Below are 144,179 nucleotides of genomic sequence, written 5' to 3'. Positions count from 1 at the left end.
GCCTTGGACGATCCACGTTTCAGGCTTCCGGAACCTCTTGTCAGACCCGCTTTAACAGCAGAACCCTCTCTGCATAAGAGAACTATAAGATCAGAAGACCGGTTTCTGATATTTGCATCGGATGGCCTGTGGCAACATATATCTAATCAAGAAGCCGTGGAGATGGTATTTAATTCTCCCAGGGAGGTTAGTTTTTTCCTTGCTTATCACGTTTGTTTCTACACAAATAACACTTCAAGGTTTTTATGTGTTTTCTCTCTTACCCTTTTGATGGCAGGGAATAACAAGAAAACTTGTGAAAGCAGCCTTAGATGAGGCCTCACGAAAGAGCAAAAGTAAATACCACATTGTTAAGAGAGTTCCTAATGGGGGAAAGAAAAAAAATTCATGACGACATCACTGTGGTTGTTGTTTTCATAGAGCACCCACTACTGGCCCCAATAGTGTCTGAACCATTGTCGGTCCGCAGCTTCATAAACAGTATTAAAAGGTCAGATTTCTTTGTTGAGGGGGCTGATAAAGAGAAGTTCAATAAGGAGACGTGTGAAACAAAAGCGTAGTTACTGAATGGGACAGATGGTCATAAAGTGGTCAGCATGCCTGCCATTGCATTGTTGGAAACGTTGGGGATGATCAGCATAACCACCATTTAACTATTCTTTTCTGTATTTGATAGAAATGTATGTTGTGATGCAAGTTCGTGAAACGGTTGTATTTCATGTTATTCATTTGTTTCAATTTGTGATATAAAACATTGGAGTAAATTCTGTCTTTTTCCTAATGTGATTTTTTCAATAATCTATTTGAGGGGGTGGAAGTCTAATTGGCAAAGTTGCGTGTTGGAAGGGACCCTTTTTGGATTTCTTTACCTATTTAGTTTAGAATATCTTTAGTACCAGAACCATTTGACTTTGATTTGGTTCTGGAATATATAATACGCAAGAGACTTTGTTTTGGGGACATTTGGGATTTTGTTTTTCTGCTAGAGTGCCTTTCCTACTGTAATTTTTCTCTGGTTCTGCATATGATTTGATTGTTCATAACTGAGGCCACTTAATGTTATATTCGTTAAACATTCTAAACCTAAGGCAAGGTCAAGCTCCAGTGACGAGCATCTTAAATAATATCCTTACTAGATAGCCTACTTATTATGTCTAGTTTGCTCTCTGCTTCTAAAATGGAAAATGTCCGGAGGCAAGTCGACTGTGGCCACTTTGATGATATACTCCAAAGCGCTGGATACATGAAATGCTACGTTGCCCCTATCTTCACCTCACAGACAAATGGGGATTGGTTTTGCTGTGAACACCCACATGGTTATGGCATACTTACAGTTTAGTAGAATTCCTTCATTCAATTCACAGATAAATGGAGCCAGGAGCGCAAGTTGTTGAAATGTAAAAGGCTGTGGTGATACTAAGTAATTATCTCTCCTGTATATGAGAGTTTTAAGTATCTGGGAGTTTCTTATGGTCCAGTTTGAGATTCAACTTGGTTACTGATGATAAACTGTAGTGGCTTTTCCATTCCAATAGCGTTTTGAAAAATTTATGGAAGGCGCGAGTCTAGGGTGGTCCAAACCAGACCTGAAACAGGCCAAAACCCGCCAAAGTAACAGGATCGAACACGACCCGGACACGAAGTATTTGAATTTTAAGCCAACAAGTCGATCAGTTTTTAGGTTAAAATTTGAAAGCATACTCTATTTTGTTACAAGATCCTACTGCGCTGGGGATCTTTTTAATCATTGTAACAACTTTGTCTGTACTCTAGATGCTTGCTGATTGAGATTAATGAATTTATGGTGCCCATAGGTATCCCTTATCAATAAAACAAAGTCAACTTTTTTTGTATGCAGTAGAGTATTAATTAAAAAAAATTGAATCTTATTAGGCAACAAACATTTCAGGGCTTAGGTGAAATGTGGCTATATATATATATACCTTTCAGTGTAATCATGTCTTTCTGGCTCAAATTTAGTACTTCCAATTTTTAAAGTGCCGCAGTTGCTTTAAGGATTGAAGTGTATTCACTGCCCACTGTTAGTATGGTTGCCTCGTATATGAAATTAATTAGTGTCCCTTGCTCCCTTCTAACATGCACCCTTTTCATTGACTCTACGTTATATCTTAATGCAAAGTTGTTCTAGGCCTAATTTTGCGGTTCACAACTGACTCTCTCTTCTTCTTCTTATTTTTTTTTCTTTTTTTTTTTTTTTGTTTTTGTCTATCTTTCAAGTTTAAACTATAGCCTGAAGTATGGTTTTGGTTGATGACGGCTTATATGTCTTAATGATGTATGTTCATGTTGTTCTATATAATCTCCACGCCCACCTGATAATCTGCAATCATAGTTATCTCCACCGCCCAGGCTCTATAAGTCAGTTGTTTTACTAGTCACTCTTATCGACAAGGTAGGGCGCACTTACTTTTGATGGGGTTCACGAGTCAAGGGTGCGATGAGCAACTCAGCTGCATTGTTATCACAGCGTATCATTTAGAAAGTTATCAATTGTGCAGCAGATTTTAAAGTGATGTCGTATATGCTATTGATTAACTAACTAGACGCAATAATACACAAGATGACTTTGATTGAGAGTAAATGTTAACTGGAAGAGGACCATGTACTTTTTATAGCAGAAGAAAAACAAAAGACAAATAATCTCTTTGCAATAGAAGGAATTTAAGAAAATAAAATAAATAAGAGAGTGCTTTAATACGGAAAGAATTTTAAGTTGCTGTGTTGATACAACTATTCTAACAATCTTAAGGAAAGAATTTTTCGTAGTAGAACAAAAGAGAGTGCTTTAATACGGCAATCAAACGATAAGTCTTTTACTTTGAGTTATTGTTTGTGTTATTGGGTTATGACTTCAGAAATTTTCTAATAATTTTGTTTTTGTTAGGGAAACCAATTAAAGATTGAATATTTATTGATCTTTTGTGGTTTATCAAACCCTATATGGTTGTAGACCTTTCTCCTATGTTTGTGGGAGTCAAATATGAGATTTCTATTAAGAAAAACGTCAAAGTTCGTCTTTTTAACAGTTGCGTCACTCGTTACGGAAACTGCTGTAACTTTCAGCTCAGAGCTCGGTTTTGCAATCTGCTTCTTGTGTTGGATAGCTGATTCAAAGAGCTTTCCAGTGGTATAAGGCTTGATACCCAATTCGTCCTGAGCTGGTTCAGAATTACAGTTCTTTTGAACTGTTTTTCTAGAATGAGGAAATTATGGTAATCCGATTTTTCAATCGGTTAGGTATCGTATTCTTTCACTCTTTGCAATTCTTTTGGTTTGATTATATGGTGATATTCTTGCCTTGAGTTGCATGCTAGTTTTTCTTAGGAGGGAAATCCCTAAGCTTAATTTTTTTTTTAATAACCTAGTCAACATATTATACGTGTTTTTATCACTAAGATATTAATTGGTTTGACTAGAAGTAGTTTGATATTAATTTTCTTTGTACATATGTAGATGTATGTAGATGGTCTAAGAGAGACCTTAAGATAGTTAATATCAACCACACTCAAATCTTGGATAGTAATTATAATGTATTCAACACATAATTGCTTATCTCTATTGAGTGTACGTGTTGTTAGACGATGGTTATATTTGTACTGTTGTGAAAATACATGTTAGATGAAGTAACTTGTAACTTATATCCAATATAGCATATGTTAAAGTTATATAGCATGCTAGTTTTGGATATTAATCATCGTGGATTTACTTTGAACTTGATGATAGTTTATTGGTAAATTTTTTATAGTTTAAGACATTAATGGGTTGAGCCATTAGATGTTGTGGTAGTACTTGAGGTCTTGTTAATAGGGTATCCTATCTTGCTTAAGCTCATGTAAAAGGAGGAGGTGGAGTTCTCTGTTGTTTTGGATATTCAGTGGCTAGATTTGCTTAAATATCGTATACTTTTTGTTGTGAGGGGTACAGTTAAAGTTTACTTTTCCTGAACCTATGATATGATATTAACCATATTTGGCATGGATGCATTATTTAACATTGACATGAAGGTTAACCATGTCATATATTATTAAGTAATGAGCATCGTTGTCTACGAGAGGAAACAATATGGGAAACAATCAATATCCTCATAAACCTAATTTAGTCAAGGAGATGTAAGGTTATGGATTGTCTTATTAGACAATATCCTCCGATGACTATTTTAGACAAGGAGATGTAACGCCAGGATTGTCTTAGTAGGTATTATCTTCCTATGACTATGAATAAATAGCCAAGGTGATGTACAAGTCGTGGATGGATTGTCTCTCTATGTAAATTGGAATGTTGAATGATGAAAAGAAGAATGATAATGATATTATCTTGGGTAAAACCTTTTTCATCTAATTCTTCTATTCTTTAAAATTCATTTGAATCACTTGTGAATTTCCTTTCATATAGATAGCATGAACATAATATGACTATGTTTAATATGATCCATAATCACAGACTTGAGTAAATTATATTCTTGTCATAAGAGTGCATATTTGTTGTTGTTTCTTTTAGTGTTTGTAGCGGTATATTATGTTTTGCATGTAAGTTTGATTAGGTTGAGTAACCATTGAACTGTGGGGGGTTGTGACACATATGCATGACACTGTTTTACCAAAGTTTACCTCACAAGATCATTGGAAAAACACTGAACTACAAAGTATGGAAAGGTCTTGGGCCTATCCAAAAATGCTTCAAAATGTGGGGGGTGTCTTGCCAAGGCTATTGTGAATGAATCTAAAAGAAGTCTTTTTGAGACCTGGAATTATCTAGTAGATGTTCATTGGTGAAACTCATAATAGTGATGTTTGTTTTCAGTTGTCATGAGTGATAACAATTTTGTAGATACCACACTATTATTGAATGTCTTATATGCTAATTTTATTTGAGGTTGTGCTTTCTGAGAAATTGGCATAGAGTGGTTGAATGTTCATAATGAACTACATAAGATAATCCCATTATTTCGCGCACAAGAAATTTGGAAGACTATCAATGAGTATTTCCATCATTCACGGTGATGATGTTTATATGTTTCTTGAGGAAGATTCATTAACCTATAAAGGAAGTTGTCCGCCTATGAGAAGTGTCCTTTTTTAGGATACAACTCTTCTAAACCTAACTCTTGATTTATTGGGGATCTATAGGTTGAATTGGATCTTTAAGAGAAAAACTAAAACGTGATAGTTGTATTGCAAAATACAATGTTAATAATAATAGCCAAGAGGTTTCAATCAGAGACAAGATTTATACTATTTTGAAACCTTGCTCATATAACTAGAATTTCTTCTACAGAATTCTAAAGACTCTAGTTGAGTAGTTGTGTGGAACTACAATACCAAGTAGTACCAGTGATGAAATAAGGTATACAATTTAGTTAAATCTTTGTATGAGTTGATTCAAACGCCTATAAATGGCATGAGCAATTCAACAACATATTAGTGTCATATGGATGTCAAAGTACCGTTGTTGATAAAGGTGTGTCTTTTCTTTAGAGTAAAGCAAGACATATGTGTTAATCTCTCTTTGTTTAGATGATTTAATATCATGAGTGCTAGCATTGAGAATGTGTATGAGACAGAGAAATTCCTATTTGAAACACATAATAAACCGTCATTGAAAATGATAGTTTATTATGTTGTTAAACTCATTTCTGTAACTGCTATATTCAGTTGTCAAGATGTTGGCGTTTGAATATGGTTGTAGCCCACAGAGTACCTTAAACCAGACCGGCCGGATGGTATAGGAGAATTTCGGGCACTATAGAATTGAATGACTGGTGAATATAGGAATTAAAACTCATGTTGGTCTCATTATGTTGTTATAGCACTTAGTAGAAATATTTTTCATTGAAAAGTATGGGTATTATGATAGTAAGCATGTGTTAACACCTTTTGTGTAAATATCCATCTTATGAAAAATAATCTCCTTGTGTTTTCTCATACTAAATATGTCAATATCATTGGTAGCCAATTGTACTTGATGGATAATGTATGTGAGACATGACATTGCCTACATTAATGACATCTTGGTGATAACCCATTGTGTCCTTATAAGGAACTTTTATGTATATTGTCAGATTATCCAAGTACTATAGCAAAGTCATTGATTATGGACTGATATTTAGTAGATTTCCATAATTGTTAGAAGGGTAATATGTTATAAACTGGATCCAGTAATGTTTATGTGTTTACCTTTGGTGGAAATTGAGTGTCTTGGATATCATCCAAGCTAATCGCCTTAGAAAAGGCATGTGATGATGCTGAGTGGGTTAGCAACCTCTTGGCAAATCTTCCCATTGGCCCTAAACAGCCTCATGATGTGTATATGTTTTGCAACTGTCTCATTGCAATAGCAAAGACATGTTATCTTATGTGCAATGGGAAAAGAATACATGTAAGTTGATATATAACTTAATCAAGCAGCTGCTAGAGATTATGTTAGGTTGGACTTAGTTTGGCCATATGTCTAACCGCACAATTTCTTTGGAGGCAAGTGGTTATACGTCGAGGGGGATGGGACTTTTGCCTTAGATAGAGGGCGACACTGACGGCAACCCCACCTATGTGATTGGAGATCCCATGAATTAGATTCAAAGGGAGAAACAAGTCACCTCGTCGCTCTGGTATGCTATTGTCTTTCTTTGAGACGTCCCACCCTATGACTAGATAACATTTTTTGTATACTTTATATAACTTGAATTGCAATGAGAAAGGATGAGTTATTTTACTCTTACTGGAATCCATAGTCCATTTTTTTATGAGATAATATATTTTAACTGCAATGTACACTTGATGGATATCCACCTACGTGAATGTAGAACTGGGTCGGTTCTTATGAGTATTCAGGCAAGTACTCTAGAGCATTCATGGAACACAGGCAGCGCAAGGGCCAAAAAGTGCAACACCGCAGAACAGGCATATAATGAAAGAGCAATGTGGGTGCATGTCCTCTATTTTACTATAAAGGAATGTTGGTTCAAAGATTTTTTAATCCACCACTTTCACGTATTATAAGACATGTTATCCTATGACTGGTTCAAGCCCGTAAAGCACCAGTATCTTATGCATTATTTTTTTGATTCTCTCTGGCATATCCTATTCCAAAATAGTGGGAGACTATTAGTATTTTGAAATAGTGGGGGATTGTTGGAATCTCTAAATATATTTCAAAATATTTGTGTATGTGTGCAAAGTGGAGGAGATGACCAAAGGGTGTTCTCTCCACTTTAGTGCATAGTAGATAGTCCCACATTGGTTATCCACCACATCGGGTAGGGTTCGGGCTTGGGCTTGGGCTTACTGTTGTGGGTAGTAGTTTGACCAATTGCCTAAACTTGTTTTGCTTTTTTCTTGAGCAGCAAGTTTCGGTGTTCTATTCGGAGTTGGTCTCTCTTCCTTATCTGTTTAGGAGACTGACCTAACCTCTATAAATAGGACTGTGAGTCCATAGAGGGGATGGACTTCATCAGAAACCCATCTCAAAGAAACAGAAACTATAACCTATCCTATTCTTTTTCTCTTCTTCCTGTAGCCGCCAGAGAGTTATATTGCTGTTATAGAGGGTAGTTTGTTCTAGTGCAAAGTCAGATCACTGTTAACTATTGAATCCTGTGAGGAAGACGCCATCCGCCGCTTTCTCTAAGACCACCGGAAGAAGGCTTAAATCTTTCCTTAAGGACTTAATCCGCTTGGTTTATTACCATTAATTATGTCCTTGTCTACTGTTCCTTCTGTTCTACTCTAGTTGATGTATTGATACAACTATTCCAACAATAATCATCGGGCCGTCTTACTGGACTTTAGGCTGATGCCCTAGCATTAATAATTAAGCTGCAAAAGTCAGGAACCGGCGTATAATCATTTTATAAGGCTTGAGTGCTTGACCAATAAATTCAACTACCAAATATATACAAAAAAGTACGAATGTGATAGTCCTGGCGCAAGACTGACAATAATATGTAGCTAAATGTACTTTAAAGGTTATTACATTATTTAATTTACAATCTTCTCTTCCTAAAGTGCTTTTTGCAGCTCTGAGCGGCTGAGCCTGTTGCATACCATTGAGTGTATATAATGTTCCGATCGTGAGAATTTAAGTTATTTCTGAAACAAAAAGATTAGAAGGAGGCAAACATAAGGTCTGGTATTGAGTCTTGAGGGAAACCTATGTTTTGAATTTTCGAAAGACTGACGAAGGATTTCGACTAAGAATGATGATTTGCTTAAGCTGACAGTACTGCTAGCTGCTTAAAGTAAATGCCTCAATACACATTTCTTCGGCTTTGTAGAGCATCATTCGATCATTGCAAGTTTGCAACCCCTGAGGTTATGTACTTATGTACACTAATTAATTGAAGTTTAGCTCACCTACAAATTAAAGAAACAAAGATACATGATTGCGATATATAACGAAAAGTAAGTTAAATGGAATTCTGAGTGCTTATATCTCTGTACATATTCTTTTCTTTTTTCTTCTATCACGCTATCCGCAAATTCAACTCTCAAAGTCTTTCGTAACCCATTTCAGATTATTGTTTAACAACTAGCCATGCAGCCCGACCTGTGGCCGGGCCTGTTATTCTTAAACCCATCATGTCTGGGCCTATATTTAAGGGAAGCACTTGGAAGTTTAATATATCCATATCCAATAAGTAATCCATATCCATATCTATTAACTAATACATATCCATATCTATTAACTAATACATATCCATATCTATATCCAATAACTAATACATATCAATTAACTAATCCATTGTGTTTTAGAATTTGTTTTTTTTTATCCCATGCGTACATTTGAAATAATAAAATAATGAGTAATCCATATCCATATCTATTAACTAATACATATCCATATCCATATCCAATAACTAAACTAATCTATTGTTTTTTAGAATTTGTTTTTTTTATCCAGCGTACATTTGAAATAATGAAATAATGCGTAGATTTGTTTTTTGTTTTAGCATAACACATGAAAGGACAATTTTAATTTATATTAAATTAGAGAGCAGGCCAAATTCAGGGTTAGTTTGGTAAGAAGGCAAGTAATTATTTTTCAAATAGGAACTATTTTAAAAACTTTGCTGACGTGGCTCACTATGAGCATCTTGGGAGAAACGGATATTAGTATCCATATCCATATCTATTAACTAATACATATCCATATCCATATCCAATAACTAATACATATCAATTAACTAATCTATTGTTTTTTAGAATTTGTTTTTTTTATCCCAGGCGTACATTTGAAATAATGAAATAATGCGTAGATTTATTTTTTGTTTTAGCATAACACATGAAAGGACAATTTTAATTTATATTAAATTAGAGAGCAGGCCAAATTCAGGGTTAGTTTGGTAAGAAGGCAAGTAATTATTTTTCAAATAGGGACTATTTTAAAAACTTTGCTGACGTGGCTCACTATGAGCATCTTGGGAGAAACGGATGGCCGGGCCTATTATTCTTAAACCCATCATGTCTGGGCCTATATTTAAGGGAAGCACTTGGAAGTTTAACATATTCATATCCAATAAGTAATCCATATCCATATCTATTAAGTAATACATATCCATATCTATTAACTAATACATATCCATATCCATATCCAATAACTAATACATATCAATTAACTAATCTATTGTTTTTTAGAATTTGTTTTTTTTTATCCCATGCGTACATTTGAAATAATGAAATAATGCGTAGCTTTGTTTTTTGTTTTAGCATAACACATGAAAAGACAATTTTAATTTATATTAAATTAGAGAGCAGGCCAAATTCAGGGTTAGTTTGGTAATAAGGCAAATAATTATTTTTCAAATATGGACTATTTTAAAAACTTTGCTGATGTGGCTCACTATGAGCATCTTGGGAGAAACGGATATTAATATAGGTAGGATAGGGGCGTCCTTAACAATAAAACATTGTGCAAGTAGATTATATTTGATCTTTAAAGATAGTAAAATTAACAGAAACAGCTATGACTTTGTAATATGAAATTCATTTTCACTATGGTTGATAAGTCCAAGGGTGAACTAGTGTTATCCCTATTACAATTTGACTTTTTTTTTTGTGTATTTAGGAAGGAGACTCTAATTTCCAATCTAATAGGAGGGAATTCTAATTGGCTTATCTAGTGGGGTAATATTGGTTAACCCCTAAGTTCAATTCATTCTGAATTCTGATGAATGTTTTGATATGTGATTCCAAATCTTTAGATAAACTGTCATATCAAGTAGAACTTATGGATTTTGTGCTACAACCAGGGACGGACCCATGTAGGGGTGAGGCTCTTCAGTTGAATCATACATGGCAAAGTTGCAAATCTCTACACTATATGATAGCCGGGTTTGTAGGAACCACACTTCTCAACCGAACAATGTATTTCTAATCTCTCAATTTTAAGATTTTAGAACCACCTCCCTACATTTATTTAAATTATATCTCTCCCATTTATTAATTACAATTGGCTCTCTAATCTCTATTAAAATTGAACCACCTCCTTCTTCAATAATTTTAGGATAGTCTTCTTAATTTAAAAGCTAAAATTTATGTATAGGAATTGTATATCTTTCCCATTTTTAGAAAATTGTTTCTCTTTTCTTAGTGAGAGATTTACAAAAAAATTGTTTCTCTTTAGTTTTTTTAACAATTTTCATTTTAGTTCTTTACAACTTGGCGAACTGATGCGTAGCACAGGACACATGCTAGTAGTAAGTTTAATAACACGAAAATTAACGAGCAGTTTCACTGTCTACGAGAATAGAAGAATGGGCCCTCAATTATTCAGCATTTTGCATTTCGACTTAAATACCCTCTATGAAAATCATGGATTCGTCAATGGCTACAACATTCTCCCTAAGTTATTAAGTTTACTAAATGTGTTCGTACAACAAAAGAAATTTTTAAGGTTCATGTTCAACAGCAAAGAGCTAATCCTGATTTTGAATATACGAGTGGCCTTTGGATATAAATGCAAAAGAAAATGATTTATGTATATTCTTTAACTTTTATTTATGAGCAATATCAAGTTTCATCAACTGTTTAGTTGTGTCTTCATGTCCACTTTGGGTTGGAACTCGAAAGGTTAGTTGCATGGCAACTTTGCAGCAAAAGTGGACTACGCAGGTGTCACTTATCATTCATACAACCTGTGAAAATGCACACCACTGCGGTCCAGGGCCGGCCCTGAACTTTGAGGGGCCCAAGGCGAGTTTCTTAAAACGGGCCTATATTATTGAGAAAAAAAACAAGTTTTTTATACAAGTGTTCTAAAAACGCTTAAAGCGATAGTCGGGCTTAACGCTTACTTTCTGGCAAAGGTGCCTATGGATTAAGGCGCTAGGCAGTTTTTTTCCCTAATATATATAGTAATACACACATATACTACAAGAAATGAAAAAATCATTTACCATAACTCAAAAAATAAACACATACAAAGATACTTATTACAAAAAATACATAATAGTTGAGAAATATTGACTTCATATAAAACATACTCTTTGTTATAGTGACATATAATTTACATTAGATTTAAGTCTTTTAAACTCATTCAAATCTTAAAAACTCTGCGGACCTTTTATTTTTGATATTTAATCATTCAAAAAAAAAAAAAAACTTGGACCGGACCTTTAGACTCACCTAAATTTCGCCTAATCGGTCCGCCTAGACCCAGCTTAGTCGGTCCACCAATTTTTAAACGACTAGGGCCTAAGGCGTCGGTTGGGCACCGCCGCTAGCCTAGAGACCGCTTTAGACCGAATTTTAGAACAATACTTTCATACGATGGGGCGTGGGCCAATGTTTGAGTGGGACTGATGAAACAACCTTTGAGTCCTTTTACATATGGTCTAGTGGGTATAAAATTATACTTGGGGCCCAAAATTTAACCAACAAGTTTGGGGCCCTAGGCGTCGCTGGTTGGCTCGCCCTCGAGCCCGCCCCTGCGGGTCAAGCATCACTGCCTGGAAGAGCAGGAACTTATATGGGATTTGTAAGCCCAATATAAACAGTTACAGTACTTTAAGGGAAATTGGGTTAATAAGCCCAGGTAGATTTTGGAGAAATGTCCACGAGATGTTCAAGGACATCATAGCCGGGCCATTGTGGAATCCGGGTTTGGCCGAAAAGATGATAGGATTATAGGAATCGAACTATCGAAGTCTATCTCTGTTGCAAAGTTCAGTTTTTAGTTTTTTGTTATCGGTAAAACAATAATTGAATTATCAAAAACTATTTTGTAAAAAGATTTACACCACAGAACCGTAAGTACAGAACCATGATTAAGATGGCCTGATCACATCAAATCATCATATCTAATTCCTCTAATATTAATATATATTAGGAACATATGACACCCAATTCCACACAAGTAATTTACAACTAGTAATGAGTTGTTGCAAGCTGAACTTGTCTTAAAAAAACCCGTCTATTTCTTTCAAGCCAAATGGCCTATGCAACAACATTTCCTTTCAATCATAAGGTTAGTTCTCTGGTAGTATAGCTCCTAAATGTCAAGCATCCTCCCTCCTTAAAAAGTCATAACTTCAACCAAAGCTACTGCCATATAATAACTAGTTTTCGAACCCGTCCTACAAACAGGTGCCCTTATATTAAATTGTTCGGAAAAATATTTATAATTATGCAGAGTTATGAGATATGAATATTAAATTTATTCAGTAACTTTTACTTACAACAAAATGAAGATCGTATTGAAACTACTTGAATAGCAACTTACCAATGCGTCCACGATTATATCAATAGGGATATGATAAACACACCATTTTAATTGCAAAACTATACTCGAGCTAATATTTTCAACCTCGTTTACTTTGAGGTTAGTTTAATGTATTGGGAACCACCTAACTAAAATAATTACTGCTGCTAAAGTTAGCTCCTTTCTAATAGATTGGGTTGCTGTTGTTGGTGTTAATACTAATGGAGGGATTGCATGTGGATTTTCTTTGTGGGTTGTGACAGTCTTTCAAGATCTTTCATCTACAGCGGGTTATTGTTTTTGGGTGTGTCTTTGTGTAGCTTCTAGCAGTGGTCAGTTGATGCTAAATACCGTGAATTGACGCCGTTTCTACGAGAGCTTGCGGCGATTTTCTTCCTATTTCCGAATCTTCTACTTCAAATTTCGGCAAAGGTCATTAGAGTTCAGACCTAGTGGTTAGTGCGGGTCCAATGAATCTGTGTTCTTTGCTTTGAATTTGATTTGGGTAGTGAGGGTGGTTGAAATTGGCGAAGTTGTTTGCTGATCGGTTGGTTATTTTTTTGGGTCTAGTAAATTGAAAATTTTGCTAAAGCTTCTGCACTCGAGACTTTCCAGATGTACGGATTGATTTTGACATAGGTGGTTATGGCTTTGGATAGAATTTCATGCAGTCCACCAAGTGGCATTTCATTCAGAGTGTTCATAAACATGTGCAGATTAGCATTTCCTTAAGGAGCCATGAGTGTCATATGCTGGAATTGCCGGGGAATGGGTCTGCCCTCGACAATTCGTACTCTCAAAGACCATATTAGCATAAACAGACCGTTATGTGTGTTTTTATGTGAAACTATGTCCACGGTTGCCAAGTCAGAATTACTGATTTCTCAACTAGGAGGAGGATGGAAGTATTTTGTTGTTCCCCCTCTAGGTAGATCAGGAGGGTTATGGATGTTATGGGATCCGGCTCTAAATGTTGATGTTTTATTTCACGATCAGTGGATCATTCACTTGCAAATTAACGAAGATTCTTCTACTTGGTTCTTGAGTGGGATTTATGGAAATGCTAAAGCTTCTATTCGAAAGTACCAATGGCAGACCCTTCCTTTGATTGCTCCTCCTCCAAATTTACCGTGGTTATGTATGGGCGACTTCAATGATATCTTGTATCGTGAGGAAAAGAGAGGTGGTAAGCCAGTGGGAAATCAAGAATCTAAACATTTCATGGAAATGGTTAATATGTGTGGTCTGATTGATTTGGGTTTTAATGGTCCAATTTATACTTGGTGTAATAATCAACAGGGGAGGAATAGGGTTCTCAAAAGGATTAATAGATTCCTTGCTAATGCCCAATGGAGAGTTCTTCATCCGAATGCTAAAGTTTTTCACAAACCAAACTTGGAGTCTGATCATAAAATCTTTCTCTTACATCTCAACTCAGCTCAATTAAAACTCAGAAGGCCTTTCAGATTCGAAGTAATGTGGTTATCTGATCCAACTTGTAAATCAGTGATTCACAATGCTATGAACAATCATGTTGTTGGCTCTCCTTCATTTCGGCTTTGCAAACTGCTTGCCAAATGCAGACAATCGCTTATTCATTGGAATCACCATCATTTTGGAAACATCAACAGCAGGATCAAGGATATTAATCAGCAAATTTCGAATCATCAAGCATATATTGCAGGAAAACTATATCCAGAGGAAGCCGACATCCAATATGAGCATAACCTCCTTACGCAGTATAATGAACTGTTGAAGATTCAAGAAAAGCATTGGTTTCAAAAGGTAAAAAATGATAGTATTTTACATGGAAATCTTAATACCAGCTACTTTCATACAATGGTGGTCAGAAGGAGACATAAGGCATTCATTGGCAAAATCAGAGGCAGCAATGGTACAATGGTTACTAACAAAGATGACATTGGCAACACTTTTGTCAATTTTTTTCTCATCTAATGACTTCTTCCGAACCAGTGCTCCCTGATTCTCTTTTTGACATTCCTCACCCACTTGTTTCTGAAATGGAAAATTTGGACCTTATCAAACCTGTTACAAATGATGAAATTTTTACTGCCCTCAAGTCAATTGGATCCTTTAAGGCGCCAGGGCCCGACGGATTCCAAGCCATTTTTTACAAAACCTTTTGGCCTGAAATCGAACATTCAGTTAACCATATGATTCAGAACTTTTTTCAGAATGGTACATTTACTCATGAATTGAACCATGCCCATATTGTTCTGATTCCCAAAAATAAAAATCCATGTGAACCAGATCAATTCAGACCTATTAGTTTGCTTAATGTGACCTATAAGTTAATTTCTAAGATTATGGTTACCAGAATGAGGCCAATTCTCCAAAGGCTAATCAGTCCTTTCCAAGCTGCTTTCTTGCCTGGTCGTTCCGTTCAGGATAATGTCCTCCTTGCTCATGAAGCGTTTCATAAAATCAGATCGAGATCAAATATTAATTCCAACTTCTTTGCTATGAAACTTGACATGCGAAAGGCTTATGACAAGCTCGAGTGGAACTTTATTAGAAGGACATTAGTTTTCTTTGGTTTCTCGCAGCAATGGATTGACAGGATCATGTTCTGTATTCGAAGCTCCAGTTTCTCAATACTGCTGAATGGTTCACCCTTTGGTTTCTTTAAACCATCTTGCGGGATTCGACAAGGTGACCCAATATCTCCGTATATTTTTATTCTATGTGCGGAGATACTATCATTGAATCTTCAGAAAGCACAGGTAAATGGTGATGTTAAAGGAATAAAATTGGCCCCAAGAACCCAGGCTGTATCTCATCTCATGTACGCAGACGACACCATCATTTTTAGTAAGTTGGAATTGGAAGCGATAGCTAATCTAAAGTATATTTTGGATACTTATTGTACAGCTTCAGGCCAAGAAATTAACTCTTCGAAATCACAAATTATACATCATAAAAAGTTACCTCTTTCATCCTCAAGACTGCTTTTCAGATTTTTCAAAATACCTTGCACCCATCAATTCCCTACTTATTTGGGTGTGTCTGCTGATTTGGGACAAAGAACTAAGTCACAGTTTCAACCTTTGATTGATAAGTTCCATTCGAAATTGGCAGGGTGGAAGGGTTCATTACTCTCAAAACCTGGAAGACTCACTTTGGTCAATTCTGTTCTCTCTGCCCTTCCAACTTATGTGATGTCTTGTACACTGTTACCTTTAAGAGTAATTGATGAAATGGATAAAATCAGGAGGAATTTTCTATGGGGACATATAGATGGAAAGAGGAAACTCCATTATTTTGCATGGGAGAAGGTCTGTTGCCCTACAGATGCAGGTGGTCTTGGAATCAAGGACCTGCAATTGCAAAATATCGCATTGCTGGGGAAGCAAGCTTGGAACCTACTCCAACCGGTTTCTCCTTGGGCTGTTATTATGAAGGCAAAATACTTCCCCAATAGCCGATTTATGTTTTCAAAGTGTCCAACCTCAGCGTCAAGAATCTGGAAGTATATGCATCTTCTCAGGTCCTTGTTAAACATGGGTCTTAGATGGCAGGTTGGTAGTGGGATTTCTATTCGTGCTTGGCGAGACGCATGGATTCAAGACTCTCCTCTAGGTTTACCACTTCTTGAACAACCACAAAATTGCACTCTTGACAGAGTTGCTGACTTTATCGAACCGGTCACTCGAACATGGAATGTGGAGTTAGTCAATGCTTGGTGGCCTCCTGAATATGCTCGCAAGATTTTATCTACTCCATTGGCACTTGAATTCCATGATGATGAGTTAATCTGGGTAGCAAACAAATATGGTCTATATACAGTTAAATCATCCTACAACTGTTTGCTTAGACAGTGTGATCCAAGCTTGGTTAACCGCATTTCTATCTTCAGTAAGATTTGGAAGCAGAAATTACCGCAAAAAATCAAGTTCTTCCTATGGCAGGGCCTAAACCAAGTGATACCAACTTCTGACCTCCTTAGAAGATGCAAGTTCGGGGTGGACAAAACATGTGCATTCTCACGATTCCGATGAGTCACGTTACATCTTTTATCCACCGTCCTTTTGAAAGGGCGGTTTGGTTGGGTCTTAACCTACACCAAAAGGTTTTAGAACCTAATATGGTGGACTTCAAAACTTGGCTTTCAGAGATTTTACAAACTCTTTGGCAGCAGGATGACGATTTAAGTATAACCTTTACAATAGGTCTATGGCAAATTTGGAAGGATCGTAATGAGAATAGATTTAAATGCAAGCAATCGATCCCGTGCAATGTCTTTTCGAATTAGAAGACTAGTGGAAGATATAAGCAAAGCTTTTTGTATAGAAGATCGAGCCCAAAGTTGAAAAACACCTCTTTAATGGTAATGTGGTCTTTCCCACCTTTGGGTTGGTTCAAACTAAATCTTGATGGATCATGCATTGGGAACTTCGGGACCAGGTGGAGCTGGTTGTGTCATAAGAGACGATCTTGGTCATTTCATGGTTGGAATTGCCGATTCTATCGAGTCGGCTCTTCTTTGTTGGCTGAATTCTATGCTTTAAAGTTGGGACTCATGGTGGTCGTTGACCGCTGAATAGAGTGGTGATTGAAGTGGACTCTAAAAGCACTATTTCAGATGATTACTAGTACAACTAGTCATTGTCCAATGGAGGTTTCGGTGTTACTCAAAGATATTAACAAGTTATTGGCTCAAATTCCTACCACAACTTTATCATGGACATATAGAGAAGCTAACGGGGGTTCTTGATGCACTTGCTGGCCATGCTTCTTCAATAGCTATGGATGATCAATGGTGGACCAACTACATACCGACTAGACCATTGGATTATCAGCAAATCTCCAACGTTGTTCCTTCTACCTGTTCATTTTGGTGGCTGCATCCACCATCTTTTCTTTTTGAATGTTTAGATTCTGATCTTCGTGGTGTAAAGTTTGAAAGAATGATCAGACAATAAAACGCTGCCTTTACAAAAAAAAAAAATGTATTGCATCAATTTTCTAATTTCCAATTAATTATTCAAGGTGGTGTGTAATAGCAACTTCTACTTATCCTTCTGTAATGTCCTTACAAACATGACATAAAATAACAATTATAAAGTGCTTCAAGTCTATCGTAAGTGGTCTTATTAATGCCAAATGAAAACTTATAATGTAACAAAGCCTTTTCCAAAAGAATACTTACTGAGATTTGTAAGTTGAGTAGATAGTGATCTAGTAGTCATAATGAAATACTTGCGGAGAAAAAACTAAATCGGTCTAAACATGATGGTCACTTGGCCATAAACCATGGTGCGATGAGAATGGCATCGGTACATAATGCAACCGAAGTTGGTAATTACTTTAAAAGTTCTATGTGTGCTGAATTTAATATATATTATCATATATAGTTGGTACTTGGTTCTCCTCCCGTGCACAACGTTCTCATATATTATCACAGTCAAGCCTAATAACCTACAAAAAAGTAACATTCAATCTAGTAAATAATACAACCATTCTTGTCGATATTTCCAAAGATATTTCCATACATTAAATTAAGCCAAAGATATTTCCATCAGTACGATAGCATATTGCTTTATCTAATTAAAAAACAAACACGTAGACTATAAACGTCAAAAAGATTGGTGACTCTTGGGGACCATGGACAAATTGGTTTACTAACTATAAGGGATGGGCAATGTTAACTTCTATATATTAGTTCATCAAGAAGTTCCAAGCAAAGACTTCTTATCCTTGTCAAGCATAACTTGTACTAAGATCCCCTCTCCCCCTCCAGTAAAAAATATTATAAGATCAAAATTGGACTAAAACATAAGTGAGAGATCGAAGAATTCACTCCAAGCAAGTTTCTCCGAGAGTCCTAGCTGGTAATTACAACAGAGGCACCATAGGATATGAGCTAAATGTTTTGCGTGCCAGAGGACCTAGGAGAATGCAATGCACCATGTATTCAATACCCATTTCTTCTATTCTATAAGGGGGCACTGCACCCACACCAACTCTGTTCCCTCAGTCTCTTGAAGAACAATTTTGTCTCTTGCCAACTCCAATCTCCAAGGATCGATCAACATGTTGATTTCAGCTCTAAAAAGCTATCAGAACCACTACTACTACCAGTACGGGGTGCAAATGAACCACTTATCTTGAAGAACAAAGCACCTCGATGGCATGAGCAGCTACAATGTTGGTGCTTAAATTTTCGAGGATGTGTTACAATTGCTTCTGTTAAGAATTTCCAGCTAGTGGCAAATGCCGTCGAGCCTTCCCACAATGTTACACACAGAAGAAGGAGAAAGTAATACTACAATTTGGAAAAATAGGGAAAGATATCTTCACTATGGATTATTGTTACCCACTCTCAGCCTTCCAAGCCTTTGCCATTTGCTTGAGCAGCTTTGATACCAAACCAACATGTGAATGACTTTGGATTATCGGCATGTTTTTTTCTTCTACATAAGAGCTCACTGTAAATATGTCAACTGGAAGCTATTTCGTACTTGCCTCAGAAGTCAGCTCCATTATTTTTTGGATAGGAAACATGACTATTTTCTGCGCTTTTTTACCAAAGACGACAAAAGTTGTTTGTTCTCCACTCTCATCTTGTATGCATAGTTTAAGTAGGTACATGTTTAATTTTTAAAGTTGTAATTAGTAATGAATTATAAAACCGAAGATGGAGTATTTATTAGTAATTCGTTAGTTCGTTGTATTTGCGATTAGTTCAATGCATTTGCATCTAGTTTCTGATTTCATGTTAGTTAATGATTATTTGAGGTTAGCTCGATGTCGTTTCATCCAATTTCTGGTTTTTTGTTAATTATTATTTGAGGTTAGTTTGATGTATTTGGATCCAGTTTTCGATTTCCCGTTAATAATTTGTTGAAGTTAGTTTGATGTATTTCAGTTTCCAATTTCCCATTAATTGTTCTATGAGGTTAGTTCGATGCATTTTTATCCAGTTTTTTATTTTTCGTTAATTATTATTTGAGGTTAGTTCGATGTATTGGCATCCAGTTTCTGATTTACCATTAATTATTCTCTGAGGCTAGTTCAATGTGTTTTCGTCCATTTTTCTATTTCTCGTTAATTATTCTTTGAGGTTAGTTTCATGCATTTGCATCCAATTTCTGATTTTATGTTAATTATTCATTGTGTTTAGGTCAATGCATTTGCATTCATGTTCTAATTTCCCATTAATTATTCTTTGAGGTTAGTTCGTTACATTTGCATCAAGTTTCTCGATTTCTCTTTAATAATTCTTTGAGGTTAGTTCGATAAATTTGTTTCAGTCTCCGATTTCCCACGATTTTTCGTTAGTTATTCGTTGAGGTTTGTTCAATGCAGTTGCATCTAGTTTCTAATTTTCTATTAATTATTATTTGATATTAGCTCAATGCATTTGCATCAAGTTTCCGTTTCCCTGTTAGTTATTAATTTGAGGGTAGTTTAATGCATTTGCATCTGGTTTTTGATTTCCGTTAATTATCCAAGGCGATGTGTAATACCTACACACCAACTTCTATTGATCCTTATGTAGTATCTTTGCAAACATGACATTAAAAAAATTATACATGATTCACTTTATGGGATCATCAAAGTTTATTTAGTTTTCGATTTCTCGTTAATTATTCTTCGAAGTTTATTTTCAATGCATTTGTATCCAATTTCCGGTTCCCCGTGAATTATTCTTTGAAGTTGGTTCAATGCATTTGCATACAATTGTTTGCTATGGTGAAATTTATTGGAATTGGTGAAATTGATTAACGATATGATATGATTGGATAAAGTCCGAACTAAATTGAAGACTCGGCTGAATAAGCGTCGCATTTTTCTTGACCAAGTAAGTTAATTTAAAAATTGAGTTGGTTGGAAGCTTCTGTCGAATAAATAATGCATCTAACCTCTTTCAATAATATATTGTTTGCTTTGTGTTGCTCTGAATTAAAAAATGTTTTTGATTAGAAGTTGGTTTCTACGTATTAATGTTTTGGATTAAAAGTTGGTTTATGTCATTTTGTCTACTATAATATTGTTTAGCCTATTGACTATAATATTGTTTAGCCTATTTTTTTTTATATAGATTACATTTTATTCTGTATATATTATTATATAGCCTATTGTCTGTTTAAAATTATTTGTTCATTCGTTGTACTATTGTCGTTGTATCTTCACTCTTTTACTGTACAATGATAAATTATGTGTTATAGAGATACACCATGGGGAATTAATACCCCATTACAAATCAATTGGTTAGTCAAATTATCTGTGTTTTTTCCGAAGACGATGCGTTGAATCTCTTGACTGCTGATTTTGGAAGCATTTCTCGATCATCTTTAGCAACAACTCCTGCAGCTCTGGCCACTGAATTAGTGATATGATTACTTAATACATACTATATATGGATATCTAATTGGAACCCCATATGTGTGTGCATTTTTTGCTGCAAGAAGACAGGCCAATAATTTGACTAAATGTGTTGGTGAGTTTTCTAAGGGTTATTATGGGGTCTAGGATACAGGACAAAACTATTGCTTTTATAGGGGATTCTTTGGGAAGGCCACATTTTCAATCACTTATAGTACGTATGGTTATGGTTACTGGGGGTGAAGAGATCCCAGATGTTCACAATATTAAAAGCAATTATGGCATGGCCTCGTTAAAGCTCGTGGTGCTATTCGTATTCGTCTTGATGGTTGGGCTTATCGGTTCCCGAGCAGCAAGACGGACATTCTTTATTACTGGTTAGGTTTTTCGTAAACATCTGGTGGAAGTAAGTAATATCTGCGTTAGTGAGTTGAAAACATTTGTCTGATATATTTACAATCTAGTTGGTCTCCAAGGATAGTTGATACTGTCAAATACGATTCACACCAAAACAAAGTCAAATACATTTGACACCATGTTGATCGTTATATAATCAGGGAGAAAACAATGCTGAGGTGAAGACACCAATAAAATTCGAAGTCTCTTTCGAGTTGTCGGGTTAAAAAGCTCAAATTGGTGACTTATTACCTAATACCAATTAAGCAGTGCGCAAAGTATGAGCAGTATTGAGAGATTGGAAACGACCATATGTCACATTTTAATTTCTGATAAAAAAACTGAGTATGCCCTGCATCTCGATCGTCCAACAACATTCTTTTGCGGCTATCTACACACGTTTGATGTCTTGGCACTGATTACAGGGCATCATTGGAATAGTGGTAATTTGATATCTTGGCACTGATTATAGGGCATCATTGTAATAGTGGTAAGCTAGCAAGCAACCGTTGGATGATGTATGTTGATGGTAGGCCTAACACTGATAAGAAAATGGTAGATATGGTGCAAAAAAATTTCAATAGGGATTGGAAATTTGGAACACTTAGGGACATTTGATAATAGCACTCCATTGGCTGGTGGAAGTGAGGTCCTGCAAGATGATTCTAATGACCCTATTACTGAGAACACCATATTATTGCGATCTTGGATATTACTGTTGTATCTCAGCTAAAAGACGAAGGCCACTTATCAAAGTACACCATTATACCCAAATAGGGTATGCAGGTGCCTGCCTGGGATTCCTGATACTTGGAACGAACTCCTAAGTGCACAACTGTAGGCTATCTAACACCCAGTCTTGCTAGTCCCTGATCAAACAAAAGCACTAAACAATTTAGTCACACCCAACCAATTATTCAATACAACTTCTAGTCCTTCCAAATTGATGAGGGCGAGCCACACCGATATTCTATAATCTCACAGAGGGAAACTTTTTCTCGCAATTTCAACTCTAGAATTTAATAAGATGCATGGAAGATAAACTTGAAGGCAGGGAAGTCTCACGTCTTGGATTATGCGTTATTTGTTGCTGCCAATCGGTTGTTGCATATCATCTTTAGTGTTCGAGCGGATGTTCCCATTCCTCATTGTTGCCCACTGCCTATACCTACCTATATAACAAACGTAATGATAAGAAACATATATGCTCTCAGGGATTCAAGGATAGTGTCTGCCATTATTGGTTAAACTAACAAATTAGTGAATGGAAGATTGTAGTTTGTAAATATAGAATCCCATGATTAGAAAACTGTTTGTATATTCGGTGAAACTAACAAAAGTAGAATGAGGGAGGTTAGCTTTAGGACTCTTATTCTACTAACGCCCTTGTTTATTTCCAATTTTTTAGGATGTTTCCTACTTTATCTGCGATTTTATAGTTTTTTTTTAAAAGTAAAACAAAAAATTCTTTTTTCACTCCTACTTTTTCGTAATTAGCTATTATGAAAATTATATTAATCATTTGTTTAAATTTTTTGCACCACTCTCTATCAAACGAAAGCACCAAATCTTAGTAAAACCCGTCAATTTATTTTGGTTGTTATGTTTAATAATAGAAGTTTGATTGAAATTTTGTGAGAATGCTCAATGTGGCGAAGATGATATTGAAGCTACTTAAATAGCAAGACATTCTCAATCATAATAAAATAATTATAATAAGCATTACTTAAAATGCAAAACTATACTTGTCGAGATATTATATTCTCCCTATATATAATACAACTATATTTCGAGGTTATTTCAATGTATTTGCATCAAGTTTATAATCTTACGTTAATTATTCTTTGAGGCTAGTTCAATGTATGTAGTTGGATCTAGTTTCCGATTTTCCATTAATTATTCTTTGAGGTTAATTCAATGTAGTTGTATCAAGTTTTTGATTTCCTGTTAATTATTATTTGAAGTTAGTTTAGTGCAGTTGCACCAAGTTTACGATTTTCCGTTAGTTATTCATTAAAATTAATATAGTGCAGTTCCATCTAGTTTTCAATGTTTCGTTAATGACTATTTGAGATTAGTTAATTGCATTTGCATTAAGGTTCCAATTTTCCGTTAATTACTCTTTGAGGTTAGTTTAATACATCTGCATCCAGTTTCTGATTTCCCGTTAATTACTTTTCGAAGTTAGTTCGCATCTAGTTTCCAATCAATTTCCGGTTATTTATGTTTTGAGGGTAGTTCGATGTAGTTACATCCGGTTTTCGATTTCTAGTTAACTATTCTTTAAGGCTATTTTAATGCATTTATATCCAGTTTCTGATTTTCCGTTAAATATTCATCAAGGATATTGCATCCAATTTCTGATTTCCCGGCCTGTTAGTTAATATATGATTTTAGTTTAATGCAGTTACATCCAGTTTTCTATTTTCCGTTAATTATTCTTTGAGGTTAGTTCAATGCAGTTGCATCCAATTTCTGATTTTCCATTAATTATTTTTCGAGGTTAGTTTAATGCATTTGCAGCAAGTTTTCGATTTCCCGTTAATTATTTTTTGAGGTTTGTTCAATGCAGTTGCATCAAATTTATGATTTCCCGTTAATTATTCATTGAGGTTAGTTCAGTGCATTTGCATCCATTTTTTTTATGTTTCTATATTTGTTAATTAGTATTTAGATTAGTTCATTATATTTGCATACAATTTTCGATTTTTCATTAATAACTCTTTAAGGTTAGTTCAATACTTTATGATTTATGATTATTTATGCTTTAAGATTTTAATTAGTTCGATGCAATTTCATCCGATTTCTGATTTACCATTAACTATTCTTTGAGGTTATTTTAATGTATTTGCATGTAGTTTCTGATTTCCCGTCAATTATTCTATGAGGTTAGTTCAATGCAGTTGCATTTGGTTTTTGATTTCCTGTTAATTATATTTTGAGGTTAGTTCAATGCATTTGCATCCAGTTTCTGATTCATCGTTAATTATTATTTGAGGTTTGTTTGATGCATTTTTGCATACCGTTTCCGATTTACTGTTAAATATTTTTCAAGTATTTGCCCAAGAACACGCAATGTGCATCTTATAGATGATTGAATTGAAAGGCGCTTCTCCTTAGCCAGTTTCTTCAATCCCCATGTCATCCAGACGGTCAGAATTGTCTGCACCATCATATACTGCCGCATTTGCAGATGCAGTTGTCCAGGTATATCTAGATAATGCTGGTGATTTGGTGAGTTCCTATTATTCTGATTTTAATTGATATAAGTATTTTTAAGGTTTAGTGCATGACATGAGCATATGCTTGCTATTATTGTGTTTTGGTGGTTTTAAAACACATTTTGTAATTCAGTAGTTATCGTATGTTTGACCAAGGGTATTCTATATACAGGGACTTACAGCCAAGAGCAACGAATCTGCAGACCTTAACTTTTCAAGATACGATGACACCTTTTTCGAGGTAGGCATTTTCGTACACTTATAAGGTCATTGATGTAGGCAGAATTATGTCCCTCCTACCTGAAATCTAGAATAGCTTTGAAAGGCAGAGGATGCAACTTAGGTAATGTATTGATGGATAATGTACTTCTAGCTTTGTATGTGGAAAAGCTGAACCAACAAAGTCGTGTCATTCACATTTTTATTATTAATTTGGAAGTGTATTTTGTGCTCTTTTGTTCCATTAAGTAGTTTTGAAACGTGGTTTGTCGAGTCATGTTCAAACTAATGCATAATAGCGACAAAGATAGGTAGAATTATTAAAAAACCTCAACTGAAAAAGATAGTTCAATGAAATAATTACTTAAAGCAACAAAACAATAACTCACCTACTTTTAAAACCACTATTTGTTTTCCCATTCCCTCTTCATAATTGCCTTTAGATACTCAATCTCTTCTTTTAGACTGGTAATTTCTTCTTCTTGAATTTGTATCAACTAATTTCTAAGCGTGTTGTTTTTTTCTACAATCTCAAGTTTGTTGCCAATTTCTTCTATTTCTTCATAGTTATAGTCAACTACTTCGAATCCTATCTCACTGCGCAGAAAATCAATTGCTTTCTTTGATGCTGAATTTTCCGAATCTTCTAGACTTCTTGTTGAATTTTCTTCGAATTGGTGATTGTCTTTGATGTTAAAAATTCGGGCTGGAACGGCAATTGATATTTGACATCTGTATTGATTTTCTCTCAATATTTCGTTGTGAAATTATGGGTCTTCGATCTTTAATATTTTGGTGCAGTACATCAGCATATCTTTGAAGTTTTGAGTGATAAGTTTTTGAAATTGATTTCGCTGCATAATTTTATAGATCAATTTATAGTTAGTCAAACAATTAAAAATTAAAATTAACAAAACAAATATGAACTTTGAATTTGTTTACCTTTTTATTGAATCTGTTGAGACTCGAATACCATTATTTATTCTCCTTGATCATGAGTTTCGTATGGTCTAAAATAATAGTTTTAATATCTATACGGGATATTCCGTGATCTTCGTTAATTCTTCCAACCTAAAGTTTTAGAAGTTAGTGATATATACCTTATTTGAAAAATAATATGAATTTTAAAACTTGCCTTTGTTCGATGTTTGAGATTCATTGATTTATCGAGAAATTCGATTCTTTCTTGTTGTTCTTTTACGAACTTTTGGCTTTCTTTCAACTTGTCCAAGTTGTAGTCACCAACTTCGAAAAGATACACGTTACTTTTGAATCTAATTGCGGTTCTTGCTGTACTGTTTTCAGAATCTTCGAGTGATCGTGATGGTTCTCCTCTAATATTTATAATACCTACTACATCGTTGCTCACCTGGACACTTGCATTATACATTCCGTTCTTCAAATAATTTTTGTAATAGGTGGATTTAAATTGAGTTGTCTCATAATATCTTCCAGCATGGGTTTGAATGACACTTCAATTCGTCTTGAATACTGTCCTTCCCTCATCTCCATAGTGATAACCAAAAGTTTAAGTGTGTTTTTTATATGCATTAGGGGTAGGGAGACATGATTGTATATCTTCTATTATATATATAGGTTGCTTGTAAGGAAAGATAAGGTTATCTTATTTCATTAGAATTTCAATATTAGTATGATTCTAATTTTGAACATATCTATAATTAAATTTTTTTGTTTGACAATTAGAAGTTAAAGTATCGTGGGACTCATAGACAATTATTTGTTTTTCTTATTGAAAATTCCTTGTAGTCATCTATACTGCCTATGCTTATGGCGTGAAAATCTTATCCAAAGGAAATCATAAAGCCAATTACGCTAGATAGCAAGGAATATATATAGTGTCAAAAGCCAATTACACTTGTACGAAATAAATTGAATATATATAGGATTCCCCATAACCACTGTGTACAATGATATTAATGTTTTAAACCTTTTTGATAACCACATGGCAAACATAATAATTGGACAACCATGACTTTGAAGCAAGTCAAATGAATATCAACTTTTGAACTTTTTTACTCATCTTCTGTTGCAACCCATCAATTAATCTGACACAGATGGAACACTGTATGCTTATGAGCTTAGCTCTCCTGCTCAATAAATGTTGGTTATCTTGTTTATGCACCTAAGTGCATCTTTTGTTATGATCTGTAGGCTTAGGTCCTGGGACACTTGTTGGTTCTGCAGCATTCGACCTGTTTCGTTTAAATGCTGTGTGAGTAGTAGTTCTAAAAATATGAGGGATGTTACATTGATGAATATGCTAGTAAACTGGTCCTGGGTGTGATGTAGGCTGTCTCAAGTCCTACGCTATCGCGGAGAAATGCCCATTCCAATCTTTTAATCATCTTAAGTACATGATCCAACTCAAATGAAGATGGATTATATCTTGTTTTATCCAATATTGAGAGGCTGATTTCATTGTCTATCTCTAGTCTCGTTTCACGTTTTTTCTTTTTTGAATCATTGGGTACTGGCTATGCCTGCAAATCTGATATCCATTAGTTTGTGAGAACACTTTACATTCAAGTTTTGCATAATAATTATCCATTTATACCCTTGGGATGCAAAATTCATCGAAAGAAACATTCTGATCCATTCTTGTCCTTTGGGATGAATTTGTTCCCCGGCTAAGTTTATTTCAAAGGGTCTGATCCCCGACCATACGTGCCAAGAACCATTACAAGCAGAAAAGGATTCTCGAAAAGTTGGATCTAAAACTTTTGATTTTGTCCTTGACCTCTCTGATGAGAAGTTCCAAACTATAAAGCTCCCTTCCTCCATTATTGATGCCATCGATATCCTACTAAAGTGTTCCTACTTAATTTGGGGGTTCCCCGTCCTTAGTTGAACATAATTACTGCGAGCATTTTTGTGTATGGAGAATAGTACTTACAAATCTTCCCATTTCGATGACAATACCATATAATACTTGCATCGATAATGTAGGCTGCGGGGATGTGTTTGATTGATAACAACTTCCTGTTTCATGTAAGTGAACTTGTTTTTAAATCCATATATACTTACTAATCTGTGAAGTACTATTGGGTATGTTATTGTGTTGATCATTTGTTTCAGGTGAAACTCGGTAACTTAGGACTCGCATTAATCTCCTTACTCGGCGACCTCACCCCGCCACTGTCGATGCAAGGATGTTGCCGAGTAACACATGAGATGCTGAATCGGACGGATCCAGTTTCCATACACTATCTGCTGCATTGTGACTTAGTTGCAACTGGGGAATCTTCATTCAATCGATCGGCAGGAAATCCGTTGTTTCAAAGCATTCAAGTAGTTCAAGGCTAGAGTTTGAAGGCTTTCTGAGTTATGTATTATCTTAAGAGAAGAAGCTTCAAACTTATAAAGCTCATGGTCTGATGGATGTATGCAGTGGCTCTACTACTCGTCTCTGCAATATGACCATAATACCAGATACTGCATTGAGTCAGCATTTAGACAAAGGAGAATTTTTGGATCGCTAGTTTACTGAACTATATTTCTATGAGGACTGCTGGTCAGCTCTTGATGAGAAAACAGCAAACGGCCCGATGAGCTATTATACAGGACTGAACCTAGATGATGTATGGATCATTTGCATCTACTACTTGCAAAATTGCGAAAATTAAGCAATTTTGGCACCTCTATCTTAATGTATACTATTACTATAAATAATCAATTAGCAAGGACCTCTTAGTTATAAGAATCGGATCATTTATTCTGAAAATAGATGAACAATAGCCCTTGGTCCTCTTTGATATACGAAAGTTAAATTTATACCACCTAATTGGTAATGCGTTCTTCCACTTTCCTTTTTCAGGCCGTTGTGCTTTTTGCTTTGGTTGGTTATGGAACGTATTTAGGGTTCCGGATACGGTACTCAGATGATGTGGTAAGTCGGTCTTTGAGTGTGTGGTAGTCCAGTATTTGTACATATTTTTTGTATCGGTCACCATCAGCTCTTGATATAACTTTGTCATTTAGTTCCAGTTTCATTCTTATATCTAATCGCCTTTCGTTTCAGGAGGAGAAAGCCAATGCAAAAGATCTGCATCCAAAGCTTCTAGCGGGAATGTTTGTCTTCTTTGCTCCCAGGGCAACTGGTGGAGTGACATTTTTAGTTACATCTGATAAACCTATATTTGAGAGGTGACCTCAAGGCTTATCCCTTATCTGTTTGTTCTTGTACTGATATCAATTCATCTTATTTTCGATACCTAAGATGTCTAGTAACTTGAGTACAGTTATAAATATGTCTTAGTTTGTCACTTTCTTTGAAATTTATGTCCTCTTCTTATCATTAACAGAGTTGAATACCTCACGTTGATTAGCGTTCATTCCGTTGTTAAGAATCTCATATTCTTTTTGCAACTCATTGCAGTCATAGTCTAATTCTTCAACAATCAATCTGTTATCTGTGGAGATCCTTGAAGACATATTAAATTTCGGGAAATCAGGAATGTTTGTGAGAGATAATCCTTTTTCAGCCATAATCTGTTCAATCTCACAGAGAGTCTCATTTCTAATATGTTCTTCAGTAAGTTGGAGATTCTCATTATTGTTCTTCTTTCTATATCGAAACAAAATATCTTCTCCGAGGTGCTTTTGATGTTTCTCCCAAAGTTTTTCAGGATATGTCACCCCACAAAACAAAATCAATGTGACGAACAATTGTCTTAAAGATTTTAGAACTTGCCAATGACTTGCTTCCTCCATAGCGTCATCCCATTTGCTGTCATCTTCAAGTAATCCATGTTCCTTGATATAAAAATGAAAAATTAGAATAATAATGTAACAATATGAATTGCATTTTAATAGTAAACGATCATAAATGAGCTGAGGTTTTATGATTAATACGTACTATTTTTTTTTTGTTTCAATATCTTTTTCTGATTAAATGTTTTTACATCTAAATGAATTCTCGATAATGAGGATACATATATATTAGTTCACAACCAACCGTGTACTTTTACTATGCAGGTGTACATTACCAAGTAACGTGTAAACTCTCCCCTTATCTTAATTTCAGTAATACATTCAGCAGACTCCTTGATTTTCAGCATATATTAGAATGTTAGATTCAGCATATCTTAAGTTGACTGGAGATGTTTTGGCATGTAAGTCTATAGCTAAGGAGAGATTGGTCACTGCAGAAGATCTTCGTAGTAGCAAGCTTGAGATAGAAATAATGGCAAGGTTGTTTGGTATCCTAATCTATAACTAATTAACAAAATTTGCGTGAAGAAATATTATTAAAATTCTGCGCTTTTTGTTTTTTTGAGTCAGTGGGCACTTTATCTAGTGCCTCATGCGACATGCCCTCATCAATATCTAAGTTCAAAACATCCAACCCCCAGGGCTCTCCTTTGGCCAAAAGCAGCTTCTTTTCTCCCCCAAGTTTTTGAATTTGAATTTTGAATCCTTCTATTTTAATCCTTCTCTCTCTAGTGTGCTAACTTTCTTGGACTCTCACTGATTTTAAGAAATCTTTCTCTCCTCGTACCTCTTTAAGGTTAGCTCTTTAGTTTTCTTTATTACACTGGTTCTGCCACACAGTTTTCTTAACTCATCTTGCCGTCTAGAATAGCGATAGTTTGGTCTGTCCTACAAAAAGATAAGATCCTGAACCCTGAAGTCACGCTTCTATTATACAAACACCACTATGGTCACAGAAACAAATGTCTACAATAAACTGCTGAAACATTAGAGCAAGTGCTTCTTGTAAAGCAATAAAAATACTCGTCACCCCGGTTTTCTGTTATGACTTCACTTATATTTGAAATTCCAAAAATGCGTAGCCAAACAGGCTCTTGAAAGCCAGTAACAAAATGTTGTGTGGGAGTTGTGTGCTGGTTTTTAAAACATGAGCATAGATTGGAGAGGTTTTGAATCAGTACATATGAATCAGTTTGAACTTCTAAAACTATATGCGACAAATTTTAGGCAAGAAAACAATATAAAAAAAAAATTAATATGGAATATGTAATAAAATATACCTGACATGCTGCTCTGAAAGTTGGATAAACTTTTCCATTAACAGTTTTAATATCTTCATAAGACAAAGGACCTTTGACGATATTCATTCTGATGTGCAGATAAAATCTCTCTCCTGAAGTAGGATGTGCGTAGTAGACACGTCCAATTTTCTTCCCATTTTTTCTTGGCTTCCACTTCCTTTCCTTCTTATCCCATACAAATTTAATAGGAAAATCAACATACGTAAGACCCCTAGCTAATTCTGGATACTCAACATTTGCTTTAAACCACTCTGTGAACTTGGTTTTTGATGAAGATTTCCTATTTACTACATCTCTTGCATCATCTCTCTCACTATAATAAACCAAATGCTCACCTTCAAGATGGAATGGTAATCTTTCAATGCCTGGTCTTCTGTACTGAATATCAAATTTCAATAGTCTCCAAACCGCTTCAGAAGCAGATAAGAATCGGCAGTCTAAGAAATTTGCAACTTCATCAACGTCCTTTACTATTTGATGAGTACTATCTTTGTCTGTAACCATGTTTTCAACAATAATTGCAGTAGCCCTGTCCCTTCCCTTGTTAATGTATTTGAAAAGGTATTTGATTGATCTTCCCTTGTTGCAGTGTTCCACATTAATATGAGCTTGGTACTTAACTATCAAATCAACATTGTGTGGAACAACCCAACTGTTATCAATTTCTATATTCTTTTTCATTCTCTTTCGATTGTTATTTCGCCTCCTGTAAACTGTGAAGTCATTGTCATCAATAGTTGTTTCTTCACTAAACGGTCTTGGATAGAACTTAGTACACTTTTTCTCATTCATGCAAGGGGAATCTAAGTTTTCTATTCCACATGGCCCATGTATCATGAATTCTAGCACTGAATCATAGGCAATTTTGTCACCAATTGGGTCAGGTAACTTTGCTGATATGAGCTTGTTGATTAGTGAAGGAGTAGTAGGCTTCGAAGCATTGTCCAGAAAAAGTAAAATGTGAGCGTGTGGTAAACCTCTCTTTTGGAATTCAATAGTGTATAATGCTGCAAAACATTAACAAAACCCGTATTTATTAATATTTTCATAAAGTATTACGAATTTTTAAATTATTTAAAATAGTATAGTATATAGGTTACCTGCCCAAGCCTTCCCAAATTTCTTGCGCTTTTGTAAATCAGTCATCAGTTTGTGCAATTTCATCTCAAAAACTCTTGCAACAATATCGGGAAAGTCTTCTGGTTTATAACCAGAAGCTATCATGTCAATACATCTCTGGATTTCTGGCCATTTAGGATTGCATGTAAAAGTAATGAAGAGATCTGGGGAACCTGTGTGCCTGCATATTGCAATGGCATCTTGATAGTTATGTACACCGCGGACCACCTGTGAAAGATGAAGGAAGAACTAACCGTTTGCCTACAGTACCAGGCCTCGTGTCACCAACAACAACTACATCTACTAATCCTTGATACAATTCTGCCCGAATCGTTTGTTGATTATTTCGAACCCAATCCATTCTATTTTGTTCAACAGCTGTATAAGCATCTACACAAAGTTGCTGTCTCAATTTTTCCCACCTAACTATAGTCCGCCTTCATTAAGGCGTCGAAGTTGTAATCTAAAAGCATAGTATTCTCTCATGCTAATATTTTTTCTTTTCCAACTACTGCATTGTTTCTATATGGAATGTCAAGTCTATATCCATCTTCAGCATGGGGGAACAAAAGTGGATACTGCATTGCCATGAAACTTGGAAGCAATTCGTTGATTCTCTTCAAGCCAAATCCTTTCTTGTCCACAATAATAACATCTCAGGCTTTCGTTAAATTCATCACCATTGCCAACGATTAGACCAGCTATCTCTTTTGATGATGGCAAATTATAAAGTCTTCCATCTTTTTGTCTTCTATTAATCAATTGTATGCTGACGTCGGCCACATGACATTCTTTAAATCTATCTCTTGCCATTCTATAAGTCTTGGTGAGTTCGTTGGTAACATTCAACATATTTATCAATCCTTGAACAATGCTAGAATCTAAAGCATATTTTGGATTCCTCTTAACAATTTTTTTACTAAGAGAGTTCAACCTGTGGGTGACTTCATTTTCAGTATCATGTATGTACAACTGTGCAAACCTTGGACGTACTCCTTCAGGTGGAAGCAATGTTCCAATTTTGTGGTGATTTTGCCCTTTTTTTTTTATAAACAAAGGGTGCCTTTCCATCATTAACTGGGCTCAAACTTGTCCACCAAGATGTGAATCTAACATTGAGTTGTAAATGTTGATGTTTTCCATGTAATTTAATGATTTTGACCCTCCATTGCAATCCAAAAGATTCTTCAAAAATTCTGGAGTATCTTTTAGAAGAGGCAATTGAACCTTTCCATTCTGACAACATATGGAGAATTTAGGATTAATAGGTTTTTTTCTCCTATCATTCCTTTCTTCGTACCAGACAATAGCTCCACAATGAGAACATATGGATGTTGGACATCCAAAATCCAAAGGCTCAAAACAACTTCCTGCAAGGCAAAAAGTTAATAAAAATTAAAGAATTTAATTATAATAAGAATATAAAACATTGCTGTAAGAAAATTACTTTTATGTGAGACATCTATTCCACATGAAATGGAAACTTCAATTTCATTGTCCACTTTAATGTCGGAATCTGATCCACTCATTTGTGATAGGTAATCATCATCACTTCTATCGTCAATGTAATTATCGTTTCCAATGCTCTTCAAATTCAGCATCTCTTTTCGTTTAGCTCTATTTATTTTAGCTTCTTCTTCACTTGTTCCGGGCATAGATACTGTTTAAAAAATAATAATATGTCATTTAATAAATTATTTGATGCTATAAGAATAATAAATTGAATAGATAAGAAGAAAATATTTACCAAAACGTTTCATTCTACTAAGACGATTAGATTTATAACTTCTATTCTGTGTTTTCCTCCTCTGTTTTCTTTTGACTGGGGTAGACTTTGTAGTTGTTATTTTTCTAACTGATACTTGATGCTGACCTGTAATTTAAGAGTAATATTAGTATGATGAATATATAAAGTACTTGTCAGAATCATTGTAAGTTAAGACCTACTTTCTTGTGAAGGAACAATGTCACCAGAAGTTTCTTCCATATTATTAGGCTTGGTCTTTTTTGGAGAAATTTGAATCTCTACTTGAATTTCATCCGAATCTTTCTCTGCGTTAATGAGTGTTTTTCTTTTCAACTTAGCACGCATGTTGCGAAACCAAGTAACTATGTTTTTTTTTCAAACATTACCGTGTTGATTTAGTTCAAACTTCAAATTGTTAATTATCTCTTTATTTGGACTTCCATTGAATTGATCAAATACTTGATGCAGTTTTTCAAGTTGGATTGTTGTTGGTGTCCATCACTTTTCTGGCGGATAAATTCTCGTCAACCTAAATCATGTAGAATGTAAATCTCTTTGGAAGCCTGGAAAGAAAAGGAGTCAGTTAAAGTAGAGAATCAAACAAATATGTGAATTTAGTGATATTTCTTGTGCACGTGGTAGTGTTACTTACTAATTTATCTATTATTAGGTGTTGGACTTCTAATCTCTCAAACTCTTCTATATCCAAGACTTGAAAGAATTCTTGGTCCTATCATAGTTGCTCGCATTGCAGCAGTATGTTATCAAGATCTTTTTCTTTCTTGTTTTGGAGTTTGTCTTTATTTTTAACATGGATTACTGATTTAAGTTGCTTGTTTCACGTTCTTATTGCATGAAGGTTTTGACTATACCGGTGCTAGCAAGTTACCATTTCATAGCTAAGCTTTCTGGGTTAAATCTGGACACTTCAGGTGGATGAGAAATGTTGTAGTTTTACAGCTATAGAGCATCAATAAGGGTTTGATGCATGCTATTCACTAGATGGTTGGAAAAATATGTCAGACTGGATGGCCTCCACAAAGTCGGACCATGTCACTTTTGGATCAATAGGCATCTGAGCTATTGGTTACAGAAGTGCATCATCGCATACATTTACTTTTTATCACTAAAGCTAATAACCCCGTTCAAATTATAAATATTGATCTGAAAGAGAAGAATTGGAGTCTAACACCTATTTTCTTCTCAGGTGAAATTGTCAAGTGTTTGTTGGAGAGGGAAGTCAAACACGGTTGTGACTGCCAACTCCACCGGGAGTATAAAGTTATTGCAGTTGGTGTCTAATTTGTTTAGAAGAAGAGATTTTAGTGTTTCCTCCTTGTATTAGAGTATGAGTGTTTAGAGTGGAGAAATTGTTCTAATAAAAGAGTTGTGTTTTTCTTTTGCCTTTGCAATAGTAACTTGGTTTTGAGTGAGTGAGAAAAGAGTCAGTTGTGCGTCAAAGAGTGAGAGAGTGAGAGGTGAGCTCAAGTCTGAGTCTGTGAGAGACAGAGGCGTCCTGCGCAAGTCGGAAAGGAAGACGGGTGCAAGCTAGGAGAAGAAGGTTTTCAATGTGTCCATTCCGGAATACACGACCAAGTAATAAATAGACACGCTTTACCGAACCGAGGTATTTGATTGATCTGTTGCGGCTTAAGCAAAAGACTTCGAAACGATGGCGTTAGGCTGCTATGATTGGAGCTGTGATATTAGCTATGGCGTTAGGTGAATCAGTCACAATAGAGGGAATTGTGCAAAAATTGATGCTGTTACTTTAATAGGATACAGAGACTTAGCTTTCTCAATATTAAGGTTCTTTTTTACGATAAAAAGGGAAGCAAAGGAACCCACCCCACGGGGGTCAATCAGAGCTGTAGGAAGGCAATTAAGAAGAGAAAGTTCTATCGGTGAATGGTCTTGGGGAAGAGGTTAGATCTGCTGTTCAAGTGCGTCTTAGCTAGTAATGCGATACCCAAAGGTCTCCGATGTCGTCTTGGAATTGAGGCTTTTCAGCGTTTGAATTTTGTAGAGGTTGAAGAAGCTGAGAACTGAGATGCCAGGAGGGTGTTCTTTCAATTTGAATTGCTACATGAATATTCTACTTTACCCTTGCAAAAGTAACTTTGATTAAGTGTGTTTGTATTTCTTATGTACCAAAAAATATGTACTAAGAGTAAAAAAATACTAACCTTCAGTGGAAAGAATTTGGAGTCCTTTCAAAGATGGTGTACCAGGGAAAAACCTTCAGTCCAGGAAAAAAAAATGAACCTATAGTAGAAGGATGATGGTGTGTGCTTCGTGAATATTGATGTGTTTTCTTAGGATTTTTTTTTTGTATATTGGCGTATGGTTTCAATAGGTTTTTGTTGAATGCTTCATGAATATTGATGTCTTTATATAGATTTTAATATGACAGCAGTTGTATAGCATAAGAATTCTGTTGTTGATCTATTAACTAATTCGTATCCATATCTATTAACTAATCCATATCCATATCCAATAACTAATACATATCAATTAACTAATCCATCCATATCCAATAACTCACGGAATAAGTTGTGCATTTTCTGAATTGCTGCTTGCATTTTCTGGATGTTCCTTCGGTGTTTCTGTTGTGCTAGGACATTCGATGTGTTATTGTTATACGAACTTTTGACTTATTAAGACACTACATAATAGCAGAAAAGTAGGACATTAATACACTCAAGTTTAAGGCATTTATATACGAACCGCATCAACCACTTATTTGCAATAGTTATATTAACAAAAGTTTGTAATATTGTGATCAAGCATCTTGTTAGTGCGGCAGACATGAAAAAAATGACACTTGCCTTCATTTCCATGTGATTATACTCATACAATTCAACCAAAAAGATACAATTTCCAGTCGAGTGGTGAAATCCACCCTTGCACTAAATCCTTCTACAAAAACAATTTGGAGCAATTGTGATAAGTTATTGCGAAGGCTTCTTGGAAGCTTCATTTTGTTCTGTTTTGATCTCGAAAACTGCCGCGGAAGCCATAACAACCGCTTCTTTGTACCCACCTTAACGCTACCAACAAAAAATTTCATTGCACCATCCACTTTGGCAAATACTGACTAATCCACCTGCAAATATAGCCCTCGAGCAACCGTTGGTTTTACCTCCATTTTTCTTCTAATACCTGCAACCACAAATCTTCAACAGGGTTAGGATGGCATATGACATGGACCCAGTTCACTGAGAACATAATAGACTTGAAAACATGAATGTAAATCAATATCAATATCAGTCTAAACTTTTTTACCCATTATTTTCTGAAAAAGAAGATCACATGTTCATTATTTTTGAATGCATGACTGCAGCAGTCAATGGATGCATTCGTGCCAGAGTTCTCCCGGATCAAGATCAGGGTATGTTGGTGCATCCGATTGCGCAGCAGCTGTTGCTAAGCGTGTCCGCATATGTACTCCAAAATGTAAGTCGAAAAGTCAAAAAACAAACTCAACAAAGATTTTATAACCATAATTTGACTGAATCGGACTTCAATCATTGCATTAAAAATGTTAGAAAATTAACAATATTTTCCATTGTCAAAGACAAATGCTTACTTCTTACGCCCGTGTCTACCACTTCCATCGCCGTTCCCGGGCTTTGCATTGCCATCAACTCCTACAAAATGCACCACCGATCTATCCCTATCCCAATTCTATACCTTCAAGTGTGCCTCCATTCACCTTAGGACCTTTACTAATCTATAACTAATCTATAACATAGCAAAATGGACAAAACAATCCTCTGTAGAGCAATGACTCAAATAACATATTTACAGAATCATTACTTGCACTAACAAAACCCTATATACGGTTACCTTTCAAGGCATTTTAACAACTATTGAATGAGAAGACTGGCAGTGCCTACACTGGAAGTTGGTTTTTCAGGATGAGGATGAACTGCTAGTTAAGGTGTCTGGTAGTGCCTACACTGGAAGTGAACTGAAATGTCTTTTCACCGAAACCACAACTATAAATGATCAAAATAATTTTTTTAGCGAAAGCTAAACTATTGAAAATGAACATAATAGTTCCTCCACTGGAACCACATCCACTGAAAGTGAACTTATAAGTTCCTTAAGCCGAAGAACAGCTACTAAATGCGACTCTGTGAGCATGAAAGTTCTTCCTGCAAAAGATCAAACTGGTCATTATAGCTAATACTCATGCTCCGAGAAGTTCGGATTGTTTATTTATTACATAATTTCTTCATGAAAGGCTCGGTTATTGCATTAAGTGCTAGAGGAGCCTCAAGAGTCCAAATTTCGCATCGAATACGCTTTTTTTAATTGCATGACCGAGGCATCTTGTGTGCAACCATATGTTTTCTCGAGAATTACCTTGTTATAAGAAATGGTTGGGAAACCGAAAGTCGATGGTCCATCTTGCTTGGTTGACAGCTCCTCTGTTTAGGATTTGTATTTGTGTATCTCTCTTTATGCATGGAAATTGTGAGGTGAAATGAAATGTAAGCATCGAAAGAGTGTACACATGTATTCTCATAGAAAGTTATATATACAGGATTTGTTGTATCAAGATTCTTTGAACAAATGGTAATATGCACAAATCCTATTATGCTGCATCAAGACTCAAGAGTTTGTTTGCAGCTTCATTGTTGACTGCGTACACTATCACGACACATGAAAAGGCACTCGTCAATGAACATACAGTTCTGTTTTAATTTTATTGTGCCTTCTCTGGAGTATTAGCCCCGTACAGGAGCTTGTACTTGCATGGTTCATCCTTGTTAGGATTTCAATTTTATTCTTGTAGAGTGAATCACTACCAAATCATACTGTCATGCGTGGTTGCTTAAACCAAAAGACTAAACTTCAAACTATGAAAGCAGTAAACATGAAAACACTTGGATACTTAAAATTTCCATACGTGGACGCCGTCAGTCATCTTTCATTGCACTGGAGATTTAAGAGTTGTAAATGTCTGCGGGTGGTGTCAGCTGTTAACATAGAAGAATCAAAATGATGTACAGAGGTTGTTTGCTTTCACAGTCGAGGAACAATCTTGTTGGATTGGGCTAGATCGTACAGCAAGTTATTGCCTTTTGACTTGATCAATGATCTCTTCAAAGCCTGCTCCGTGTAAAATGAAATCCATGGATGTCCTGATTTTTTTTTGAAAAATAAAATAAATAAATATACCGTATAAAATAAAACGAAGTAAAGCAAACCTTGTTTTTTTTGGGTTAGTACTTCGTCTGCAGTTACACTCAAGGAGACATCCCTTGTCAGCATTCTCCCAATCAGATCCCGGGCAAGTTCAGACACATATTCCCACATCCCACCATTAAAGCTTAAATCCACCTTCTTAATTGCCTCAAAAACTGCTTCTAATGAATCTCCTTGAAATGGTAGGGACCCAACTAAGAGGGCATGAAGTAGAACACCAACACTCCACACATCCACCTTCTCGGAATAATTTCCTACCAAAACCTCGGGGTGACATAGGCTAGGGACTGCTATTAATTCTAAGTGTTCAGATAAACTCCATAGCCTTGATTTTGGTCGAGATGCTGGAGAATTGGATAATCAACAAATAGCCAAAGTTCAAGGTTATAGAGTTTGGGGTTTTCGGAGTGGATGGCGTGAAATTGAATCGTGGGTTTTTCCAGATATCTATCGCCCAGTTTTTTTTAGAGTTTGAGGTTAGATTCGGGCACAAAAAAGTAGATTAATTTTTTTTAGCACTCCCTATCGTAATTAGTTTTCCCCTCTTCAATTGAGGAAGCACAGCTAGAGTGTCCACGTGTCCAGACTAATCCAAGTGATTATCAAAAACAAATGCCTTCCATCCCCTGACTAGCCTAGCCTGACCCTCTCCAGAAGTGCATTGAGCCTGCCACGTTCTCCCATCTGGAACGCAGAGCATGACGTCATGAGCGTCTTTTTCCATATATGTTTTGGCAAAGCCAATTGGTAGCTTCTGCAAAAATAGGAAGAAAGAAATACATCATATTTTACACAAAATTTTAACGAAGACACGTTATCCCATTTTTATAATGTATAAGAAGAAATATTTATTGATTGAGCTCAACATAAGCCCTATAACAAGAACGCATAGTGAAACTTGATCAGAATACTATAAAGCGTGAAGATCTCACCAGAACAAACCACTTAACCACATATGACCGTTGCATAGTAACAGTGCAACAGGGATTTTCAGAAGTAAATGCTCTGACTGCGGCAATGGCTCGTTCTGTTTTCTGGAAAGACAAAGGCCTGCTAGGTTTGGACACTGCAAGATGCAAAAACTATGACTAAATACTACAAGTGCTATTAATTTAAGGATGAAACTGTAAAACTACGATCCTGAGATAAACTTGTGACTTTCTTCTACTTACCATTAAGGGTGGAATTTGAGCCGAGGGCTCGGAGCTCGGCTTGGGCTTGGCTCGTTTAAGTTCAGCTCGAGCTCGCTCGCTTACTATATGAGCCGAGCTTGAGCTCAAATAAAAGCTCGTGTAACAAATGAGCTTGATGAAGCTCGGCTCGTTCAGTTCAAATAGCATATTTATAGTGTAAAATAACTGAGGGCTCGGAGCTCGGCTTGGGCTTGCCTCGTTTAAAGCTCGGCTCGAGCTTCGCGTTATTATATATGAGCCGAGCTCGAGCTCAATTTAAAGCTCGTGTAATTAGCGAGCCGAGCTTGAGCATGGTAAAGCTCGGTTTGTTTAGCTCAAATTCCACCCTTACTTACCATGTTCAGCTTCTTGTTTCTGTGGGGACTAGCTCTACATCCTGGGTTCTTTGATTGACCCAGAATCTTTTTTCTCAGTTTGTTAAATCCTGAGCTAGAAGTTGTCTCAGCTTTCTTTTCTGCAATGGACCGTAGAGAGTACTGAGGTCGTTGGGATGTCGTAGTATAGTTACTCTGTATCTTCTGGCTTTCAGATGCATCGCTTGCCTTCTCTATAGGGAAAACTTCCAGGATCTCCACAGGAGCATCTTCTCGTTGTTCATCTGATGCATGCGATCCAACTTCATTACAGGTTTCCTCTGAATCAACTCCTTCCCATGGATACTCTATCTCAGAAGCACTCATATCAAATATAACAACATTAAATCGTGAATTGCCATCGTACTGGAAAAGCAAGAAGTGGCCAATAAGTATGGAGTGATATTCTACAAATTCTTGCCAGCCACTATGAAACCAAACTTGACCTTCCACTTCCCTCAATTCCACATGCCATTCTTTACTACTAGGAACTTTCATCATTACAAAATCAGGAAGCTCCATCCCGAAGTTCCTTAAAAATTTCATCGGGATAGCCTGTCAATATCAACTCAGTTCTATGAAAGTCACCGAAAATGAAACATGTTTCACATGAAGAATTACCTCTCTACTTGGTTGGACATTAAAATGGGATTTCGAATTTCCAACATTAAATACATTTTTCTTTTCAGTAATAACATTAATCGTAAGAAAAAGTAAATAACCTTGTGTGCAAACAGATCAATCTGAATCCTGTACATAATTCCAGGGCTGTGACCTACTTGTCTAGCTGCAGGTACTAAATTTTAAATGGAATCCACTAAGATATAAATGCGGAAGTTTTGTAAAAATATTTACTGTGCTTCATTATGTTATAACTTATAAGGTCCAACAGAACAACTAAGGGAAACAAAATGTATAGGTAGCTTAGCTAATTTGGGATTCATTACAGAAACAACATATGGAAATACTAGAAGAAAACAAGAAATGAGCTTCAATAATCTTTAAAAAAAAATCAGTGAAAAGAAAGGAGTTTGATTATTCTATTTTCTTCCACTCTGCATTCCTATGCACACATATATACTAGTTATATTGAGCAATGATTATTGACAAATTATGCATGTTAAATTCATAAGAGAATAGGGAAAGAATAATTACGAGGCGTCGATGTTGAAAACAGGAAGATCGGATTATCTTGTAGAAATGCAACCCCTTTTCCTCCCCCCTCTTGTGACATCTTTTCTCTCCGGGCTCTGCATTGTTACAACGTTGGGTAGGTTTTGTGAGTAGTCCACACTCCACACCAAAAGGAAACCAGACTTAAAATATAAGAGCAGTGCGGAAGAAGTGAGTACAATATACAGTTGGAAGGAGTACTAGATTCTTATTTGTCTTGCAACTGATGATGATGATGTGTATTTAGTTATTAGGTGACTCGAGGTGAAAGCATGCTATGCATGACACAAATCACCAATCATTCTCATTTGCTCTGTCCCCTCATATTCGTCAGCAATAATTTCACTCATTGAAGCAAGTGCCCTATAACCCCCAGAGAAAGATGACTTGATTACTGATGAACACCAGCTATGCATGTGCCATAATTTGCAGGATTACTGAAAAGTGAAAACCACCCTGTGGAATGACTAGCTGATAACCACCAAAAAAGTAGAAACAAAATAAAATAAACAAAAAGGGATTAAGAACCCTCAAATGACAAACGCCAAATACAAAGGTTTTTAGCACTCATCCATACAAGCACTCCAAATATGCATCTGCTGGGAGGTAGAGTAAAACTGGAGGAATACTCCTTTAGGATGATTTCAAACCGGTAGGTGATTTGGTCAAGTACAAAATTTAATCAAGAGAATAAAATGACCAGTAAATAGAAAAAGGAATTATTTCATACAAAGAGTCAATAAGATCCGAGAGGTACCACATAAAAAACAAGTGATCCTAATGACACGAGTTTAGATATCCATATCCATATGTTTAACCGCACAACATAGCCAATGCATGCTTTACAAAGTACTTTAAGATATATATCAGTTACTCATCCAGTTGTAGCGAATGTTTAAGGGTACGCAAGATGGACACTTTCAGCTGAATATGGTTCCTGTCAGCAAGCTCAAAGATGCAAACATCGTCTTCATTCACGTGATTATCTAAAGCAAATTCCTTCCAGCTCTTGGCTACTATATGAAGATCTTGGCCAGCATCACGTCTGGCATGGGCTATTCCCCTATTTGAAAGTTGAAGTCTGAATCCAAAGGTGTTGTTTAGATACTTGTTGGCCAAGCTGCTTGGTATTTTCTGCACAATTAGGAAAGGTACAACTGTTACCCACGGTAATTGTAAGTGTGCAGGATTTCATATAAGAGAACAATGGGTGATCGGTAGTTGTTATGAATAAAACTAAAGCTTCCCTCTGAAAAAAATTCCTGTGTTTATTCAGCAATTTGACGCTTTGGTGTGCGACTCTAATCGAAAGTCAGTGTAACTTTGTTAAGATTGCTATTGTATTCAAGCCAAGGGCTCACCAGTTTAAACTTCCCATGCACATATAAGGGTTGGACAGAAACAGCACGTACAGGATTGTTGGATGTGAATGCTCTGGCTGCTATAATAGATTTTCCCGTCTTCTGAGTTGGCACATCCCTTCTTACCACACAAGCTGAATGATGCAAAAAACTTAGAACAAGTATGATAAAAATCAAAACCTGAATATTGCAAATTATAATATACTTACAGACATCAGTTTGTACTTTCACAATAACTAATGAATCTTTTCGAATAGATTCTTGCTTGGTTAGAAGTGAATCATCCTCAGCTGTTTCTGACAATTTACTGTTATTTTCCTTGGGCTGAACACGTGTGTAAAGAGGTGATGAAGATGACTCCAATGGAGATTTTGTATTCTCAAAAGCACGAGCTGTGTCACGAGTGGGCCTAATTACTGTAGCATTACATAAAGACACGGTTGTTCCATAATTAACCGGACAATACAAACCAAGTGCGCCTCCTTGTTCATCGTTGAAAATGTTGGTTTTATTCCAGTTTTCATCATCAATCCTATCAGATGTCATCTTGAGGGGAGTGGGCATGATACTTTCACTAGGGTCAAAACGACCAGAATTCGACAAATAAACTTCACCGTTCTTATCAACCATGAAGATGATTTCTCCATTTTCAATCTGTTCAAATCCATTCTCTCCTATGGAATCAATGGAATCAAATAATTTTTTTTCCTTTCCAACATCTTCATTGTCCTTTCCTTCGTTCCTAACTAAAAGGCTAGAACTACATATTTGACAATTTGACTTCGGCAAATTCACAACATCATCGGTATAAAACATGAAGTGACCTTCCTCATTTCCTATCTGTTCAGACCTGTTATTTTCATTTGGATTAAGTGAACTTCTCTTCTTACCAGCATCTTCAATTTGCCGTTCTTCCTTTCTAACCAGGGTTAGACATATGGCCAAACTAAGTCCAACCTAACATAATCTCTAGCAGCGGCTTGATTAAGTTATATATCAACTTACATGTATTCTTTTCCCATTGCACATAAGATAACATGTGTTGCTTGTCTAGCAATGAGTTACCAAAACATATACACATCATGAGGTCAAGTTAGGGCCAATGGGAAGATTTGCCAAGAGGTTGCTAACCCACTCAGCATCATCACATGCCTTTTCTAAGGCGATTAGCTTGGATGATATCCAAGACACTCAATTTCCACCAAAGGTAAACACATAAACATTACTGGATCCAGTTTATAACATATTACCCTTCTAACAATTATGGAAATCTACTAAATATCAGTCCATAATCAATGACTTTGCTATAGTACTTGGATAATCTGACAATATACATAAAAGTTTCTTATAAGGACACAATGGGTTATCAGCTCAGTATGTCATTAATGTAGGCAATGTCATGTCTCACATACATTATCCATCAAGTACAATTGGCTACCAATGATATTGACATATTTAGTATGAGAAAACACAAGGAGATTATTTTTCATAAGATGGATATTTACACAAAAGATGTTAACACATGCTTACTATCATAATACCCATACTTTTCAATGAAAAATATTTCTACTAAGTGCTATAACAACATAATGAGACCAACATGAGTTTTAATTCCTATATTCACCAGTCATTCAATTCTATAGTGCCCGAAATTCTCCTATACCATCCGGCCGGTCTGGTTTAAGGTACTCTGTGGGCTACAACCATATTCAAACGCCAACATCTTGACAACTGAATATAGCAGTTACAGAAATGAGTTTAACAACATAATAAACTATCATTTTCAATGACGGTTTATTATGTGTTTCAAATAGGAATTTCTCTGTCTCATACACATTCTCAATGCTAGCACTCATGATATTAAATCATCTAAACAAAGAGAGATTAACACATATGTCTTGCTTTACTCTAAAGAAAAGACACACCTTTATCAACAACGGTACTTTGACATCCATATGACACTAATATGTTGTTGAATTGCTCATGCCATTTATAGGCGCTTGAATAAACTCATACAAAGATTTAACTAAATTGTATACCTTCAGCTCATCACCTGGTACTACTTGGTATTGTAGTTCCACGCACAACTACTCAACTAGAGTCTTTAGAATTCTGTAGAAGAAATTCTAGTTATATGAGCAAGGTTTCAAAATAGTATAAATCTTGTCTCTGATTGAAACCTCTTGGCTATTATTATTAACATTGTATTTTGCAATACAACTATCACGTTTTAGTTTTCTCTTAAAGATCAAATTCAACCTATAGATCCCCCAATAAATCAAGAGTTCAGTTTAGAAGAGTTGTATCCTTAAAAAAAGGACACTTCTCATAGACAGACAACTTCCTTATAGGTTAATGAATCTTCCTCAAGAAACATATAAACATCATCACCGTGAATGATGGAAATACTCATTGATAGTCTTCCAAATTTCTTGTCGCGAGAAATAATGGGATTATCTTATGTAGTTCATTATGAACATTCAACCACTCTATGCCAATTTCTCGAAAGCACAACCTCAAATAAAATTAGCATATAAGACATTCAATAATAGTGTGGTATCTACAAAATTGTTATCACTCATGACAACCGAAAACAAACATCACTATTATGAGTTTCACCAATGAACATCTACTAGATAATTCCGTGTCTAAAAAGACTTCTTTTTAGATTCATTCACAATAGCCTTGGCAAGACACCCCCCACATTTTGAAGCATTTTTGGATAGGCCCAAGACCTTTCCATACTTTGTAGTTCAGTGTTTTTCCAATGATCTTGTGAGGTAAACTTTGGTAAAACAGTGTCATGCATATGTGTCACAACCCCCCACAGTTCAATGGTTACTCAACCTAATCAAACTTACATGCAAAACATAATATACCGCTACAAACACTAAAAGAAACAACAACAAATATGCACTCTTATGACAAGAATATAATTTACTCAAGTTTGTGATTATGGATCATATTAAACATAGTCATATTATGTTCATGCTATCTATATGAAAGGAAATTCACAAGTGATTCAAATGAATTTTAAAGAATAGAAGAATTAGATGAAAAAGGTTTTACCCAAGATAATATCATTATCATTCTTCTTTTCATCATTCAACATTCCAATTTACATAGAGAGACAATCCACGCACTTGTACATCACCTTGGCTATTTATTCATAGTCATAGGAAGATAATACCTAATAAGACAATCCACAAGCGTTACATCTCCTTGTCTAAAATAGTCACTGGAGGATATTGTCTAATAAGACAATCCATAACCTTACATCTCCTTGACTAAATTAGGTTTATAAGGATATTGATTGTTTCCCATATTGTTTCCTCTCGTAGACAACGATGCTCATTACTTAATAATATATGACATGGTTAAGCTTCATGTCAATGTTAAATAATGCATCCATGCCAAATATGGTTAATATCATATCATAGGTTCAGGAAAAGTAAACTTTAACTGTACCCCTCACAACAAAAAGTATACGATATTTAAGCAAATCTAGCCACTGAATATCCAAAACAACAGAGAACTCCACCTCCTCCTTTTACATGAGCTTAAGCAAGATAGGATACCCTATTAACAAGACCTCAAGTACTACCACAACATCTAATGGCTCAACCCATTAATGTCTTAAACTATAAAAAATTTACCAATAAACTATCATCAAGTTCAAAGTAAATCCACGATGATTAATATCCAAAACTAGCATGCTATATAACTTTAACATATGCTATATTGGATATAAGCTACAAGTTACTTCATCTAACATGTATTTTCACAACAAATAATATAACCATCGCCTAACAACACGCATTACACTTTCAATAGAGATAAGCAATTATGTGTTGAATACATTATAATTACTATCCAAGATTTGAGTGTGGTTGATATTAACTATCTTAAGGTCTCTCTTAGACCATCTACATACATCTACATATGTACAAAGAAAATTAATATCAAACTACTTCTAGTCAAACCAATTAATATCTTAGTGATAAAAACACGTATAATATGTTGACTAGGTTATTAAAAAAAAAATTAAAAAGGATTTCCTCCTAAGAAAACTAGCATGCAACTCAAGGCAAGAATATCACCATATAATCAAACCAAAAGAATTGCAAAGAGTGAAAGAATACGATACCTAACCGATTGAAAAATCGGATTACCATAATTTCCTCATTCTAGAAAAACAGTTCAAAAGAACTGTAATTCTGAACCAGCTCAGGACGAATTGGGTATCAAGCCTTATACCACTGGAAAGCTCTTTGAATCAGCTATCCAACACAAGAAGCAGATTGCAAAACCGAGCTCTGAGCTGAAAGTTACAGCAGTTTCCGTAACGAGTGACGCAACTGTTAAAAAGACGAACTTTGACGTTTTTCTTAATAGAAATCTCATATTTGACTCCCACAAACATAGGAGAAAGGTCTACAACCATATAGGGTTTGATAAACCACAAAAGATCAATAAATATTCAATCTTTAATTGGTTTCCCTAACAAAAACAAAATTATTAGAAAATTTCTGAAGTCATAACCCAATAACACAAACAATAACTCAAAGTAAAAGACTTATCGTTTGATTGCCGTATTAAAGCACTCTCTTTTGTTCTACTACGAAAAATTCTTTCCTTAAGATTGTTAGAATAGTTGTATCAACACAGCAACTTAAAATTCTTTCCGTATTAAAGCACTCTCTTATTTATTTTATTTTCTTAAATTCCTTCTATTGCAAAGAGATTATTTGTCTTTTGTTTTTCTTCTGCTATAAAAAGTACATGGTCCTCTTCCAGTTAACATTTACTCTCAATCAAAGTCATCTTGTGTATTATTGCGTCTAGTTAGTTAATCAATAGCATATACGACATCACTTTAAAATCTGCTGCACAATTGATAACTTTCTAAATGATACGCTGTGATAACAATGCAGCTGAGTTGCTCATCGCACCCTTGACTCGTGAACCCCATCAAAAGTAAGTGCGCCCTACCTTGTCGATAAGAGTGACTAGTAAAACAACTGACTTATAGAGCCTGGGCGGTGGAGATAACTATGATTGCAGATTATCAGGTGGGCGTGGAGATTATATAGAACAACATGAACATACATCATTAAGACATATAAGCCGTCATCAACCAAAACCATACTTCAGGCTATAGTTTAAACTTGAAAGATAGACAAAAACAACAAAAAAAGAAAAAAAGAAAAAAATAAGAAGAAGAAGAGAGTCAGTTGTGAACCGCAAAATTAGGCCTAGAACAACTTTGCATTAAGATATAACGTAGAGTATAAAAACACAATGAAAAGGGTGCATGTTAGAAGGGAGCAAGGGACACTAATTAATTTCAATATTCTGATATCTTATCCAATAGCTAGGAACCACTCCTTTAATTTTCCCCTTTTAGGATATTTTTGAACAGACAAGTTGTATATGTTTTTAATGCCAACACAAGCCGTCCTTGGAAAGAGGCAGAGTGGAATACTACTTATATATATTGCTGCTACAGGGGTCAGACTTTTGTATTCGTGGGGATGGGAAACTGTACTTCGTTTGCATCTTCAGAGGTTAAAGAGGATAATGATACACATGATAATGTTCTACTCATGGATGAGACTGTGCACTCAAATGGCTGTCCAAAACTTGTTTCTATATATTCTCAGCAAGGGACCAAAGAGAAAAACCAAGATTCTGCACTTTTCTATCAGGTATGGAATTTGGTTTTTGTCTAAAGTCTAAACTGCTCTCCTGTTATGGTTTTACTCGATGGGTTTTCGACTGCAAGTAATCATAGTTTTTTTTTTTTTTTTTTCTTTGGACTTCCATTTTTTGTTAGAATGATTATAACATAGATCTTCGTTCTAAAATATTCATACTAATATAAAAGAGGATGATGTTTTTGTCTCACGCAATCATATGTTAGTATTTGTTATGCATTTATATTATATATAGTTCCATGAAAATATCAATTTTAATTTATGAAAATGTGTATGTAAATTTGCTTCAATTACACGTAACAATCAAAGTCCAGTCTTTGTATGAGTTTTTTTAGCATACATCTTGTCCTGTTTTACATGCAGTACTATGAACACTTGTCTATACATACAGTTTTCGATTTCTTGTTAATTATTTTTTTAGCTTAATTCAATGCATTTGCATACAATTTTCGATTTTCCATTAATTATTCTTTGAGGTTAATTCAACGATTTGCATCCAATTTCAGTTAATTATTCTTTTGAGATTAATTAAATGTATTTATATCCAATTTTCTGTTACTTATTCTTTGAGGTTAATTCAACACATTTTCATCCAGTTTTATGATTTCTTGTTAATTATTCTTTGAGGTCAGTTAAATGCAATTTCATCAAGTTTCCAATTTTCCATCAATTATTCTTTGAGATTAGTTCCATGCAGTTGCAACCAATTTTCGATTTATTGTTAATTATTTTTTAAATTAATTCCTTATTTGTATCCAGTTTCCAATTTCTCGTTAATTCGATGCATATGCATCATATTTTTAATTTCATTTTAATTATTGTATGAGCTTAATTCGATGTAGTTGCATCCAGCTTTCGATTCCTATTAATTATTCTATGAGGTCAGTCCAATGCATTTGTATCCCGTTTTCGATTTTTCGTTAGTTCGTTGTATTTGCGATAAATTGAAGACTCGACTGAATAAGCGATGCATTTTGCTTGGCCAAGTAAGTTAATTAAAAAATTGAGTTGGTTGGAAGCTTATGTCGAATAAATAATGCAAGAATAATATATTGTTTGCTTTGTGTTGCTCTAAATTAAAAAATGTTTTTGATTAGAAGTTGGTTTCTACGTATTAATGTTTTGGATTAAAAATTGGTTTATGTCATTTTGTCTACTATAATATTGTTTAGCCTATTTTTTTTATATATAGCTTACAAAATTGATAGACACTTTATGAAAGGTCCGTGTAAGATAATACATTCTTGTGATATACATAGTACATATATATAATTAATGGCTCTGAGATTCTATTTGATGCATTGTTAAGCTGTTGATTACTTCAAATTTCAAAAGCAAATCTACACGAAACTTTGGCATACATTTTTCAAGACTTGAGCATTTCTATGTCTTGAATCCGAACCTACCTATGCAATGCATAAAAAGTTGCTAGTACAATTATCATGTCATATTTGCTATCGAAGCAAAAGTAATCTAAAAGTAATTTAGTGAACTATCAAGTTATACATTTTTTTTATACACACACACACTCAAGAAGGATTTTAAACTCGAAACATTAGTTCCAGGACTGAATTTCTTTAACTTACCTCCTTCTGTAATATACTTACCCACTTTGGTTAGACTGAAATTAGAAGAACCACGAAAGACGTATATAGGTTCTTCAGACATACGATAGTTAAGACTGATTAAACATGTTGATGTGTTAATTCCTTTGATTTGTATTTGTGTTTAATTTTTCTGCTTGTAAACTTTCAGCCCCTAAGCCAGCTTTACATGTTGTTTTGTACTAATGTAAAATATCAAAACAAACCTTAATCCAAAAATATAATTTTGATTTCGCTCCCTGTTTTCCTCCTCCATCTACATCCAAAAAATTTAATATGGATATGTTATCTTTGCTTGGCATTTTTTTTTGATATCGAACACAATATAACTTGAAGTAGTAGAATTGTAAAAGTGAGCGTGGCTTATATTATAAATTTAAACTAAAAATTAACCCGACTCTATAGTGACAAACTTTCATAAATAAGAAGCGTTAAACCTTTGCTATTAAAAAAAATACTATGTGACCAACATAATAAAATTTTGGTATTAAAATACTAATCCTCATGGTTTTTTTTTTTTATTATGGAACTCTCCATGCCTTTCATTCCTTTAATTTTTTCTTCGAGATAATATATTTTATCTTTTGTTGTGTTTATCATCAACCAAACAATCTAGCATAATATTTTTTGAGGATGTCGAAGTTGATTCTGTTTCTCTTCAACTTCTATTCTTTTCTTCATAAGTTCTTTGAAATTGAAGTCTTCAATTTCCATATCACATTCATCCTTTATAAACTCAGATTGCGTGAAAAGTCACTTTGAATCCTCTGCTTTTGCAAATGTAATATGTTAGGCTTCCATCAATTTCTTTAACTATGACGCCTTCACCGTTAAAGAATAAGTCTTTTGGTAACTTTAATGTCACAGTTGCTTTTTGAATCGTCCGCTCTCTAATTACGTGTTGTAGACCGGATCTTGTTGAATGTTAAGTCCCCGCTTCTAGAATTTCCTTTAGCATTTTTTTTTTTTACATAAGTCGTAATTTTCATACGCCATTATCCGCAATATACATAATAAAATGAAGTCAATAAACAATTGTAAATAATAGAGAAGAGGAAGAAAATAGGATACCCGGTTTTTCTCATGTGTAGTTAAATTGTTTTTTTAGGTTAATAGATTATGTTTTACTAAGGGATTGGAAGTTCAATTTTCGTAGGTTTTAGTTTTGTATATCTCTTAAATTTTGATATTTTGGAACAAATGGGCTTCTCCTTTTTGCAACCTCCACTTTATCGGATCATGGATTATGACACGCGGTCGGTATTTTAAAATTTGGATTTTGAATTTTTATAGTGTGGGCACGTGCAAAACATGTGAGGGTCGTTGTTGCATTTTGAAGGGCATAACACCATACACACCACAATAGACGGTCAAACTTGGTAAATTAATCGTTAACTAACGATAGAGTTACCTAAAGCTAAGAAACGTAAAACTTTGGGTCCAATGCAAATACCCATATTATTGGGACGACCTAAAACTAAATAACCTTATTTTAAATTAGATTTTTTTTTTTAATTAGGTAGAACATGAGTAGTTGGGCTGTAAATAATATATATATACAAATGTTTACGTACTAAGAGAAACTATATAGGCCTATCAATAAATGTAGGGTAAAAATTAAAAAATAGTACCTCCCATGCTTCTCCCCTACGGCGTTTACTTTGTGGGGCGTATTCTGCGCCATAATTTCCAAGCTCAACCACGGACCACCTATTTTTGGCCCGTTCCCCTCCTGGCAACCTACGATCCGGTTACGCTGGCTTGGCATCAAAATACTCGTCCACCATCTCGTGTCTTTTGTCTTTTTTCTTCTTCCCCGGCTTTCGATGGTCTTCTTCATCTTTCCACATGGCTTCTTGCCTTCTAAGTTCAACTAATCTTTGTCTTTGCTTTTGCATCCTTTGTTCCTCGATAGCCTCTACCCGGTATCTTCGGTTTTAACTTGTTTGAGAAGACGATTCTACTAATCCTATTAATGGATCTAGTCCCAGTTTCAGAATCAACAAAGAACTTGTTTATCGGAATTCTGATTCCTTCCAGTGGAACGATTCGATTGAACGATCACGAACCAGGACTCCTAGAGTAGGTAACCGTGAGGTCTACCATAATCTGTTCTCGAGAACACCGGAATGCTATCTTGATGAGCAAGAAACCTTCACCAGTAGTTGCCCCATACTAATAAGGTCGCGGCCTTGATGGGGTCGGTAACCGTTAGCTACGCTCCTTGGTCGCCTTCGAAGAAAGCCGCAAGAATTTGGTGGAACGGATAAAGCCTTTAGGGAGGAAACATCGCGGGGAGAATTTATGCTTTTCCTAGTATTCTTGTTTGAAGCACGGTATGCATTTAAACATTCCACTCCTACTTCAAGCATTGGAAGGTAGAGTTTGAGCGATCCTCAAGAAGCGGCCCGAGTGGGGAACGAACTCTAATTGGCTATAGTCGGTGAAGCCGGGATAAAGCAAGTAATGAGTATAGTCAATGAAACGCGCTTCGAAATGGGAGCAAGAGGGATCATGCCTTACTCCGGGATGTGGGGCAAATTGAATGACTGAATTCAGAAAATAGCTTCGGCCAAAATGAGGGTTGCCACTTGAATAAGCTAGGTAGTGCTTGGGCTGGCCCCATCCCTCAAATGCTACATCTATCGCCGAGTCCTAAAACAACAGATTTCTCTAAGGAGAAATGGGCAATAGAGAGCTCAAAAGAGGTACTCTATGAGATCATTCTTCTGAAGGTATTTCTATACCTTGAAAGCCGTGAATCTTGGGGAAACATTTATATATAATAGGTTTTTCCTAAAAACACGGGCTTGAGGCGTCCAAGTGCTTGGCACATTAGTTACATAAGCCTCCATACAAAGACATATGGCCGGAAGTCGAGGAGCCGTACTACCGCCTAACCCCCTTCGCCCGGGGACCGTAGATCGGAAAGCGCGCCTAAAACCACTTTCGGCCGAGGAAGGAAGGGGGCCTATGTATTTGCATGACCCCCACAGATTTGACCCCTATCTACACCTGAGCCAATCCCCTAGCGGTCCTCGCCACCACGAAGCGGGGAGTTCGTGGTGGAACCTTTTTTTTTCGGGCGTAACAGCTGTGGAACGAACGAACACAATATTACGACCGCGTAGCTTAGGGGGGATATGGTACGAGGGAACTTCGCCCAAAAAAAATATGACACCCGAAGGGTCAGAACGCGCACAATCCTATCCTATCCGAAGTTTTACCGTCATTGCACTTCGGACAGCCCGTCCGTAGCAGCATCATAAGGAGCACCTCCCCTTTTGAGGTACCAAAATGGTCACCGTTAATGAATCCTTAATGCAACACAAAAGTAACAAATGAAACTTTATTGGAACCTTTTCTAGAAAATCATGTTAAGAATTTCCCATGACACAACTTCATAGCATGCAAACAATTGCAAGATGTAGGACTTGTGTACACAAACTTGGACAAATAAATTATCATAAAGATTTCAAATTGAACTTCGAAATTTCAGATTGAATTAATGAATTAAAGTAAAATTAATCCAAAGACACTACTAAATACCTCAAATAGTTTAAAACTTAAACATCATTAATGTATCTCAAAGTACAGATGTTGTTGATGAAATATGAATAAATCGTAATAGAATTCCTAGTAATCTTCCATCCTAAGGAGATATTTTTCATCCTTTGATCTCTTTGTTGTATTCATTTTCCTCTGTTTCTGAATCTTTACGGGGTTTTTTTGATAGACGATTTTCTTCAACAGAGTCTTCATCGTCTTCTAATATATCCGTAACGCTGAATGAAGGGAACTTTTCTTTTATACTATACTCATTCAGCTTAACTTTGAAAATATACTCCTTCCCCGCATTCTTTTCAAGCTTTTCTTTAATTTCTTCAGTAGTTTTTCCCTGCTTTTTGACAAAATAAATGTAGGTACGGTTCAATTACGAACTTTGTATCATTCTATAAAATAATTTTTTTAGATTTAGTCATGTACTTGCCTCCGAAGTCAGCTCCATTATTTTTGGATAGGAAACTCGACTATTTTCTCGCCTTTTTTACCAAAAAGACGACAAAAAGTCGCTTTGATCTCCCCTCTCATCTTGTGCGCATAGTTTAAGTAGGTACCTGTTGATGTTTTAAAGTTGGAATTAGTAATGAATTATAAAACCAAGATGTAGTATTTATTAGTGATTCCTTTACCCCTGCCTTGTGGAGTCTTGTATGTTGTTTCACAATTAGTGCAAAAAGGTTCCGATCCTTTGTCAACATGCTTATAAGTGCAGTTCTCGCATGATTTGTAGCTCCACTGGTTTCCAAATATCTTCACAAACTTTGCCCTGCAAGTGAATTGCTTTCCCAGCAAAAAATATGTTTATTAGTTCAGTTTTTATTAATTTTATCACGGTATTATTTAGACATTTACTTGGTATACCTGATTGTGTGTTTCTTTTCCTAGTGAAATTAGCTCCGAAATTGAGACTCTGTCTTGATTCATTAGTTCCTTCATTGAAGTAGGCTCGTCTGTCACTACTTGTTCAATTTGAACTCTTGTATTTCTTATTTGATATCTACGAAAAACAAATTAGGGATAAGTCATATTTGTTAATGCTTTTGTGAGGAATAGTAATGCTTTTGTTAACGAATATCACCTTGTTTCTCATCCGGTCGACGTGGCCAAAATGTTCCAAATTCAAGTACAACTTTGTCGCAGATGTTAAACAAAGTTTGTATTCCTCTCAGAAAATATGAAAATTCAAAACATTAGATTTGTACTTACTTCCATTATATATGTTTAACTTGAGTCTATATAACTGATGATTAAGAATTGTACTTACTTCCAATCATTTTCAAGTATAATGATGTGATGATGAGCATCATATCTTCTTCTTGATTACCGATATTTGCTACCATCGGAGTTGTCACCCCATAAGGCTATAGTAAGCTCACTTCCCCGATTCGATTTACATAGTTAGTCGCGGTAAGAAATTAAGTTAAAACTAATTTATGTAGATTTTGTTTACCTTTCGCTTTGTATTGTGATTTCCACTAAATCCTTGAGGTTTCTTTGGCCCGACTCTGATAAGTTTTCCTATGAAATCTGATTTGTAGACATTGTTAGAAATTAGTTATAATAAACAATATGGTATGTATAAAGAACTCACCTTTGGTATGAAAAACTGAGATATCCTTTGTTTTCATAAGATCTTCAAATTCTACGAACGAAAAATTATATCTGTTGAATGTCGTCCCAATTTCTTTCGAAAGAGATACTATAGTATCTTTTGTGAAAGAAATAGTGTACTTAGATCTTACTGGACGATATCTTCCGGTTGTTTCTTTGACTTCAAATTTATCAATTACAAATATGTCTCCTTCTATCAGTTTCTTTTCAAACATGTGTTGGATTCCCCGGGTGAAATCTTTGCATGAATTTGATTCGATTTGCCTGATGTAATATAAGTGGATTAAAATTCAAAAATTATTTTGATCTAAAAGAAGTAATTTTTGAGTCCGTTTCTACCTTTTTTTCAAAGTAGCGACATGTGTAGACCATATGATTGTGTCTTGTCCTCAGTAGATTAACAGCTTCCCACATTCTCGCTTATGCGTGCTCGAACCTTTCAACCTGTCGATTTGTCATTTACCTCATCGAAAAATTGAATTTTCAGTCATAATGTAATGTTCTTCACATTATATCCAAATTATTAGAATTACAATTGTTATCACAATTATGATGAATATACAACCGCTTTGCTATGTATGCATGGACAGATATATTATTTATCTTTGAGTTCATGGATTAAAATAACAAATTTTTACTAATACTATTAAAAAATCTAATAAAATTGAAAAAGAATCGAAAAAATTGAATTTTCCAAATATAATGTTCTATTACAAGATATCCAAATTATTAGAATTACAATTGTTATCCCAATTATGATGAATATACAACCGCTTTTTGCTATGTATGCATGGACGGATGTATTATTTATCTTTGTTCATGGATTAAAATAACAACCGTTTACTAATACTATTAAAAAATCTAATAAGATTGAAAAAGAATCAAAAAATTGAATTTTCCAAATCATAATGTTCTTCTATAAAGATATCTAGCTATTAGAATTACAATTGTTATCACAATTATGATGAATATACAACCATTTTGCTATGTATGCATGGATAGATGTATTATTTATGCTGAGTTCATGGATTAAAATAACAACAGTTTACTAATACTATTAAAAAATCTAATAAGATTGAAAAAGAAATTATTGTCATGTGTACCTTTTCTCCAGAGTAGCTCTATAGTTTTCTCTAAATTATATTAATCGGTTGTGTTGTATTTATAAGTTCCAAAGGTGTTGTTCTAGTTTTAGAAGTGTACCTGCTTTGGAGTTGTACCGTATGTATAAGTTTAATTAGGCAATACTTATCAAAATTTGAAACCCCCGTAGGTAGAAGTTGAATTAAGGAATACTTCTCTAAATTAGAATCGGATAAGTATAAAAATAGAATTAATTTTAGTATGGTAAATGGCGGACCAATCCAAGTTTGGCCCGTGTTTAGTGCAAATCTAAGTGAGTTAACAACAATTTAAACTTGTACAGATTTGCTAGAACAATCAAACTCTAGGTGCTCTTCGGGTGTTTTTAAACTTCAGGACACTTGGCCTCCTCTTCTTGGAAGGCAGCCATTACCATTCGGCTTGATGCATTGTCCTCCCCGCATCTATTGATGCTCGACCCTTGTATATGGTTCCACCTTGGCGTCTTTAGGATCCGGGCCTTCAAGAGAATTATTTTTTAGATTAAGAACTTGAAGGTTAGACATTTGGTAGAGGAACTCGCTATTCTCCCATTATATTGTTGTTATGGAGATCGAGGTGCTTTCGAAGTTAAAACTCAGCACTAAGATTCTGAGGTAAGGAGCTAAAAACTCATTTTGACCTAATGCAAGTATCTTTGTTCCTAATGCAAAGTTTATGGAACCTCATCGAGACAATCTGTTGGAAGAGACGCGTCTCCATAAGCAAGTAAAGCATCCGGACCAAAGCTTGGGAATGTGTTACCATAAAATTTGTTTTCATGCGACAGGTCTAACAATAGTAGTTGATAAATTTTTGAGATCGCCTTAGGAATGGTACCTAAAAAGTATTATAGATTAAATTGATAACTTCGTCATTCCAGTTGCCCCATTGTAAATCCAACCATAAGGAAGATAAAACTTTAGGTGTGGATTACGTCACGAGACCTCTCGCAGAGAATCTGGAAACAATGGGTGCTCTCCCATGGAAGGAATGAACTCTTTGCTTCGGCTCCTATTGATGCTCGACCCTTGTATATGGTTCCACCTTGGCGTCTTTGTGATTCGGGCTCAAAGAGAATTATTTTAAGATTAAGAACTTGAAGGTTAGACATTTGGTAGAGGATCTCTAGCTATTCTCCGATTATATTGTTGTTATGGAGATCGAGGTGCCCGAGCTCTAGATTAAATTGATAACTTCGTCATTCCAGTGATCCATTGTAAATCCAACCATAAGGAAGATAAAACTTTAGGTGTGGATTCTCGTCCCGAGACCTCTCATGAGAGAATCGCTAACAATGGGTGCTCTCCCATGGAAGGAATCAACTCTTCCTTCGCCTATTGATGCTCGAACCCTTGTATATGGTTTTACCTTGGCGTCTTTGTGATTCGGGCTTCAAGAGAATTATTTTAAGATTAAGAACTTGAAGGCTAGACATTTGGTAGAGGATTTCTAGCTATTCTCGATTATATTGTTGTTATGGAGATCGAGGTGCTCGAAGTTTAAGCTCGGCTGCTAAGATTTTGAGGTTAGGGAGCTGAAAACTCATTTTGACCTAATGCAAGTATCTTTGTTTCTAATGCAAAGTTTATGGAAACTCATCGACAAATCTGTTGGAAGAGACGTCTTTCATAAGACGACCGAGTGTAGGTTGCACCTCTTCAACTCTAGTGAACTCAAGTTTCTAGCGAGGGCAATAAATAAGATGATGATCTACTCCACTCTCTTCGTTTGCGGATGGGACACCAAACGTAATTCTTGCCCAACCGCCACAAAGGTTGGATGACATTTTCAATAACCAATCCAAAAATATCGAAGTCAAGCCATTCGTCGTAAAAACACGTAGTTCTTCATCCAAATAGCTCTCAATATCTAGCCATCAGAAGTTTTTTGCATATGCATATTATTATTTATTGAGATGTTTTGTCCGACATTGTAATTGTTAAGACACGCATAATTTTTATCGTTTAGAAACCGATGTTGAGGAGGTTTATTGCGACGAAGTCCCAACAATAGTAGTCGATAAATTTTTGAGATCGCCTTTAGGAATGGTACCTAAAAAGTTGTTGTTTGATAACATAAGTATCATGACGGAAGTTGTATCTCCCATGTTTCTAGACAATTTGCGGAGAAATAATTTCTTGACAAAGCAAGTAAATTCGACAATTTGAGAGACTAAAAAATGAGGAGGAGGTGGCGTAGAAGTTTTTGAGCTTGTTATCCGATAGATAGAATTATAGTTTTAGATATTGTGTTCAACAAGCCATTCATGGAAGTTTCCATTGAGCTCATTCTCGCTTTAGATCAACGGGTTCGACGACATGACCTCAAAGATAATTGAGACAACATGCACTTTGGAGCTACATTAGCATTGTTGTTCCAAGTAAGGTTGTTTCCTCCAAGGTTGAAAACCCTCGGTTCTGAGATGGGACACCATACGTAATTCTTGCCCAACCGCCACGGGTTGGATGACATTTTCATTAACCAAGCCAAAAATATCGACCAAGCCATTCGTCGTAAAAACACGTTGTTCTTCATCCGGTGCGTTCTCAATATCTAGGGTCAGAGTTTTTTTGCATATGCATATTATTATTTATAGAAGTGTCTCAAGTTCTGCTATTAAGCCACAAAATTCACAACCCTATTCTATGAAATGTAGTTGAAACAATAAGTGCTCCTTTTCATCGATTATTTCATCTTCTTCTTCCTATTATTCTTCTAAATTCTTCTTTTCTGGTTTTTTTTCTAAGCGATCTGCTTGGACTTTATTTTTCACTTCATCTGTCAATCCTTTTGTAGTCTTCACAATAAATAGTATTCTTGTGTATCCCGCAGATGCAGTCTGTTTTTGCTCAATTATAATCCACCCGATCACTTAATTTTTGAGTAATCATCATTTCCATTGCAGTTGAAACTATTTTTCGTCAACATCTATGCTATCCATGTCGTTTACCTGCATTATTTGATCAATTTTAGTCACAATTAATATAAAATTTGATTCCTATATAACGAGAAAATATGAATATGATCTTGAACTATATTTTTCTTATTATTCAAATTAGGTTTTAATCAGATTAGCTTGTAAAACATGCACTATTGTTTCTATTGCTAAGAACAAATACAGCTTAATAAATACCATGGTAGATTATGAAATTACCTCAGATGATTTTATCTCTTATTAATAATCTGCAAAGAAAATAACAATTGTGTAAGTTTTAAAAAAAATAACCCCTCGATACTTATGATAAGCCCTGTATAAAAATTGTCAATATAATTTTTTTTTTTTTACCTTCGACTCTTTGCATTTTGTGGTATCACGGAAGTTGTGTTGTTAAATTTATAAGGATCTATTGTGATATGGTTTAGAAGTTTAGTTAAACTCATCTTTATAGTGTTTCTATTTTATGAAAACTCTAAGTAGGAGTCCATTTTGATATGTAGTCTTGATTGAAGGTGTAAATGGGTCTACCGAAGATATTTCATGGCAATTCTGAGGAGTCTTTTGTTAGAGTTGGTCACTATGCATTAGTGTTTTGAGTCTTGTGTAGTTGTCTCATGACATCCAAATCTCTTTTCGGTTGAGTCCAAAGACGTTATATGAACTCCTTGCTATTCATTTCATGAGCTCACATGACCAATTGACTCCCATCACCCATAGCCAATATTACGTTTAGATCCGATGATGGCCATGTCTAGAAATAACACCGATAAACACGAGCGTAGGGACATTACCACTTTTTTAAAGTGCTCTATGTTTGGCAATATCTATTAGCCCTACTTACCATGTTAAAGATCATTTGCACACAAAAAAGCAATTGAGCCCTAAAGCTCTAAGTTTAGGGCTGTTTTGTAATCAAAAGTTTAAATGTATGGAAGTTCATCATTTTTGGATTCAGGGTCATATTGATTGAATGGTGGTTTCTAACATATTTCTATGTTTTAAGAGTTCCACTTGATTTTCGAATAATTGCAAATAAGCGATATGTTCCAACTCCTTAAATAGACAAATAAGTAGAGCAAAGTTAAGGTGCTAGAAGTTTAAGATTATTATATGGATGTTGGCGAAATGAGCTTCCAAAGAAGTAGAACCTTGGTTTAAAAGTTACTTTAAACAATGTATTAATTAAAGTCAAAAGCGGAAAATATCCGTGGTATGGTGCAGGAGTTCATGAGCATGAATCACGGAAAATATCCACAACCGTCTCACGGAATGGGGTTTTTCTCAATGCTCGAATCTAATATGTTTACTCCTCCTACCATTAATGGAAACTTGTACATGAGAAAAAAGCTTCATTTCTGAGGATACAAGGACCTATGCCTTCCAAATTCTTTTTATCGTCACCATTCTAAATTTAAAATGGAAGTGTGATTAGAATCTTCTCCGCTTGTTTGCTTGAGTGCTCTATCTTGTGGTTGCACGGAGCTCCAAATGAGTGCCGAAGTTAGATCGTTTTCAAAAGCTTACTCAGGGGAAGAAGTGTAGTTTTTCCATCCTAGAGCGGCATGGGGACCGGACCTTCACAACCGCGGTTGTTAAGCTCTGCCGGTCCTCCGATAACCTCGATGATGAGCGAAAAAATCGAAGGACAAGAAAGATAGAACTAAATACATGCATAACAATAGTAAATAGGAAAGCGAAAGCCTCACTACGATAAGCATCTGCATATGTGGGTGTTATTATCATGAAACTAAGACAGTAGGAAACTTTCCAAGGGTCACTTCCGGGATTTCACTTTGATAGAAAAGAGCTTCGGGGCTCAAAACAGTATGAACTTGAAGAGTAAGTTTCAATATAGGAGTAATGGTATCATCAGCTCATGCATGGTAGTAACCTCCCATTTAACAACTTCGGTTTGCCTCAGCTACTCTTGTTTGAAAGGCATTGGGCCAGGAAATCTTCTTTAATGGCCACCGCTATGCCCACGATACCCCCTTCACAACCAATGTTCTTTCTTTTCTTGTTTGTCGGATATGCTTTCATTAGCATTGGTTTCCAACACCACTTTAACTTTGGGTATGTGATCCTATATCACTTTTCAGCTTGGATCCAAGGTTTAAAAGTCCCTTTAAACAATGCGTAAATAAAATCAAAGCAGAAATGCATTTTATGGTGGTAGAGTTCAGCATGAGCATGAATACAGAAAATATCTTACAACCCGTCTCACGGGAATGGGGTTTTCCGATGCCAGAATCTAATATGTTTGCTCCTCCTTGCCATTAATGGAAACGTACATCGGAAAAGAAAAACTTCGATTTAGAGATAGAACATGCCTTCCAAATTCTTTTTTCCCCATGTTGGCCTTGGTATCTTCGTTAAGGTAGTGAGTAAAGATTAACAATCTTCTCCACTGTTGCTAGAGTGCTCATCACGGGTTGCTGGGAGTTCAAATGAGTGTGGAGTTAGATCGTTTTCAAGCTTTACTATAAGCATAAATAGATATGTTTAGTGTGTGGGGGTTTTCTTGAACTTGAATATGGGATCTTTGGGTACATAGGAGCTATTGAATGACACAAGTTGTTATCCCCTTTCAAGATTCTGACTTGTAAGTTGTAATCCTTTCATGTATAGCTATTTTATTTTATCAAATAAAATAACATAAGGCAATCAATTATGTTGGAAACCTTTTGGTACTCGTAACACTGCAAGTATAAGGTTACTCATTACTATAAACTTTCACTTCTTGAGCCACTTAGTTAATCAATAATATGAAAGACACATCACATTCGCTTTCTCAGCTTGTATTATTGTTTCTTTGCGAACTGCTGGTATAGGTTCTTGATCAGGATGAGACACGTTTTCTTTACAGCGGCACTCGACCCACCAATGATTTATCAAGACTGTGCCAAAGTTACCCAAGGAGACAATTTTTTTTTTTAAACAGTTGAGTGTTGTTTCCGGAGGGGGTGGCAAGGTTCCCACTTGGGAAGCACAGTGCTTCGCCTTCCCCCTAACAACATAGGCACCAGCTAAGTACTGAACTCTGAAAGAACCACTTCCCATTCAATACATAACTTAGCAATTGAAGAGTGGTATTTAATAGGCAAATTCAAAATGGGATTCTTCACATCGGAAAAATCGATTTGATTTTCTATTACTGCCTCGAAGGATAAGGCCACTTGCAAAGAAATTAGATAGATCCATAGTGGACTTCTCTTTCTTAACAAAAAATCTCAGTTTCAATTTTCAAAATAAAAAACTAATATGTATAGCAATGTGATGAAGCAACTGAAGACACCTTTTCCCATCTTCTCACTAACATCTTAATCAATCAGGTTATTTTGTTAAAGCGATGATGGTCAGCTGTTCATGTTTCCTAATTATCTATCTTAGATGATTTTCGTTCTTATTGATTTGTTTTCCCTTTCAGTTGTTTTCTCCTTTCAATTCACGCTCTTCTTAATTAATTCTTTGATTCAGTATTGCCAACAATGGTTGAAGTGAAGGATTGTTGTATTGGGACTTCTTGTATTAAGCAATCTGGCTTCAAAAGCACAGGTTGATAGTGGGACATCATTCACATTGCTTCCAGATGAAGCCTATAAGAAAGTTTCTTTGGAGGTATTTCTTGCCTTTTTAAACTATGTTTTTGGCTCCTTTTCACCAGCCCAACACTTTTCTTTCTTTATGTTAGTTTGACAGAGGAGTAAATGCCAAAAGGTCCAGCTGTGAAGGATCCCCATGGGAGTACTGCTATGAGGCCATGTAAGTTGCAGCACTTGGTAAAGGGTACTTTATGAGCTTTCTCCCACGTGATTCTTGCTTATTTGTGCTGCTGCTTATGTAACAGCTCTGAGGAGTTGCGCAAGATTCCCTCTGTGACATTAATGTTTGCACTCAACAATACCTTTGTCGTTCGTAATCCAATTTTCCTTATACATGGCGATCAGGTATATTCTTTGTTTCTTGATCCGAGTTTTCATCTCTTAACTTGTTAATTGTCTGCAAAGTGTGTGCTAGAGCTTATTCTCTATTGCATTAAATCCTGGATAGGGTTTAAGAAAACTCGCTGAGGCTTAAGCCTCAAGGTGCGCCTGGAGCCTTTTATGATTTTACTGCCTTGAGGCTCAAGTCTTATATCTTTTTCCATTTTCTAATTTTATGTATCTCTTTTGATTACCTCATAACTTCTTTAAAGAGTAATGACTACAAACTCCCTGTTAGGCTATGTGTTGAAAATCAAAACACCTCAGTCTATTAGAAATCACAACCTTCCATCATCCAACCACATTTTTCCTCATTTACTTGTTATAAATTTTATTACAATTGGTATTACTACTATTATTGCTATTACTGTTATTATTACTATTTATAATTAGAAAATTATGATAATAATAATAATTATTAAGCCTCAAACTTCAAGCGTCAAAAAGCACTTCTGAGACTCACTTCAATAACGTCAAAACACTTCTCAAATAATGAATGTAATAGCTTGTATTGAATAACTAAAACTTGTTTTCAAATTATATAATCCTCTTTGAGGAACACATATTTCTTTAACTCTTGTTGTGCAAGGAGGTTCTTATGTGAACTCCAAAGAAAGTAGTCAAACCTAAATGGTTGGATTTGTTGGGCATGAGGGAGTCACGGTTTTCGTCTAGCTATACAGTCCATCGAAGGAGACTTTGGAATCATCGGCCGTAAGTTGAGATACTTTTGCAGAATTTTAATGTTTTATCCCCCCTCCCCTCCCCTCCTCCTTTGGTTTTATTACTTCATAGTGAATTGCTTATGCAGAGAACTTTATGACTGGCTACCGCATTGTGTATGATCGGGAAAATCTGAAACTGCATTGGTCACGTTCAAATTGTGAGTACACAAATTACTCACATTTATCTTGTATAACAATTTAACCGTTTTCGCTAGCTGTTTGTAACTTGAATTTCATCTTGGCATATTAATGTGTAATACTACCATAGTTAAGGATTTCAGAATTGTTGGAATTCCGTTTGGAATTCTGAAATATTCTGAAAAATCCGACCAAAATTTGAAATTATTATGTTCCACAGCCAAAATTAGCTTATGTTCCACTGCCTGTTTCCATGGTTATGTACCTTATACAGGTCAAGATCTCAGTGACAGCAAGGGAAAAGCCCTGTCACCCGGGCCAGAAAATCCACAGCCAACAAATGAACAGCAACGTACCCCACATGGACAGGCAGTGGCTCCAGCTGTTGCTGGGAGAACGCCGCCCAATCCCTCCACCGCATCCCCACATTTCCTCACCCAGTTTTGTATGATGAGAATGTTGCTATTGCCGTTCTGTCCATTTATTTTACTTATCTAATTGGACTGATGTTGCATCAATCTCGCCGGCCAATATATATATATATATATATATATATATATATATATATATATATATATATATATATATATATATATTTATATATTTATATACATATGTAAATGGAATGTTTCTACCAAGCTTTCTTGTTGTCGATGTTTCTCTGAGGTCATTGGATTGATTGAGGCTGTTAAGGAGGACTACAGAGATCGGTTTCGTTCCACCAGTGGCTATCTAGGGGCAGAGTTTCAGGAATCAGCGGTGCATATCTCCATCAAGAGTTTATTTATTTATATTTATTTAAGATAATATTTCCCATGGGAAACCACTCTCGTTTCAGGTACCTGAGAGTTTAGATAGGAATGCTCGAAGATACCATGAATGCTAAATCACGTGATTAGGAATTGTATGTAAAGTGTGATAATCTATACTCTAGACACTACAAAAATACAACGTGAGTTTAGGTCATCAACACTCTGTGGTCAAAATACTCGCTGCTCAAGATACTCTGGTATCAGTTTTATCATACGACTTACTTAATTAGTGACACTGTGATACATGGCGTTGATTTGCGCTGTTCAATTGGCTAGCTATCTTCAATTATGTGTATCTTAGACACGGAGACGCGGTCACACACACACACACACACTCTGCGGTGCATGTACAAACTCATAATTGGGAGCATCGTTAACTTTCTCCTTTGGCGTCATGTTCTAGGCATGTGGCACCACTAATCGTATATAAATCCCATAGTGGTTTACCTTTTATCGGGACCCTTGGTTTGGTCCTTCCACTAATATGTATAGCAATGTGATGACAGCTTGGTTCTTATGACTATGTTTAACTTAAGATCTTTCCCCTATCTTCCTTGACCATCAATATATTTGAAATACCACATTGTATTATGCAACTTCTTCTCTTTTCCTAACTTTTAGGATGTTTTGACACCAAAGCACTATATTTTTGAAAACTATGTCAATCCATAGTACCCGGATGTATTGGGGAGACCATGAAATTAGTTGTTTGAGATCTGCTTTGTTGACATGCTCTCACGACCACGTTGCATAGTTACGACTAAGTAGATAAGTGAAAACAACCGAAGACACCTTTTCCCATCTTCTCACTAACATCTTAATCAATCAGTTCTTGTGTTAGCGGCGATGGGACTATTACGGCGATAAATACCTGAAATCATCCGAAGATGTCAAGAGTGGTAGTGCGATGGAACTAACTGCTCATCTGGTTGAGATTGGTGAGGAAAAGAACTTACTAAGAAGGTATCAACTTCTTTTTGATACCATCAACACTCTACAGTGCATGTACAAACTTCGAATTGGGAGCATGGTTAACTTTCTCACCGGCGTCATGTTCTAGGCATGTGGCACCACTAATCTGTATATAAATCCCAAAGTGGTTTACCTTTTATCGGGGATCCATCTTTTTGAGACCTCTTATATGGACACTTAAGTTTAGTTTTCTTTTTTTTCCTTATAAATGCGTCATTGTTGTCATCAAAAGTGTTATTTATATTATTGTTGCATATGTTGTTTTATTACACTTTGGTTTCCCAACACTTTTTATATTATATTACGTGGTATTGCTTAAAACGGGATAGCGGTTTGATCGTATGCATCCAAGTGAACTGCGAGCTTGACCATGGGGCATCACTTTGTGGGGTATAGGGATTATCGGGGAATTGGCTTGAGGCGTCACTTCCCGGTTGGCGGAAATGGGCTCTTGGACTTCAGGTTAATTTTATGTTATATTTCTTATCCTTGCATGAAAAACATATCTTGTTTCTTGGATCTATTTAAACGATATATAACGAGGTAGGTGCGAATTCTGATTCTTTGCTTTCGGTGAAATCTACGCTAACACTACCTGCCCCTCGAACCCGTCCAAGTAATCATGTTGGTCACCTCAATTTATTTGCATGTCACTATATGTCTTTTTATACATACTCTAACAAACTTAAAAGCACCGAAAAATCGGGGACATAGAAACAAAAAATTTGGTGTTTGGAAGCATCTAGTGTTTAGAATCATTACCTTCGGTTCCAAAATGGTCTTCTCACTGCATTGTTGAATGAGTACACAATCCGAACATTAATGTACTTAATAAAGTTTGCATGTTAAGAAGAATTCCAAACATTAAAAGAATAATTAAGAATAGATAAGATTCCATACAATATGATTTAATAGAACCATGAAGAAGACAGAGTAGAAGGGAACGTTAAGGTAGCTAACATTATCTCCCTCTTGTCCGTAGTACTCTGAGTACTTAGGAGATAATCAATTCTGTTGAAGTAAGGAGGATTTGATCTACGTCTTTGTTTATAGCCATCTTGTCTCTATTTGTTTTCCCTATATTCCGTTGAAAGGAGATTTTCCTATTAAACAATGTAAAAAAAAAAATAAAATCGTTGTCTAAAATATAAAAATATAATAATCATTTGTTTTAAGAAAATACCTTTGAGTGTAATAATATTCAGATTGAATTGAAAACTTCTTTATAGACAATGTTTTGTGTATGTCCTTCGGGCTCGTCCCCATTCCTTCGATTAAAAACTTGATCCCTCTCGTGAGCTTGTTCTTGAAACTGCAACATATAAGCGGCCATGAGTGAAAAACGTTTGGCAAATATATTCCAACTTTTTCGAATGTTTGTCCCTGGCTTTTGTTTATGGTCATAGCGAAACAAACTTTAACATGGAATTGCTTCCTTCTGAATTCAAATGGCCATTTCGTATCGCTTGGGGACAAAATTATTCTTGGAATAAAAACTGGATCTCCTACTCTGTTCCCTGTAATGATATCTGCATATATCACTTTGGAAGCCAATTTTGTGACGATCATCCTAGTCCCATTGCACAGTCCTCGACTCTGATTAAGGTTTCTCATTAACATGATCGGAACACCAACTTTTAAATCTAGTTTGTGGTTCGGTATGCCGGAAAATTCTAGAGTGTTTAAGAATTCTGTCGGGTATAAAACATCTTGTTCAGCACTTTTACCTTGAATTGGACTTAGTGAGTCTGCACTTAAGTATTTCTTTAGTTCTGTTGGGAGTTCTGAAATTATTGTGGAGTTAATTTCATCAACTGTTTCGTTCCTCGGGGCTAGAATGCTTCTTTCTTTAAGATATTGAATATCTGTATATTTGTTGACCAAATCCGGATATATGCATGACACAATATCTTCTACTGGATTATCACTATCCGGAATAAGCAGGTCTTCTGGAATTTTGATCCAAGTTGATTCCACCTCGTCACTCATTCTAGAAGTAGGAAGATTTCCGTCTCCAAGGTCTAAAACCCATTTGCTAAACTCTTCAATAGACTTTGTTGTAGCTGATTCTATATTTCCATTCTTCAGTCGCATGTTCTCAGTTAAGTGAAAGACTTTGGAGTTTTTCCATAATTTTGACTTGTTGATAGAAGCATCAACAACATTAGTTCTTGTGCCTCTTGGAATGGTGGTAATATCACATGCGAAATCTCCTCCCATTAGGAATGTTTTACCACCAAATTCTTTGCCTTGTGATTTAAAAAGATCCTCCAATTAATGCGGTTTCTTGCTTCAAATCCATGTGCGTGAGTCATTGGTGCTTCGTCCCACACTATTAGATCAGCCCGTCGATAAGGTTGTGTAATAATGTCCCTTGAGAGATGTCACAATTGGTGTTTTCATCGGTCGAATAACAATTTTAAACCTAGAGTGAGCAGTCCTTCCACACGGAAGTAGGCGCCTGACTATCCCAGAAAGACGCATCGCTGCAAGAACAATCTTTCCTTCGGACCGAAGTTTAGATATAATTGTTTTGTAAAGATATGTTTTGCCAGTTCCTCCGATCCATTACCGCGAAAAAAACACCTCGATTGAGATTGAATCTGCATCATTAACAGAGTTGAATACGGCGTTGATTAGCATTCATTCCGTTGTTAAGAATCTCATATTCTTTTTAGCAACTCATTGCATTCGTAATCTAATTCTTCACAATCAATCATTATCTGTGGAGATCCTTGAAGACATATTAAATTTGGGAAATCGGGAATGTTTGTGAGAGATAATCCTTTTCAGCCATAATTTGTTCAATCTCACGAGAGAGTCTCATTTCTAATCTGTTCTTGATGAGTGTGAGATTCTCATTATTGTTCTTCTTTCTATATCGAAACAAAATATCTTCTCCGAGGTGCTTTTGATGTTTCTCCCAAAGTTTTTCAGGATATGTCACCCCACAAAACAAAATCAATGTGACGAACAATTGTCTCAAAGATTTTGGAACTTTATAATGACTTGCTTCCTCCATAAGCGTCATCCCATTCACCGTCGTCCTCAAGTAATCCATGTGCCTTGATATAAAAATGAAAAATTAGAATAATAATGTAACAATATGAATTGCATTTTAATAGTAAACCATCATAAATGAGCTAAGGTTTTGTTTTATATATAATATTATCTTCTTATTATTATTTTTCTTCTAATGTATTCAAATATTTATTACATTTAATGGCCTTTTAATTGGAATAACTGTTTTGCAGGATTGGTTTCCGCGAATCAGGTCGGACCCTGAATATTTTTGATCTGGAGTTTCTTATTACCTTTTAGATATTTGAGCTTACAGTGCATGCATAATGAAAGATCTCTTGGTCATTGCTGTTTCAAAATATTGTAGTAATTTGAAGCGTAGTTTTACTTCGTGTGAAATTGATTACTTGAGCTCATTTACTACTTCTGTAGATTTTCTACCATAGTATATATCCTATTCTCTTCCATCTCTTTATTGCAGCATTCCCTTTTCTACCGAAGATATATCAAAAGCCATTCCTGCAACAGATCCATCAGATGTTGATCTCCCACCATTTTTGTGCGAATGTCCATCTGCTCAGTTCCTAGTTGCTGGGAGTTGAAAATTTGCATAATATGCAGCAAACTTGTGTAATATGCATAGAGGTGGACAATGTACACTAAGTGCACCAAATTTGAGTCTCTTAAGCATTATGGAGGAGGTCCATTTCAGCTGATGCAAATTCAAGAGAAACTGCCAGTAAATTAGTGTTCATCTCGGTACGGTGGACTTGGACTTGGCAAGTGGAAGTTGAATCTCCTAAAGGCCTTCATTGCAGAGGTTCAGAGATAGGGGGAGTAAAACCATCAGCTCCCCACAGTACATATTATGGACTGCAGGATAGGTCCATTTGTAACTTAATTGTTATATATTCATTAGAAAGAAATATATCAGATTTAGAGGCTGCTTTTCTAATAGCCCTGTTGTTGTCTGTAAACACCCAATTAAGTATTTGTGTCTATAATGTTCCATTCTGGGTGTTATTTTTGGCAGTTCATAACAATCCCGTGGACATTACTACTAAGATTTTTTTCATTTTATTTTTCACAATCGTTTTCACGAATAGATTATATTTTAAAGTAATATCGAGGTGTTAGAACTTAGAAGTGCATTCTTTTTTTGTGCCTAGTCTGCCTATATTCACAATCCGGCCAAATCGACATATCTTGATACTAAAAAGTAGGACTGTAGGAGCAACAACGTCATGGGCTCATGGCCGTTACAGATAACTAATGAAATGCCAAAGAAACATCCAAAGGTAGTTTTATAGTTGAATGTTGGAATCTGAGAAGCAACCTCGGATTCGGTTTTAGTCTCCCGTCTGGGATGCCATGCCCATCTCCATCTATTCTATTTATTATGAGGCGTGGGTGAGTGAGTAACTCGAACTTGGCTCGTCAACAGCTCTCTCATTCAATAATGAGTCAAGTTTGAGCACAGTTTAAAACTCGAGCTCGAATTCGAGACGTTCACACTTTACATAGTTATGTTAAAGTTTATTTGGGATAATTATTTATGTTAGTGTGTTGGATTATAATTACTCAACACATATTGATTATGTCAGACTTGGACAGAGAACAACTCCTAATTTTATTCCACATCGTCCCATCCAATCTAATTCAATATAAAAAAAAAAAAAAGTTAATATGGAATATGTAATAAAATATACGACATGCTTGCTTTGAAAGTTGGATAAACTTTTCCATTAACAGTTTTAATATCTTCATAAGACAAAGGACCTTTGACGATATTCACCAACAATCCTTGAGATAAAATCTCTCTCTCGAAGTAGGATGTGCGTAGTAGACACGTCCAATTTTTTTCCCATTTTTTCTTGGTTTCCACTTCCTTTCCTTCTTATCCCATACGAATTGAGTAGGAAAATCGACATACGTAAGACCCATAGCTAATTCTGGATACTCAATATTTGCTTTAAACCACTCTGTAAACTTGGTTTTTGATGAAGATTTCCTGTTTACAACATCTCTTGCATCATCTCTCTCACTATAATAAACCAAATGCTCACCTTCAAGATGGAATGGTAACCTTTCAACGCCAGGTCTTCTGTACTGAATATCAAATTTCAATAGTCTCCAAACCGCTTCAGAAGCAGATAAGAATCGGCAGTCTAAGAAATTTGCAACTTCATCAACGTCCTTTACTATTTGATGAGTACTATCTTTGTCTGTAACCATGTTTTCAACAATAATTGCAGTAGCCCTGTCCCTTCCCTTGTTAATGTATTTGAAAAGGTATTTGATTGATCTTCCCTTGTTGCAGTGTTCCACATTAATATGAGCTTGGTACTTAACTATCAAATCAACATTGTGTGGAACAACCCATCTGTTATCAACTTCTATATTCTTCTTCATTCCCTTTCGATTGTTATTTCGCCTCAGAACTGCGAAGTCATTGTCGTCAATGGTTGTTTCTTCACTAAACGGTCTTGGATAGAACTTAGTACACTTTTTCTCATTCATGCAAGGGGAATCTAAGTTTTCTATTCCGCATGGCCCATGTATCATGAATTCTAGCACTGAATCATAAGCAATTTTGTCACCAATTGGGTCTGGTAACTCTGCTGATATGAGCTTGTTGATTAGTGAAGGAGTAGTAGGCTTCGAAGCGTTGTCCAGAAAAAGTAAAATGTGAGCGTGCGGTAAACCTCTCTTTTGGAATTCAATAGTGTATAATGCTGCAAAACATTAACAAAACACGTATTTATTAATATTTTCATAAAATATTATGAATTTTTAAATTAATTAAAACAGTATAGTATATAGGTTACCTGCCCAAGCCTTCCCAAATTTCTTGCGCTTTTGTAAATCAGTCATCAGTTCGTGCAATTTCATCTCAAAAACTCTTGCAACAATATCGGGAAAGTCTTCTGGTTTATAACCAGGAGCTATCATGTCAATACATCTCTGGATTTCTGGCCATTTAGGGTTGCATGTAAAAGTAATGAAGAGATCTGGGGAACCTGTGTGCCTGCATATTGCAATGGCATCTTGATAGTTCTGTACCATGTACCGCGGACCACCTGTGAAAGATGAAGGAAGAACTAACCGTTTGCCTACAGTACCAGGCCTCGTGTCACCAACAACAACTGCATCTACTAATCCTTGATACAATTACGCCCAATCGTTTGTTGATTATTTCAACCCAATCCATTCTATTTTGTTCAACAGCTGTATAAGAATCTACACAAAGTTGTTGTCTCAATTTTTTCCCACAAACTATAGTCTGGCCTTCATTGCGTCTGAGTTGTAATATAAAAGCATAGTATTCTCTCATGCTAATATTTTTTCTTTTTCCAACTACTGCATTGTTTCTATATGGAATGTCAAGTCTGTATCCATCTTCAGCATGGGGGAACAAAAGTGGATACTGCATTGCCATGAAACTTGGAAGCAATTCGTTGATTCTCTTCAAGCCAAATCCTTTTTTGTCCACAATAACATCTCTGTGCTCGTTAAATTCATCACCATTGCCAACGATGAGACCAGCTATCTCTTTTGATGATGGCAAATTATAAAGTCTTCCATCTTTTTGTCTTCTATTAATCAATTGTATGCTGACGTCGGCCACATGACATTCTTTAAATCTATCCCTTGCCATTCTATAAGTCTTGGTGAGTTCGTTGGTAACATTCAACATATTTATCAGTCCTTGAACAATGCTAGAATCTAAAGCATATTTTGGATTCCTCTTAACAATTTTCTTACTAAGAGAGTTCAACCTGTGGGTGACTTCATTTTCAATATCATGTATGTACAACTGTGCAAACCTTGGACGTACTCCTTCAGCTGGAAGCAATGTTCCAATTTTGTGGTGATTTTGCCCTTTTATTTTATAAACAAAGGGTGCCTTTCCATCATTAATTGAGCTCAAACTTGTCCACCAAGATGTGAACGCGAACATTGAGTTGTAAATGCTGATGTTTTCCATGTAATTTAACGATTTTGACCCTCCATTGCAATCCAAAAGATTCTTCAAAAATTCTGGAGTATCTTTTAGAAGAGGCAATTGAACCTTTCCATTCTGACAACATATGGAGAATTTAGGATTAATAGGTTTTTTGCTCCTATCATTCCTTTCTTCGTACCAGACAATAGCTCCGCAGTGAGAACATATGGATGTTGGACATCCAAAATCCAAAGGCTCAAAACAACTTCCTGTAAGGCAAAAAGTTAATTAAAATTAAAGAATTTAATTATAATAAGAATATAAAACATTGCTGAATTTAATTATAATAAGAATATAAAACATTGCTGTAAGAAAATTACTTTTATGTGAGACATCTATTCCACATGAAATGGAAACTTCAGTTTCATTGTCCACTTCAATGTCGGAATCTGATCTACTCATTTGTGATAGGTAATCATCATCACTTTCATCGTTAATGTAATTATCGTTTCCAATGCTCTTCAAATTCAGCATCTCTTTTCGTTTAGCTCTATTTATTTTAGCTTCTTCTTGGCTTGTTCCGGGCATAGATACTGTTTAAAAAATAATAATATGTCATTTAATAAAGTATTTGGTGCTATAAGAACAATAAATTGAATACATAAGAAGAAAATATTTACCAAAATGTTTCATTCTACTAAGACGATTAGATTTATAACTTCTCTTATGTGTTTTCCTCCTCTGTTTTCTTTTGATCAAGACTTTGTAGTTGTTGTTTTCTAAACCGATACTTGATGCTGACCTACAATTTAAGAGTAACATTAGTATCATGAATATATAAAGTACTTGTCAGAATCATTGTAAGTTAAGACATACTTTCTTGTGAAGGAACAATGTCACCAGAAGTTTCTTCCATATTATTAGGCTTGGTCTTCTTTGGAGAAATTTGAATCTCTACTTGAATTTCATCCGAATCTTTCTCTGCATTAATGAGTGCTTTTCTTTTCAACTTAGCACGCATGTTGCGAAACCAAGTAACTATGTTTTTTTCTGAAACATTACCGTGTTGATTTAGTTCAGCTTTCAAATTGTTAATTATCTCTTTATTTGGACTTCCATTGAATTGATCAAATACTTGATGTAGTTTTTCAAGTTGGATTGTTGTTGGTGTCCATCGCTTTCTGCTGGATAAATTCTCGTCAACTGAAATCATGTAGAACAGAATACTGCTGGAAGCCTAGAAAGAAAATGAGTAAGTTAAAATAGATAATCAAACAAATATGTAAATATCAAAGTCATAATAATCAGTTCCGATTTCGGTTCGAGTACCCACCGAATTTTTACTATTCAGTTCTAACGGATTCGGTTCTTTATCGGTTCAGTTTTTGAAAACCCAATTTTTATAGTTCTAACATTTTAAGACTAAGAACCGCTGTTCCAGTTTGGTTTGGTTTAGGATAATCCGATACCCATGCACACCCCTATACTGTTGTAAGTACTTAAAAAGATTTGGACTTTCAATCAAGAGAAGGGTCGCGTGCTTGCTGCCTTGCTGTACTTCCAAAATAATGGTAGATCAAGCCACGTAAAAACTGCAACTAAGTACTTGCACCTTGAGTGTATCTTCTTTTGAGCTCGCGAAGAAGAAAGCTATACTTTTTGTTATCCTACTCTACTTTCCAGCGTGAAAACTTCAGTGAAACTGTTAAAAGGCTAATAATGCACACACAAACTACTCGCAGATTTCTTACTTTCCACGTCTCTGCAACTCAGAATCCAGACAACTTTTGAGATGCACCATGTGGACTTCTCTCACTTTTATGCACAACATAGCAAGTACAGTGATGCTAAATGATTTTAGGACATGTAATCATCAGCATAAACTTTTGTGGTATATGAAAGATGTTTGGGATGATCTAAGTAGTCGTTTCTCTCAAGGAAATCCACCTACGCAACCAGAATCTCCTGCTTTGGCTATTTCTAAAGGTACTTTTAGTACCTCTGCTCAAGTAACAGAAATGTTGATAGAGAGCTTAAGCTGAGGGAATCCGGTGAAGAAGTAGTTGATCTTGGTTTGGTCAATCTCCGTGCCAAACTTAGCATAGTTGCTTTAATATGCATGTTGTATGCCCAAGTATGCAGCTATTTGTTTAGTATGCATCTATCTTTACTCTGAAAATAAAATTATATCTAATATGTGATTTATTGGAGTCTAACACCTATTTTCTTCTCAGGTTTATGCCAATCACGTCCTCAAAGTTTGGTTCCATTGATCCTATATATGGGCGAGAGACAGATGACGACAATGGACAGTTTGTCGAATCCGGAAACTATATATAGCACCGGAAACTATTCTAGGAGAAATTCGAATCCGTTCCGTTTGGATATTGATCGGTCTTGGTTTGACATGGTTTACGCGTTACTGGTTCCCGGAAGAGTCGGGATCCACCCAAGAGATTAAAGTATCTAAATCATCAGAACATACCTTATTCAGATATATATATATATTGTAACGATTGTGAAAAAAATAAAGGAGTTTTGAAACCGTCAAGAGAGAAAGAGTTTTTTATTTTAGAAGAAGAAGAAAGAGAAAGAGAGGAAAACAGAAGAAAGTGGGAAATCTATGGGCGGAAATTTGCATGATTGCAAAAGTAACTTTGATTAAGTGTGTTTGTATTTATCATGTACCAAACAATATGTACTAACAGTAAAAAAATACTAACCTTCAGTGAAAAGAATTTGGAGTCTTTTGAAAGATGGTGTACCAGGGAAAAACCTTTAGTCCAGGAAAAAAAAACAAACTTGCAGTAGAAGGATGATGGTGTGTGCTTCGTGAATATTGATGTGTTTTCTTAGGATTTCTTTCTCTATATTGGCGTATGGTTTCAATAGGTTTTTGTTGAATGCTTCATGAATATTGATGTCTTTATATAGATTTTAATATGACAGCAGTTGTATAGCATAAGAATTCTGTTGTTGATCCATTAACTAATTCGTATCCATATCTATTAAGTAATCCATATCAATTAACTAATCCATAATCTATATCCATATCCAATAACTAATACATATCAATTAACTAATCCATTATAGCACTATAGCACGGAATAAGTTGTGCATTTTTATGGATCACAACAAAGCAAAATTATGCATTTTTTATCGAACTTGTTCACGGGATACTCTAATGGCAACTATAGATGATTGTATTACACGTATATTTTCTGAATTGCTGCTTGCATTTTCTGGATGTTCGTTTGGTGTTTCTGTTGTGCTAGGACATTATACATTCGTTGTGTTATTGTTATATGAACTTTTCACTCATTAAGACACTACATAATAGTAGAAAAGTAGGACATTAATACACTCAAGTTTAAGGCATTTATATACGAACCGCATCAACCGCTTATTTGCAATAGTTATATTAACAAAAGTTTGTAATATTGTGATCAAGCATTGTTAGAAGCTGACATGAAAAAATGACACTTGCCTTCATTTCCATGTGATTATACTCATATAGTTCAACCAAAAAGATACAATTTCCAAATGAGTGGTGAAATCCACCCTTGCACTAAATCCTTCTACAAAAACAATTTGGAGCAATTGTGATAAGTTATTGCGAAGGCTTCTTGGAAGCTTCATTTTGTTCTCGCTTTTGATCCACGAATCGCCGCGAGTTGCCGGCGATCATAGCAGCCGCTTTCTTTATACCACCTTAACGCTACCGGCGAAATTTCATTGCACCACCACTTTGGCAAATCTGACTAATCCACTGCAAATATAGCCCTCGAGCAACCGTTGGTTTTACCTCCATTTTTCTTCTAATACCTGCGACCACAAATCTTCAATGTGGTTAGGATGGCATATGACATGGACCCAGTTCATCGAGAACATAATAGACTTGAAAGCATGAATGTAAATCAATATCAATATCAGTCTAAACTTTTTACCCATTATTTTCTGAAATGTAAGATCACATGTTCATTATTTTTGAATGCATGAATGTAAATCAATATCAATATCGATCTAAACTTTTTTACCCATTATTTTCTGAAAAGAAGATCACATGTTCATTACAAAACCAACAATGTTTCAAAAATAAGTTTACAAAGTGAGAATTCTTTGTCACAATTCATAACACACCAGTACCCTGGGACTGGGAGTCCCAAGCATGACGTTGAGGGACTTTGGGAAAAAAAATTATTTCCTGTATTGAGTTAGATATATAGACATAGTACCTGGCATTTCAACCAGCAGCAATAATTGCAGCAGTCAATGGATGCATTCGTGCTAGATTTGGCCCGGATCAAGATCAGGGTATGTTGGTGCATCCGATTGCGCAACTGTTGTTGCTAAGCGTGTCCTGCATATGAACTCCAAAATGTAAGTCATAAAGTCCAAAAAACAAACTCAACAGTATTTTATAACCATAATTTGACTGGAATCAGACTTCAATCATTGCATTAAAAATGTTAGAAAATTAACAATATTTTCCATTGTCAAAGACAAATGCTTACTTCTTCGTCCTGGTCTACCACTTCCACGCCGCCGTTCCCGGGCTTTGCATTGCCATCAACTCCTACGGCCAATGCACCCGGCTCTATCCCAAAGATCTCGTACCTTCAAGTGTCGTCCCATCCACCTTAGAACCTTTACAAACACCTTTTTGATGATGCCACCCTCGGCTATGAACCGATCTTCTCCTTTGGCACCTAAGCAAACGGTTGGGCCAATAGGGCCGACACCTTACCGATCAATAGTGGGGTCTGCTCTAGTTCCTTCACAACAATCGGTAAATCACGAATTCCATCTCGAAGCCTACCTAGTTTCACATCCTTAAAGCCACCAATGAGTAGTCCCCGGTATTCCAGCTACAAACACCAAGACCCCAATGATCGAGCTCTCGGTGATTTCACTTTTCAACCTCTTAGGTCGCTTCAGAGCGGTTTCTCGGCGATTCAAAGCGAAAGTGAACAACTGTTAAAAGGTTAACAATATTTTCTGAAAACAGGCAATCTTTAGTAGGGCGCCCGAAATCGAGCTCGTAAAGTTGAACCATTAGGTAAGAGCAGTTTTCTTAGTATCTCATAGTTATGCTTCCCGGTGCATCAACGACATAAATATTCCCACCGGTGATGCGCCCTTGCCGTCAAGCATGGTACTCTGCCATGGATGGATGTGTGATACAGGATCACGTGGATAAAAGTCATCTAATGCCCTCACAATTGCCGTCTGTTTTGAGCGATGGAGACTGAATCGATTGTTGGCTCATGCAAGCAATGATACCATTATCGGGAAAATTCTTAGCAACGGATGCATCAAGAGCTTGGTGATACCTTGTCTAGTTAGGTGAACCCTCCAACCTAAATTTTCACCCGAGTTTCTAAAACACACCTGCATATCCACTTTAACTCCATCCACACCACCATTTGGGCCAAGTACTCATGTAACCCGATTCAAAAATTTGTAAACCTTCTTTGGACTCACCAAGCCCAATCCCTGCACCGCCAGTGGATTCATCTACCAATTTGGTTCATTCATCAGCACTCCCTTTGACACCGTTGGAAATTTCATTAATGACTCACCTTTGCTACATCCACTATACTCTTAGTCCCCATAGTAGGATTTTCCCTCTTCTTAAACTTATCATTTTCTTCGACCCCGGTCAACCTAAGCAACGGTTCGGATTTATTGGCTTTTTTATTTTCTTCTGCGTCTGGACCAACTGATTGCCATCCATCATCAATGATCACAAACTTTGGTGGTACACCACCAGATGAAAGCGTCCCATGTGCACCAACCAAAATTTCCAACAAACTTATCATTAACTCTGTTTCTAGTACCCACATTTTTCGTGTTCATGTAGTAGTATCTTTCGTCTCGCTTGCTTTCTCAGCAGTGATGTGCTTTGTTTGTTTCGCTTTCTCAGCAGTGTAGTCTTTGTACTCATCCTCTGCCTTTTGTGCAGTTGTGTCGTTTGCTTCTTTCGCCTTTTGGGCTGTGCAGAAGTGTCTTTGGCTTTTTTCGCCTTTTGTGCAACATAATCCTTATATTCAGCAACCTTCTGCTTTGCCTCCTCAGCCTTCTGAGCCGCGATATCCTTTGCTTCATTCATCAACTTTCTGTTCCGCTCTTTCTTTCGCTTCTCGTGCTTTCTCAGCAGTAGAGTTCTCATACTCGCCGCCTACCTTCTCTTTTCCTTCTTCAGCTTTACTACCAGTATAATCGCCATAATCACCACCTTCTAAATCACGATTCCTCTCGTCATCGTCTTCAAGTCCTCTTCCAGTAACAACTTCTTTAACATTCTTCAAAATATTCCCAGGCAATAAAATCCCAAGAGTACCACGACCTGAACTTTGATGTTCATCATGGTGTTGTTCACTGTCGTCATATTCCCTCTTCCCTGACTCTTCATATTCTCTTTGCTTATTCACATCTCTAAGTTCAGCTCTCTCTTCTTGATGCCATATTCTCGCTTATTGTCAAAGTAGAAAAGAAGATCATCTTCCACCTTGCTGTATGGCTGTAGTAACCGTTGCTCAAAGTTCCCTTTAGACTCATCAAATACTGACTTAATTAGCACAAAGTCTTAAGGCATTGTTATTCAATATCTCTGCTCCCCGCTGCTCAAAATTCAGTAACCACTCTGTAGAATAAATTAGCATATATCTAGCAGTTAGCAAGAAAACTGATTTGAAGATTTCCTAAACTCAAAATATAATTCTAACACAATCTTCGACAAAAAAATAATAGAAGAGAGTATGAGTACTTAAGCAAGAAAACTGATTTGAAGATTTCCTAAACTCAAAATATAATTCTAACACAATCTTCGACAAAAAAATAATAGAAGAGAGTATGAGTACTTACTAAGAATGGCTTGAGGAGTACTGGTATTAGGTTTACTTGCTTCTTTATCCATGCCAATCTGAGATTGCTTTGGTTTGATCCCCACTTTTCATGCAAGCAGTAAAATAGTAGGAAATGAGCAAATTAGAAGTCCATGTAGCAAATTCTTGATGCATGACTAAAGTAGTACCCTTCTTACCTCACATCCTGTATGGCTTCATGAGCTACAATAAAAAATTATGGAACGCCCTCACCACCTGATGATTTGTTTCAAACTTTTCAATCATGGCATTCAAAATTTTCATTGGTAAACACTACACACTTAAACGTAAATACTTCAGAATTATAATAATAATTAAAAAAAAACAAAAAAGGCAAAATTCTAACCTTATCACAAAGAACTCCACTCTACTCGTTTTATTTACTTAAACGTAAATAACTTAGGCAGTATTGGTGTTTGTTTGTTATTGGAGTATTCTAACCTTTTGACCTCTAGGTGAGTGGATTCCTGTCCTTTCTTTTCTGTTATTGGAATCTGTTCTTTCCCTCTCTGTGTGGGAGAGTGCTATTTCTACTGCCAGCTACATTGTGTATGCCCTAAACCGATACACCACTATCTCCCTACAGTTGGCTCCCCGTGAATACTTCCGCATAAATTAGTCCACGCCATTATCTGTACCATTACTAACAATAACAATGCCGTCACACCAGCCTATATATGCACGACAAATTGTAGCTAAAATACATTAAATGTCTGTACCATTACTAACAATAACAATGCCATCATACCAACCTAAGTACGAAAAATTGTAGCCAAAATACATAAATGCTACCTCGTCAAGCCGTCATACACCGAAAAGAAATGAAAAAGAAAAACCTAGGTAATTGACGAAAAAATGAACACCACCACTTGCATATTTGGGAAAATATATTTCTCCACCAGAATGGGGGCATCTCTTTGGTCATGCCTTTCACTTGGTCCTACTTAAGCTCTACAATCATATCATCAAGGCCAAAGCATAAGAAAATCGACGATACATCACGAACATGATATGTCATCACTAAACAACCATTAAAACAATGACAACGACAACGACAACGACAACAACAAAATTGAATAATTAGAAAAATTGAAGTGAAAAGAAAAGAGATGCATACTCACGATAAGATAAAATTAATGAATAAAATGTTTATGCTTGAGCTAACAACTAAGGTCACATACCACCACTGGAAAAAAAATAGCATTTTAAATATGAAAACTCATAAAGACATCTTATATATTTAGCATGAAATGATATTTTTTCATTTTATATGGCTATGTTTGCAATGAAGTGCCATGAAATTCCAGCCATCTGTCCAAATCAATCTTGTGTTAAAGAACAACTTAAACACCACCAAAATATATATCAGAAAGATAAATAAAGAAGAAAAAAAGTGAAGCACCCATAGAATAGTTTGTAGATGATTACAGGAAAACATTGCCAATATAGAAATCAAATATACCCATATCGAAGAATCAAAGATATATAAAAGTAAACAATGAAACCCATGGCCGAAAACTCACATTTGATTAAACTTCAATATCTTCCTACTGGGTGAACTAAGAACCTCTTATTAGAAATTTGGTTGTTGAAGGAGATGAACAATCCGTTATGGACTCAGATCGTTCCAATTAGCAGTGATGGGGAGGAAATCTAAAACGTCCAAACCCTTCGTTTTTTTTTTTTTTTTTTACTTTGAATAAATAGGGGTGGGTAATTGGAGTTGGCTCCGTGAATTGAAGAGGGTAGGGTTCGCGGAAAGAGACAGAAGAGAGACTTACTCAATTTGTTCATCCCCCTATTGTGCAATTTCAGCAACTTTCTTATCCGGGCTACCCAAAAATTATGTTTGTGAGCGGAAGCGAGAATATTGATTGAAGCTTCAAGCTGGATATGTATTTTGTCTAAATCTATGTTTGGGTTTTTCATAATTTGAAAGTTAAGAAATATTATTGATTTCAAAAGTGAATGAGTGAGCAAAGTAAGAGGTTTTGGGGTTTTAGAGAGGTGGGGTTTTCGTTTTAATTTCTTGCGACAGTTTTTTTCTCCTGATTTATCGTAATTAGCAAACAATTAATCACAGTAGTTTTAGATGAGTAGTTATGCACTGATTATAACTAATCCTGATTTACTTTTCTAAATTTGCCAACATGTAGTCGAACTGTTTATAGCTTAGTCATAACAACAAATGGTTCACAAAATGACAGTGATGAAAATCAAAGTAGTTTTACAATACGTCATACATTGATAAGAGAAATTATAGTTAATGAAAAAACACAAATTGTGATTTATAAAACCGATAGCCATCTATGTCATGTCGAACAACCTACGAACGGGTTGCGTTTCATAATTGTATTATAATATATTTCCACTCCAACTTTTATAAGTCAGATTATATAGAATATAGTGCATACTTTACATGTTCTAGTTTTATTGTGTATGATTGCCACTCCAGACTCCATTCGAGTAGATCGAATGCTATCAATTTCATCTATAAATATGATTGAAGAGGCATGTTTTCTATTGGAATCTCGAAAGAACAGGGAAAATATTTATGCACATAACACATGGAAGTAAACGATAGATTTATGAACATTGTTCAGTAACCACTCTGTAGAATAAATTAGCATATATCTAGTAGTTAGCAAAAAAACTGATTTAAAGATTTACTAAACTCAAAATATAATTCTAACACAATCTTTAACGAAAAAATAATAGAAGAGAGTATGAGTACTTACTAAGAAGGGCTTGAGGAGTACTGGTATTAGGTTTACTTGCTTCTTTATCCATGCCAATCTGAGTAGTTGACCACTTAACCATTGTTGATGGTAAACGTGATCTAGAAAAAGTATTTATGTAAGAGATTGCTTTGGTTTGATCCCCACTTTTCCTGCAATCAGTAAAATAGTAGGAAATGAGCAAATTAGAAGTCCATGTAGCAACTTCTTGATGCATGACTAAAGTAGTACCCTTCTTACCTCACATCCTGTATGGCTTCATGAGTTACAATAAAAAATTATGGAACGCCCTCATAGCGCATCTCAACAAAGTGTCGATCACAACAAACAACCAAAGTTCAAGGAATAAAAGGCCGAGAGAGAAATCAGTATGGGTAACTAATCAGTATGGTCTGATTTACTTGTAAGTATATAAAAAATAATTCGTTTGTGTGTTTCTCCGTTTCCAAAATAATCTTGTAAGAATATTCATGCATATTATTAGATTTAAAATCGTTAAATTCCAATTCGTTTGTGTGTTTCTCCGTTTCCAAAATAATCTTGTAAGCATATTCATGCATATTATTAGATTTAAAATCGTTAAATTCCAATTCGTTTGTGTGTTTCTCCGTTTCCAAAATAATCTTGTAAGCATATTCATGCATATTATTAGATTTAAAATCGTTAAATTCCAAAATGGGCTAAAGGTCCAATAAAAAAAACCCAATCCAATAAATTAAGTGGAAAGAATTCGGATATCAGAATTCCAATAAATTTGAGTCAAAACGACCTGAAAGGATATCTTTTCCATCCTCAGAAGGTCAAGTTGCACGTCTTACTTGTCTGATATCACAGATAAGCGAACAATGAATGCCAATTTCTAGACTATAATCTCAGAGATAGAGAACAAAGCCGAGACAAAACCAAACTACAATTCAAGTGAGAACAGAGAAATAACATTAAATTCCTATTCTACATCAAGTAGCTTGCAGATAATAAGTTGGCAAACAGAGTTGGGAGAACTAAAGATAAGTTGAAATGCACTAACCAAGAACTATACTTATGGCAGAACGGGCCGATCTAGTCTTTCGAGCAGCCTTCTCAATATCAATTTCTTTTGCTCCATGCAACCTCGAGTAGCCAGCAATCAAAGAATTAAAAGGCGAAAGTTTAGGGGTTTTGGAACTTGGATTGAGAGGAGGAATATAAAAAATACTACTTGGATTTGAGATGAGGAGAAGATGTACCAATTAATTTTGAGACTGTTTGGGCATGATATTTTTGGGGTTTTCAGAGTGGCTGGGGTTTTCGTAATTAGTTTTGCCCACGTGGACACTCTCAAAACTCTCCCTGCATGCTGCATGGGTAACAGAAATCCCTAGTCTAACATATCAACCTAAAAGAAACTCACCTTTACCAGAATTACTTAATCTAATAAGGTGAGTTTCATGCCTCAAGGAACCGACCTATTCAAGAAAAACACATCAAAAATCTTTATAATCAGTTTCATCGAAAAGAAAAAAAAAACAAAGTAATCACAAACTTAACGAAAATCCCAACTATAGCAGCTGTCCCTTGAGGCATGTTCAATTTATGGAAGCTAAAGGCGGAATGATCCACCAAGTCTAGTAGGCTAGCCTGGATTTCAAACTCATGATCATGGTAGGAATCTTCAAAAAGAAATTTCGTTAAGAAGTTTCAAACTAATGAGCCCAAAACACGTAGAAGGTAAAAACAACATACTTATTCACGAAGCACAGCATCTTGAGCAGCCTTCTCAATATCAATTTATTTTGCTCCATGCAACCTCGAGTAGCCAGCACTCATATTTATCAGCATTAGCTTGGTTAATCATGACTAATGAGCCCAAAACACGTAGAAGGTAAAAACAACATACTTGTTCACGAAGCACAGCATCTTGAGCAGCCTTCTCAATATCAATTTATTTTGCTCCATGCAACCTCGAGTAGCCAGCTCTTCCTTTGCCTTTGACGTCGCTTCATGGGCTAATAAAGCCGATGACTTGATTTGTTCAGTCTCCTGAGCTGCATCTTTGTAGTTGATTTAGGCGCCTCCCACCATCTTCTCTTTCCCTTCTTTCTCTCCTTTCCCTCCCTTTCTCCATCTGAATTAGTGCTATTTCTGACAACACATTGTTAAGATCGGCTTCAAGAGATGCAACTGTTACTGATGCTATAGTTCCTTCTCAGTGTTTCAGGGTGGATATTGCGGATTTTTCTCTTTCAAGTTCTGAGTTGAGTGAACTCGTACCAAGCAGCCAGATAAAAAAAGGCCTCGTAAGTTTCTAACTCTAGAAAGTGCAACATAAACTATACCATAACCGAAGGCTTTTGAAAGATCAGTACGAAGGTAATCAAGAGTCATTCCTTGGCACTTCTAAACCCTAATAGCCCATGCCAGTATAAGAGGAATATCTGCTTTCGAGTTGCAAACACTTTTTCTCCCTCCATAACATGCCATTCTTCAGGCCCAATCATACGCACCAACCCTGAGTCAAATCGAACCTTGGGCAACAGACATTTAGCAAATGCTCTCCGAGACTTGTTTCCAGTTTGCTCAACGAAATCCACAATGATGGTACCCGGTCGCACCTTGATTTTGGTCGAGATGCTGGAGAATTGGATAATCAACAAACAGCCAAAGTTCAAGGTTATAGAGTTTGGGGTTTTCGCAGTGGAGGACGTGAAATTAAATCGTGGGTTTTTCCAGATATCTATCGCCCAATTTTTTTAGAGTTTGGGCAGCCAAAGTTCAAGGTTATAGAGTTTGGGGTTTTCGGAGTGCAATGCAGGTAGAAGTTTTACCTTGTCTGTATATATATATTATCTGCTCCCCGCTGCTCAAAATTCAGTAACCACTTGCTCAAAGTCACCTTTAGACTCATCAAATACTGACTTAATTAGCACGAAGTCTTAAGGCATTGTTATTGAATATCTCTGCTCCCATTGCTAAAATTTAAGAACCACTCAGAGAATAAATTAGCATATATCTAGCAGTTAGCAAGAAAACTGATTTGAAGATTTCCTAAACTCAAAATATAATTCTAACACAATCTTTTCGACAAACAAAATAATAGAAGAGAGTATGAGTACTTACTAAGAAGGGCTTGAGGAGTACTGGTATTAGGTTTACTTGCTTCTTTATCCATGCCAATATGAGATTGCTTTGGTTTGATCCCCACTTTTCCTGCAACCAGTAAAATAGTAGGAAATGAGCAAATTAGAAGTCCATGTAGCAAATTCTTGATGCATGACTAAAGTAGTACCCTTCTTACCTCACATCCTGTATGGCTTCATGAGCTACAATCAAAAATTATGGAACGCCCTAATAGCTCATCTCAACAAAGTGTCGATCACAACAAACAGCCAAAGTTCAAGGAATAAAAGGCCAAGAGATAAATCAGTATGGGTAACTAATCAGTATGGTCTGATTTCCTTGTAAGCATATAAAAAATAATTTGTTTGTGTGTTTCTCCGTTTCCAAAATAATCTTGTAAGCATATTCATGCATATTATTAGATTTAAAATCATTAAATTCCAATAAAAAAAACCCAATCCAATAAATTAAGTGGAAAGAATTCTCAAGTAGCCAGCAATCAAAGAATTAAAAGGCAAAAGTTTTGGGGTTTTGGAACTTGGATTGAGAGGAGGAATATAAAAAATACAACTTGGATTTGAGATGAGGAGAAGATGTACACATCCACCGAAAGTGAACTTATCTGTTTCCTTAAGCGAAGAACGACTACTAAATGCGACTCTGTGAGCATGAAAGTTCTTCCTGCAAAAGATCAAACTGGTCATTATAGCTAATACTCATGCTCCGAGAAGTTCGGACTGTATTTATTACATAATTTCTTCGTGAAAGGCTCAGTTATTGCATTAAGTGCTAGAGGAGCCTCCAGCAGATCCGACTTTTCCGCGAAATACGCTTTGTTTGAATTGCATGACCGAGGCATCTTGTGTGCAACCATATGTTTTCTGAGAATTACCTTGTTATAAGAAATGGTTGGGAAACAGCCACATAAGAAGACAAAACAAACTACACATGCCAGAGGCCCTTTAGCAACTCCAAATAAATAAGCCTAACTGGCAATACAATCTAAATTTCCTAGAAACTTTTTTGACTTACATCATATTTCCTTCTTTTGTCGGTGATTTTGTAACATTATCACCATCGTATATGGAACCATGAAGCTTTGTACATTGTGGAAATTCATGATAGATTTAAAGAGTAACCCATATTACATTAAATAAATCAAACTACCAAAGATTATTCAAGAACTTTTCAAAACCAATTAATTTCTCAAGTATTGATAAATAAACTACAGTACCAACTACACTATGTTTGAATGGTGAAACTCAGACATTGTGAATGTTTGAAGAATGAACCTTTACGGAGAGCTAGACCCCTTTGGAGCTAAATAGAAGGGAAAGACTCTATGTTACAGCTCACAACTATGTGCAAATGAGTATGAACATGCTTAAATAATAAGACCAATTATAGTGGCATCTCCATGCCAAATTACTCGAACCCAGCCAGCTTGTATCGAAAACAACCCCTAATCTCATTTACCCAGACAAACTTGTATTGAAAGCAACCCCACCAGAGATGTCGTGGCATCCCCAAAACCACCACACTATTAAAACTAATTATTGATAGTTCTACCAATACCAATTCCAATACAAACATCCTCATTATAAAAAAAAATTAAAAATCAAAATCAAAATCTCACCAACAGCGAGTCCACTAAGATGCTTATGTCAAAGGGACATATATAGCTCTATCAATAGTACAATGTCCTCTCTTTCGTAGAATTGTGTAAGGTGTTAGTAGCTGACGAAACATGAAAACAATCGAAGATATGTTGAAACACTCTTAGTGGATTAACAATAGAAAGACCTACAGGAAACTATAGAAGAAATCAAGAAACCCAAAAGAAAGAACAAAATAAATATAAATATATAAAAAACACACCTTTTAAGTATTTCACCATCAATATCTTAGTTCATTCACGTTGGCGGCATACATAGGAAGGCATATGCCCATCAAGTCTTCTTTGGAGCTTATAGGATTAATCGCTCAAATAAAAGCATGTTGCACACCTTCGTTGTTGAAGTTTGGAGTTCAGTTTCTCCGGCACCAACCGATAAAACCACCTCCTCTGCTTCCTCTCTATAATGATAATCATTTAAATAAGAAATTGTTCAGAGAATCATAACAATATGAAATAAGTTCGAGAAAATGCGAAGCGGACTCAAATCAATTAATTGTACAAAAGGGTATCGACTTGACATGTAAAAGGTATTAAATTATTTCTTTCTATGATCACACTAATGCAATTTATTTTTTTTCAATAATAAATCACACTAATGCACTCAAACTTTATAATGGTTTTGAACCCACCCTAGGGCACTAACAACTTCACTTCTCGGATAAGTCTACTCAACTTCATATTCTCCGGATAAGTCTACTCCTCCTCATACATTAGTCTTTGCTAACTCGACTAACATAATAGAAAAGAAATTATAAGAAACAAAGAACAATAGAGACTAAAATTAAAAGCGGCATATTTTCCTCGAAAAACTACTAAAATTACTTGTAACTTTGCTTATTTAGTTTGAGCATGAGCATGGAATATCTCAATTATAAGTCCTACCTAGTCTAAAATAGGTTTCCCCACTCACTGCAATTACAATTCTGAAAGTATCAATACCATATATTCTATACAGACATAATACCCCATATAATAAGATATACATATTAGAAAAGAAGTGCGCATTAAGAGCAACTTGCATCTAAATTATGTTGTCAAACCCCTGAAAGAATGGTGTTTACAAAGACAACATCAAACTCATCCTGCTAAAACACAATGGTCCTTGTTAAACTAATTACCCAAGTGCATCGCGAAAAGTCAATACCTATGCAAGACCAGTGAACTTGGAAACCATGTGTGTGTGTGTGTGTGAGAGAGAGAGAGAGAGAGAGAGAGAGACCAATATTACTTATAATCATGAGTAGTAACAGTGACGTAAACTTGTTCATCGCTAAAATGGATGAACGCTTAAATAATAATTGTCGGGGTTACTACTTAAAAGAAACATACCGATACTTTCTCCTAAGTGCATTGGGATAGAATTCATGTGCACCTTATTCTCATGAAGGCGGCCATTTCGCGGCATTTTACCGCGAGAATGTTTGTGGACTGGATTAATAATGTTTCGATACTCTAGTAGTCTTCTTGTAGTTTTGTTGTCGTTGTTTTACGAGAATCCCCATCCCAACCATTGCAAGGAGCACGACTTTTGTCGGACATGGTGGGTCTTTTTCAGGATCTGCGCCATGAACACATGTCTTTTTTGGGGTTGGAGTTTTAGCTTCTATAGATGGGGGCTCGTCTTCATCGGGTATTACAAAGTTGTCTTCTTTGCGGCCAACCATTTGGATGTCTTTCTTTGCTTTTCGATCTTCGGTGTTGGGCCCGATGACTTAAGTGATTTCCTTTTAAAAACCAAACAACCCCGCAACAATTTCCACCAAAGCTGCCCCAATGTTCAGGATAGCTTCCCCAAAGTGACACAAAGAAGGCTTCTTGTTGCCTTGACAACAAAGCTTCGGTAATGCCATTATTAGAAGACCTTTGAAGATTTTTGAGGATAATGAAAAGGGAAAAAGAACTAACCTCAAATCTGTCAAACAAAAAATCAAGGGAATAGATCGGGTCGTCTGAGCAAGGATTTTGCGATTTAGGGTGGGTGGTAGAGAAGAGAGAGTGGGAGAGAGAGATTAGTTCGTGAGAGAGTTTTTTCCTCCTGATTTATCATAATTTTTTTAGTTTTTTTTTTTTTTTTTTTTTTTTGACTTTGTGAGAGTTTGGGGTTTTTGTTGGGGTTAGATTCCGGCACAAAAAAAGGTAGATGAATTTTTTTAGCTCTCCCTATTTTATCGTAATTAGTTTTGCCCACGTGGACACTCTCAAAACTCTCCCTCAATTGATGAGGGGAGAGCTATAATATATATATACAGATATGCATCTTGGTATATCTATATTTTGGCGTGGCGGCAGCCATATGCCAAAATGAAGAAATTTCAGCTATACTATGTAAACAAAGTTAGGGGTTAGAAATTGAAAATTGAGACAAAATTGATTGCTAGGGTTTGGGATTTGGTGCCTCTATTGAGAGTTTTGTTCATGCCCCAACTCATTAGTAATTGTCTACACAATTGGTTGTTTATTGTATGAGATTTGTGAGGCCATAAGAAAGGGGAATTTGAGAGTTCTATTGAACTAATGTGAGTGTGTAACACTATTTAATTTTCTTTCAATTGGAACTTCTCTTTGGTTGTGGATTAGGCGCAAGACAAACCACGTAAATCTTCATCTCTCTTATTAATTTGGTGATTGGTTTACTATTTTGGTGAATAGTTTATATTGTTTACTACATACTCGTTTAGGAGTTACTTAGTTTATTTCATACACCGTAGTTGTGGGTTGTTACTTCTACCACGTTTGATATTTGGTTGACCCTTACATTGCATAGAATTGGTGTACTCCATAGTTTTTGGAGCACAACAGTAGAGATAATTAGAAGCTGATTCGAGGAGTTGGTTTTTAATTCTTCAATATCTAGTCCCATCAGATTCACCATGGCCATTACCAACATAGGTCACAATTTTTTTTTTTCGATTTTCTTATAGTGAAAACAGATGCATTTATGTTAGTCTCCCTCCCACCTTGAGCTACATCAGAAGATCTCTCCTTTTCCGTGCTGGGGGTCTTCTCCGTTTCCTTGTGTAGTGGACATTTAGCATCAAAATGCCCCAAAAATATTACACTTCTTGCATAGGGTTGGAATCCAGTCACAGTAAATTAAGACCAATATCAACTATGTTTGCATTTCCCAGATTAACTGGAACAGAATAAGGAAACTCAAAAGAAGTATATCAACAACTACATAGTACATATTCTGTCTTTCTCTCTTGGATGTCAACCTCATCCATACATGTAGGCTCTCCGAGCAAACTGGAGACAAATTCCATACCATTTTTGGTCCATAGCTGTTTCGGCAGATCAACTTTAATTTAATACATAAAGGAATGGCGTTAGACCTTTAGTCTTACTTCTATGCAAATCTATGGATACAGACCATGGACGAACCATAAAATTCTTGCCAGCAAGAGAGGGCCATGTTCAATAACCATATGTCTATCCTCATCGTTCACAAATTTGAAGTACGTAGAAGAGGTATCGACTAACAAGTATCTCAAAACGGCTCGTCAATTTCCACTGTTTAGTCACAACATTCTTCACAAATGAATAGGAGTGGCGTTTTTCAACAAAGAACCTGACCAAATAATTCTGCCATATCGAAACCCTTTCCTCTACAATCTCTTTCGGAACATTAGCAACACCATTAGTATAACACCCCGTGTTTTATTTCGTTTATTTTTCTAATAATAATAATAATGGATAATAGAAAAAAATAAAAATAGGATAAGTGTTAGTGGAAATAGGAGACGTGGGTTTATGGGATAAACCTTATTCCCTATTTCGGGGGTTTTGTTTTTAACAGAAAGAGAACAGAATAGAGTTTTCTCACGAGAGTTTACGGGGAAAAACAAACAGAGTTTTTTACGAAAAAGCGGGATCTTCTTTGAAGGAAGGAAATGAAGGTTTTTCCTGGTAGCTGGTTGATAATCGGAGAGCGTTGCAGGTGAGTAGCTATTTTTGCTATTTCACCGAATTTATTGTTTTCGTGTACCGGCGTATACTGTTAAAAAGTTTTTGCTCATATTTTCGTTTATTATTCTGTTATTAGCATTCGTCCGGTCGTTGTTAAATTTGGTTAAACTGTATTTTGGAAACTCTGTTGGGACTCGGAGATCGACATTGAACTGTCGAAGCTTCGAGAAACTGTAATGGCGGCGCAAGCCCCACAGCAAGATGTCGGCTTGGGTTTTCGTTTAAACTCTGTTTGGTTGTGGTTTTGGAAACTCTGAACTTAAGCTGTTCAAGCTCTGAAGGGGCGTCAATGGCGTCGCCCAGCCAAAGGAACGGAATCGTCTTGTTCATATTTGTTTACGCTATGTTTTTTTTGTGATGTTAAACTGTTGTATGTTGTTATGGGATTGATTGATGGAGGTTGGGATATCGATTTGGGCTTGTTGGTTTACTGGGCTGTTGAAGCTTGGGCGTTCATCAATGGCGGCGACCAGAAATCGCCAGTAGATTATGTGAAACTTTGGTTAATTTGGTTTTTATTGATGCTAGAATGATGATTGATGTTTGGGGAGTAAAGGTTTGATGGTTGGGTCGATGTATATGGAGAAGGGGACGATTGAAGCTTTTACAGCCATTAATGGCCGTAGATCGCGATTTTCGCAGTAAGAGGAAATCGCAAATTGTTGGTATTGGTGTTGAGGGGTTTCCTCAAGGAACCCAACCGCTGGGCTCAAATTGGGTGGCGAGTGATGGCCGGTGGTGGCTGTGGTGGTGGAGGTGCTGTGAGGGAGGAAGGAGATGAACAGTGCGTTTTGTTTGTAGTTGGGCTTGGGCCGAACTCAGTTATGGGCTTTAGTTTAGATTTTCAAATTTGGTTTTTTTGTATTAGACTTTGGGCTTTAGGCTGTGGGCTTTTGGGGTTAGATAAGTTTGGACTGGTTGACTGCTGTTGACCCTTGGCAGGTCGACTTTGACTTTGACCAGAGTTGACTTTGACCAGAGTTGACTTTTGATTATGGTTGACTTTGACAAGTTAACTCAATTTTGACCTTTTAACTCGGATTATGATTTGGGTTATTGGGATAGGTGCTTGACTTTAGGTTAAGACCTGTATATATATACGTGTGTATGTGTATTAATTACTATGTGGTTTTGCGAGATTTTATGATATCTGTGTATGACACTTAGACGTCAATCCCAATTAATAACGCCGTAAACCAAAAATACATTTATCAAGATACTCATTAGTTCTTTGAAATAATATATCTTTATAAGGTTGAATAAAGTAAAAACCAATTTACTGGCCTCTTTTAGAACTCTCTCTCTTGAAGTTTTAGATTTGAGTTTTATTTGTTGATGTCATATATTAGGTGGGCATTTATTGAATGTCTTATAAATAGCCCGTTAAGCGTTATATAGGGGGTATTCATTGAATGTCTTGAATAATGGATTCTGGGATACATTTCTGAGAGGAACCAAGGTATTAAGCCTTGCGGGTTAGTGGTATTAATTTGATTATGTGAGTGTTTGGGTTTTCTTTTGAATACCTAATATAATATCTACATATGATATATAGAAGTTAACTTTAACTGCGGGAGGTAGGACTTAATAACATTTTTGTCTTGAGGGGCCGGTCCTCACCCTTATACTGGCCGATGGATATCGAGACGTTTAATTAGGTATTTAGATATTAAAACGAGGTATTAGAATGAGTTAAGATAATATAAGTTTTTTGGGAAGAAACTATCTTGGGTTGAAATGAATGAACTACATCCTTCCATCTTTGAGAATGATTAAGTTATGGGAAAATATAACGTGATTGTTTGGATAATTAAAGTATGATAATGTTTTATGTGGTTAGTCTACTCATACCAAATTCCATTTCTTCGACCCATGTTTTAACTTTGTTTTGGCAACGTGGGTGTGTTCTTGGGAACATAGGTGGAAGGAAGTGGAACTGCGGCGTTTGATTTGGAGTTGACCTGGAGCAGTCCGTTAGTTTTGTTAGGTCTGTTTCTTTTGGAAGTATGTAATAACATAGTTTTCTTTTCATATGACATGAAAATACGATGTTGAGGACCTATTATTCTTAGAATGTTATATTGATGATTTTTTATGGAAGATAGATTTTTTTTATAAAGTAATAAAGAGAATTTTGGAGATTGAATTTGTGGTTAAGATTCTTTATGATGTGGGTTTTAGGTTTTGACATGTGTTGTATCCATCCCGTCATAGTCTGGGTTTTTAGACAAGTGAACCAAGTGATGTTTGAGATATTTATATTTCAAATATTTTTTTTTTAATTGTTTAGAAATTCGGGCTGTCACAATTAGTAAAAGAAGGGAACACCTTTTTCGGGTTTGGGTGGAGCTTTGAGTTCTTGCTCAAAGTAAACAGAGAGTTCCATGAGCGAATCCTGGAGTTGCTAGGATGTGTGGTTGGAGAAGGTATCCAAAGTTTGGAGAGCTGGAGCACCACATGTACTGACAATCGACAATTGGGTGGAACAACCTAACACTAGTTCCAATACCTGCACTACGATCTCCTAGATAATTAGTGGTGACAAAAGAGAAACCACACTCGAAGATGCAATAGGTGGTGAAACCATTTTGAGTGTATATCAGCCATTCAGACACCACCATTAACACTAGGGCTGGAAATGGTGTGGGTTTTAACCCGAATCCGAACCCATCTCACGGGTTTGGACCTAATAATGAGTTTGAATTAGGAAATGGTTCAGATATGAATTATCCATTTTAAATTCGAATTCGAATATGGTTTTATTCTAATAAGTTCGGATCCTCCTAGATCAGAACCCAAATTGTGAAGTTTTGTTTAGTATATGTAAATGTGCGTTTTGGTCACGATCTTACGAATCTAGATGATTGGGGAAGATGATGTTATGAATGAGTTTGAATGATCGAACTGCCTATGTATCCAGTTCTCTGGTGAATTGGAATCAAGTCGGACGTAGTTCATGTTGAGTGATTGAATTGGAGATGGAGAGAATGTGAGCATGAAGCTCTTCCCCCCTCTGTTTGGTCACCACCTTGTCTTTATATCTTTCAATCTTTGCTGCTCCATTAATTGTCGACTGAATGAGATCCATGTTTGGTGCTCAATTCATTGATGATATTTAGTGCTCATGTGTAACTGAAAGCGACTTGTCTCTGACCACGAACTAAGTCACTACAAGAAATAGGGTCTTTGGCGACAAAAAAAAATGTCGTTGAAAATCGTAGAAACGTCGCTAATACTATTTGGCGACGTTTTTTGGAGTGTCAGGGCAGCGTCGCTAATGCTATAGTCGGCAATGATATATAGCCACGATATTTTAACGTCGCCAAATAGTAGATCTTTACTGACGATTATTACTGTCGCTATTTCTCTAATTTAAATTCAGCTAACTCATTCAATGTAATAATGTCGCAAAAGATAAACTTTTGGCGGCGTTTTAAAATCGTCGGTAATAAAGCATTATTAGCAACGTTTTTAACGTCGATAAATGTTTGAAATTTTTGAAATTTTTAGTGTTATTAGCGACATTTTAATCATCACTATAAGTCCAAAAATTAAAAAAACAAAGATCTTATTAGCGATGTTTTTATCGTCACTAGAAATATTAGTAATTTGAAACTTTTGTTATATAAGCAACGTTGTTATCGTCGCTAAAGATCTAAAATGTTTGAATTTTGTGTGTTTTTAGTGACGTTTCTATCGTCGAAAAAGATAAAACAGATTAAAAAAATTAGTACTATAAGTGACGTTTTGATCGTAGCTATCGGTTAGTTGTGATCATATTCCCACACTACACATGCGTCGCAAAAGACTATCTTGATAACTAATATCGTTAACGATTGTGCACCATTTGTACAATTATCTCTATTCAACAAATAAACGCACAACCAGAACATCAATTATCTTAAGCAACAAATTTTCAATAAATAAAAGTGAGTTAATTCACTCTATTATAAACAAAAGAGAGTTGCATCATTCCCTTTCATAATTTTTATTTCTGAACTCATCTTAAGAAAAGTATTAACTTAAGCAAAAACATTTCTAAACATCCCTCGAGTAGCTTGCGAATGTGCGAATGAACCATCTTCACAAAAAAAAATTATAATAAATAGCATTTAGATTCCTCTAGTGCTTCTTGCAATTCTAAACCGCCATTAATATTTCTTCACAAAAACTAATACCAAACCGATACATTTTGACGTAAGATTATCTGCATACAAAGATATTATCTATTAGACCACAAAAAAAATTAAAACAAAAAATATAATAGTTTCATCACGTCAAAATTAAAATCCGGTGAACTATTAACAATTATGTCAAGTTTAAATTGTATCCAAATAATTTATCCATTAGACCTCTACTAGCTAGTATTCACTAAGATAAATCTAAGAACTTAACTATATACAAAACAAGAATTTCATTAATATGTAGGCACAAAGGTACAAGGCCAAAGGAGTCTGCAGTATGAAGTTATATACCTCCTTAGTAAGGCACTAAGGAAAGCATAGACTCTAAAGACCACGAATATATAAGCCAAAATCACATTTCCACTTCAAATAAGAATGTCTAATGTTTCTCAGTTCTCATTCTAATGTCTAGCAACAGCAGCGGCAGCGGCGGCGGCGGCAGCAGGGGTGGAAGAATTCAGTGAGGCAAGAGATTCTTTCCCGTAAGAGAATAAGAGTTGATAGTGGGCAGGCCTAAAGGGCAAGTTCCAGTTAAAGGCAATGAACCAGGACCAAATATCTGCAGTCACTTGCCGGTCTAGAATCACCTACTTCCAGCTGGATAAAGCAGCTAGCCATCTCAACCTCACGGACAAGGGACAGACAGCGCTGCTAACCCACGAATAAATGCCGATCTCTTGACCAACCCAAGAGAAAAGGAAGAAGAGGAATGGCAGGCTAACGCAGCTAAGCCAAACACACCCAACGTTCCCCTTCTCTTTCTCAGCAGTCTCACAGGAAGATTTGCCAAAGAAATATAAATAAAGATGCTTGGCAGTCTTGGAATACAAGAGATACCCCAAAAATTGTAGTTGACTAGCCGGCAAGGAGGAGCACGTAGGAATGCCGACCACTACATAAGCCAGAAGCCACTGACCCAGCTAAAAATGGTGACTCGGGGGGTTCAAGCTTTTCAGGCTTGCTTTAGCCTCAAGCCTGATTTTGATCGGCTTCGGAGCCTAGGATTTGTTAGATCAAATGGCACCTTGTTTAGCAAAGACCCGAAAATCCTTATCTTTTAAGTGCGTGGGCTATTGGACTGTCAAGGTCGTCTCACTCAACTTCAGCACCATCTCCATCACATTAGCCATCATCTTCCGGCCCTATAAAATAAGGATTGCACTCTCTTCGAATCAGATCTAATCAAAGCTCATTATTTTGGGAAGTGGGAGGCATCCAAACCACGAGTCACTACTAGAAACCTAGCGGGAGGTAGATCGCAACTCGCTCCACAACGAGTGAAGAGACAATCCGCTCTGAAAGAGCCCCGACTTTTGATGGGCTGTCATTTTTATGGGCTGCTTTTGTGAGTTCTCCACTTCAACTTCCTGTTCTCTAAATCACCCCGAAAGCAAAAGCAAGCAAAAAGAAAACACTTTTTTCTTTACAAAAGTCGGCAACTTCAAGTTGAAGTCCAAAGACTCTGTTTCTTCAATGGATGGAGCAAAATGGTTGGAATGAATAAGCATCCATATACCAAAACCTCGATCCGTTATTGGACTTTAGCTTGAATACTAGCGGCAGGCAGATCTAGAGCTAGCTTCAATGGGATCATCAAGGTTCATATACACGGCTCATCTTCATTCGAGCTAGACTCAACAGATAGGGATTTTGACCTCGGTAGGCATAGTACTAAAGGAATCGATTGACCCTTCCAAAGTAATAGATTCACCATAATAAGACTCAAATATGGGTGAAGCTTCTTCGATAAAAAAACCCTTTCGATCAATAGATTCACGAGAAGACTACGTTTATGTGTACTCCACATAAACACATGGATAAGGTGACAAGTTCTATTGAAGATGACAAGTTATCTCCCAAGTAGCATTGAGATGAATTCACGGGTTTGGAACCTACCCAAGATCGGTCTAACTAAAGGTTCCTTTCAAACAATATGAAAAAAATGAAAAGCTCGCCTCCCTCATAACAAAAGGATTACCCACCTATCATGCTAATCAATCACCAACAGAAAACCCCACCCCCAACACAGCCAACGAAATAAATCACCTCAAAATTACATAACAAAGTAAAGTAAGATAGACCTATATATACTGCAAGATACATACTTATAGAATAGAGTTAAATAGAACTAGTCAAATCAATACTAGAGAAAGTAAATCTAAAGAAATTAATTTAAACATAAATAAATAAAGCCACAAACAGTAGGGGTGGAAGAATTCAGTGAGGAGCTATGAACTAATAGGTCGTCTACTCAAAGTTTATGTCTACAGACAAGGGACTATATACAACTTAAAACATGATATGGAGGCTTATTCATTCCGATCAAACAACTATATCCCAATCAAAGAACACCAACACATATCAGAAAATAGTTAAATTCATAAATCATACCACATTGAAGGAGGACCACCAAGCTTCTCCATGAGATAGTCCAATTGGCGTTGTTGTTGTTGAATTTGAGCCTGGTGTGTTGCTTGTGTCTCTTGAGCCGCTTCCTTCCATCCTTGCAACTCTTCTAGCTGAGACTTTGCCTCCTCCGCCCTTGCTCTCAACCCGATCCATATCGGGTGTTCATATCCAGCCACACGCGTTCACGGGATGGGGTGCCTTGCCATGTCCAAGACCCGTTTATAACTAGGTCTTACACATGAGACTTTATCAAAAATCTCTTCTTGGTCAAAGCGTTACATAATTATTTTCTGCTTCGGGAGAAACCCAACCTTTTTGTCATTTGAAATGAGTCTTACGATACAATGCAATCATCCCCAAATTCTTGTTGAGTCTCCGGGATCAACTGGCTATTTCATTTCGAAAGACAAACAAACTCCCAAAGTTATTACTAGAAGAAGACAAAAAAAACTATTTCTAATATCTAAAATGAATAATTTAATTGACATTTAATCAAGTATTTAAGTTTTATTTAATCAAGTATTTAATTCTTATTGCTAAGGCAAAACTAAGTGCAGTTAGATAATGAGAATGACATTGAACTTTATTCAAAAAGTTTTTATTCAATAAACAACAATATTCAAAAGTAAGGAAATTATTTCTAATATTACTCCCCAAATTTTGTAAACAACAGTAAAGCTCCTTTTTCTATTCCCAATTTGAGTAACCCCATCAAGCATCATTTAAGAATAGAGTGTGAGCAGCATACCTAGTTCGAAAATCAAAGTGATCTCTTCGATAAAGATAAGACGCCTCATAACTTCACAAAAGAATGCATGATGGATCACAACATATGTATACTTTTTTAAGGTTCCAACATATGTACATGTCTAGTGATACCTTTTTAAGAACGACATCAATCTCCTCATCATAATCTATTCTGGATGCTAAGTGAAGATCCTTGGCAGCCTCTTTCCACTGGCCAAGTATCGATCGAGCTATGCCACGAGACTTGTATCCTTTTGCTGAATCAAGGTTAATCTAGAACAAAAGAACCGAAATGTAAATCAAAGGTGAGCATTTAACCTCTACACGTAATAAAGCATGTTAGTGTATACTAATTCCATTTTTCTACACGTAATAAAGCATGTTACCTCTAGAACATTATATAGAAATCTACTGAGACTAACAATCCACAAAGAATTAAATAATTCTACGGTGGATGATTAAACTTTACAATCAGTTTTAGCACACCTCCCATTCTCATATATGTTCTATACAAATATCACCTGACCTTGCTCCAACCCTAAGCAAAACTACATCTCTTGATGCACCACTAACTGCCTTTGGAATTAGACTACATAATCTCATCTTCAATTAAAAACCCCCTCCACAAAAAAATAGACTAACCATTTATCTTATGAGAGTCTTGACATTGAGCTTCTTCAGGTGAATGTGGGACTGCCCACAGCCAACAAACGTCACAGGTGCCCCAGGTACGTAAACCATGGAACGAGCGGCTCCAACCTGCATATATTACCAGGTCAAATTAAAGTGAACATCCATATTAGCATTAATCATTAAACGTCAGTGATTGCATCTAGATCCTACCTTGTCATCAATAGTGTCAAACTTTGTCAGTGGAATACCATCAATTAACCTTGCATTAGGTGAAGTCACGAGGTATTGGCAAAGCAAACAGGCTAAATTAAAATTCCATCAACCAGAATGTATGGCCAAATCTAGGAATCTCTATATACTCTAATCCTCACAAAGACTAGAAAGAATAGGAGGGGAAATGGGTGTTTCGATTTTCATATGAGAAGCCATCACGGACAAACAACTTTGATTAAACTTTGAGAGTCGATCAACGGCTAGCATCATTCCCCAACAAAAACGAAACAAGATCTAGGCTGTTGGATAAATTAGCTTTGAACCGCAAGCATTAGTACTTCAAATTGATTGAATAGATTTTTGCTCTGCAATGCATGCGACATCGATCGTTAGGTACTGTACCATGTCTTTACCAAAACAAAAAGGGTACTGTACCATCTAGTTAATAATAACACATGCTAACCAATTTGATTAAACTTTTAAGGATTAGGGTAAAATATATAATGCATGAAAAGAAAGGATAGACCTCTATATCAGCAGGCATTAAATGAGAAAAGACCTCACGCCCTGCTTTCCTCTGTCTCTGGTCTGAAACTCCTATTCACGCTTTGCTCAGCACATTTTACTCTATTTGCAACCATATTAAAGACCTGTTATTCTCCATCTGATTTCAGTTACATACCAGTTTCTTCAAAATCCTGAAAAAGTCTCAACTGTTAAATTTGTTCTTATTTGAGTTGAAACATTTTGAAGAAGTACAAAAAGTAAGTATCATTGTTGCATTAATGGGTGTTTTGCTTATTTAAGCTAGTAAGTAACTAAGTATACCTCATTACAAACTCCAGAAGACAAGAAAACGTACATAGGAAGATAATCAGTTATTAAAGCATAGCACATCTGTTAAATTAAATCAATAACTAAGAAATCACTTACGAAGCAAGAAAAAGTACCAAAATTCATACCTGCATTTCCGTATTGAATCCTCAAAGCTATTCCAATCATGCAAGCCTTTTGCAGTCTCCACCAAAGCATTTCATCTCGCACTGTAGCATAATGTGTACTTAAAGTTCACAAGAAACTGGTTTGTCGAAAAACATGTAAGTCTACCAACTTAAATGAGATTCAATATGAGTGTAAGAGAACCTGAAACCAATGGCAGCAATGACATTTTAAAAACCCTAGCTTTCAAAATCCATAGAGAAATCTCAACAATGGAGCGAAATCTCAACAAACAGTTGAAACCGATTTCAATTAAATATAACCCTAGCCAATTAATCAAAAACAAAACTATTAATTAAAACCAAAACTATTAGAAATTCTAAATCTAAAATATTCTAGATTTAAGGGTGGGGAAAAATCACAAGTGAGCGAGACTAGCTAGAAGGAGAGAATCACGAGGTGAGAGAGGAGAGAAAGAGACGTGCTTTCCTGTTGCTTTGAGAAACTTCGTTGGAGTCACAGTGTTGCTTCCTTTCTTGGAGAGACGATGACGGTGATAGAGGAGAGACGGTGGTTTGTTTCCTTAGCTTTTAGGTTTTTTATTTTATTTTATTTTTCCTGTTTTGTTTTTATGCGGCCAGGTATACTATTTTTCCCTTTCTTTCAAATTATTTCGTTTTACTGCCAAAACAGAAGGATGGCGCGACATACAAAAACCCAAGTCGGCAAGATCTTATTTTTTTTTTTTTTTGGCAATGTGGGTGGGAAAGTTTTAACGAAGAAATTTTAGTCCCAAAAGCCATAAGATTCACGATGTTGTGTAAAAACCACACCAATGGCAACGTTTTTAAATGTCGCTTTATATCAAAAGATTTTGCCAACGCTCATTACGTCGCCGAAAACTAACTCCCAATTTTATTATTTTACATAATTTGGATTATGACTTTTGGCGACATTAAAAACGTTGCCAAATATTGGTTTTAAACACCGTGACAAAAGTTTACTTGTGACGCTTGTAAACGTCGCCAAAGAGAATCATTACCTACGTTTTTCCAGCGTCGCTAAAACTTTTGTCGCTAAAAAACCAGTTTGTTGTAGTGAGTGTAACATAACGATCTTATCAGCTATGGCTCAGGTCGCTCATTCTAGTGTGTTGGAGATGGTGACTCTAGTTCGTTTAGTACAAGCTAATTGTCTTTGGTGATGGGCATGTGTCTGATATTCATTGGACATGAATATTAGGTACTTACAATATATTTTAAAATTAAATATACTATGGTTTTAATCCAATTGGTTAAGATCTCTATCAAAGTTGTACTAATTTTGTTAATATAAACGAGACATTTGAGCTAGCATTTAAAATTATGACTATTGCTAAGAAATAAGAATTCATGTGGTTTAATTGCTTTTGCACTTATCTTATTATCAAACATAAACGGTGATTGAGAACTTATTATGGTTTGTAATTCGGGTTGGATCCGATTATACCATTTTAAAAAATAGTTCGAACATGGTATGACATTTTGGATCCATTTGGGTATGGATCCGAATATGGTTTTGTGTTAAAAAAAATAGATTTGGGCATGGATATACCCTGGTCCGACCCAGACCCAGACCATTTCTAGCCCTAATTAACTCTAGTATACTAGTATCTGGTGGGCCGAACGAAGTAGATCGAAAGGAAAAATGAAGATGAGAGGGGTTACCTAAAATCGACGGCGGGGAGCCGAAAGAAGTGGTTGAGGTCTTGATTCTTGAGGAAGAAGGATGGAGGGGGTGTTCTAAGCCTGTGTGTGTGTGTGTGTGTGTTTTTTTTTTTTATTCTCCTTTTTATTTTGGAACACTAAAAGACAAAAAATTTGGACAGATACAGACAAGTGCTTTTTGGCGTGCCTCCCCTAAAAACTCACTTCGTTCGGGATAACTACAAACTTAACTTGTAAGTAAGCAAGAGTTACACTTGGACCTCCTATAAATTTAGAGGATACTTGTAAAGACTCAAATTCTCGTTAAGGGTATTTTTGTAAATTTCATATTAAATCTAGGGTCATTTATGTAAATTGGTCGTCGGGTTTATATTTCAAACGTACGTAACTTAATGAAACTTAACTCCGACTCCTAAGCCCCGTTAGATAAGCAAATTTTATACGAAAATTTGACCAAAAATGTCGGTTAGCGGTTTTCTGCGTTCGAAGCTGGCACGAGTTAACAGCTTACACGCATGATTGGGTCATCGTTATAGCATGCGGTGAGATAGAATATAGAAGATTAAATTTAGCGGGATGGGCCGGAAAAATAATTACGACGCGACGTCAAACGAGTTGGTGGTTAGGAGTATTAGGACCTTAAGCCTAATTGGAATATATTGGGCTTGGGCCTAAATATATCGGCCCAAATAGAACAAACAAAATCGCGAAACAGGAAAACCAAAAATCGCGAAACCAAAAATCGCACCTAACTTCTCTTTCTTCCCCAATTCGCCAATACTGAAACCCTAGGAGAGAGAAAACTCCCTTCTCCCAAATTCAACCAATTCAACCCAAGAATTCGAACACCCAATCCCTAACAACACTTAAATCAAGTGTGGGGATTCAAATTTTTTTGGAATTGGCGTCGTATTTTCGCGAAAGGTGAGTTTAAATTCGTTTCAAATAAATAGTTAGCTTCAATTTCGATAGCTTGAGGGTGTATTGCTGAAATTGATTGTATTGGGGGTGTTGAAGGTCGGCAGTGGCAGTTTGGAGGAGCTAGAGTGGAGTGAAATAGTGGTGGAGCCGAAAACTAAGGAGGGATCGGCTGACTCGGTAAGAATTTTAAATATTCAATCTATTTTAGAGCATTGATGCTAGTTCACACTTGTTTAAGATCACATTGAGTATCGAATGAGTGAGAAAGAACACCCACTTAGTAGTATTGGATTAAATGTGAATTGAAGAGTGGAATTTGTTGTAGTTAGAGTTGGGAAAAATCATAATAGTTAGGGGGATTGATAGATATGATTGGCATTGACGTGCGGTCCTACAATGGCTGTAAATGACTACAGAGCCCTATCAGAGGAACAATGCCAGAAATGGCCTGTAGCTCTGTTAACGGTAGTTAGATGAAAATTTATCCGAAACCAAATTCTTAACGTCGAGATTTCTTCTCGGCTTACACTAGATAAGAATTTCTCGTTGTTCAATCAATTCTAATAACCGACGTATATGTATATCCTGTTATAGGAGTGAATTCGAGTTGATTTGGTTAAGCGGGCTGGATTTAGTTAAGTGGGCTTGAGGAGAACGGAGCTTGCTAAGGTAGGAACCTACATACCAATATATGGTCTGCTTATTTTCATGCATGATTTGAATTGTTTAAATAGGAAATAGATAGTTGCGTATCAACCATGCATGTATATATGATATTCATGTTTTGCACGGTATTTCCTCGATATAAACTGTATATATAGATAGCTTTCGTGTGAAATGTTTTTTTTTTTTTTTTGGTAAAATCGGGGTAGCGGAGATTTGTTTTCTTTGTTAAAAGAGAAAAATTGGTTTTGGGAAGGGTTCACGTCTCTTGTCTCGATGGGAGGCGAGAGATGGATTTTTATCTTGGTGAGGATTACCCGGTGTTTTGTAACTAGGTGGGAGGTTCCGGATTGTTCCCGGATGGTTGTGTTATTTACGATGATTAAGCCGTTTGGGAATCATCGGTTGTTATTTACTATGACTGGCCCGTTTGGGAGTCATAGGTTGTTTTTACTCTATAGTGGGAAATCCAGGAACTCACACCTACAGAATCAACAGTTTCAAATACTCTATATGTAACTAGAGTATTTGAAAACAATCGGTAATACAAGTATATATATAGATATTACTATGCTTATCACGAGGGGATTTAGAAAAGGAATTGTGAATTCCTATAAAAAAGGAACTATTGTCGCAATTCCGGAGACGGCAGTTCGCTCTAGGATTCCAACTGTGGTGTACACCTTTCGAGGTGGTGGGCCACCTTTAAAGGGATGCATCATTGGATGTAGTCCGGGAATTCCTTTTCTACTTTTCTAGATAACCATGCTTGTACGTGTCACGCTGTATGGTGATTAGCTTGTGTGGGGTTACATGCTACCTCGATGAGGTTTAGACGCGAGGAGTGAGAGTTTAGTCCACTCCTGGATGTGTGTCAGGATCCTGAGCAGTCTGCAGTCGTCGAACGGTTAACCACCGTAAGCTAGGTGACAGCCCGTATGGGGGTCGTGGTCATAGGGCCCACCTGAGCCCTAAAAGCTTTGGGGATTTTGTGTGTCTGAACCACAACACAACGGCATTTTCACTCCTGCCCGGTAAAATCGAGAAAAACAACGGTGCATGGTTCACCTTTGGAAAATCTTGAACCGAGATTGCCCTGCGGATTGGGGAGTACCAGTTGTACCCTCACCATTCTAATAGGATGCAGCGGCCACAATAGTTGTATGATGATTGTGAAAAACTATATTTTGTATATCCATGAAGCATGTCGAGATGATTTATGCTAGTTAGTGATGTATGTATATAGTCACGATATTTGAATACTTTTATGGAAACCCTGCATGTTTTAAATGTTTTCTATAAGTAACTATTTATTGGCTATGTGCGTTTCTACTGGGCATAGTTGTTTGCTCATCCTACTTAACCTTTCAGACGAGCCAGTTGTGGAGGAGGTTTTCCCTAACCCTAGTGATGACGGTTATGGTGATTTGGGAGGATTTCCTTATGCTTGACGAGGATAGAGTCAAGTTCATACTTTTGGTTGTATAGAGAGACTAGTTTCTTTTGTTGTATATATAGAGAGCTAGGTCATTTTGATGTAATAATCGTATTTGGCAACAGTGCTCCCTTGTTTTGTAGATATTGTCATATCCCTGTAGTATTTATGGTTAAGAATAGTATATGTGGTTGTTGGATATATATATGGTTGGAAGAATGAATTATGAGATGTTCAGGGGTTATGACAGGTTTTATGACAGGTTTTAGGGTTTACGAATGTCGATTAAACAAAGGAAACTTTGCCGAAATTTCGTTAGAATTGGGTGTCAGCCTCGAGATTCACTCCTCGTCCTCGGGATGTGTGTGTGGGGTCTCGGGGCATGACAATACTTGACTATCAAAACACATATACAATGGAATAATCAACAACCACCACTCCTTTACTCAACCCCCCACCCACCGCGGTCTCCATTGTAGGCTCATCGATCTCTATCAAAGAGCTAATAGAATCATGAAATTCTTCATTCTCTGTGAACGTAGGCATCTATCAATGCCAAACCATCTAAATACTTGTGTCATGTTTCCATATTTATTTAAATGCTATTTATATGGAATGCCAATTTCGCTCTAGAAATTGACATTTAGAATTGCCAAAGATTATGAATGATGATTACCATAATCGTTACTAAGTATACTAAAGCGACGTCCAAGTAGGTTAAGGGCCGAAAAATAAGCCATGCGTCGTAAATTTATGGCACGGTTAAGTTGTTTTCTCTTTTAACCTTTTTCAAGTGTTCAACCATTGCATTCTTTCCAACCACTACCATGGAATAGCCCGGGCAACGCCTTTCTCTATCTCTAAGTGTGAAACCTATCGAGAAAAGGCATGTCATTGGGCATATATGATTGAATGAGTACACCACAATTTGTACTTTTATAACAAATAAGTTTCATAAATATTTAGGCATACAATTGAATAACTAAACATTATCACTTCAAGGTGTATTGCATATCGACAAACGCATATTAATTGTTAAAAGTTTATGGAGTTCAAGGCATGCTCATCCCTTTGAGTGATGCATCTGTATAGGTAAAGAGCTTGAAAATGAACTGAGCTGCTCAAATTTAATTTACTTATAGCTCTAGCTCCAACTTTGTATGTTAATATATGAGAAGAAATAGGGAAACCAGTCGAGCTAGCCTAAACTATATATAGGATGAAACCATCATTTGAAGTTAAAATAACCTAGCTTCCTGGGCTCGGTTTGTCATAATTAGGTAAATTTCATGAAGAGATTGTTAATTTTTACTCTTTGTAACTATGGGACCCAATCTTCTCCTCTTTTTAATAAAAAATTTCCTTTGATTGGAACATTAACAAGTTGTATCTAGACTTTGGTGTATGGTGGATTAGTGGAACAAACATAATGCGTGCCTTGAAAATCTCCTTTCTCTCAGTGGCTCATCACACCACGCAATTATCGATCACTAGAATCATGTACTACTCATTATGCGTGTTTATCTTACACTAAACATTATAAACAAAAGGTCCTTGAAAATTCGAAAATCAAGTATAAACACATTTGAAAAATCTTCTATATGATATACAAGAAACATGCAAAAGTACAAATCTTACCTCTAATAAAACTACCAAACTTCACAAAAGATTTAAACAACCCGTACAAATTAAACCTTCTTACGAAATCATTTCACTCTCACATAGCTTTTTACAAAACCCTTTCACTCTTTTAAGTACTCTCTTCTCTGGAAGACAAAAGAGAATATCTTGTAATGTACGTCAAATTAGATTATCATTTTGTTTTTTTTTTTGTGATGTTTTTTTTTGGTAATGATCGAAATATCAAATATTTATTTTGCAAATTAAGTAGACACGACAATAATGAACTCAGGGATCAATACAAAGTTTTGAGCCACCAATCTAGGCCTTCAACTCATATAAATAGATGTCTTCAATATTCTTTTAATTCATTTCATTACGCAAATGAATGCATGTAAGAACGTTTTTCAGAAATATGAAAACTTCTATCATATAAAGTTTAAAAAAATCACTTCATACTAACAAAAAAAAAATGTTAAGGAGGTTACTTATCTAGCCTTAATGTACATATGTATATGTATATGTGTTGTTTTTCTGTAACCACTTACTTATTGGAAATAAGTGGCTGTGTACTTGTGTTCCTCCTGTGCATCATTTCCTACTCATGGATTGTATCATGAATCATAAAATCATGTTTGCTTATATGTCCATACAATTAAGTAGACAAACATTAGATGAATAAAGTATTTAATTCTTTTCAGTTTCCATCAAAGTTAATAGTAAAAGAACATATGGCAAGTCAAATTATAGAACTCATTTATAAAAACAGGATCATCAACAACAATGAGACAATTCATAAAACACAACTCTTAAGATTTCATCTTAGTAGTGCAAAACCATAAAACTCAGCAATTAACACTATTTCATCCATAAAAATATATAGTGATCTTCGGTCAAGATTTTTTTTACCCATCAGAGTATGCAAGTAAATAATTTATGTGTTCATGAATCGTACTACAAATTACCCATTTAAAATAGTGAGATTCGTCTGACTATGAAATCAAATGTATATTAACTTTTTGCTGACTATGAAACTAAATGTGGACCAGTCCAAAGTGTCAAAAGAAACAACTTTCATGTATTTTTAATATTTAAGACTAGTCACCATATATTGTAGAAATTAATTTAATTTTCATAGACAAAGCCGACCTTACCTTTAGATCCATTGCGTAGCTTTCTTTTATTTTCTAGCTTTGCCACTTCCGTTTCCTCTGACTCCTTAAGTCTTCGTTTGGAAGCCCTCGTTGTCACCATACCTTCTCTTTTCGCTTTCCCTAAATTTTGTCTGTTTCTCTTCGGTTTTAAGGGTCAGGTCAAAGTCGGTTATGAATTAGGCTATTTTAGGTCTCTGGCTCTTGGCCCCCTTTTTTTTTTTTTTTTTTTATCAATTGAGATTTGAGACCGGGCCCATAAGATAGAAGTGGGTCTTAATTTTGGGTCTAGGACAAACTTCTTAATTTCTTAATTTTGGGTATTATGATATTGGTATCCACATGTCATAAGGGTAGTTTTAATTTCTATTTGTATAAATATAAGCCATCTACTATCTACTATCTATATACTAAAGCAGAGACCTTTAAAAGAATATTTTCTCTCTCCTATGTGACACTCTAATATGAGAGTTAGTTTTTTCTCTATCCTATGTGGCACTTTAATAAGAAAGATAGTATTTTCTAATAGCCTATAATCCTATGTACATTGAACCTCTTTGGACAGTTTGAGTATATTTCTAATTCTTGTATTTAGAGAGTTTGAGTGTATTTCCAATTCTTATATATTTGATCAAATAAAAAAAAATACTAAAAAAATAGGTGATTTGTAGAAAATAATTTTATATTACAAATCAAACACTTTTAGAGTTCCAATTTTTATATATTTGATCAAATAAAAACAATTGCAAAAAAATAGGTGATTTGTATAAACTAATTACCTATTACAAATCATACAATTTTAGTGTCTATGATAAAACACCGACTTATTTCAAATATATCTTTAACACGGCTTCAAAACATAGTTAAAAACAATTATACAAAAAATAACATCACAAAATATATAATAGAAAATGAAAAAAAAATAAAATAACAGCAAAGCAATAATGACAAATATTTTAAAATATATATAATATTGATTAAAACTAACATAAAAAAAACAATTAATGGGGAACTGAAAACTGGATGCAAATACATCGAACTAACCTCAAATAATATTTAACGGAAAATTGGAAACTGGATGCAAATACAAACATTAAACTAATCTTAAAAATTAATTAATAGAAAATCAGAATATGGATAGAACTGCATTAAACTAACCTCAAAGAATAATTAACTGAAAATTAAATCTTGGATGCAAATATATCAAACTAACATAAAAAAAATAATTGTCATAAAATCGGAAACTGGATGAAAATGCATTGAGCTAATCCTCAAAGATTAAACTAACGGAAAATCAAAAACTGGATGTAGCTGCATTGAACTAACTTCAAAGAAAAATTAATTATAAATTGGAAACATAATGCAAATGTGTGGAACTAATCTTAAAAATAATTAACGGAAATCGAAATCGGATGCAACTCGCGACCAATTAATCTAAAAAAATAAACTGGATGCAAAACCTCAAGAAATAATTAACAAGAAATTGGAAACTGAATGCAAACTCATTGAACTAATCTCAAACAATAATTAACGGGAAATCGGAAACTAGATGAAAATGCAACTTTATCAAATAATAAATGAGAAATCGAAAACTGGATGCAAATATATTAAACTAATCTCATAGAATAATTAACGGGAAATCAGAAACTGGATGCAAATGCATTGAACTGACCTCAAATAATATAACAATTAACAACAGGAAATTGGAAATTGGATATAAATGTATTGAACTAACCGAAAAGAATAATTAACGATAAATAAAAAACTGGATGCAACTTCATTGAACTGATCTAAAAAAATAAATAACGGGAATTGGAAATTAGATGCAACTGCATTGAACTAACCTCAAAATATAAATAACAGAAAATCAGAAACTGAATACAAATGTATTAAACTAACCTCAAAACATAGTTGGATTATATGTTGTGGGAATGTCTCGATAAGTATAGTTTTGCATTTAAAATTGTATTTATCTTATCTCTTTCCGTATGATTAGAAACTCTTTGCTATTCAAGTAGCTTCAATATATATGAACTTCGCCTTATTAGGCAATCTCACAAAACTTCAATCAAACTTCTATTATTAAACAACAAAATGAAGTTGAATGGTTTTATCAAAGGTGAGTTTTTTTTTTTAATGGAGAGTGAGGTTTTCACGTTATAAGAAATTTGGTTGAGTGATCAATATAATATTAATATATAATAGTTCTGCATATTTGCAAATAGTTTTCAGAATAATTAATATAACAACACCCGTTCATAGATAATCTTTGAAGATTTCACATAGTGAGTCATGCATAATTTAAATAATAATTAACGGAAAATCGGGAACTGGATAATCTTTGATGATCCCATGCACATAGTAAATTACGCATAATTTACTTTTTATGTCATGTTTGCAAGGACACTATAGATGGATCAGTAGAAGTTGGTATTATACACCACATTGGATAATTATAAAGAAATCAGAAACTAGATTCAAATACATAACTGAGCTCAAAGAGTAATTAACGGGAAATTATAAACTTTATGCAAATTGCATTAAGCTAACGACAGAGAGTAACTAACGGAAAATTAGAAATTAGATGCAAATCCTTGAAAAAAATTAATGAAAAATCGGAAATGATATGCAAATACATCAAAGAAACCTCAAATAATAATTAATGGGAAACCGAAAACTAGATGCAAATGCATTGAACTTAACTCAAAAAATAATTAACATAAAATCAAAAACCGAATGCAACTGCATTGAGCTAATCTCATAGAATAATTGGTGGGAAATCAGAAACTAAATGCAAATGCATTGAAATAACCTCAAAGAATAGTTAACGAGAAATCAGAAACCGGATATAATTGTATCGAACTAACCTAAAGGCATAAATAATAAAAAAAACTAGATGCAAATGTATTGAACTAACCTTAATGAGCTTATTAATGGGAAATCAGAAACTGGATCCAAATGCAATAAACTAATCTCATAGACTAATTAACGAAACATTAAAAAATAGATAAAACTGTACTGAACTAACCTAAATGAATAATTAACGGGAAATTATAAATTTGATGTAACTGCATTGAACTAACCTCAAAAAATAATTAACGGGAAATTCAAAACTTGATGCAAATGCATTGAAATAACCTCAAATAACAATTAACATAAAATCGAAAATTGGATGCAACTGCATTGAACTAACCTCGAAGAATAATTAACGGAACTAAAAATTTGATGCAACTGCATTAAACTAAAATCAGAGATTAACTAACGGAAAATCCAAAATTGGATGCAAATGCATTGAAATAACCTCAAAAAATAGTTAACTAGAAATCGGAAGTCGGATATAACTACATCGCACTGACCTCAAAGCATAAATGTTCACTTTTTTAGCCTCATCACATGTATGCAAACTATATAGAAATTGTAAACTATCAAACTAACCTAGAAAAACAATTGAGAAATCGAAAACCGGATCTTGGATGTATTGAACTAACCTCAAAGAGTAATTAACAGGAGATTGGAACCTGGATGGAAATGCAATGAACTAATCTCAAACATTAATCAATGAAACATCGAAAACTAGATGCAACTATACTGAATTAACCTTTTAATGAATAACTAATGAGAAATCATAAAGTGGATGCAATTGCACTGAACTAACCTAAAATAATAATTAACAGAAAATCGAAAACTTAATGAAACTATATTGAACTAACCTCAAAGAATAATTAATGAGAAATTGGAAACTGGATGCAACGTAATACATTAAACTAACATCAAAGAATAATTAATGAAAAATCAGAAACTTGATGCAAATGCATTGAACTAATAACCCTAAAACATATTTGTATTATATGTAGGGGGAATAAATGTTTTGACAAATATAGTTTTGCATTTCAAGTAGTGTTTATTATAATTCTTTTATTGTGATTGAGAATGTCTTGCTATTCAAGTAGCTTCAATATTATCTTCACCACATTGGGCATTCTCACAAAACTTCAATCAAACTTCTAATATTAAACCTAACAATAAAAAGAAGTCAATGAGTTTTATCAAGGTTTGATGCTTCATTTTTATAGAGAGTGGTGTAAGAAATTTAAATGAGTAATTAATATAATTTTCATATTTCATATAGCTATGCATAGTTGCTAATATTTTTTAGAATACTTTAATATAACGACACCCATTCGTAAGACACGTTTATGTGATAAATCTTTTCAAGTGGGAGTAGTGTATTATTTGAGGATATAGAAACAATCAATCTGTTTTAGTGATTTGTACACATTAGTACGTAAGCCGAATGGTGATGATTTACCGCTAAATCACCATAAATCTAATAAAACTATTATACAAGCTAGATCGAGTTTAAGATAATTTCATTTGAAAATTACGGATTAATATTCTAAACCACAAAGTGAAGAGGCTATCTCAATTTGATCCCTTAGTTTCCAAGTACTTATGCACCATAATCGCTGCTCATTAATGTACTTCGGTTTATTTTCAATAAAAATATATTCTGATTCAAAAATTTGCCGCTAAATCATCATAAATCTAATAAAACTATTATATAAGCTAGATCAAGTTTAAGATAATTCTATTTAAAAATTACGGTGGCAAATTTTCGAATCATAATATATTTTTATTGAAAATAAACCGAAATACGTTAATGACCAACGATTATGGTGTATAAGTACTTGGAAACTAAGGGATCAAATTGAGATAGCCTATTCAGCATACAAAATTTGTGTGAGACATTTTGTAAAGCCTTTTCAGCATACAAAATATTTAATAGATCCCGGGCGTATGCCCGGGTCCAAAATCTAGTCTATATACTAAAGCGAGACTTATAATGAAAGATTTTCTCTCTCCTATGTGTCACTCTAATATGAGAGTTAGTTTTTTCTATTTCTTATATGGCACTCTAATATGAAAAATAGTCTTTTTCTAATAACCTACAATCTCATATACATGGAACCTCTTTGGAGAGTTTGAGTGTATTTATAAATCTTATATTTGGAGAGCTTGAGTGTATTTTCAATTCTTATATATTTTATCAAATAAAAAAAATGGCTAAAAAATAGGTGATTTGTAAAAGGTAATTTCCTCTTACGAATCAAACACTTTTAGTGTTCCAATTCTTATATGTTTGATCAAATAAAAAAAAATTGCTAAAAAATACGTGATTTGTAGAAACTAATTCTCTATTACAAATTATACAATTTTAGTGTCTATGATAAAGCACCGACTTATTTCGAATATATCCTTAACACGGCCTCACAAAATATATAATAGAAAATAAAAAAAAAATAAATAAAAATAACGGCAAAACAATAATGACAAATATTTTAAAAAATATATAATACTGAATGAAACTAACGTCAAAAAATAATTAATGAGGAACCGAAAACTGGATGCAAATGCATCGAACTAACCTCAAATAATATTTAACGGGAAATCGAAAACTGAATGCAAATGCAAGCATTAAACTAATCTTAAAAATTAATTAATATAAAATTAGAATATGGATACAACTGCATTAAACTAACATCAAAGAATAATTAACGAAAATCAAAATTTGGATGCAAATACATCAAACTAACATAAAAAAATAATTGTCGGAAAATCAGAAACTGGATGGAAATGCATTGAGCTAACCCTCAAAGATTAAATTAACGGGAAATCGAAAACTAGATGCAACTGCATTGAACTAACTTCAAAGAAAAATTAATTATAAATTGAAAATATGATGCAAATGCGTGGAACTAATCTTAAAAAATAATTAACAAAAAATCGGAAATCGGATGCAATTGCATTGAACTAATCTCAAAAAATAAACTGGATGCAAATACATTAAACTAACCTCAAGAAATTATTAACGGTAAATCAAAAACTGGATGCAAATTCATTGAACTAACCTCAAACAATAATTAACGAGAAATCGGAGACTAGATACAAATGCAACTTTATCAAATAATAAATGAGAAATCGAAAACTGGATGCAAATGCATTAAACTAATCTCACAGAATAATTAACGGGAAATCAGAAACTAGATGCAAATGTATTGAACTTACCTCAAAGAACAATTAACAAGAAATTGGAAATTAGATGCAAATGTATTGAACTAACCGAAAAGAATAATCAACGAGAAATCATAAACTAACTAGATGCAACTGCATAGAACTGATCTCAAAAAATAAATAATGGGAATTGGAAATTGGATGCAACTACATTGAACTAACATCAAAATATAAATAATGAAAAATCAAAACTAGAAGCAAATGCATTGAACTAACCGGCTTCAAAACATAGTTGGATTATATGTTGTGGGAATGTCTCGATAAGTACAATTTTGTATTTAAAATGATGTTTATCTTATCTCTTTCCGTATGATTGAGAACTCCTTGCTATTCAAGTAGCTTCAATATATATGAACTTCACCTTATTAAGCAATCTTACAAAACTTCAATCAAACTTCTATTATTAAACAACAAAATGAAGTTGAAGAGTTTTATCAAAGGTGAGTTATTTTTTTTTAATGGAGAGTGAGGTTTTCACGTTATAAGAAATTTAGTTGAGTGATCAATATAATATTAATATATAATAGTTCTGTATATTTGCAAATATTTTTAAGAATAATTAATATAACAACACCCGTTCGTAGATAATCTTTGAAAATTCCACATAGTGAGTCATGCATAATTTAAAGAATAATTAATAGAAAATCAAGAACTGGATAATCTTCAATGATCCCACATAGTAAATCAAACATAATTTATTTTTTATGTCATGTTTGCAAGGACACTACAGATGGATCAGTAAAAGTTGGTATTACACCCACATTGGATAATTAAAAGGAAATCGGAAAATAGATTCAAATACATAACTGAGCTCAAAAAGTAATTAATGAGAAATCAGAAATTTTATGCAAATGCAATAAACTAAACTCAAAAAGTAATTAACTAGAAATCGGAAACTGGATGCAATTGCATTAAACTAACGTCAGATAATAACTAACAGAAAATTATAAATTGGATGCAAATCCTTGAAAAATATTTAACGGGAAATTGGAAACGGTATGCAAATACATCAAACAAACCTCATATAATTAATTAATGGGAAACCAAAAACTGGATGCAAATGCATTAAACTAAACTCAAAAAATAATTAACAGAAAATCAAAAACCGAATACAATTGCATTGAACTAACCTCATAGAATAATTGGTGGGAAATCAGAAACTAAATGCAAATGTATTGAAATAATCTCAAAGGATAATTAACGGGAAATAAAAAATCAGATATAATTGCATTGAGCTAACCTCAAAGCATAAATAATCATAAACTAGATGCAAATGTATTGAACTAACTTTAGAGAGTTATTAACGGAAAATCAAAAACTGGATCCAAATGTATCGAACTAATCTCAAAGACTAATTAACAAAACATTAAAAAATAGATGAAACTGCACTGAACTAACCTAAATGAATAATTAACGGAAAATTATAAATTTGATGTAACTGCATTGAACTAACCTTAAAAAATAATTAATGGGAAATTGAAAACTTGATGCAAATGCATTGAACTAACCTCAAAGAACAATTAACATAAAATCGGAAATTGGATGCAACTGCATTGAACTAACCTCCAAGAATAATTAATAAAAAACTAAAAACTAGATGCAACTGCATTAAACTAAAATTAGGGATTAACTAACAGAAAATCAGAAATTGGATGCAAATGCATTGAAATAACCTAAAAAAAAATAGTTAACTGGAAATCGGAAGTCGGATGTAACTACATCGCACTGACCTCAAAGCATAAATATCTGTTTTTTAGCCTTCTCACATGAGTAATTATGAATAATTAGGAACCCAAAACGAAAATGAGTTTAGAAAAACAAACTCTTACATGTATGCAAACTGTATAAGAATTGTAAACTATCGAGCTAACCTAGAAAAACAATTAACGTGAAATAAGAAACTGGATGCAGATGTATTGAACTAACCTCAAAGAGTAATTAACGGGAGATTGGAACCTGGATGCAAATGCAATGAACTAATCTCAAATACTAATTAACGAAATATAAAAAACTGGATGCAACTGTACTGAATTAACCTTAATGAATAACTAATGAGAAATCATAAAGTGGATGCAATTGTACTGAACTAACCTCAAACAATAACTAACGGGAAATCGGAAACTTGATGCAATTGTATTAAACTAACCTCAAAGAATAATTAATGAGAAATTGGAAACTGGATGCAACGTACTACATTAAACTAAACTTAAAGAATAATTAAAGAAAAATCAAAAACTTGATGCAAATGCATTAACCTAATAACCCTAAAATATTTTTGTATTATATGTAGGGAGAATAAATGTTTCGACAAATATAGTTTTGCATTTTAAGTAGTGTTTATCACAATTATTTTATTGTGATTGGGAATGTTTTGTTATTCAAGTAGCTTCAATATTATCTTCACCACATTGGGCATTCTCACAAAACTTCAATCAAACTTCTATTGTTAAACCTAACAATAAAAAGAAGTCGATGAGTTTTATCAATGTTTGATGTTTCCTTTTTATAGAGAGTGGTGCAAGAAATTTAAATGAGTAATTAATATAATTTTCATATCTCATAGCTATGTATAATTGTTAATATTTTTTAGAATAATCTAATATAATGACACCCGTTCGTAGGACACGTTCATGTGATAAATCTTTTCAAGTAGGAGTAGTATATTCTTTGAGGATATGAAAACAATCAATCTATTTTAGTGATTTGTACACATTAGTACGTAAGCCGAGCGGTGATGATTTACCGCTAAATCACCATAAATCTAATAAAATTATTATACAAACTAAGCTAGATTGAGTTTAAGATAATTCAATTTGAAAATTACGGATTAATATCCTAAACCACAAAGTGAAGAGGCTATCTCAATTTGATCAATTAGTTTCCAAGTACTTATGCACCATAATCGCTACTCATTAACGTATTTCGATTTATTTTCAATAAAAATATATTATGATTTGCAAATTTGCCGCTAAATCACCATAAATCTAAGAAAACTATTATACAAGCTAGATCGAGTTTAAGATAATTCTATTTGAAAATTACGGATTAATATCATAAACCACAAAGTGAAGAGGCTATCTCAATTTGATCCATTAGTTTCCAAGTACTTATGCACCATAATCGCTACTCATTAACGTATTTCAGTTTATTTTCAATAAAAATATATTCTGATTCGAAAATTTGCCGCTAAATCACTATAAATATAAGAAAAATATTATACAAGCTAGATCGAGTTTAAGATAATTTTATTTGAAAATTATGGATTAATATCCTAAACCACAAAGTGAATAGGCTATCTCAATTTGATTTCCTTAGTTTCCAAGTACTTATGCACCATAATCGATGCTCATTAACGTATTTCGGTTTATTTTCAATAAAAATATATTCTGATTCGAAAATTTGTGTGAGACATTTTGTAAAACCTTTTCAGCACACAAAATATTTAATAGATCTCGGGCGTATGCCCGGGTCCAAAATCTAGTTCCTACTAATACTAAATAGAAACCTAATTCTTTATTAATGTCTACTACTTTGAAACCACTTGTTCTAATTCTAATATTTTCACACATTTATTGATGTTCTAATATATCTGTACACACACTCACATATTTGGATGCTCAAGCGGAATTTGGAGCCACACATACACCTCTGTATTCAACCAAAAACAATAAATCAGTGAACATAAATTTAGGAGTAGAGATCGAGACTCAAATCCAGTAAATACATACAACAGCATAATTAGTACAAACAACAATACAATAAATAAAATTAAATTAAATGAAAGGAAGCCAAAAGAAATGTGAGATAATCTATAATTGAAATATCTCAAAATCCACTTCGTAGTTCGTACTAGGTATTATTAACAAAAAAAAAAATGTTATAAAGGCACGAGATTATTTATCTAGAAAGTAACTCCTTCATATAAGGGATTGTAATCTCTCACATTCTGCACAACGATAAGATCTCCCTCTCTCAAACCAACCACCAAAATCCTTTTATTTCTTCTTATTCTTCTTCACTTCCGTTTTTCAAAGTAGGTGAAGACCGCACAAAATACTTAAAATTGAAAGATATTGCAAGGAAAAATTAGGTATTAAAATGAGAAAATGAAGTGTCAAAAAATAAAAAAATAGTGAAATGTCGTCTGGAGTGGACAACGCGGGAATGCTGAGTAGAGAACAACTAGTTCATATTTTCAACCGTTTCTCCTTCCTCACTTCCCAACCTGGTATATCTTGTTTACCCTTTCCATTAGTTTTCATACATTATATATATACTGTCATACCGAGTACTGTTTTGTTGTTAGATGTTAAGAAAAGGATTTCTGATGCTGTCAAGGATAAGCAGGTCTGTCATTTCTTAAATGTTGTAAACGGCGTCACTTATATACTTGGCATTCTTTAAAAGTTAGTTTCATATTCTGCAGGAAGCGGTTGCCATTACCACTGCTATCCAGGAAGAAATACTCTTGGAAATGGGTATTGGTATGATAATATGTGTTGTTTTTCTGTTTCAAAGTATCTATTGGAAATAAGTGGTTGTGTTTCATAAAATCATGTTTGCTTATATGTCCATACAATTAAGTAGACAAACATTAGATCAATAAAGTACTTGATTCTTTTCAGTTTCCATCAAAGTTAACAGTAAAATAACAAGTTTGTATAAATGCTGGTCTGTTGTTTATCCCTGTATCTGAAAGGCCTACCAGCGTGTGGGGCATTATTCATGTATGTATATATGGTGTATTTTGTACTTTCCTTAAAAAATGTACATAAACCAGTAGAGTAAAAAAATGAAATGTGGTTGGATGTTGTGTGAATATAACTTTGATATGTGTTCAAAGGATACATGTTTCAAGATTAAAGTATTCTTGTAGATGTAGGTTCATAGTTAGAAGAGTACCGGATCATTGTAGTTGGGAAATTAAGTCGGCTCCATTAATCTCTATTGGGTTTTGTTAAGAAAAGGGATCTTCCAATTAGGTTCCCGCCTTCCCTATATCTTTATTTGTAAATTGACTTGCTGAAGAACTAAGAAGTCATTATTTCGGTATGAGAAATGAACTATCTAGCTGAACTCAAAGCTTTAGGGTCTAAGTTACGTTCATGAAACTAGTTTTCTGCATTTCTTAGGTTAATATGACTGTTCTATTCGTGTACTGCTCATTTCTGTCTCTTCCACCCTTTGCCTCTTCTTGTTTGTTTAGTAGGGGTTAAGGTAAGTATGCTCATGCCAACATGCAAGTTTTATAATCACCAGTCCATCCTTTCCAAATATCAATCCAATAGCTGTCCAATTTATTTACTATTTTACTCTTCCATTAAATTTTAAATAAAGAATGGCAGAATCATCCAGTTTTGTCTGTTTTGTGTTGTATAATCTCCGACGTGTCTAGCTCTTTATCGCATTGAATGGACAACTTGGGTTGTAGATCATATGCTTTTGGTTGTTTCCTTTGTTATTTAGGTAATAACAAAGCTAGGTGAATTTTTTCTACTCGTAACTTTTCTGTTCTGATCGAAAATTTGTGCTAAACATACTTTTGAAGAAGTATCAAGTAAATTGCAAAGCTGATTGTTGAAGCATGGATGTCCATGTTTAATATTTATGGATTGGTCATACATGGTGAAATTCATATTTCTTTAGATTTTTCATTTTTCTTTCTGGTTTGACATAATATTTGATAACTTCCATGCTTCCATTAACTTTAGATAAATAGGAAGTCAAATGCTCTAATCAGAATAGAAAATTATATTGCTTGGCCACATATAGAGTTGTTAAATTGCTTTTATGGATTGTTTCTGGAATGGTACAAGATGGTTTCTAGAATTTTACCAGTAGCTGTAGTCTGTTGCACAGTGCAAATACTAATCTGTTCCTCTATTGTTCTCAAGTTCACTAGGAACAGATTAACAATTCATCTGCCTTTCTGTAATTTATGTAATTGCGTCTGAAGATTGTTGAAACCATTCTGATTTACAGATCCAAGGTTTGGAATTGCTTGCTTGGGTAAAGTAAATATGGTTTATGAAAATGACAGCGATTTGATGATAAAGTTTTATGGATTTGTTGCAAAGTAAGTATTTCACTCTGCTTTTCTTGCAGTGATTTTCGTTGCACCTGATGTAACAATAACACATACTCATATTTTGGTGTTAAACACAGCAGTAGAACCTTTGTAATGAGGGCATTTCTAGCCAAGCTAATGTGGTTAATGAGAATGGCACTATGGGCGGGATTTGATAATAAGATTTGCTAGAAAGGAAGTGTTTCAGAATGATGTTTTTCGTGCGATGATATTCGTAACAATATCACTGTCTCATGTTTTGTTATCCAACAGTATGTAGAACTCATGTAACAGGGACACTTTGTTCCCTAGGAATGTGTCTGGCCATTATTTTGTACCTTGCATTTCAGACACATGTGGACACACTTTGTGTGCTCACTCTTGTACCATGTTGCACACTGATACACATGTAACTGTCACTGTTACATAAATACAATTAAGTTCTTAAAATCGTGCTAAATACACTAGCTTCTTTACTTGGACTAAATCCCTATCCTGTCATATCATAGATCTGTGATACCGTTAATTGTACTGATATTGATCTTTGATGCCGTTCATATGATAGGGAAGAGATGGCCTGTGATGAAGCTGAGCTTGAGCCTGATGAATTGGCAGAAAAAGTTTGCATCCAGCACATGTTGCACGAACAGGTAGCCTTTGTTCAAATGCTTATGATATTTGGAGTGTGTCGTTGATTAAAAGGATGGAATATCTGCAGCAACTGGAGATGCTAAAGCACATGAGGAAATTTCACCCTGATGACCAGTCTGCAATCCTTGAGGAGGTAACGATAGACATTTGTATTTTGAACGATAGCTATGGGGTTAGGCAGACCCCTACCTGCATTCCTTAATCAAAATCTTACATAGATTGTTCCTCTTATATCATCCTCAATGATTTTAGACAATTGTTCATCTAGAGTGGGTATAAAATGCAAAAGAGTCTCGAGAGAGTCTTTAAAACATTTTGCTAATAAATCTGCAACTCTGTTGGTCTCCCTATAGCAGTGGTTGACACTACTATAACTAAGTTTCTTCCTTTTGCTCCCGATAGATAGTACAATGTTCTGACAATACCATGGTGGTGTAGTCAAGCCATTAACTATACTCACAACATTCACAGAGTCAGAGTACACCTGTACTTTGGTAATGCCATGTTTCAGACACCCATCTAGCCCCACATCAATAGCCATTAGCTTCTGTTGAAGTATAGATCTCTTTGAGTTAGAGCCCATAGGCAAAATGCACTGTGCCATCTTCTTTTCTTTCAATACCACCGAATCCTTGGTCTGAAGGAGTCAGAGACCCATTCGTGTTTAACTTAACATAGTCTTGATCAGGTTTACGCCATTGACATTATATAGGTTCCTTTGCATGGTAGTTTGCATCTATACCAAGGTTTTGAGGAAGGACTCTCACTGAAGTGGAATCTAGTATACCCTTTGTATGTATAGCTTCATATCTTCTAGTATTCTCACCATGACCAGCTGAGGGGGATGATGTTAGTGTTTCTCTCAGCCCAAAAAGCACTTACGGTAGCACATGTGTACGCTATTCTGATATCAACTTCCATTGAACTATTTCTGCAAGTCTGCAAGATGCTATGCCACTTATTGTTAGTCTGCTACTCCGAAAACCATACCAATCTTTGCTTTGACCCCACTCCACTCTTTGTGTAAGAACAATCAAAGAATAAGTGTTTGGAGTTCTCTCTTGCTGCTGTTCCACACAAAATACACTTTGAATGATTGATTATACCTTTGTTAACCAACCTATCTTGAGTAGAGAGACTACCAGAGAAGAGTTGCCAAGTGCAAAAGGAATGTTTAGGGATCACCAATTTTCCCCAAACAAGCTTGGACCATTTGACTTTGTTCTTAACCTTCTTTAGTGCTATATAAGCAGATCGAGCACTGAATTTTCTTGAATGAGTTAGAGACCAGACTACTTGATCCTTGTTCATGAGATCATACATATCCGTTCTTAGTATCCTGGTCTTCAAATCACACTCTGGAAGATAAAGAACTATGTCATTCCACCTGCCATTTGAGATCAGTTCACTAACTTTGGCTTCATCACCAAGCTGTAGCATTTGTCTAGCATTGTTATCCCATGAAGGGGTGTTTCTGTACACCACAAGTCATGCCAAATGAAAGTGTCATCTCCATTAGCAATAATGTTTCTTGTAAACTTCATAGCAGAAATGATAGACTTTTAGTTTAACTGCTAAAGTGAGAAAATGTAGCAGGTATATATTCTCTATTATTGTCAGTTAGAGATTGTAAGTAGTTATTCTGGTAATCCAAAACAAGCTGTTGTAGAGTCAATCGTCAGAAACAACGGTTATTTGATTCTACAAGTAAGGTAAGTTAACAAGAACCGTAGTTCGTCAGATAAAACCCTAAACCCTAGAAATCCTTGGAGCCCCTTATTTGTAGATGGAGTTTTCCTTGCTAGGGAAGAAAACATATATCACAATCGCTGCAAATAGTAATTAGTAAAGTAAATGACAAAATAAATTCTTGCACACCCTTGGGGCTCGACTCCTATAGCCGATTTCCACATCACAAATGGCTTGCATATAGTGGAATGGATATTCTCTGCAGTCAAAGCAACTGTATCCAAACAAATGTCTTGCATCTGGCGGGGTTGGGAACCAACTCTTAAATTTGTATTAATACCTAACCGGCAATATGGGAATCAATCAGACTCGATGCAGGCTATTAAATTGTTAATGTCACCCCAGTCCAACATGGAGTAATAAAATACTCGTTCCAGTAATTAGAGACACAAGAAGCAATTTGAAATACACAGTTGTTTGCACACCTATGAGCAAATTAACATGGCATCAGAAGTGTTGGCCACGTTATCCTCCAATACTAAAGAAACTTTGTTATTTAATTACCCTTTCTGTGAGGGGCGATGAGACTTTTGTGTGTAATGACGGCTTAAGTTATTATTCCGTCGAGCTTAAATATCTATTGAATCTAGTAGGGGTCATCCTAAACCAGCTTGCTTTTTCTTTTTTGGTAAAGTGCATTCTGGATACAGCTTTTGTGTTGCTTTGGCTTTTCAAAAATACTGTCGAGGACTTTGCATAATTGAAGGTTTTTCCGTACTGACAATCTTGAATCTGATTAGTTTATGCTTCATTAGGTGCACATGCCTACTGGTTTTAGCGGGTCCAAACATGAATCAGTTGTGCCTTATTTTTTTCTAGTTCAATTAACCATGTGTAAGCAATTAACTGTTGACGTTGGGTCTTTACTTGTTTCTCTATTTGAAGAGTCCGAGTAAAGTGTTAGTGGAATGTGGGAAGATCCTTTCTGGTGTCACCATTGTGGTCGGCCAGCCAACTTATCCACAATAATAATACGGCATACGGCATGTATCATTGTCAGTGGGATGTTTTTCCAATTCAGGAGTTCATTTCACAATTCACCGTTGTAAATCTTTGAGTTATATCTTATTGCCTAAAATATGTTAACTAGTTCTTTAAGAATTCTATTTACGTTCTCCTCGTCTTGCAGTTGCGCCGACAGATGGAGAATGCCAACTTCGATAACAGTGCTGCTGTTTTAACGACTGAATCGATTCAAGATATTGTTAGGAGGAGAATATCAACCTTCAGTAGTACAGAGTAGTTTCTCTTCCACCCTCTACTTTCTCCTTATGCCTCAAATAGGTAGTGACTCAAGTCTGTTGTAAATGCATGACATTTTATGGCTTTAGGCCTTTCGTGTTACGAATGGTTGAGCCTTTGTAATGAATTAACGAAAGTTATTCATGTGATTCAATGTTTATGATGATGGCACAATTCGCTCGGGGCCAAAAAAGGATGAAACACGATTATCTAGGGAGCAAACACAATCTATCCTGCATTTTGTTTGGTGGCTTCGGGCTCAGCCAATAATGCAGAAGGCCCTGACTAAACTTTGTTGACTCAAGAGGTTTGTCTGAATGAATACTGCATCATCCTCAATTTCCAAATTGCAGGCATATGACTCCGCTATTAGGCTGAAACCCTTGGCAATCAGCTACAGTTCCAACTGTGGGGTGGAATGTGTGCTGTCTTAGCGTCTTAGTCGTTGCTATATTTGCAACTTAATGGCTCTCATTTTGGCAAAACAATTTGCTATTCTTAAAGTGCCCTTGGTGATGTGTTTTTGGACTCAGTTTGCCATTTTAACAGTGGCAAGCCACCATTGTTGATGCTCTTATAACCGGCTAAAACCAACAAACCATTAATGCCTCTCTCTCTCTCAAACTTCAGAAACCAAAAAGTTCCATCTCTCTTATTTCCTCTTTGTGGTAGGGATTAGGAAAAGATTCTTTTTACCCTTTCTAATAGAAAGTGCTAATGAAAGTGCCTCACTAACTGAACTAGCAGTGTAGCACGTACAGGGCAGGTACACACGGCTATTATTATTTTTTGATGGGATACACACGGCTATTATGAGTATCAACTAGTATAGTGAAATCATTGGTGATCAAACTGTCCTCAAATTGGTGATCAACATAATAGCATTGGAAGGCACATGGTGTTATGTTCCCAGAATGATATGAATAATGTGATCATATCACATAGTCCCAGCTCAGCCCCTCTGGAGTCCATACTCCATATATCTTTGCATCGAAGTTAATTGATGATAATAAATGATTTTGAGACCAATTAATTGTTTGCATGCTTTTTTTGGTAACTAGTAAATCGTTTGCATATAGTTGCATACAGTCGATGATATCTGTATATGTGAATGCAACTCTGATTTACAATTTTACATCAGCAAATATGTAGTTGGGTCAGGATTGATAGGCACTAAAATCATGCAATTAATAGTAATTAAACCAGCTCGTCGCTTCTGTTGACATAACTCCACCTAATCACCTCCCAACAAACTGAATTTAACTCCTTCCATCTGCGCACTTTGAGAGTATGACACGCTATACACAACAACTCCATTTATTGCGCCGTACCCTATATTTACTCCCCATCTCCATGTCTTCATTTATCCTACAAAAACTGAAGTCTTTCATCAACACCGGCCACATTTTCTTAGCAAGTACAGAAGCTGCGCTGAAGTAGACAAGAATTATGAAAATGAGATCTCATTCTCTTCTCTTCAGTGCTATTTTCCTTTTTTGTTATATGCATGGGTCATTAGTATTCTGTGCTTCACCTTCAGTAACAGAACAGTGCAGAAGTGAGTTTTCCAAAGTAGGTGACTGTTTAAGCTATGCTACAGGGAAGGCAGATTCACCTACTAATAAGTGTTGCACTACTGTGAAAGATATAAAGGACAAAAATCCAGTTTGTCTGTGCTTTATAATCCAGCAGGCTCATGATGGAGCCAGTTCGTTCAAGCAGATGGGCCTTCAGGAAGCTAAGCTCCTTCAACTTCCTACTGCTTGTAACTTGGTTAATGCAAACATCAGTGATTGTCCAAGTACGTATTGTATTATCTGTCTTCAGTCTTTTGGTTTTGCTTGGTAATAACCACTATGACTTTAGGAAAGTTTCAGCTGTTAACTACTCTTATTGTTGTTGTTGTTGTTGCGTAAGTACACATTCTAACTTCTGTTCTTCTTCTTGTTTTTACAGAGCTTCTAAACCTAGCTCCCAATTCCCCTGACATGGGCATCTTCACAAATTCAACAAAAAGTAGCCCAGGTTAGCATTCTTCACTTCTTTCATATGAAAAACTACTTACTACATATAATTAAGTTATATTAGCTTTCGAACTTATTCGTATTGTTAAATGCAGCAACCCCTGCCACACCAGATGGCACTCCTTTGACAACAAAAGGTGGGAGTTCCATGGGATTCAAGCATGCGCCTCTCCTAGCAAACTCCATCGCTGTCTCTATCTTTGTAACCATGATTATAATGGGATTTAGCTCCACGTTCTCTCTCTGAGCAATTGAGCATGAAGATGCAGCAAAGCTACTCATCAGTGTAGATGTTTTTTTTTTTTTTTTTTTTTTTTTAAAAAAAAAAATAATGAGCTTATGTTATTTGAACTGGTAAGGATTCTAGACAGAACAATTCTTGTAGGCTGTAGCCTTTAAATGCTACATTGGATGTTTTGACAGTGTATGTGCTTATAAATTATAACTAATCTAATCTAATCCAATATGAATAACTTCTTTCAGTTTGTCATATTGCAGTTCTTTTTCATATAAATTATGATATAACAAGAAAAGAAAATCTTATTATAGAAAAACTAAAGGGCCAGCTTGGTAGCCAGAGTTCAAGAGCATCCACAATAAAAGATTTATGAGATCAAGACTAATCGGAAGTTGCGTTATCAATCAATATCTTCATAGTATACAACTGCAATTGAATTTCTGGAGGAGTTGTAAGCTAGGATGAGAGTTTGTTTATTGTAAACAAACAAGTCCACTTTCCATGAGTTACAACAGTACAATGAAGGACATTTTTTCGCAAAAAAATCCACATAAAAACATCTTACTTACATAATAGTGGTAGTGCCAGTAATGTTTACTAAACATGATCAAGCACCACCTCTTATTACACTAGAACATAATAAAGGTGCTTATAACCATTAAAAAGAAGTGATCACCATCTCCCCCATGAAAAATTTATGCGTCTAATTAATCATGAGTTGGAAAGAAACCATTAGCAGTCAAGCCTCCATCGACACAGATAACCTGACCAGTGATGTATGAAGCAGCTGGGAAGCAAAGGAACGCCACCAAGGATGAGATTTCTCTCGGCTCACCAATGCGTCGCATTGGAGTTCGACCATATATCTTTTCCATGTATTCCTTGTTGTCAAGGAACTGCAAAATAAAGAATAGCACTATAAGAATTGGTATTGAGATCGTCACTACAGCACCAAGAGAAGAGCATATGCTTCTGTTACATGGAGGAAATACCAAGTATATCATATTTCTTTTGATAAGTGAAACTTATTGATTAGGATGTAAATAAACTAAAATAAAAATGTGAGAGAGAATCTCTCATACAGGTATTACAGGGTACATCCAGTTAAACACTAGAGTACCAGACACCTCCCCAGGCGTACACCCACAACAACAAAAAAAATGCCCCTATGATGATTACAGTACTCTCCGGACTAACTACAACCCGATTTAGCCAAACTACAATCCAAATATTGGCAAAGGGATCCCAAATTACTTCCCTATCACTAACAACTACGTCTTCTCTAGTGATACATTATCATGTTCCCTTTCCATGATAGGCTGATTTTCGTCCAAATCGAGCACCATATTTTGCTCGCTCCCGCACACCTTGTTGTTATTTCAATGTATTTGCCCAAAGATATTCTCAAGGCCCCTTCTTCCCAAACCAAATGATATCCCCAAGTTGGCTGCTAATGGCACGACCATGTATTTGTTCCAATCGCAAGTGTCGTTAGTGTTTTGGCAGTGCTTTGGCATTTTCTTTGCAATTTCACTAACATTTTCCTCATTAAGGCTTTCGTTCAGGAACTGAGGGTGATCAACCAGCACCGTATTGACAAAAGCGCCAGCCCCTACCGATGCTAGATAGCTCAACATCATTCCCTTGTAATACGGTCGCCATGAACAGAGCCACCCATTCCCTTGGTAATCACCTCACCACCTTCCTCAATACCAAGTAAATGATCATCCCCAGCAGCTATTTATGACTAGGAGCCTGGTAAGGTGTGAATATATTCCTATGAAAAACATGAACATGTGTTGCGGTGTGAAGCACCTAGGTGTTTCCACTCCTAGATACAAGGTCAATCAAATCTGTAATAAACTAGACCTGGGACTCAAGTTTCTTGACTTAGTTTGAGCTTCGCAGCTTTCCTAGTTGCCACTCAAAGATGGATGTTTGTCCACATCCACATTCTCGAAAAAATTCTGCTGGAGATCTTTGCCTAACAAACTTGCATTTTTTTTAAATTATTTTTCTTGTGGATTTATAGGACACATTAACTATTATGCACTATGACAAAAATTGCAAGGCTACATTACCTACATACACTCATGATACAAGCTATTTGTAATCTAAGACTTCCCAATGTAGCTCCAACAGAATCATGATTTAACATATATCCTTGCCGGTGATTATCGCTAATTAAGATTCACTCGACTAGTTTCTTATATTCATTAATTCCCTACCGAATAAGTTATGATGTATTGTCGCAATGATATGGAACATAGAATGAAGTAACCTAAATGTGGAATTAATAAAGTTAATAGGAAAGAAAAAGGGGGAAGAATAGTACATCATCCGCCATTGATGTTCTTATATACCACGGCGCAACGCTGTTACTACGGATATTGTCTTTTGCCCACTCACATGCCAAATTCTTTGTAAGGTGATTTATAGCTCCTGAAACCAAGACATATGATTCAATTAAAACACTGCCCTCCAATATGTGACTTTGAAGCTTTTCAAGTGTTACAAACCTTTAGTCGCTCCATAAATCGAAACACCTTGATGAGCCACCACACCCCCAACAGAAGAGATGAAAACAATGCTTCCCATTCCAGAGGCTTTCAAGAGAGGGTGTGCTAGTTGAGACAGATGGAAAGCAGACTCGACATTGATAGCTATGAGAGTTGAGAAATCTTCCGCAGTACAATCAACAGTTTGCTTATATATAAGTACTCCAGCATTGTTGACCTACATCCACCACAAGTAGTCGGAACACAATTTTATTTGAACAAAATATAGCCTATATATCCATGATTACTTTGGGCTAAATTTTGAATATTTTGCTACATCTAGTTCCCTTGTGACATTACCTCGCTCAATTTCGATCTATATACATACCTTTGCTTCAATTCGAACTTACTTGTTGTCATTTCAATTAGAACTATAATACATGCCTAGTTCCATCCTATTAGCTTAGATTTTATTCTTCGAATGCATGTTTTACCATTCTGTATGCCGAAATGAAAGCATAAACTAAAGATTTAGTGAAGTAGAAGTCATGAACTAATTAGAATGGTGTGCCAAAACTCACAAGGATGTTAAGCTTCCCATCAAAAACAGTGGAGACAGTCTCCATCAGATTCTCCCTTTGGGAGCGATCAGATACATCACATACTGAACCACTGACTTTGTAACCCTTGGCTTCCCAAGCCTTCAAGACTGCGTCGAGTTCAACTTTGTTTCGAGAACAAGTATGCACCGACGCTCCAAGCTCAAGTAATTCCTCCACAATCGCATGCCTAAACAGAAAACAGAAAGATGGACGAAAATATATCAGAAGTTTGAAAGAGAAAATAGAAAACAGGACAGAAGCTATTAATGGAGCTCAAAGAGACTGAGAAACAAAGTGAGAGATTAACCCAATTCCTCTTGATCCTCCAGTAACAAGAGCTGTCTGTCCCTTGAGAGACCACCTTTCTCCTTTGCATGCGCCCTCTTCATTTGCCATATTGTAGCTATATGAAACTTCTTACTCAGTTTACTTGTACAGTAGAAGTGTGGATCATTCAAATGGGGGTGCTACTTAGTACTTATAACCAAGGCCCAAAATATCGATATCGATCAATATATCGGTGTACCTAAAAACCGATATATATCAGATATATTGGATATTTTGGTGACCATTCCAAACTATTTAAAATATCGGAAATATCGGATATATCAGACATATAATATCGGAAATATCAGATTTATATTAAAAAATGGTTAAAAAGTCAACCGATATATATCGTAAATATTGGATATATCAATTATATCGTCGATATAAAATTTTATATCGGAAATTCCGATATATATAAAAAAAAAAGATTCTATATTCAGTGAATATAAATCGGAAATATCGATGTCGGTGTACCAAAATACCAATATATATCGACGATATTTTGGTCCATGCTTATAACTAATGAGAGTGAAGTATGTAGTAAGTATGGATTCTCTTGTTTTTTCGCTAGCCAACCTTAAATATCTATTATAAGCTGAGTATGGATTCTTGTGGTCGACAAACGATACTCAGAATCTGAAATAATATAGTGTAAAGCCATATTTTTATTAGCTTGAGTGGGACCTGAGACTTGATATAGTTCAAATTCACTATGCTTATAACTAATGAGAGTGAAGTATGTAGTAAGTATGGATTCTCTTGTTTTTTCGCTAGCCAACCTTAAATATCTATTATAAGCTGAGTATGGATTCTTGTGGTCGACAAACGATACTCAGAATCTGAAATAATATAGTGTAAAGCCATATTTTTATTAGCTTGAGTGGGACCTGAGACTTGATATAGTTCAAATTCACTGTTTCACAAAGAGGTGACGATGGCCGAGGTGGTTCGTTCTGATAATATTTTGAGAATGGCCCTTCATCCCTTTGATTTGATTGGCTCAGTTTTTTCATAATTCGTAAGCCTACACCTCAGCAATTACGTTTTCATTTGGTCGCAACATCGTCTAATCAATATTTTAAACTCTATTGCAATAGCCATCAAGATTGATTATATTCCAATCAACTGTTCAAGTGTGGACAATTTGTTTTGTTAAGAATTATATTACTCGATGTATCTAGTATATCTTTTTACGCGTACCTAATCAAAGAACTCAAATTGTTTTGAATTCTTTTCATCCACTGCAGTCGTAAGCTTATGCTTTTCCAAAACCTGGAAAAAGGCAATAACTCAACAAAGTGAATCAATGTCTCAAACTACAGAATGACTTTATAGATTAGTTTTTCCACAAAACCCAAAAACGGACTTGGTCTAAGAGCATCACTAGCTGATGTTCTCCCACAAATGCTAATTTGTCAGACTTAATTCACAAGTAGTTTTTAAAGGTTCAATGCATCACCAATGATGGTATCACTAATGATGGTTTCATTAGTAATGAACTAATGAATCGACTTAAGAAAGAGAAAGGTCTTGTGTATGAACCCTGTTCATACCTTCTCACCTTACATGTCTTTCATGGATCAGCTGAGCCCATTGGGTTGCCTACGTACCCCCTTCACGGAGGATCAAGCTGTGCCGTAGTTCTCCTCTCTCCTCTTCTCTGGTTTTCTTTTTCTCCTTTCTCTTCACCTCCCTCTCTCTATATATATGGCGTTCGGCGGTTTGGCGTCTTCATGACTCCTCTTCCTTATGGATCACCTATAACATTGTAAAATCGATTACATCTTGCGGATCAAGTAAAGAAACAGAAAATGAAAAAGAATACGTATTTTTTCTCAGTTGGCAGGGGAGAGTACTCCACGGCTCCACTATTTTGAAATGATTAATCAGTGACTTTGTCGACACACCTAGAAATTTGGGTTAGAATAATCCCAACAATCGGAAACTCTCGGGTGAATATATATATTTTAACTTCACCGGCCAGACGACTTGAGCTCCGATATCTTGTCCTATTGTCAATTTCTTTAGGAAAAAATAAATTTATGGGCATCAAACTAGTACTGCCAAATTCACATTTGGGCAACATTTTTTTTTTACCATTTTGGGCATCTATGTTTTCAATTTTAACCATGTAGGAATTCGTCTATTTGCCATCAAAATAAACTTAACAGTTGATGATGTGGTTGGTTATTTACACTTATGGAATATTGTATCTAGGGAGTGAATCTCAACTCTCAAGAACAAATCCGACGAAAAAGTCACTTTCAACATTATCTTTTTTTGAAATCACTCACAAGGACCGGATAGATGAAAGATCAAGTATACTCTTGACGCGAAATAAAAAATGGCTCGGATAGATGAAATATCAAGTATACCCCTGACGCGATATAATAAACGGTTTGGCCTATCAAAACGACCCGGTGCATATAATATGCATGAACAATAAACATGAGCTATGAACAATAATTGTTTATACCTCAACATAATGTATGATCAGTAAGAACACTTATTAGAGTATGAGTATGAACAATCATTGTTCATACCTCAACATAATGTATGATTAGTAAGAACACCTATTGACCTATTGCAGTATGACCAATCATACCTCAACATGAGCAGTGTTCGTATGAATATTGATTGTTCATACATATTTGGGGTTCATACCTAAACATGAGCTATGAACATTCTATGTTCATACTTCAACATAAGTTGTGCACAATCACTGTTCATACCTCAACATAATGTATGATTAGTAAAAAACACCTTTTAGAGTATAAACAATCATTGTTCATACATATTTGGGATATATAAAACAACATAAAGTATGAGGTATGTTCACTTATTTGGGTATGAACAATCACCAAATTTCTTTGCTTTATAAACATAACACAGAGAGGTGAAACTGGTATTTAAAAAAAAAAAAAAAAAATTGCTTTATATCTATAATAACACGGAGTGGTAAAACTGGTATTTTAAAAAAGTAAAAAGGCCATACCAGCTTATTTTGTCCTTGAGGGTTACTAAAATTGAAATTGTTGGTTGGTGGGTTACTTAATACTAGAATTTGTCTTTGTGAGTTACTAAAAAAAATGTGTCCTCTAAAGTTGTTTTGGCCCGAAATTGGTCCTCTAGACTCTTTTCTTATAATATACTAGCATATAGCCCATGCCGATGACACTCTTTCAAATTAGGCCCAAAAGAACCCCAACCAATCGAATGATAAAAACCCAGCCCACAAAGCAGCTGTTATTGTTGACCAAATCAACATTGATCCAGTACTCTTTCAAATTAACATTTTAAACTGCACATATCTTATAAGACTTTGGATCTGCTATGTTATAGCTTGTGAGAAATATTTGTAGCCGTCGGATGGGGACCTGCGGGCGCCACACCAAGTTTTTTTTATTAGATAAGAACTAGTTTTTGAGCCCGTTTAACAAACGGGGATTGTTTTTATGAACAAAAATGTTCTCCGACGGGTGACTGTCGTTGACTCCACATCAGTAGCAGCATGGAAGATGGTGGGATCTCAGATCCACCTAAAAATCATAGTTCTCATATGGCTACAATAGATCGAGTGGAAGTCCAACCTTCAAGCCCTAACTCTTCAGTAGTGAGGTCGTGGAGCTCTTTGTTTACCTCTAGCAAAAACTCAAGGCTCCAACCAAACCTCCAAAAGGTAATTCCTAACTTTACTAATGGTATAGCAGATGTACCAGTGAGTATCTTGGAGGAGGGTGTTGAACTGTGGAAGGATCATGTTATGGGTTTTTTTCATTGAAAAACGTCTATCTTATCCATTTGTGAAGGCTGCATTATGTGACTAAATAATGGAAGTTAAAGGGGGGATTCTACATGATAGCAGACAAAGACTTGTTCTATTTTAAATTCTTCAATGATGAAGATAGGCAAACAGTCATAGATCATGGTCCTCTCTTCCTTGCAGGCAGAATATTTGTAGTAAGAGCATGGTCACCAGCCGTTGAAAGATATAGAAGTAAAATAAAGGCCCTTCCTTTATGGATCAAGATCGATTTACCTAAACAGCTGTGGACTAAAAATGGGATTGATTTTGTCTCTAGCCTTCTTGGTGAGCCTATTTGCATGGACGATGCAACGGCTAAGAGAACAAGAATCAACTATGCAAGGGTTTGCATAGTGGAGGATATCAATTTTGGTTTTCCCTCATTCAATCTTGGTGAAGGGAATAGGGAAGACATTGGGTTGGACTATGATTGGATCCCAAATCAGTGTGGAGCTTGCAACATATTTGGGCATTTTGACGAAAATTGCCCATTGAATAAGAATAAGGACAAGTCGGTGATAGAGAAAGCTACAAGTACTCAGGTAGTAAAGCCAGCTAGAGTACAAAAGGTTCAGCAATGCAAACCCCAGCAGAGATGGACTCCAAAGAAGAATATTGTTCAAGGGCAAACGAGTTGTCACAGAGATGACCAGGGCCGACCTTTTCATGAGCATGAAGGACAGCATGAAGACACTCCGCTTATTCTATCTGATGACACTAAGCAATCTGAAAGCAACATTCAAGATGCTCAAGGTGTAGTGGTATGTACACATACGGAAACCGATATTGCACAGGTGCAAGGTGGTGTTATTGGGGACCAAATAGATCTTGAGGAGAGCATTATGGTTACACCTATCCAGAGTCACCAAGATAGGATTACTTCCCTTCCCCAACTACCCAATAGTCGAGAAAGAAATATGTATGAAGGGTTAGTTGCTGAAAATGAGGAGGTAGATGATATGGATGACCTATCAGATTATGAGGAAGATATATTTAATGACCACTTGCCTAAAAACAGGTCGAGGCATGAAACGTCTTAAGAGGATTGATAAATGGTAAAGCCAAAAAGAAGCAAAAGAATCCAAGAGCATTCTTCTAGAGAAATTGAGCCTACTCTCGCAATGATGAAAAAGGTAAAGTCACTAACCAAAAACAAAAAGAGGTATCTTGAGGATTATATGAAAGAGTTTTGGGACGACACTATGGGACTCACATACGTGTGTTGTGCTTGCGGGTGTTTTTTCTGTGACTATGAGAAAACGCAACTTCATCTTAGGAAAGATCATCCTAAGATAGTAAAGCAATTGAAGGCTAAAAAGTAGGAGATCAAATGAGACAATTCCTATGAATACTTGCTTGTGGTATGCGTAATGATTAATCTCATTTGTGTGAGGGCTTCATGCATGTTGTAGTCTTTGTATGCCCCCTTTGTCTTTGTTTGGGGCTTGTGGATTGAAGGCAGATGGTCCCTCAGGCTATGGTTGATGGGTTGCTGATTGTGGTTTTCTTGCCAGTGTTTGTTCCTTCGGGACTGTACGTGTAGCGAGAAATCCCAAGTGTTTTAGGTTTGATGCTTTATGTTACTCTTAAGGAGGGTATGTAATGTTTCTCTATGTGCAATAAACAGGTGGGGGTCTGCCTTAACCCCAACAAACTTTTCAAAAAAAAAAAAAAAAATCTCAACAAACATAATTAATTAGATTTATGACAAAAAATTATGGAAAAACATAGAGTGGTTGAGTATATTAAATTATTATGAAAATAATTAGTAACTATGTAGAGCTATGAGATATGAATATTATATTGGCTTTCACAAAATTTTTGATGTGGACGGTTCTTTGTCTTCTCCAGTTCGGTTGTGTAACTGTTATCCACATTCTGCTTTATCATATAATTGTCCCGTTTGTGAAACATAAATAGTGTTTTGCAAGGCCAAATTAAATTCTAACGAATGGGGAGTACTTAGCATGAGTTTGGTTTCAAGTCTAACGAATGGTGAGTTGTTTGACTTATTAGGATTAACAACTATCTTAATTTTGCTAATCTTGCTTTATATTAAACTATTATGAAAAATATTAGTAACTATGTAGAGGTATGAGATATGAATATTATATTTATCACTCATATAAATTTACTTGTTAAAGTAAGCAAGTAAACTACCTTCACAGGTAAGGATTGCATGTGCTATGAGTTTCTCTTGCTCGATAGTGATCTAAGGTATGTAGAAATTCCTCTTACTCAATAGTGGCTAAGGCAAGAAAGTATGATCAACGATCTTTTACTAATCCTAGTGTCTTTTCATCTTTAATCTCGTCCATACTTCAAGAAAATGTTTTACCTGCCCGCTAATAATGAGTATAATTAGATAGTGCTCTGCTTAATTTCACAAAGAATTGAGTGGTTTTTGTATCCACTTTTTGATAGATGCATTTATATAATTTTTTTTTAAAATGTGGGTCGTATACAAATGTGGACTTAAGTCATAAGCCCATTTGGTAATCTGTAATACGAACTAAATTGATGCATACAGTCCAATTTTATCACTTAGGCCCATAATGCACTTCTTAGGCCTATAGTGCATCTTAAACATAGCCCATAATTATAAAGTTTGTTAACCCATTTAATTGTGGTTGAGTTAAATTTTTTAATAAAAATGTGTCCTTGGTCAAAGTATTATTTATTAAGAACTTTTTGTTGATGTATAAACTTGCACTTATTAGGACTTTTGACACATCAGTAGATTTAAATAGTAGGTTAAAATGTTAAATAAGTGGGTCGGTGTAACATTACTACTTTGAAAATAAGACACATTGTAAACACTTGTCTATGAGCTTTCAAATGGGCTATGTTATTTTGGTTTGGTCTCTGCTTATTTTCAATTTCGTTTTTTCGGTTTATTTCATTTATTTCATTTGTCATTGGAAGACCACGTGAATTGAGATTTAATTGTTCAAACACAAAAAGAGAGGAAGTTCTGACGTCTGAAGTTTGTTTCAGTGAAAGTGTAGAAGTTCTTCACTCATCGTTCCTTACGCATCCAGCCACAAACCCATTTCCCCTAAACTCATAGTCCTCGTTCTCTGCTCTTTTGGTTTCATATTTATTGTAGTCTTACTTATCTACTACCGTAGACACCATGGATGGGTAAGTTGTTTTAGTCAAATATTGTTTTAGTCCAATTGGTTAAGATACTTAAGAGACAAAATAGGCTGAGTTGTACATGTGCATGTGTTGGGGACTTGGGTGTTCTCTTTCTCCTAATTTCTATTTTGGTTGAATTGAATATTTTATGTTTGATTTGATAGGTTTAGTAGTAAATCTGTATCAGGAGTTATATGTCAGGGTATGGATTGGGAAGACAAATGTGTGGTTTTGCAAACACAGAATGGATAGCAAAGTCCAAGGCTGAAGCACATATGCTGGCTGCTGAGCTAGTTGTGGATATTGTTAAGAAATACCAACTGTTGTTTTGTTAGTTTTAAAAAGTTGGTATTTTGTTTTTGGAGGGCACTTTTTTATGTTTTGAATTGTGATATGTCTTGATACTTTGCAAGTTTGTGTGTTTCAGTCTGTTAAATTATTTTCTAGCTGACGGTGATCACAGTGTAATGTTTCTTGTCCTTTTTCTCTCTTAGCAGTAATTAGGAATATGTCAAGAGTAGTGTCTTTTTTATGTTGAAAATGTAATATCACTGTTTCGACCCCCACCTACGTGGCAAACGTCCATTGGTAGGAGTCTCCACTTTATTCGTTTAATCGACAGGGCTAAAACCCAATTCGCAATATCATGGATCAATGTACAGGCCCATTAACTCATGTGGCTAAGGCTGAACCTTAGCCACATGGCTTGCCACTAATGTACGTTGATTTATGTCCAGATTCGTTTCTTATCAAAGAGATAATTATCAATTGAAAGTTATAGTATATCACAATTACTCAAGCTACAAGATTACTTGAGCTACAAGGACTCTCTACTCTACCTATATAAATACCAAACTATTTTTCATTCAGAACTACGTTCTTGAGACTTGATCCCACTGATAATTTGGGTACGTAGGCAACCGCAAGGTACAGTCTCATCATTCCCCCGATCACCATCATTTTTCTAATTACTTTTCTACGTTCTTCGTCTTTTTCATCAACACTTGGTGTTTTGATCATATTTGGTCGAAACATAATTGGCGCCGTCTGCGGTTCTTATACTACACCCTCGATCACGTTCTGCGAAAGTTATGACGCATACTCGAAGAGCTCAAGGTCCCGATGTGATTACTGACGATCATCACGAACATGATGGTCAAGGACAACTTGGCGGCACAAAGATAATACCTTCTAATATTGTCGTTCCACCAATCGCCAAAAATTATTCAACGAGGTTATTGCCTCGACGATTCTCCAAGATCGATCGCGGATAATGTAAGTCATATGTCTCGAGAAGCACTTCTTCAAAAGTTAAAGACTGTCCGCAAACAGAATAATTACTACAGGCGTCATCTTAAACGACAGGCTCCACTCGTAGATGATGTTGTATCTGTCACACCACAACGTCACACACGCCAACGACATAATAGTGTGTGGGATCATTTAAGTGGTGAGGATGAGATTCGCGATATTCGCAACAGCCATCAACGAGTTAAGAGTAATGGGCGACGAATTCCCCGACCTCCGCCGAGAAATCTCCACCCACTTGGTCACTACAACAAAAAAAACAAAAACCAAAGTTAAGATATTTTTTATGTCACCACCACATGTCCGAAACAGAGAATTCCTAAGGCCAAGATGCAACAGTTCAAGGTCATGCATATAAACAAAAAAAAAAAAAAAAAAAAAAACAGCTGGGGCTTGAGGGTCGTACCTTTGATGTTGGGACTTGGGATTAGAAAGGTTCATGTGCATAATGTAAATTGCCAAAGGAGTTTCTCCTATGTTTTCCATGCTCGTTATGATGGAGACGACTCACACAATTCTACAGACGCACCACAAGAACTAGGTTTTCCTACCATGATCGCTTGGACCTTTGGTGGTAACACTGTTGCTATCGCTGAATATAAGGAGTATAAGTTTAGCTTACCGTGAATCCAAGATGAGCTGAACAGTGCTAGTTCGATGGAAGGCGCCACACAGCAGCAGTAATACGGAAGAAGTCGAGTTTTGTGCGATGTCAAAGATTTTTCTACTTATGTTTGTTTTGTTGGATGAGCGTAAAGTGTTTTTGTGGATTGGGATGTGCGGCCACAACACTTATATAGGTTTACGAACGGGTTTTCCAGTGCTGGTGGGATTCTGCTCCAACTCCAACTTCATCCCTAATCTCAAATCTTATCTACTCCATATTCTTATCTCATCCGAACACTTTGAGTCCAATTCGTATTTAACTTCCTTTTATTATTATTATTACTAAATTGCCCCTACGTTTAATTTTCAACGGTATAATCCAAGTATCGCTATTCCATTGGCACGCATCGTCAAATTCAAATTTCGTATTATTACGTGACGCGTTCGGTACAGTTTTCGCCAATCGATTTTTTTTGCAATTTTATTTCTATGCATATTTTATTTTTTTCTGTGCATTTTCGGCTATCTTTTATTTAACTACATTGCGTCCCGTATACGTTAGTTTGACATTATTTCGTTACCGCTAATTCACGATTTTTTTTTCGACAGTCAATTTTTCAATTATTTCTTTTCGCACGACACTTCGTTATGCATTCCGCTCATTTTTCTTTCTTCTTTGCCATATGAACTTTGTTCGCATGCCAAAGAGGGGGCGGTGTTTCGACCCCCACCTATGTGGCAAACGTCCATTGGTAGGAGTCTCCACTTTATTTGTTTAATCGACAGGGCTAAAACCCAATTCGCAATATCGTGGATCAATGTACAGGCCCATTAACTCATGTAGCTAAGGCTGAACCTTAGCCACATGGCTTGCCACTAATGTACGTTGATTTATGTCCAGATTCGTTTCTTATCAAAGAGATAATTATCAGTTGAAAGTTATAGTATATCACAATTACTTAAGCTACAAGATTACTTGAGCTACAAGGACTCTCTACTCTACCTATATAAATACCAAACTATTTTTCATTCAGAACTACGTTCTTGAGACTTGATCCCACTGATAATTTGGGTACGTAGGCAACCGCAAGGTACAGTCTCATCATTCCCCTGATCACCATCATTTTTCTAATTACTTTTCTACGTTCTTCGTCTTTTTCATCAACACTTGGTGTTTTGATCATATTTGGTCGAAACAATCACTTTAGAAACTTTTGTTGCAACTTTTTAGGATTGCATGTTTTATTTTGTCAGTTGAACAAAGAATTGTCTATATGTTTCCTGATTAACCACTACTGCATTACCATATTCAAATACATTAGCTCTAGCTAGCTAGTACAATATATCATATTTGATTGTAAGGTAATGAGCCTAGGTGTTGATGCAGCTCCGCCTGCCAGTTCTGTTGGAGTGTTGGTTCGTTTTGAGCCTGATAATTATAGTAGGTCCCTTCTTCATGAGGCACGTCCAAATTACTTGTTGATTTCCAATTGCATACCGCATGAGTGGAACTTGATGACAACACATATGATGTTGATCTTGTTTCGCATTCCGGTGGAATGTCATATGATGGTCTTTGCAGGGGAGGCAATGATATTTGCCTTTTTGCTATGTTAGAGAATTGCTTCTTTTCTTTGGCGAAAGTGCGAATTCAAAGTTTTTCTTTACTCACGATCTTCGTGTTCATATAGTTGGAGTAAGGATTCGAACCAACCTAAAGCTTAGGACAAACTACAACTTGGTTGTTTTACTCTTTAGGGAACTAGTGAGTAAGTTTAAATATGATTATATTAATACTAAATACTTAGTTTCTTTACTACACAAAAATTAAAAACATTAAGTTACAAAAATCATACAACTAAGACACAATAAAATTTTACTAAAAACAAAGGTGGAGAGTTAATCCTCCTCATGTGAAGATAACCTTTGTTATTTGATTTTAATAAGTTTATTATTATCTTCCTAGAACTCATAGACAAGTCCTAATAAAAGAAAACTTGATCCCTAACATATATGACTCATCTCTAAGCTCATACATGCTAGCATGTAGAACCAAAGCAATGACTTATTTCTAAGCTCATCACTTTGATCCCTAACTAGACACTACACTAACTATCATTTTGGGATAGGATGTAGGTCTAGTTGTTGTTCCTAAACAACTTACTAAACCAAACAACAAAGATTTTCCCTCACATGAGTTTTATTAACTCCCCAAAAAGGGAAAGTTAGCTCATGATCCTTGGGAGATCACTAAAACAAGTGTGGAATGTAAAAAGAGAGAGAGAGAAAAAGAAGAAAACTATTTATTTATATACTCACTTACATGAAGAAGTGAGAATTTTTCCAAGAGGAACACAAGGTTTCCTCCATTAAAACTATTACAAGCTATTTCTTCCCAAAATAAAAACTAAATAAAAATCTAAGACTAAGGAACTAAAATAATACAAGGTAAGGAAAAGAAGTCAAGGGAGTAAATGGAGTGTCCCCCCTTGTTTTGTTTTCTTCTCAATTTGAGAGAAATCTCATTTCCTCCAACGTGAAACATCAAACCACATTTACTTCATTTTTATCCACCACATTAAAACAAAGTGACACCTTGTTTTTTTTTTTTTTATTAACACCTAATCTAATTAATTACATGCAAGGTGTCAACTTTGCACCAATAATTTGTCATTTTTGTCTTGACATGCTCCATGATTGATGACTCATCCAATCTTGCAGGCCCACATAGTGGGTCCATGTGCAGTTCAATGGCGGTCCGGTATTTGGGCAATTTTACAACTTCCCGCCTATGCGTAGAATTCATCGCCCTGATTGTCTGAGTAGCTCACTTGTCGCATTCGGAGTCCTGGTTCAAGAGGTAGGAGCTTCGGAAGTTTGATGCTTTTGTGCGGATTTGGAAGAATTCATATATACGTCGTTCCCCGTGTTTTATCGTAGGTTTAACCAATATTTCCATGTTTACTGCGAATACCTGCAAAAGTATGAAAACATATTTATTTCATGATTATTAAACACATAATTAACCAAATTTATATGTCTCAATGGGGTTTCATAATACACTTTTGGGTGCTTATCACACTACCCCCAAATAGCACTTTGCTTGTCCTCAAGCAAAGAAGAGACATTAAAACAGATAAGTGGCCAAAAATGTGTAGTCCTAACTAATTCTCGTTTCGCAGAGTGCGGTTGCATTGACCATATGCAACAAGGCCTTAAACCACTAGGAATTCCCTAGTGGACGAGTTATAGCCTCGTGAGAGTTTTCTAGAGAAGATACTCACAAACTTTATTTATACTACAACGACTCAGTGATAAAAACTCGTTTCCTAAATTAATCTCAGATATCCATACATCTCCTTAGTAGGGAACGAGGATTGATTTCTTTGAAACTCAAGTTAATATGCATCCAATAATTAAAACATCTACATATGATAATGCATACAGTGAACTTGCATTGAAATGTACTAGCAGGGCCGTTTCTAGAGCCTTTGGAGAGCGTACCTAAATGAGTTCTCACAGGTATGTGTCGAAACACAATTCCACTCAAAATTTTACCACTCAGGTTTTGTTAACTCCAGTGTGCAGTGGGCACACATTTCCTCACATCTCAATGACAGTCAGAGGAGCCGATGTCGATCAATCACGTCTACTACTTATTATCACACCACCCTACTCCTAATTGAGCTAGATGTCTTTATTAGGTATTATGGGGGCTTAGGTGATAGTGTACAAGAAAATGGAAATGGATAATCAAAATTTACGAGTATGAGAGAATAGGGTCTTTAAGATATTTATACTAGAGAATTCCTTGTTTTCTTTCCTTCTTCTAACTGAGTTTTCTAATCTTGTTCTTAAGCCTCTGGATACTGGTGATTTTTTTTATTTTTTTTTAAATTTTATTGCTTAAGAACATGATTCTATTTTTCTTTCCTGAAGCAAGTAACTGACTTTTATTTGGGACAAGTCTTTCTCTTTATTTTTCCACATTTCATCCTATTTCTCATACTCCTCACTTAGGTAGGTTCTTTTATTTGGTTTAATAGATAGGTAAGGAATTTTTGGTGAAAGTAAAAGGTTTGATGAAAGGTCCAGTTGAGTGACTAGCGGTAAAATTTGTAACAGGTAAGAATTTTTAGCTATGTCGATCCAAAGAAGGCCTAAATTCTTGCCTAGGGTTCGGGTGGTGATCAAGTAAGTAGACACGTGATTTTATCTAATTGGAAAAACTACTCCTCTATGTCATCACACACAAATCACTCATGTCAAGGCTTTTGGTTAGATTCTCACAAGATTATAGTTTAAGTAACTAACCGTTGGTTCCAGAAACTTACTGCTATGACAATCAATGATACTCAGTGCATGAATGTTCATGAAAAGATGTATAAACTATTGCATACGTATTATCTTAAGTTTCTTAAAACAAATCCTAATTCGGATACTAATGTGAGATTTCTAGACAATTTTCATCATTGAAAAGGAAACAAGACTTTGTCACTAAGTACAATTATTAACAAGAAAATAAAAACTATATATAGGTAACAATATGCCTAATTTTTGCTACAGGTTTAAAAATACCCCCAAACAGAATGATGCTTAGCCCTCGAAGTATCAATAAATAAAGAGAGAAATTACCTGAGAACCGTGAGCAAAAATTAGGGCTAGATTGCTGGAACAGAAAGGTTGGAGAACATAATATATTATTCAGAAAGAAACAATAAAATGTTCAATAGCACACGAAACATAGCACACGAAATAATGAAAGACAATAGCATATGAAACATAATTTTTAGCTAGATATATGTACAATGACAAGCTCAAATTTACCATCCAACGGGATGTGTAGGTCTGGCGTCCTCAATAAGGAAATGCATTCCTTAGCATCGCGCCAAAAGATAATAGTCTGCCAAATTTCTGCCCATTCTTTGTCTCCGGATTTTCTCAAATGTTTCTTCATATTTTCATCCTTCGGGTAACAACGAACATGCCTCAGGTACCGAGCGAGACGCTTCCATTGCCTAAACCTTAATGAACGAATGATTCTGTTTGCTGGGCACATAGAATCTACCTTAACCCAGTCATGAAAAGTAGCTGCAAACTGTGGGAAATGTGTCTTCATGATTCGGCAAGCGGTTACAGGTAAAAGAATATACTGATCCCGAAAAGTTGCGAGCTCGTTTCAGGTTGGAGATAACACAACCTAAGATGTTAAATAATGTATGACCTTGAGCCGATTAATCAATACTACGCAGGCAGCCTCATTGGCAGTAGAAAAATGCCAATCTCCCATGATGTTCAGGAGTACAAACAACATCGCAGTCCCCATGTTCGTGGTCATGCTTGCTAAGGGAATGGTGATGTCGCGCCATGGTACATGGCCAGCTCCTTCTCGTTTAATCTCAAGACCATCACCGTAAGTTTCATGAAACACTTGCCACTGAAAGAAATGGTAAGAATTATGATAGATGTAATGCTATGATGCGGCCGGTTCGTGATATGGAAGATCCAAAGTTAGGGCAAGCTGTTGTTCAGAAAAAATATGATGTGTGTCACCAACTAGGATTGTGAACCCGTCTAAGTAGAAGCCATGTGCATGATTGAATGCTGGTGTGT

General features: G+C 35.5%; 10 protein-coding genes, 2 long non-coding RNA genes and 1 pseudogene across 18 annotated transcripts in view; 5 read left to right on the top strand and 8 right to left on the bottom strand.

Moving 5' to 3' along the window:
* Positions 1-781, top strand: part of LOC147496777 (putative protein phosphatase 2C 43) — a 1,236-nt gene extending 455 nt beyond the window's left edge. The window contains exons 2-3 of the mRNA XM_086559658.1: positions 1-186; positions 278-781. The exon at positions 1-186 is cut by the window's left edge and continues 45 nt beyond it. Coding sequence (XP_086415784.1) covers positions 1-186; positions 278-391 — 300 coding nt within the window. The 3' untranslated portion in view covers positions 392-781. The remainder of the gene's footprint in view (positions 187-277) is intronic.
* A 12,782-nt stretch (positions 782-13,563) lies between these two features.
* LOC147496776 (uncharacterized) lies at positions 13,564-14,670 on the top strand. Its single transcript, XM_086562663.1, has one exon. The coding sequence runs from the start codon at positions 13,564-13,566 to the stop codon at positions 14,668-14,670; it is 1,107 nt and encodes a 368-aa protein (XP_086418789.1).
* Positions 14,671-39,610: 24,940 nt separating this feature from the next.
* On the bottom strand, positions 39,611-42,052 carry LOC147496775 (uncharacterized). Of its 2 annotated transcripts, none has more exons than XM_086562481.1 (4): positions 41,716-42,052; positions 40,543-41,115; positions 39,947-40,080; positions 39,611-39,768 (listed from the first exon to the last, which is right to left on the bottom strand). In XM_086562481.1, coding segments are annotated over exons 2-4 (699 nt in total). In that variant the 5' UTR covers positions 41,107-41,115; positions 41,716-42,052; the 3' UTR covers positions 39,611-39,767. The 2 variants fall into 2 exon arrangements, with proteins under 2 accessions (XP_086418607.1, XP_086418608.1); XM_086562482.1 differs by having other exon boundaries at positions 40,543-41,092.
* A 73-nt stretch (positions 42,053-42,125) lies between these two features.
* On the bottom strand, positions 42,126-43,996 carry LOC147496774 (uncharacterized). Its single transcript, XM_086562480.1, has 3 exons — positions 43,304-43,996; positions 43,095-43,228; positions 42,126-42,867 (listed from the first exon to the last, which is right to left on the bottom strand). The coding sequence occupies exons 1-3, from the start codon at positions 43,908-43,910 to the stop codon at positions 42,604-42,606; spliced, it is 1,005 nt and encodes a 334-aa protein (XP_086418606.1). The 5' UTR covers positions 43,911-43,996; the 3' UTR covers positions 42,126-42,603.
* Positions 43,997-64,290: 20,294 nt separating this feature from the next.
* On the top strand, positions 64,291-65,017 carry LOC147496773 (uncharacterized). The gene is made up of 3 exons (XR_015196656.1): positions 64,291-64,350; positions 64,448-64,519; positions 64,774-65,017. It is a non-coding gene; the product is annotated as an uncharacterized LOC147496773 (long non-coding RNA).
* A 2,467-nt stretch (positions 65,018-67,484) lies between these two features.
* LOC147496772 (uncharacterized) lies at positions 67,485-68,377 on the bottom strand. The gene is made up of 2 exons (XM_086562662.1): positions 67,700-68,377; positions 67,485-67,595 (listed from the first exon to the last, which is right to left on the bottom strand). Exons 1-2 carry the CDS (start codon positions 68,375-68,377, stop codon positions 67,485-67,487), a joined length of 789 nt encoding a protein of 262 aa, XP_086418788.1.
* Positions 68,378-71,095: 2,718 nt separating this feature from the next.
* Positions 71,096-72,370, bottom strand: LOC147496771 (uncharacterized). The gene is made up of 2 exons (XM_086562661.1): positions 72,133-72,370; positions 71,096-72,039 (listed from the first exon to the last, which is right to left on the bottom strand). Exons 1-2 carry the CDS (start codon positions 72,368-72,370, stop codon positions 71,096-71,098), a joined length of 1,182 nt encoding a protein of 393 aa, XP_086418787.1.
* A 67-nt stretch (positions 72,371-72,437) lies between these two features.
* LOC147496770 (uncharacterized) lies at positions 72,438-73,265 on the bottom strand. Its single transcript, XM_086562660.1, has one exon. It carries the CDS (start codon positions 73,263-73,265, stop codon positions 72,438-72,440), a length of 828 nt encoding a protein of 275 aa, XP_086418786.1.
* Positions 73,266-76,719: 3,454 nt separating this feature from the next.
* On the bottom strand, positions 76,720-87,833 carry LOC147496769 (putative galactinol--sucrose galactosyltransferase 6 pseudogene; annotated as a pseudogene). Its single transcript, XR_015194883.1, has 8 exons — positions 86,008-87,833; positions 83,903-83,985; positions 82,876-83,027; positions 80,296-80,353; positions 80,118-80,201; positions 77,765-79,896; positions 77,486-77,610; positions 76,720-77,075 (listed from the first exon to the last, which is right to left on the bottom strand). The product of XR_015194883.1 is annotated as a putative galactinol--sucrose galactosyltransferase 6 pseudogene (transcript).
* Positions 87,834-98,785: 10,952 nt separating this feature from the next.
* LOC147496768 (uncharacterized) lies at positions 98,786-101,403 on the bottom strand. 2 transcript variants are annotated; one of them, XR_015196654.1, is made up of 5 exons: positions 101,163-101,403; positions 100,764-100,944; positions 100,328-100,499; positions 99,598-99,714; positions 98,786-99,228 (listed from the first exon to the last, which is right to left on the bottom strand). It is a non-coding gene; the product is annotated as an uncharacterized LOC147496768 (long non-coding RNA). The 2 variants fall into 2 exon arrangements; XR_015196655.1 differs by lacking the exons at positions 100,328-100,499; positions 100,764-100,944; positions 101,163-101,403 and adding an exon at positions 99,799-99,934.
* A 16,520-nt stretch (positions 101,404-117,923) lies between these two features.
* On the top strand, positions 117,924-124,191 carry LOC147496767 (plant/protein). Of its 4 annotated transcripts, none has more exons than XM_086559656.1 (7): positions 117,924-118,536; positions 118,615-118,655; positions 118,735-118,792; positions 120,291-120,384; positions 120,941-121,025; positions 121,094-121,159; positions 123,905-124,191. In XM_086559656.1, the coding sequence occupies exons 1-7, from the start codon at positions 118,446-118,448 to the stop codon at positions 124,016-124,018; spliced, it is 549 nt and encodes a 182-aa protein (XP_086415782.1). In that variant the 5' UTR covers positions 117,924-118,445; the 3' UTR covers positions 124,019-124,191. The 4 variants fall into 4 exon arrangements, with proteins under 4 accessions (XP_086415782.1, XP_086415783.1, XP_086415781.1 ...); XM_086559657.1 differs by having other exon boundaries at positions 118,155-118,536; positions 118,735-118,786; XM_086559655.1 differs by having other exon boundaries at positions 118,310-118,536; positions 118,720-118,786.
* A 1,116-nt stretch (positions 124,192-125,307) lies between these two features.
* Positions 125,308-126,526, top strand: LOC147496766 (non-specific lipid transfer protein GPI-anchored 1-like). The gene is made up of 3 exons (XM_086559653.1): positions 125,308-125,818; positions 125,974-126,042; positions 126,137-126,526. Exons 1-3 carry the CDS (start codon positions 125,467-125,469, stop codon positions 126,286-126,288), a joined length of 573 nt encoding a protein of 190 aa, XP_086415779.1. The 5' UTR covers positions 125,308-125,466; the 3' UTR covers positions 126,289-126,526.
* A 210-nt stretch (positions 126,527-126,736) lies between these two features.
* LOC147496765 (tropinone reductase homolog At5g06060-like) lies at positions 126,737-130,235 on the bottom strand. The gene is made up of 5 exons (XM_086559652.1): positions 129,687-130,235; positions 129,359-129,566; positions 128,799-129,015; positions 128,615-128,721; positions 126,737-127,175 (listed from the first exon to the last, which is right to left on the bottom strand). Exons 1-5 carry the CDS (start codon positions 129,773-129,775, stop codon positions 126,987-126,989), a joined length of 810 nt encoding a protein of 269 aa, XP_086415778.1. The 5' UTR covers positions 129,776-130,235; the 3' UTR covers positions 126,737-126,986.
* Positions 130,236-144,179: the final 13,944 nt, after the last annotated feature.

Source organism: Coptis chinensis, chromosome 5 (genome assembly GCF_015680905.1).
Source record: "Coptis chinensis isolate HL-2020 chromosome 5, ASM1568090v1, whole genome shotgun sequence".
Classification (NCBI taxonomy): domain Eukaryota; kingdom Viridiplantae; phylum Streptophyta; class Magnoliopsida; order Ranunculales; family Ranunculaceae; genus Coptis; species Coptis chinensis.
Note: the sequence above shows the minus strand (reverse complement) of the source record. Positions and strands in the feature narration are given on the sequence as shown.

Coding starts and splice junctions, on each gene's coding strand:
- LOC147496776 (XM_086562663.1), top strand. CDS start 13,564: ATGTCCACGGTTGCCAAGTCAGAATTACTGATTTCTCAACTAGGAGGA.
- LOC147496775 (XM_086562481.1), bottom strand. CDS start 41,106: ATGAAATTTTTAAGGAACTTCGGGATGGAGCTTCCTGATTTTGTAATG. Junction 40,081..40,542: donor GAAACAAGAAGCTGAACATG/GTAAGTAAGGGT, acceptor TGCATCTTGCAG/TGTCCAAACCTAGCAGGCCT.
- LOC147496774 (XM_086562480.1), bottom strand. CDS start 43,910: ATGTTTTATACCGATGATGTTGTGAATTTGCCGAAGTCAAATTGTCAA. Junction 43,229..43,303: donor GAAAGTACAAACTGATGTCT/GTAAGTATATTA, acceptor TGCATCATTCAG/CTTGTGTGGTAAGAAGGGAT. Junction 42,868..43,094: donor TGCATGGGAAGTTTAAACTG/GTGAGCCCTTGG, acceptor CTAATTGTGCAG/AAAATACCAAGCAGCTTGGC.
- LOC147496772 (XM_086562662.1), bottom strand. CDS start 68,377: ATGCGACTGAAGAATGGAAATATAGAATCAGCTACAACAAAGTCTATT. Junction 67,596..67,699: donor GGAAGCAATTCCATGTTAAA/GTTTGTTTCGCT, acceptor TATATGTTGCAG/TTTCAAGAACAAGCTCACGA.
- LOC147496771 (XM_086562661.1), bottom strand. CDS start 72,370: ATGGTACAGAACTATCAAGATGCCATTGCAATATGCAGGCACACAGGT. Junction 72,040..72,132: donor ATTTGGGAAGGCTTGGGCAG/GTAACCTATATA, acceptor AATGTTTTGCAG/CATTATACACTATTGAATTC.
- LOC147496770 (XM_086562660.1), bottom strand. CDS start 73,265: ATGTTCGCGTTCACATCTTGGTGGACAAGTTTGAGCTCAATTAATGAT.
- LOC147496767 (XM_086559654.1), top strand. CDS start 118,446: ATGTCGTCTGGAGTGGACAACGCGGGAATGCTGAGTAGAGAACAACTA. Junction 118,656..118,719: donor ATGCTGTCAAGGATAAGCAG/GTCTGTCATTTC, acceptor TTTAAAAGTTAG/TTTCATATTCTGCAGGAAGC. Junction 118,793..120,290: donor ACTCTTGGAAATGGGTATTG/GTATGATAATAT, acceptor TCTGATTTACAG/ATCCAAGGTTTGGAATTGCT.
- LOC147496766 (XM_086559653.1), top strand. CDS start 125,467: ATGAAAATGAGATCTCATTCTCTTCTCTTCAGTGCTATTTTCCTTTTT. Junction 125,819..125,973: donor AAACATCAGTGATTGTCCAA/GTACGTATTGTA, acceptor TTGTTTTTACAG/AGCTTCTAAACCTAGCTCCC. Junction 126,043..126,136: donor TTCAACAAAAAGTAGCCCAG/GTTAGCATTCTT, acceptor TGTTAAATGCAG/CAACCCCTGCCACACCAGAT.
- LOC147496765 (XM_086559652.1), bottom strand. CDS start 129,775: ATGGCAAATGAAGAGGGCGCATGCAAAGGAGAAAGGTGGTCTCTCAAG. Junction 129,567..129,686: donor GGAGGATCAAGAGGAATTGG/GTTAATCTCTCA, acceptor TTTTCTGTTTAG/GCATGCGATTGTGGAGGAAT. Junction 127,176..128,614: donor GAACATCAATGGCGGATGAT/GTACTATTCTTC, acceptor TTTATTTTGCAG/TTCCTTGACAACAAGGAATA.